This window comes from Tympanuchus pallidicinctus, unplaced genomic scaffold (assembly GCF_026119805.1).
Source record: "Tympanuchus pallidicinctus isolate F22 unplaced genomic scaffold, pur_lepc_1.0 scaffold48, whole genome shotgun sequence".
Lineage (NCBI taxonomy): Eukaryota > Metazoa > Chordata > Aves > Galliformes > Phasianidae > Tympanuchus > Tympanuchus pallidicinctus.
The window spans coordinates 462,116-578,347 of NW_026294767.1; the positions used below are offsets into that span (position 1 = coordinate 462,116).

The 116,232-nt window shown below is 47.8% G+C and overlaps 22 protein-coding genes, 1 long non-coding RNA gene and 12 pseudogenes across 25 annotated transcripts; 16 read left to right on the forward strand and 19 right to left on the reverse strand.

Moving 5' to 3' along the window:
• Positions 1-4,349: 4,349 nt before the first annotated feature.
• On the forward strand, positions 4,350-7,314 carry LOC128090568 (uncharacterized). Of its 2 annotated transcripts, none has more exons than XR_008210976.1 (3): positions 4,350-4,378; positions 4,693-4,724; positions 5,397-7,314. It is a non-coding gene; the product is annotated as an uncharacterized LOC128090568 (long non-coding RNA). The 2 variants fall into 2 exon arrangements; XR_008210977.1 differs by lacking the exon at positions 4,350-4,378 and adding an exon at positions 4,521-4,599.
• Positions 7,315-24,761: 17,447 nt separating this feature from the next.
• Positions 24,762-26,827, reverse strand: LOC128090556 (scale keratin-like). Its single transcript, XM_052702951.1, has 2 exons — positions 26,574-26,827; positions 24,762-25,509 (listed from the first exon to the last, which is right to left on the reverse strand). Exon 2 carries the CDS (start codon positions 25,487-25,489, stop codon positions 25,094-25,096), a length of 396 nt encoding a protein of 131 aa, XP_052558911.1. The 5' UTR covers positions 25,490-25,509; positions 26,574-26,827; the 3' UTR covers positions 24,762-25,093.
• Positions 26,828-30,934: 4,107 nt separating this feature from the next.
• LOC128090551 (scale keratin-like) lies at positions 30,935-31,408 on the reverse strand. The gene has a single exon (XM_052702948.1). The coding sequence runs from the start codon at positions 31,406-31,408 to the stop codon at positions 30,935-30,937; it is 474 nt and encodes a 157-aa protein (XP_052558908.1).
• Positions 31,409-35,023: 3,615 nt separating this feature from the next.
• On the forward strand, positions 35,024-35,817 carry LOC128090550 (scale keratin-like). The gene has a single exon (XM_052702947.1). The coding sequence runs from the start codon at positions 35,067-35,069 to the stop codon at positions 35,538-35,540; it is 474 nt and encodes a 157-aa protein (XP_052558907.1). The 5' UTR covers positions 35,024-35,066; the 3' UTR covers positions 35,541-35,817.
• Positions 35,818-36,289: 472 nt separating this feature from the next.
• LOC128090552 (scale keratin) lies at positions 36,290-42,749 on the forward strand. Its single transcript, XM_052702949.1, has 2 exons — positions 36,290-36,355; positions 41,892-42,749. Exon 2 carries the CDS (start codon positions 41,913-41,915, stop codon positions 42,381-42,383), a length of 471 nt encoding a protein of 156 aa, XP_052558909.1. The 5' UTR covers positions 36,290-36,355; positions 41,892-41,912; the 3' UTR covers positions 42,384-42,749.
• On the reverse strand, positions 37,637-38,177 carry LOC128090549 (scale keratin-like). The gene has a single exon (XM_052702946.1). The coding sequence runs from the start codon at positions 38,159-38,161 to the stop codon at positions 37,652-37,654; it is 510 nt and encodes a 169-aa protein (XP_052558906.1). The 5' UTR covers positions 38,162-38,177; the 3' UTR covers positions 37,637-37,651.
• A 2,456-nt stretch (positions 42,750-45,205) lies between the features above and the next one.
• LOC128090563 (scale keratin-like) lies at positions 45,206-45,587 on the reverse strand. The gene has a single exon (XM_052702958.1). It carries the CDS (start codon positions 45,569-45,571, stop codon positions 45,206-45,208), a length of 366 nt encoding a protein of 121 aa, XP_052558918.1. The 5' UTR covers positions 45,572-45,587.
• A 916-nt stretch (positions 45,588-46,503) lies between these two features.
• LOC128090555 (scale keratin-like) lies at positions 46,504-47,072 on the forward strand (annotated as a pseudogene).
• Positions 47,073-48,507: 1,435 nt separating this feature from the next.
• Positions 48,508-48,896, reverse strand: LOC128090565 (scale keratin-like). Its single transcript, XM_052702961.1, has one exon. It carries the CDS (start codon positions 48,885-48,887, stop codon positions 48,522-48,524), a length of 366 nt encoding a protein of 121 aa, XP_052558921.1. The 5' UTR covers positions 48,888-48,896; the 3' UTR covers positions 48,508-48,521.
• A 622-nt stretch (positions 48,897-49,518) lies between these two features.
• Positions 49,519-50,406, forward strand: LOC128090589 (scale keratin-like; annotated as a pseudogene).
• A 2,106-nt stretch (positions 50,407-52,512) lies between these two features.
• On the reverse strand, positions 52,513-52,887 carry LOC128090564 (scale keratin-like). Its single transcript, XM_052702960.1, has one exon. The coding sequence runs from the start codon at positions 52,876-52,878 to the stop codon at positions 52,513-52,515; it is 366 nt and encodes a 121-aa protein (XP_052558920.1). The 5' UTR covers positions 52,879-52,887.
• A 621-nt stretch (positions 52,888-53,508) lies between these two features.
• Positions 53,509-54,401, forward strand: LOC128090590 (scale keratin-like; annotated as a pseudogene).
• Positions 54,402-56,507: 2,106 nt separating this feature from the next.
• On the reverse strand, positions 56,508-57,249 carry LOC128090591 (scale keratin-like). The gene is made up of 3 exons (XM_052702996.1): positions 57,092-57,249; positions 56,970-56,973; positions 56,508-56,888 (listed from the first exon to the last, which is right to left on the reverse strand). Exons 1-3 carry the CDS (start codon positions 57,247-57,249, stop codon positions 56,508-56,510), a joined length of 543 nt encoding a protein of 180 aa, XP_052558956.1.
• Positions 57,250-57,504: 255 nt separating this feature from the next.
• Positions 57,505-58,415, forward strand: LOC128090592 (scale keratin-like; annotated as a pseudogene).
• Positions 58,416-60,513: 2,098 nt separating this feature from the next.
• Positions 60,514-60,894, reverse strand: LOC128090562 (scale keratin-like). Its single transcript, XM_052702957.1, has one exon. It carries the CDS (start codon positions 60,877-60,879, stop codon positions 60,514-60,516), a length of 366 nt encoding a protein of 121 aa, XP_052558917.1. The 5' UTR covers positions 60,880-60,894.
• Positions 60,895-61,487: 593 nt separating this feature from the next.
• LOC128090593 (scale keratin-like) lies at positions 61,488-62,404 on the forward strand (annotated as a pseudogene).
• Positions 62,405-64,519: 2,115 nt separating this feature from the next.
• On the reverse strand, positions 64,520-64,900 carry LOC128090559 (scale keratin-like). The gene has a single exon (XM_052702955.1). It carries the CDS (start codon positions 64,883-64,885, stop codon positions 64,520-64,522), a length of 366 nt encoding a protein of 121 aa, XP_052558915.1. The 5' UTR covers positions 64,886-64,900.
• A 359-nt stretch (positions 64,901-65,259) lies between these two features.
• Positions 65,260-66,409, forward strand: LOC128090594 (scale keratin-like; annotated as a pseudogene).
• A 2,096-nt stretch (positions 66,410-68,505) lies between these two features.
• Positions 68,506-69,238, reverse strand: LOC128090596 (scale keratin-like; annotated as a pseudogene).
• Positions 69,239-69,721: 483 nt separating this feature from the next.
• LOC128090567 (scale keratin-like) lies at positions 69,722-70,559 on the forward strand (annotated as a pseudogene).
• On the forward strand, positions 69,788-81,865 carry LOC128090557 (scale keratin-like). Of its 2 annotated transcripts, none has more exons than XM_052702952.1 (2): positions 69,788-69,803; positions 81,478-81,865. In XM_052702952.1, exon 2 carries the CDS (start codon positions 81,500-81,502, stop codon positions 81,863-81,865), a length of 366 nt encoding a protein of 121 aa, XP_052558912.1. In that variant the 5' UTR covers positions 69,788-69,803; positions 81,478-81,499. The 2 variants fall into 2 exon arrangements, with proteins under 2 accessions (XP_052558912.1, XP_052558913.1); XM_052702953.1 differs by lacking the exon at positions 69,788-69,803 and adding an exon at positions 77,279-77,294.
• Positions 72,486-73,063, reverse strand: LOC128090553 (scale keratin-like; annotated as a pseudogene).
• On the forward strand, positions 73,994-74,368 carry LOC128090566 (scale keratin-like). The gene has a single exon (XM_052702962.1). The coding sequence runs from the start codon at positions 74,003-74,005 to the stop codon at positions 74,366-74,368; it is 366 nt and encodes a 121-aa protein (XP_052558922.1). The 5' UTR covers positions 73,994-74,002.
• On the reverse strand, positions 75,995-77,306 carry LOC128090597 (scale keratin-like; annotated as a pseudogene).
• LOC128090561 (scale keratin-like) lies at positions 77,496-77,882 on the forward strand. The gene has a single exon (XM_052702956.1). The coding sequence runs from the start codon at positions 77,517-77,519 to the stop codon at positions 77,880-77,882; it is 366 nt and encodes a 121-aa protein (XP_052558916.1). The 5' UTR covers positions 77,496-77,516.
• Positions 79,977-80,554, reverse strand: LOC128090554 (scale keratin-like; annotated as a pseudogene).
• Positions 81,866-83,495: 1,630 nt separating the features above from the next.
• On the reverse strand, positions 83,496-84,416 carry LOC128090598 (scale keratin-like; annotated as a pseudogene).
• Positions 84,417-85,013: 597 nt separating this feature from the next.
• On the forward strand, positions 85,014-85,388 carry LOC128090625 (scale keratin-like). Its single transcript, XM_052703044.1, has one exon. It carries the CDS (start codon positions 85,023-85,025, stop codon positions 85,386-85,388), a length of 366 nt encoding a protein of 121 aa, XP_052559004.1. The 5' UTR covers positions 85,014-85,022.
• Positions 85,389-86,647: 1,259 nt separating this feature from the next.
• LOC128090620 (scale keratin-like) lies at positions 86,648-87,220 on the reverse strand. Its single transcript, XM_052703032.1, has one exon. The coding sequence runs from the start codon at positions 87,201-87,203 to the stop codon at positions 86,838-86,840; it is 366 nt and encodes a 121-aa protein (XP_052558992.1). The 5' UTR covers positions 87,204-87,220; the 3' UTR covers positions 86,648-86,837.
• Positions 87,221-88,322: 1,102 nt separating this feature from the next.
• Positions 88,323-88,891, forward strand: LOC128090632 (scale keratin-like). The gene has a single exon (XM_052703057.1). It carries the CDS (start codon positions 88,338-88,340, stop codon positions 88,701-88,703), a length of 366 nt encoding a protein of 121 aa, XP_052559017.1. The 5' UTR covers positions 88,323-88,337; the 3' UTR covers positions 88,704-88,891.
• Positions 88,892-90,411: 1,520 nt separating this feature from the next.
• On the reverse strand, positions 90,412-91,152 carry LOC128090599 (scale keratin-like). The gene has a single exon (XM_052702998.1). It carries the CDS (start codon positions 91,150-91,152, stop codon positions 90,412-90,414), a length of 741 nt encoding a protein of 246 aa, XP_052558958.1.
• A 3,153-nt stretch (positions 91,153-94,305) lies between these two features.
• On the forward strand, positions 94,306-95,013 carry LOC128090605 (claw keratin-like). Its single transcript, XM_052703004.1, has one exon. It carries the CDS (start codon positions 94,306-94,308, stop codon positions 95,011-95,013), a length of 708 nt encoding a protein of 235 aa, XP_052558964.1.
• Positions 95,014-102,862: 7,849 nt separating this feature from the next.
• LOC128090653 (feather keratin 4-like) lies at positions 102,863-103,246 on the reverse strand (the record flags this gene model as incomplete). Its single annotated transcript, XM_052703089.1, has 1 exon — positions 102,863-103,246. A coding segment is annotated over one exon (384 nt), but the record flags the coding sequence as incomplete, so codon positions are not given.
• A 5,806-nt stretch (positions 103,247-109,052) lies between these two features.
• LOC128090600 (feather keratin 1-like) lies at positions 109,053-109,403 on the reverse strand. Its single transcript, XM_052702999.1, has one exon. The coding sequence runs from the start codon at positions 109,401-109,403 to the stop codon at positions 109,053-109,055; it is 351 nt and encodes a 116-aa protein (XP_052558959.1).
• A 3,820-nt stretch (positions 109,404-113,223) lies between these two features.
• LOC128090662 (feather keratin 4-like) lies at positions 113,224-113,574 on the reverse strand. The gene has a single exon (XM_052703107.1). It carries the CDS (start codon positions 113,572-113,574, stop codon positions 113,224-113,226), a length of 351 nt encoding a protein of 116 aa, XP_052559067.1.
• Between the last annotated feature and the right edge of the window lie 2,658 nt (positions 113,575-116,232).

Here is a 116,232-nt window from a genome sequence, read left to right on the forward strand (position 1 = left end):
GCTGAGGTGCAAACTTAAGTGCAACTGTCTAAAAGCCAAGGGGCATGCTCCAGTGCACAGCTCAGGCCAGGGTCATAGAAGCAGCCTGGCTCCATGTCCGGGGTCATTGGTGCCAATGACACCAGGAGAGCTGCTGCTACACCACAGCCTCTGCAGAGCTTCATGGTTGCCTCTTTGTAAAAAATAAACCTGATGAAAGCCTGTGCCAGCCCCTTGCTTTGACCTCTTATTCTGTTTACCCTGTGAGAGAACTCCAAGTGTCACTTTCTCTGCTGCTTTGCTTTTCACCATTTTATGCTGTTGCTGATGTTTTGTTGAATGTGGGTTATTATGATGTCACTTTTCACAGAAAATTGTATTTGCTGCCTTAAAGCTAAATGACACTTCCATGGAGAAGCTTGGATCAGACTCAGCTGTTGCTATCTTTTGACACATCTAACAGAAATGACAGTATTTCCCAAACAGGACAGCTGAGTTCTGGTGTTTGGTTGCAGATATAAATGAAGCAGAAGAGTGATTTGGCCATGCTAGCAGGGAAAAGCTGCTAGACTAGGAAAGAAAGAAACATGTTTGGGAAGACTTTTTGGTTCACATTTACAAGTGAGGAAGAACTGCTCAGAATGTGGTAAACTTTCAGAACAGCTTATTAAATAAAATCCCTGGAAAGTTTGGGTCCCCTGGATTTTTGTGTGGCACAAAACCCCATGGGGAGAGTTCAGAAGCCTTCATCTTCGTGTTGCTACTCTTAAGAGTTACTTACCCCTACATAGTGCCCTTCGCTACCTGTGTTTATGGTTATTCTTTAGAACTACTTTGATAAAACACAATACCAAAGGTAATATGAGATTGACAAGTGTCAGCAATTATTGCATTATGAGCAAGCAGCATTTTCAGAACAGTAAGGAATGTTTCATCACACATTGTGCTCACAATGCCATATCCTTCATCAAGATTTAATCTTTGCACATGAGTCAGCCCTGCAAGTCTTCCAGGCAATATTTCGTTTCCAAAATTGAGTCAGTAAAACATGCAAGTGAACTAAAAGATCTTAGTTTGCAAAGGTAGTGTGTAGAAGGTAGATCCTCCCAAGCAAGTTCCTATTCCCTTCCTGTAGCACTTCCATGGCAGCCTACAAAAATAAATCACCAGATTCTAAGTGGCATAAGGAATAGATTTATGCCAAATGAGAAAGAGCAAGAGAGACCTGGTTTCACAATATTTCACATATGCTTATCTGAAGCTCAGTACCATCCAAAGTAACAGCCGACCACATATCATATATATTCAGACCAAAGCTTATTTGTGTTCAGAGAAGAAGGCATGGTGTATTTAATGCAGAAAACCCAGGCTGTTGTCTTAGTTCTTACTGATGATGGCTACACTTTATTGGAATAGCTCAGGACACAGCTCTGTGCCCTGGGTTTATTCATCACTCCTCATCGTATCTGTGTTTCTGTGCTTAATCTACTCATGTTTTTTCTTTCTCTGTTGACGAACTTGCTGCCAGTGTTTCGAAATGATCTCTAGATTATGTTGAATCACTGTGGAGATCCCTGGAACAACAGCCTGGGAAAGTCTTGGGCTTGTTCAGAACAGGTGCTTCAGGAGACATTGAATTCAGCTCTCTGACCCCAGTGCCGCGCAGGGTTATTAGCATCCCAGTAATTGCTGGAGTGAGATTCCCCAATGTTGAGTAATTGTTCCTGTCTAAAACACAACACTGTATTATTTCAGTACATTGGGTAAATTAAAGCTTTTTTACTTTACGTTTCTTTCTTTTTTTTTTTTTTCTTTTTAAATACACAGCCCTCACTCCTGCACACAGTCAAGAGAATGTCTATGGCAGGGAGCCCACGCTTGCGTGGTGACACTCAATTGCACACAGCTGCTGCCTGGAGGGTGCTCTGATGTTGCATATCCCTTTCTGTAGCATTTAGAGGAGGGTTGTGCAAAAATGTTCACTACTTTGATGGCATAGTGTCACTGATGCTGTACTGCGTAGCCTATTTTGCTTCCTGGGAATAGGGTGAGGAATGGGAAGGACCTGTGAGATGGTCACAGGCAAAGGATTCCAACAATGACAGATTGGGATTCATCTTGGTGGTGACTCTAATTGTGTCTAATTGATGGGTGTTTGAAGATAGTACTCCAAAACATGTGTTGGTATACAGTTCAACACTTCTGGCTCATAGGATTTCTTTAGAAGCTTTTGATTCTGAACAGACTTACAACATCTAACCTGAACTGTGGACATCCCAAGGCACTTCCAGTCACTGTGCTTCACTCCATCTTTCCCAATGCATGCCGTGCTCAGGGAGGAGGAGCTGGCTTGGTCTGACTTGACAAAATAACACATATTCCCCATTAAAATAACAGCCTCAGTTTTTCCTGGTCAACAAACCATCGTGAAAGTTACAAGAGCTCCGAACTCAACCAGAAAACTCACCACTGAAGTTGTGTTTTATGCTATAAATTGTTCATTTGTTTTCGCTGCTGACTCACAAATGCTAGAGCCTGGTGTTGACTGGCACGAACAGGACTGCTGAGTGACAATGTCAGTAAAGCCAATGGTGTTAAGGTCAGCTTTAAAGCAATTAGCATGAGCATTTTTACTTAAAGTCATTACTATTCTAACACTTATTAGCACCTACTGGTAAATCTAACTAACGTTATACCACCATCTCTCTAAATTTGTCCACTGCTATTTTTGCTAATAATTTAGGCTTATATGGCAAATTCTTCAAGTTTCATGGCTTGACTTTGTGTAGTATCTGTCCCTTGAGGGTTTCCACTATAGCTTTAGCATCAAACAATTGGTGAAATTTAAAAACTACACAAATCTACATGTCCTAATGTTCCAATCTGGAATTTTCTACTGATTCCCAAAAAAGGGTGTCAGCTGTCAGCTATGTCAAAAACCAGTCTAACATCTTCCCCCAGGAACTCAGTCATGCTTGTGCATTATTTTTACTGATTTATCATTATGGCTCCATGCTGCAGGTAGTTGTTGTAGTGTTGATGGTAACATTCCTAGCACGGTGCATGGTGGCTCCCCATCCTCAGCTGCTTTGAGTTTGGCTGAAGGTAGCATCGCTTTGAGATACCAAAGGACAGGGATGAAAGGTGATAGCAAAATCCCTGTCTGCAAAATGACAGACACTCATAGAGGCTTTGCTTGCAATAACTGTGATTATCAAGGTCTTGGGAGAGACATTTCATTGGATAACATTCTGTGTTATAAAGCTATAATTGGACCTATGGACAAGGCTGAATGGCAAAATGCAGCCTTCTGAGTAGGCATCTTGCCATTCAGTTCAGCAAGATAAAAGGGAGGGTGCCTCCCATGTAGGCTGAGCAGCATAAATATGCCTTTCTTCAATTCATTCCTCTCTTGTGCTTGTTTACACCCTCGACAATTTAAGCCTTGTTCTTTATAGCATAGATTACAGTTGAACTATGTGGGATGGTTATGAGGAAGCTCTAGGCAATGTTTATCTGGGTTGTTCTAATTTTTCCACAGAATAAAGGACTTCAAAGTACCTCTGCGTGATTAACATGGCGTAGATACAGTACTCTGTTATGATAAAATTAATGGCATGTTACTGCAGTTTTAAGTGTTGGTAATGAGTAATAGTTTCACTTTAAAACAAGATCTTATCTCCCTAAGCAGACCCTTCATATCTCTGCAGGTCCAAGTTATTTTCTTTGCCACGAAAGACAGATTTTGGTCATGTTATGCTGAAGTTGAGTAGATAGATTTTGGAGACTTCTGGTCTTTACAAGATGCAAATTGAAAAGGAAAAAAAAAAAAGGGGAGGATTACTTTTCACAATATGTGGACTTGTATTGTTTAAAAAAAGATAGAAAGCTGTCCTTGCAGTTCTCCTAATTAAAATATATAATACAAATGATAAAATCCCTACTTCTTCAGTGGTAGCTTTATTATTTCCCTGTGTAAAGAAGTTATAACTCTCCATGGAAGTGGAGAAGCAATAGATATATTCATTGTCTAGCTCTGCTTCCAGATGGAGGATTTGGATTTCAAGCCAAGCTTTTCAAAATCTAACGAGAAACTGCGCACACTTACTTTGTAAAGAAACTTTTCAGCTATAACTAGCGACCATAAAGAAACCTCAGCCATTTCTCAGTTGGGTGTCGCACTACTTGGGGTTCAGAACTGTTTAACAATTAACCATAAGCAAAATAATCACAGCAGTTGAAGGAACGATCCTCACAACAACATCTGATTTGCAAGTAAATAAGATAATCACCGACAAATAGGTCTCCTAGCCGGCAAGCAGCTGGAGGAAGTATAAAAGCATTTGCAGCTGAAAGCTGTTTACTTGTTTCTTCCAGCTTTCTTTCTTCAGTGCATCAAGTAAGCCTGGGTTTATTCTTTTGACTGCTCTATCTTTACTTTTGGTTTTGGTTCAGAGCTTTGAGGCTCTCAGAGCTGCTACCTATAACCAGGTCTCTGATGGAAGCAATCTGCTGTGTGGTCTGACAGATCTGGGTTTGAGTCCTGCGTGTATTTAGAGGCTTTCTATTGTGAATGCAGGATTGAAATTCTCACAGATACTGGAAGTTGGCGTGATGGTGGTTAGCTGAATTCTTATCACATGTTTATTATCTCACATGCTGCTATTGAAGATTTAACCATTTAACCATTCTTCTCTTTCCATGTATTCACAGATTCCTATTTCCTGTGTGTATTTAAGGTCTAGGTGAGTGGAAATGCATAAAAATCTTTAGCTTTCAGGGTAAGGCACAATTTTGTCCTGAAAAGTAACTCCATAATTGAACACTCCAGCAACTTTTAGCTTCAGGCCCTGCCTGGTGTCATTTACCATTGTATTTGAGCTGGTATTTTCTGTAATGACCCCCTTGACTGTGAACACTTCTGGAAAAGCTCACTATTCTGTATTTAATGTCCTCCTTGTGCCAAGAGGATGCACTATGGGCAGTACCCTGAGGGGCACTGAAATTCACCTAGAAACTACTGGGCTTTGGGCTGGAGAGCTGCTGTGGGCAGGATTCTGCTTCTGCATTGGTTCTAGGTGTGACCACAGAAACCTCAGACAGTTGTGCTCCAAGCTAAAGTTCTTTTGAGCACTGAAGTAGCCAGAAATTCTAATGGTATTTATAAATGGGAAGAATCAGGTCTAGTTTGGAATGGGGATGAAACGTTCTGTTTGTTTTCAGTCTGGCTGTTTACAGAAATCCACATGCTGTAGCAAAGCACTCAGCTCTCGAAGCCTCTGTGCACTGGAAGTCTGTTTGTGCAGCCTTCATCCCTGGTGTGGACATGGGCTGGCATGTGACATCCTTCATTGCGGGGAGCTGTGCACATCTGACAGAGGATAAGGTGTCATTCTGCTCTTCCCCTTATGTTTCAGGCTTGCCAACTTTACAGAGCGATGCCGTACTGCGGAGATGTGTGCATACCATGCAGCAGCCCATGTGATGTCACCTGCCCTCCTCTCTTGGCCAGAGCCTGCAATGAGCTGTGTGTGACATCCTGCAATGACTCCAGAGCCATCATATACCCACCACCTGTGGTCCTAACTTTCCCTGGGCCAATTCTCTGCTCCTGCCCACAGGAAAGCATTGTGTGTAGCACTGGACCACTGGGCATTGGTGTCCCCTTTGGTCCTGGGGATTGCTTTGGTTACAGGAGCTATGGAAATCCTGTTGGTTTAAGGGGCTCCCTTCTTTTGGGGGAAGGGTATGGTTCTGGGAGTGCATGCAATTACAACAGGTCTTACAGTTCTGCATGCCCACCGCTGGGAAGAGGGTTTTGTAGCGCGTTCTCTTACAGCACTTCCAGCAGAGCTGGCTCAGGACCGTGCTAAAAACATCAGGGAAGTTCACTGCAGTGAGCAACCAGGGTATGGAAAACACAGCAGAAAATCATGAATAGGAAATTGGTTTGAGCCTGAGCAGTGCTCGGATCTGTCTACTCTGAATGGAGCCAGCAGAAGCTGGGTGCTCTCAGACGTATCTGAAAAACATTCTTATAGGTGGAGGTGGGTAAAGTGTATAACATGTGCACAGCCTATAAGCATCTTTTCCATTTAACACTCCAAGCTTTTGGTACTTTCTGTTTGTCTTCCCATCTCAGCATTTATCCCACTCTTCTTGGGGATGGGATGGATGTTCAGCTGTGGGGGTGAATCTTGTGTACTGCAAGCGTTTTCTGGGGTGCCCTCAATGCCCTTCAGGTTAACTTAATGTGTCCTGGAAAATTGTATGTTGTTTTGTGGTCTTCCATAAAATAATAGAATAATAATGGAAACCTCATAAGTCTTAATCTCTAAAATGATTACATTGTAAAAGAGTCAAAATAGAACATATAACTGCAATTATACAGCTATAATAAGGAACGTAGGATTACTTATATCAAATGCATGCCCTTGTATCACAAACTTTGCTTTTAGTACTTGAAACTCCTGAAGTGCCTGTTTTTCATCCCCTTTGTTATTACAAGTGTTAATTCTGTTTATCACATCCATTAAAAGCCAAACTGCACAGCACTGACCTGATGTTTGTTCCACCTCAGTTTTCCTCCCCTTACTTCTGTCTTGATGAAAGTATTTCTCTTCCTTCCAAGCTCCTTGATTTCTCTGCCAGATCACGTTGTAAGTCTTTAGTAATTACCAAAAGCAGTTTCGTTCCAGCCAGAAATATTCTGTTTCTTTGGAAAGAAGAGCTTTGGACCTTCAGTTTTAGCTAAAAAAAAAGAGAATCTCTTAAGAGCAAGGGATTGCCTTTCAGTCATACCCACTGAACACTTCAAAGCACTGCTTTCTGCTCTTTGGGGCCAGCTCTATGCAGGAGTTTTCCCAGGAAATGTACTGGTTCTAAAAGCTTTATAGGGCAAAAACTTTACTCACCGTGTTTACCTATTGGAGAGCTGAATTTGATTACACATGATGACTAGTTTTTGATAGGAACCATGTCCCTGCCCTAGTGTGAGCTGTAATCTGTGCTTGTTTGGCTGTATAGGGTGGGATAGAAGTGCTTTCTTGTCTTTGTTGCTTATCAAAGATAAAGACATTACCTGAACCTGCTATGGCAACTGCAACACAGTAAATGTATCAGGTCTAAACCCAAGACAAGGCAAAGATGACCAAATTAATGCATAGCAATCTACAACAGATTCCTCATGAATCTGGGGAGAGATTTTTAAGATGTGTGTGCAGGGATGAGGGCAGCCCACCCTCTGTCTGAGCCTTTCCAGTGCAGTGAGGCAATAGAATTCCTTCCTCTCATACCTAGAACTAGTTGGCTTTGTTACTGCTTCCTGAGAGCACTGACTGTCTCAACTCTCTATCTGGCTGCCAACCTCATTTACATAAACTGCCAGATAATAGACTGGTGATTATAAATAATAATGCTAACAAGTACAAGACATGCCTGAGATCTCCTCCCAAAGTCTCACTTAATTGCCAAGATCTGTTGGTAAATTATTTGGCCTCTGTCTTAATCGTCCCCTCTAGAAATCATCAGCAGTAATTTCCCATTTCATGTAGGCTGTTACACAGACTTGCCCAGAGCAGTATTATACCTGCTGGGCAAAATATTTAATATAGTACAAAACTGCAAAAGGGAAAGACTGACTTGAAGGCAGGAGAAATCAGAAAGAAAAAAATGGCTGTGATGTGCACCTAGATTATGCCAATGTGAAAACAGTTTAGTTTGAATGAGTTTTATGGACCTTATGCTGGATTCTCCAAGCCTTGCAATACCTCCTTGGTCCTGTGGATGAAATCCTTGGTCCTCTGGAATGTAATCCTCAGTAAGTCAGGTGGCTCGTGGTCACATTTGCCAACACAACACCAACAATCATCTGAGTTGGGGTGGATTCTCAAAAGGATGGTAGAATAGTGAAGGGTGGTGAAGGATGCCTACAGTTTCTTTCTTTATGTACAGTGTGGATAGTTCCCTATAGGAACAGCTGTGTCTGCTATAAGGTGTATTCTGTGTAGGTATATATACATACCTTACTGCTGCAACACTGAGGAGGTGCTGGGCTGAGGAGTGGGGAGGCAAAGCTGCAGTTCTGGTTGCCAGAGTGAGCACAGCAGTGGGGTAAGGGAAAAACCAAACCTGCATTTTCTGGTTCTAGCCTTGCCTTACAGGCTGGACATCTCTAGGAGGGTAGGTGTGTTCTAGGCAGAAGCCTGAGCTGGTAGTGACCTATCTCCTTTCAAAATGAAGAGCATATATGAAGCCAGTTGAGTGAATTGGACTTATTTTATTGATTTTTTTGATAGAATTACTAAAAGACAGGCTAAACAGTGTGCTCAGACACACTTGTTGGTTCAGAGGTAAAGCTGGGAGGAGAACCTGAACACACCAGCTCCTCTTTTATTTTCTGTCACAAGATACAAAAGAGGAGATAGTCCAGCTACAAGGCACTGACAGCCTATCTCCAAGGCAACAGGAAGAACAATTACTGTCTACACAACACAAAAGAAAATCCCCTTTAGAGGAACTTAAGGCTATGCAGTTGATACTGTCCAACGTAACTGACAGAACTTCTGGGGCAGGGATGTGATGGCTAACACAACCTGCTGACATCAAGTCCTATTTCTGCCTTTCAGCTTCAAAATACATTAAGCAATGCATGTTGATGTATGGAATCTTTAAGGTTATTAAAAGATATTCCCTAAGCCAAGGGCTGATCAATATGACAATACTTTTACCTCGATTCCAAGTTCAGTTACATCAGCTGAGAGCTGGGCGTGAGTTTCCGTGTTTCATAGACAATTTAAGACCAATGATACTAAATAAGCCACAGCTTTGTAGTCTGTTTTGCAGTGCTCTGTTCTGGGTAGTGGAAAAGTATTTCCCTTTACTGCGATTTCCAGCTAACAGTCCTATGCTAAGGATAGACTTTGAATTCCAAAGGAAGGATTTGCAAGTGTTGCTCCAAAGTGCAGATTTTCTTTGTTTGAATGGAAATAGGAAATAGTAATTAAAGGATCAGACAGACTATTGTGGCTTCAGGCAGAAATCTGGGACCTTCATTGCCAGCTTTGACCTAGTATTTGTAATACCACAAAATACACTCAAGCACCAATATATGGCCAATGCATATACAGATAAAATGCAGCAACAAATTGTGAAAAGTTACTTTGAATCTTCGTAACAAAGCAAATCTAATTTTTCCTTTGTTTCCAACAAATTCAATAGTTACAGTAAAGACAAAGACGGCCTCTGCCACTTTGACATATAAGACATCTGTAGACAATAACATGGATATAATTCCATGTAGGGTGGAGTTGTTCAGTTAAGAGAAACAATGCACAAATCAATTACCTTGACTGACATGTGCAAATGGTGTATTTGGTAACTGAAGGGGTAAGGACAACTGATGACATGAATGCAAAGTAGGGACCATATAAAAGTCCCTGCAGCCCAGAGCCTTCAAGCCACTTTGGTTCTCCTGGTTTTGCATCTGCTGTTGGACCAAGTAAGTAATACTTTTTGTGGGATGGGGGAGATTAACATGAAAAATGTCATTTCCATTTCCATTCAGGTAGAGACTGCTGTGTTACTTAGAAATGTGGAACAAAGTAATGGGAAATAGAGTAAAATGTATTTCATCTTTCTGACCTTTCACTATAAACAATCTCCTTGTAGCATTCGCTCTCAGCATGTGTTCCTTCACTGTGATGGCTTTGGGTAAACGAGGGCTGCACTGCACTGTAGCCCTTGACCAGACCCCTGCTTCTCTCTGTCTTCCAGGCCCATTTCCATCCCTACGATGGCTTTCAATAGGCAGCCCTGTGACTACGGCCGTCCCTTGCTGCCCTGTGAGGTGACCTGCCCACAGCCCTATGCCGATGCCTGCAGCCAGCCCTGCATCACCTCCTGCGGGGACTCCCGTGCCATTGTCTACCCTCCACCTGTGGTCATCACCTTCCCAGGCCCCATCCTCAGCTCCTGCCCTCAGGAGAGCATTGTGGGCACCTCAGCCCCGCTGGAGCTGGGCAGCTCCTTTGGCCATGGGAGCTACCTGGAGGCCCAGAGCTTGGTGGGTCCTGCTGCAGCCGGCCGCTACTCCTACCCCTGCTACACCCGCCGGGCAGCATTCCGCCCTCTGAAGCCCTGCATCACTCCACCACCTCCACCGCCCACCAAGACCTGGCAAGAACAGGAACAGGAGCAAATCCACAGCTTCTGAGCAAGCATAGAGGTGCAGCTATCAGACGGCATTGCCAAGAGCTGGCTGCACATTCAGCCATCCCGAGGAGCAAGCGTAAATGCCAGCCCCCCTTTGCATGAGATCTCTGCTCAAGATCTCCTTGCGCTCTACTTGATCCCTTTTTCCTTTGCTAAAATGTAAATTTAACTCAATCCCTCTGCGTTGTTCCCTGCAGTATTTCTGTGCTCTGATAAATCCTATTTGTCATTCTCAATAAAATCCTTTCTGCTGCACGATATCAAGTTTTCTTCTTCTATTAATTTGGTTTCTAATCTGCAGCTCACTGATGCTGAAATAATCCTTGATGAGTAGTACCTAATAAAGTCTTTGAAGGTGATCCCAGGCCTTGCTATGGATCCTAAACACTTCACATGGATGTTATACAAGTACTATATATTTGGTGTATTTGAGAACTTGAAGTTCCAGAAGAAAATCTGACAGAGGCATACCCGTAGTAAAGAGCAACATGTACCCTTCAGTGTTCCTCCCAAAGGGAAAGGCTCTCTATTCAGTCCTTGCCATGACAAGCTCACACAAGAGCGTTTTTTCCCTGAACAAAGAAAAAAATGCATCCTCAGACGGTAAGTAAGATGGGGATTACTGATTTCCTCTCCTGTCAACGTCTCTGAGAGCTGGGTTTATGCAGGAAAATGCCCAGCTTTATACAAGCTATAGTGCATGAACTGGCAGAGCTGAGCTTAGCTAATCATATCATAGCTATGCTAACTGGCCACAACAAAATTGCAAGCTGCAGCCTCATTTGAAGAAATCAGCCTTCAGTAGAACATTTTCTATCACCTCAACCATGCTGACATATATCATAAGGAGTGCCCAGAAGAAGTCTGACAGGTCAGCACCATTTTTCCACTTTCAAAAGAACTCGTGAATAAGAAACAACATCGTCCATGAGGTCACGCTGCTTAACCAACCAATATTTGTAGCATGTGCAACTTGCCTGGATGATGCAAATTTTTTCCTGACTTATCGTAATTACTATGATGTTCCCTTCTTCATCATGTTGTTGTGCAACTGTGCACCTCATGTTTCAGCTCCTTTCAAGACTTCAATGACCAGATACTTCCTGGTATCAATCCACTCCCTCTGTTGATTTTGAGTGGGAATGAATCAGGATCTTCCTATGTTCCCTGATTTTTGCTTACTTCTCTGTCCTAAGCAGTATCAGGCACCTGGCTGTGTGGTCCGTGATGTGTGATAGTGGATATTATCACTATAATTCATTATTTCCTTAGTGTCTGTTTGCAGGTATTAGAAGTCTCTTGCACCTTGGAGCTTCAAGGATAATACAGTCCATTCCTCAACTCCAAATGGATTTTACAACAAATTTTAAGAATTTATAAGATATCGTACAATTCTCAGCCAGTTTCATCCCAACTGAGGTACTTTGCAATGCTATGGAGGGCTAAAACCTGGGACTTGTTTCAGAGAGGCTGATATCTGGTGAATCTGTATGGGATCAAGACGTTTATAGTAGGATGACGTAGAAAGGCGTAAAGGTAAGCTGGGAATTGCCTAATAGATGCCAACAGTGAGTAAAATGATTACATACTATGAGGTGTAATTGCTTCTGTTTTGAATCTGATCAAACCTCATACACAAAAGATGCCTCAGATCCTCCTGGCTACCTGAGAAGCAGCATAAAAGCACGCGCTGCTCGCCTCTCCTCCAGCAGCTCTTCCTGACTTCTCCTCTGCGACTCAAGTAAGTTGTTCATTCTCTTTCCCTTTGCTACATAATCTTTTAATGATAATTCTAACTGAGTCTTATATGGGTATTTGCTGGTGCATAGACTGGGCAACCTTTCCTTAAAGGCAGATTGCTGATCTTGCAGAGGATGTGGGGCTGCTGTTATCCAGTTCCTTGAGGGACCATGCTAAGTTCTGTACTTCAAGGGTTTTGAGACTTTTGGTTCCTAAACCTGCTACAGAAATTGCTGCAGTCGGGCAGTGTAACCAGGGGAGCAGTGTGTATAGACACAGCAAAAATGAGGATTGTTTGGAGTGCAGAGGAAGGCTAGGAGGAGTTGAGAGCTTGGTAAGTAGAGAGGATAAATGTAACTCCAGGATGGGAAGACAACCAGGAACTACAAAGCCGTATCAGCTGTGCTCAGCAAACTACTCAACCTGGTAGCATCCACAGCAAATACACCTGGATGTGTAAACAGATCCCTGTCCTGCCACTTCATCCACATGTATTCCTCTGTCTTCCTCTGTTTCAGATCCACTTCCACCGCAGAACAATGTCTTCCTACAGACAGCTGTGCAACTACCAGTGCTTCAATCCGTGCGAGGTGGCCTGCCCACCACCCATTGCCAACACCTGGAACGAGCCATGCGTCACATCATGTGGTGACTCCAGGGCAGTGGTCTACCCACCCCCTGTTGTCATCACCTTTCCTGGGCCAATTCTCAGCTCCTGCCCTCAGGAAAGCATAGTGGGGTCCTCAGCACCAGCTGGCGTTTGGGGCTCACTTGGCTATGGGGAGTCCTATGGCTACAGAGGCTCTCTGGTTTATGGGGGATCACAGGGAAGCAAGTTCTCATACCCTTATTGCTCCCAGAGGTTCAGTGGCTATCGCTCTAGAAAGTGTGAGCCCTGCCAAACCCAGCAAGAATCTACTTGCAGCAAGAGCAGTCAGGAGACTGAATGCAAGATCCAAACTCAAGAGTAAGATAAGCAACATGAGTTTCTAAGATGCTGGCCTAAAAAGGATGATCCTTGTTAATGCTTTACAGTATATTTGTGCTCACATCTGCTTATATACCTCTTCCTCTGTTAGAAGTGTGCTCTTCTATTCTTCTTATGGTCCAGATTTTCAAATGTGTTAATATTTCTTCTATGCTCAATTGTATGTTATACAAGCATAATGGAAGAGTTGTGATGCTGTGACTTTTTTCACCTGACACTGCCCGGTGTCCATCAAGAGCTATGTTAAGGGATGAAAACTGGACTGCCTCATCAAACTTAAAGCTGCAGAAGAAGAGAACACTGTGCTTGAAATGAAGATTCCTGAAGAAGAAGCCTCGCTTGTTATAGCCTCTATTTCTGTTTTCTGTATGAACATGTTTTTTTTACTGTAAACTCCCCTGCTCTATCTCCTATTAAAAAGTCACTTTGCATTATATTTGTATTCTTGTTTTCTTTTCTATCTGTTTTTCAAGTCAACTTGGTAGAGACAATCTCCTGATCAGAGTGGTGGTGCTTCCATTCTAGTTAAGCTCCATATGAGAGGGGAGGAGAGACCTTAAATGACCCAAAGCATTATGTTACTTTAGAGCATAGCAAGTTTTCCCTTGCTACTGATATATACTGGTTTGCTCAGCTGTAGGGATAAGTATGTTAGTTTAAGGACTGATATATTAGTCTAGCAGAAGGAATCAATGAGTGCTAATTCTAAAGCTTTCCATTTCAACTTTGCTTGGTGGGTGAACCACCTTCTTTTCTCTCAATTCTGTTCAACAAGAAGCACTTGAGTAATAATAGATGACTTTGCATTTCACGAAGTGCAAGGATGTTTTCCTTGGATTTCACATATACTGTTTTGGAAGTCACTCATTATGGCCTAATGAGAAATGGACATTTGCCAAACTGGGAAAAAAACAGCGAAAGGTCAGCCAAAAGTCAGGAATGAAGCTGATGGTGGAAAAATGGGGATAAAGTAAGTGGGATACAACCAGCCTAGACTCTACTGCACAGGCCCAGAGGGCATATATATACTGGCATATATTAATGACTTCTTGGAGAAAAGAATGCATATGTATACCAATGTACTGCATATGTATGTCTTAACTGTTCAAATGTAGAACCTGAACTCTAAGATTTTGTGCTTGTATGTCACATCACCTGGTATGAATTGTAAGGAATAAAGGAATGCTGCTTTCTGACACCACGTTGATGTTAGAGAGCTTCCTGCCAAGTTTCGGATGATGCTGTGTTCTTGCTTTAAACTTTGCACTGGTAGGACTTACTGATGTCAAAAAATAATGCAGGGAAAGGAAAGGAAAGGAAAGGAGGCACAAAGTGATGTTCATGCTTAGACACAATACATGGAGAAAGCATAAGAAGAGAGCACAGGATAGTCAGCAGAAGGCAGCAGCTCATTAAGGACCCTCATCACAACATGGAGCACAGTTTTCATTCAGCAAAGACTTTACATCACACATTTAATTTAACTGCACTTATCCTTAAGACAGTAAACTTGAACAGTTCTGGTCTTGAATAAGCAAGTTACTACGCAATACTCTTCTAAATGGATTTAATATAATAATAATGACACAGTAGTAATGTAACAGCTGTGAGGTTACTTAGCTAATTGCACTCAATTTACACCTCAACAACTGTTTATCGTTTCCAGATGGTCCTTAAGCACTGCTGGATCACTCCCTATTTACTGGGAGTTCTCTATGCTTCTTTCACTTTAAGGTGCTTTTCTTGTGGTTATCTAAGCTACTTTCTGAAAGGTGACTGTGTTGAATTCTTTCTTATTCCTGAGGTTTCTACTGAGGAGCTTCTTTGCACAGAAGCTGAAGGAGGGAATGATACCTACTCTTGATTGTTTGCAATCCCAGCTGAGGTAACTTTATGATCTTAGGGAGATGGTGTTATGGTTTCATGGCTGTCCATTGGTATTCCACATCATAACTATACCATGTATTGCACTGGAAAAGTACAAAGGACTCAAATTTCTTTTATTTTAGGATTGGGTTTCAACTATGCATAAAGTTGTCTCTGTTGCTATGCACCTGGTAATATTTCCTCTCTGTTTCTTTATGCCACCTAGACTTAGCATAAGCTAATATTCGCTCTCTATTTCTCTGCTATGTGGAATTGGGATGGCTCTGACTGAAAAGGCAGGGGAAGTAAGGATGAGTTACTGGAGTAGTTTTAGAGTGGATGTTTAGTATTCCACAATGGTCTTGACGCTTTTAACCAAAGGCTGGGCAGTTTTCTCACACGTGGTTCCTTGTAAAGATTAAATCATGCACGCAGTCAAACCTGGCATGTTGTAAGGAGAGTTATATGATGAATGGATCCCTAGGCACTGCGTAAACACTGCTGATGAGAGCACAGCATTAATCTCCTTAATCTTTGAGATAAGAGGGTGGTTGGGTTCAGTTGGTTTTCTGAAGCTGCGTTACTCCAAAACAGAGACAGCAAATGTGAATGGTATTTGAAGGCATTCTTGAGTGTTTGTTGGGGGAAAAGAACTATTCCTCTTCAGCAAAGAAAAGGAACCAGTGCTGGATGGACTTGGCTGCCTCAAAAAAGGGACAGTTTAATGATCTGCCTCAAATGTGAACAGACACTGAAGGTGCACAGTGTTCTTATTCCTTGGAGTTTAAGGCTCAGATAGGTTGGATGACTCACAGTGCAGGATCCCATCTGTGGATCTTTCCCATTAGACAACAGGACATTAGACATATGGCAGTAAAAATGCTATTGAAGAAATAACGCATGGACCCCAAAGAACATAAACACATGTGGATTGGTTTCAATAATGCTAGTTTTTATTACTGTGATATTGAGGAACACTTTGTATAATGAAGACTTGAATTTCTAAGAGTGGAAAAGATACATTTTTGAGTAATATTACTTAAAAGCCAAAAAGATTGTAAGAAGAAGGAGGCAGAAGAGCTGTTCCATAGACTGGTGGTTCCCATGGGGCTCAAGGGAACACCTGGCAGCTGTGGGCAAGCAGGGCTTTGGGGTGACCCTCAGCTCTGCTACACCTCCAGCTCCTGCTGTTGGTTCCTCGCCATTTCTCTACCCCTGCACACCTTTAGCAGGGCCTGCAGTCCCTGTAGCACTGACTCCTGCCTTGCTGGAAGGAGGAGAAGGAGCCTCTGTAGATGGTGGAGCCCTGCAGGCCCCTGGGCTGGTCCAGCCCCAGTGGGGCTGAGCTGCCCACGATGCTCTCCTGAGGGCAGGAGCTGAGGATGGGGCCTGGGAAGGTGATGACCACAGGTGGGGGGTAGACAACAGCACGGGAGTCCCCACAGGAGGTGACACAGGGCTGGCTGCAGGCATCAGCGTAGGGCTGTGGGCAGGTCACCTGACAGGGCGGCTGGCAGCGGGAGCTGAGCTGCTGGCTCCAGAAGGACATCTTTAGGATGGGGAGGCAAACCTGCAACACAGTGAGGGAGCTGAGTCCTCCTAGCACCCACAGTCCATCATAGGGTCCACCCTGCTCAGCCCCCATGTAACTCTTTCATCCTCTCCCCCAGGTTCTTCACAGCTTTCCTGCAAAGCTATGGGCTGAGACAGCACGAACCTTAATTCTAAAGAGGACAAAGGAGGTTAAGGAATCAAACTTACCTGTCTCAATGAGGAGGAGAAGTGAAGTGCTGTGGTTTGAAAACTTCTGAGCCCGGAGCCATTACATAGAGCCATTATATACCATCCTGTGTTGCCTGCGGGAATTGAGACATCATTTCAAGTTCATTTTGTTGCAAAACAGAGCAGTGCGTGTCACTCCCCAGGCTTCTATGATTGCTTTATTCAGTCTTTGTCTGTACAATTATCAGTTTCTCCCAACACCCTCTTGTTTGTTCCTAAGATTTTTGAAGCCACTTCACTTCCTGAAACACAGATGATGATGATTATTATTTTTTTCCTTTCTGAAGTCCCGAAACTGTTGGAAAGCTATTTATGCAAATACTCTGCTTTATCAAGTGTGTGCCAAGTACTCTTCAGAATCATAAGTAATGCAATGCTCTGTGGGCTGATTTTCTTCTCTTTAATTCTTACTGATGTGGACATTAAACGCTGCAGGGCTTAGATTACAGGTGGGAGGTCAGTGGATGCTTGCAGTGTCCTCAGAGATCCAATGCATCGCAGCTGGTCTGCATGAAGAAAAGCAAGGCGTAAAGTCTTGTGTATCTCTTGACATTGCTAGTGAAAACGTGACAGTGGTCCCCAGTAAAGTAATAAGGTATCCGGAGCTAAAATGCAGTCATGAATAGAATGGGAGAATAATAAAAAAAAAAACAACCTTTCTGATAGAGTATCTTTAATGACTCTAAAGAGAAACAAAATCAAACCACAGATAAATGGAGGGAAGCCCATTGGATGACTTCTTCTAAGGAAGAATGCCGAGGAAACCCTGAGCTGAGTAATAGTGTGGAAGCCATTAGGAGAGTGAGGAGTGATGTGCAGCCTGTACGTTCCGGGTTTGTCAGCTCAGACAGGAGTTCTCTCTGCTCAAGTCGCTCTCAGTGAAGCCACAAGAGCGCAGTGCTGAGTCCTGCCTTAACTCTATGGTTATTTATTCTGTGGCCAGTTAGGTTTTGTGGCCACCCCAGCCGCAGTTTAACTTGGCCACAACAACAACAGTCACATTTTTGGCTTAAACTATAGTCATGGCTAGGCATATGTGTTCTTTTTAAAGCACTGAGAAATACTTGTTCTCAAGCAGAAAATACTGCTCAATCTTCCTCCTTGGCAGTGACTCCTTCTCCATTGCATTCTCTTCTCTCTGAGGTGTCTCATCCATTTGGGTGTTCTTAGTTGATGGGTGCTGTTAGTTGACTCCTCCTAGGGTGTAGTAGACGTGCCATTGCAACTTGGGTGTGCGAGACAAATTCCACCCACTCTGTATGAGATGCATTCATGGATGGATGATTCCAAGGGCTTGGAAAAATCACACAGAAACATTTTGGCATCGTGGCCTATGTTAGGATTTCATTTAGAATCTGGAATGAAGGGTGTCCAATTGTTGATTGCAGTGGTCCTCTGAACCAGCTGGCAAGAATTGTCCACCATTCTCTTAAAGAAATAATCTGAAATCAATTCAAGAAAGCTTTGCAGGTACATCTGAATGTCTTTTTTGATGGTGTTGAACAAAATTATTTTTTTATATAGGAAGGTTTTTTTTACACTAATTTAGGGAATGTCTTTGATAGTTCAAATGCGAAGGATCCACATTTGTGGTACTGTCAACTGACATGCAAGGAATATATGCAAAGCTATTCTGTGCTAAATTTGCTTCTCAATAAACTACTTGTTACTGAATATTGTCTTATAATGCATTTGCAATGACAGTAATGGCTGAGTTGTTCAGACCAGCAAAACGCATATAAGAGAAAAACATTAAGATGGGAATCCAGACCCTGCTTTTTAAAATACAAAAACTTGAAGCATGGGGCTGCCACTGTAAACACTGTGAGTCAGAAGAACAACTTTGGGGTGTCAGCAGTATCGATAGATTCTCCTATGCAGTTTCCTCTGCCCTTTCTGGAGGGCAGGATGCTTCGGAGAGGGCTGCATCTCCAAGAAATACATGATTCATTTGCAAGTAGCACCATGGCTGTCATCACCCATCTCCAAACCAAGTGAAACCAGGTGTGGTTGAGGCAGCAAAAAGAGCCCGGGTGGGTCATTTCCCCAAAACATGTTCCTTCCTCCTTCTTCTCTTTGTTTCTGTTGGTGTCTCTTGTTTGTGTGAGTCTTTCACTACCGGTAACTTCAAAGGTGTCCATAGGCATTGCTGGGAATTGACAGGGAAGCCCCAAGGCAGCCCTGGGAGAGGCTCCCCAGCCTTTTGCAAGGGTCACCTTGCACACAGCATCATTTATACTGATAACATTTAGCAAATGCAGGGGTTGAACTGGAACAAAAATTGTGTTTTGGAAGAGGAGTCAAAAGATTACTCAAAATCAGGGATTCAACCTCAAACTGTTATGAAGGAGATGGATTTTAGAGGTGGAGAACACACCACCTTGAGAACAGAAACAAGCTTTAGTAGCATTACATCAGTGTGAATACACAAAATGCATAGATTATATGAAAATAATTTTATTGGTAAATAACTGGAGAATTGAAAGCAGGGTATTGGATCAACAGAATAGAGCTGCCAAAATAAGCAGCCAATCTTTCTGCATCAGCTGGAACCACACTTAGAGATTTCAGCCTCAGGTTTCCATAGGGTGATGCATGGTTTGGCTCTGAGATCTTCAATAATGACCCCATGGAGTCCGTGATGATGAAAGCTGGACAAAAATTTCCCATTGTCCAGGGTCCCTATTATCCATGGATATAACTTTGTGCTGTCAGAGCTTCAAGTGGGACGGATGATTTGTGTTTCTTGGCCGGGAGGACTGTAACAAATGTTTCCCACCTCTAAACCCATTAAGCTGTCGCAGAAGGTGACTGTAGAGCCTAATGTGTCTCATGTAATTCATAGGAAATAATACACGTGGGTATGATGCGAGGAGTTGCACAATGGCCCCTTACTGAGTGATAATTTGGAAAAGTGGCATCCCAGGTACTATGTTTATGGATAAATTTCTGAGCAAACTTTGCTCTATGAGGAGTTCAGAGAATTAAGGGAAAAAAAATCATTCCAGATCAAGAGGAAAAAAGATGTATATATACCTGTAAGGAATTTAGAGCTTGAAGCTTCATGAGGAAAGCATTCATAAGGTTTTTTCTGTCATGGTAACAATGACAAGAGCACAATAGCAATCACTGTCACTGAGCAAAATAATTGCATTATCTGGGGCAGTTACAGGTGGAGTGAATTTCTGTTTGATAATGCATTAGGACGTCACGTGTGAGGAATGTCTCACATCCTCCCGATTGCCCAAGAAAGAACATAAAAGCACTCACAGTGCTGGGCTACTCCAACCGACTCTCATTGCTGCTCCGTGCTGAGGAGGGGTAAGTCTGAGGCTTTTTCCTTCTGTTTTTATGATGTTTCTAGAGCACTGTTGGATTTGAACTGGCACAGAGCTATGATTTTTAGAAATGATAAAAATGGTTGAAGCTTTCTTTTGGCGAGGACTGTCTTCCAGGTAGTATCAGGCTGTAAATGGGCAAGAAAAACATACTCAGAGCAGTTTAAGGTTTAGAGTAAGTGAATTTAGAGATAGTGAAACGTAGTGAATTCCTGTGTCCTGCAGCTTGACCGTTCCTCCTTTAGGAATTTGCCTTCTTTTGTACACATTGACCACCATAACAAGTGAACTCTGGCTCTAAAATTGAGCAAGAAATATACTTCCAGCCATACAGTTTTGTCTCATTATTTGCAATTATTTCTGAGTTAATTGGAATCCTTTCAGGCATCATGCTATGTTGTTACAGTCAGGGCTTTGCTACTGCTCTTCAGTTCATTTTATGAGTTTCCACAATTTAGAATTTGAGGGGAATTGCAAGGAATGTCTACAGGATTTGGGAGTAATGCTGTTTCTGACAACAAGCTTGCCCGCATTTAGCCCTGTCCCTCCTGTTACTTCACCAAATGGCTCTGGACAATGCATTCATTTCTCAGCCTCAGTTCATTAAAGCTGGAAAACCAATGACTTGCCTTATGCAGTTGCTGCCACAATCACAGGCTATGCAGAACTCACCAAGGACATTCCTACATCCTGATCTTCCATCCTTTTCTTGCCCTGGCATTGTGTTTCAGATCCATCTCCGTTCCTAGACGATGTCTTGCTACAGAGAGATGATCAGCTCCCGCTGCCAACCGCCCTGTGAGGTGACCTGCCCACAGCCCTACGCTGATGCCTGCAGCCAGCCCTGTGTCACCTCCTGTGGGGACTCCCGTGCTGTTGTCTACCCCCCACCTGTGGTCATCACCTTCCCAGGCCCCATCCTCAGCTCCTGCCCTCAGGAGAGCATCGTGGGCAGCTCAGCACCAGCCGGCATTGGGAGCTCATTTGGATATGGGAGTTCTCAGGGTCCCGTGGGCTCCTATGGCTCTAGGGGCCTGTACAGATATGGGAGGTCCTTTTCCTCCTATGGGTATGGTGGTTATGGTGCTGGGAGCTGCAGACCGTGTTAAATGCACAATGAATAAAGGAAAAGAAGCCATCACTCAAAACAGAGGAAGATGCACTTCTGCAAACTCTGGTGGTGGTGTGGTTTTCCTGGGGCATGAACTGTACATCTGTCAACACCACACTTGCATGCAACTGTCAGGCTAATGATTTAGTTTAGTTCTCTGATTATTTTCTCCAGTGACTCCATACAATAACATCCTAGTTACATATCAAAGATCTTTACTTGTTGAAAGCTGGGCAAGATTATGTAAATCTTCCCCTGCTCTTAAAGAGTAACGTGTGTGGAATGCACAGCCTTGGAACAATTCTTTGCCTTCAGTCTTTAATAAGAACTTGACAATGTATCACCTGTATTTTTTGTTTTCCATCCATCTTCTTATCATTATTCCCTCATTAAATTTTTCTGCATCAAAACTCAGTGTATTTGTCTTTTTTTTTTGGTCCCCCATACTTTATATACCATTCTTGTTGAGTATCAACCTTTGTAGGCAGTCATATGTCTGCACTCCTTCAGCACCTCAAGCTGGAAAATGACCAGGTCCTTTAACAACATATGAAGTGCCTTCTGCACAACAGTATTCTACACTAAATAAACATGTTTTGTAACTCATACAACCAAGTCTGAAACTTCCTGCAGGAAAGGCGTGGTTATGATGTGTATTAGCTACATGCCAGCAAAGAAAGCTACAAACGCAAGTGATTTTGAAGGTCTTTCCTGTCTCACTGCTTGCCCAAGGCTCTGACTTAATTATATACCTTATGTTGGTTTTATGATGTTTTCTATTTTTAAAAAATAGTTCTACTCTACGGGTAGAACTTTCCCTGGAATTGCCATCCAGAGCCTTAAACTGAATGGCAAGTCTTTGCCAAAACGCTGTGAATTCTTGGAGTTGCCCATTAGTACCTTTAAATTCTTGGCAGTCCTTGCTAAAGCAAGTAGGAGAATAATTCTTAAGTCTTCCCTATGCATATAAATCAACTAATATTTTCCATGTCAGACTTGCACATTAATTCCAACCTACTCATAGATGGATGTGAATTCCAGGCACGTTCAGCACTTCCCTCTGTTGAACAGCAACAGGGTTCCAGGCTGTTGGTTTTTAATAGCTGTGTTTTGCACAGCTGTCATCATCTGGTGGCATCCTGCTCGCACAGAATGGGGAGGAGAAGAACACTTGCCTCCTCCCAGCAGCTCTTGTGGTCACAGTTCCAAACTGGGCTCCAATGGACCAGAGGTCAGACATTGCTCAGCACTTCTGTTGCCTGTGTGAAATGCAGTGTGGTGACAAATCTCACCTTGCTCCATCAGACTAATTCCAGGTAAAGCCCAGAGTCATGCTGGAGAAATTCATTTGGGCAGGATGAAGCATGTGGCAATAACTTCAAAGAGACTAGAGGTGTGACTTTGGTTGTAAAACAGGCTGGAGTGAGAAGAAGCTGCAGATTGATGGCCAGGCAGCAGCTCTCTGTTGTTAGGATGTGTCTGAAGTCTTTGTCTTGTGCTCTGGGTGATAATTCCATCACAAGGATTCTGTCAAAAACAAACAAACAAACAAACAAACAAAAAAACACTCTTCGTTTGCATAAGTATGCAGAGAATGATGGCAACCACCGAGATATTTTCAAATCATATTCCTATGCCATTGATATCTACAAGTGATGCTCTTTTCTGTGGGATTGTTTTCGTTTCGCACGGACCCTCTTTTAAGCCCATCTCGCTCCACCTCTGTGCTGAGCTTGCAGCAGCTTTCGCTTTGAACTATAGAGGTCACTGCACTCTCATCTACATGTGTTCCCACCCTAGAACAAGGTAACACGATCAGCAGAGGTGGTGCAATTAGAAGTTGATTCATGAAGATGTTGTAAACACAGTCCATAAATACTCCTCCGCACTACATCACAATTCAAGGCAGGTACCCGTGGGAGCTAAGCCTCTGGTATCTGATTTAAATACATGGATTCACTGTGTATCTACTCCCTACTCAAGCCTAATGGTTTTTCACACATTCAGACTCTCACCGCTGGTTGATGTCCCATAGGTGCACTGACTTATAGCAGCAGGACAGAACTGTGCCCTGCTGGGTGCCAGCTTCCTCCAAGACTTTAATCCCAGAGCAATTACTGGCCTCTTTACAGTCACTCTTTTGCTACTTTTGCAATTGGAGGATCTGGACTCAAAAGATTCAGATGTTTTAAATGAAATGATCTGGGGGTGTCCAAGAGCAGGCTGTGTGTGGCCTTGGGCAACCTGGGCTAGTAGCAATGCCATGGCCCTGCTTATGTCAGAGGATTGGAACTTGGTGATCCTTGGGGTCCCTTCCAACCCAAGCCTTTCTATGATTCTATGATTCCATGATCGATCAGAGAAATCTGAAGAAGCAATTTTTTTTTTGCTGTTGTTTTTCCTCCCCTTTTACTTATAAGACAAACTCTACTATAAGTCATGTCTTGTGTCTCCTGAGTTTCTTCTGTCCTGTATGTATCTTTCAGCTAAAATAAGAAAGCAGCCATGGAAATGTGTCAGTTTAATTATCTCGTTTTCAGTTCTATCTTTTAAAAAATGTAATCAGGATATTTTCTACCTTAAACATCATCATAATGTACTCATACCCTCCAGCCAGAACAGCAACTTAAGTGACAGGCAAATCTGAGTTTTGAGATGGGAACTGACGTTACAGAAATTCTCCCCATCCCAGTGTATACAAGACAGGAATGCTCCACTCTGTGCTCCTTATCTGCTGCTGTTTTTCTCTCTTTCCTAAAGGAGAGGGGAGTGGAAATGAAGAGTAAACCAGTAGTATAGAAAGTTCAAAAGAGACCATAAACCCAGTGTCTGATGGGGACATTGCAGAGAGCTCAGTCCTGTGCTTTGCCAGGCAATTCCTATGTTGCCTAATATTTTTTTCTCAGTACAGAAAGCACAGCCTTCAATCTCTGCAACAAAGATGTCTATCTGAAAAAAAAAAAAGGAAGCGGAGGGTGGTGGAGGGAGAGCAGTGCTGCTTATGCTCTGCTTGTCCTGTCTGCTTGCTCTGAAAGCACTTGAGGGCAGGGTTTGGCTTTATTCTTTGTTTGCATAGCACCAAGCATGCCTCATTTGCAGCTTCATTACAATTTGACCCGGTGTATTACCAGCAGCTTAAAGCTCTGTGTCTGCTGCTCCTGATACTGAACAACAGTTATTTCTTCAAGGGGACAGCGATTATTCCTTTCTCACTGGGACAGAAAGGCCACAAGTAGGGATGTCAGCTACTGGGGGATGTCTGAGCAATGGCAGTGCTATAGGTTGAACATCTGATGGATGAATTTTTTTGGTGCACATTTACATTTGGAAATACCTCTGCTGGGCAACACCTCAGTGGCATTTATTCTCACCCTGAGCTTAACATTGAAACCTACGATTATCCCTTTGAATGCTCTCAGAAAGGCCCCACTGCAATCACGTTTGCATAACCTGAGTTAAGATACAACGTTACTTTAAACCTCTTGTGCCTCCAGAGGAGGGAAAGCTCTTCCTCAGGGATGTAATTATAGAAACAGTTGTGACACTGTGTAGCTTCACTCCGTAATGTAGTGTTTCATAGGAGCAGTTTTCAATTACCAGCTTGGGTCTACCCGTGGGAGAACACTGTGGAAGGGAAACCAGGAGGCTGCTGTGTGATGCAACAAAACTTTAATGAGAAAGAAATGCCTTTGTTTGCAAAGCAAGATATCATAGAATGTGAAAAAAAAAAAAAACACAACAACAAACAACTGCTTCCAAACAGTTCCAGAGAATGTTCAACAAATGTCCTGCATAGAGATGAGAGACTGCTGTCCTCAGCTGGTTTTGTTCTCAGCAGCTGTGCAGCTCCTGGTGAAGATGCCATTAGGAGTGATGCTTACGTTGCATGTGCTACCCACAAAACTGGGACAGCTGGAACAGGTGATAACAGTGAACATCGACCCAGAAACTGAAGGGAAAACCAAAAACAGATGAAAGACCAGAAATGCTAAGTCGAAACCGGGCTGCTGGTGCACCAAGCCCCGTCCTCATTGCTCTGCTTGGGCCTTCATGCGAGATTCCCCTGCCCTTCTGCCCTTAGCAGGGCCCACAGCTGCCCCGCAGGATCCTGCTGTAGCGACGAGAAGAGAAGGGGCTGCAGAACCCACCGCCGAGCGTGGAGAGGGCTGAGCTCCCGTAGCCATACTGTGCTCCGTACCCTAAGGAGCTCCCGATGCCATAAGAGCTCCTGGAGCCGTAGAGGCCCCCCAGCCCCAGGGAGCCCCCAAAAGCAGGTGCTCCAGAGGAGCCCACCACGGCTTGCTGGGGGAAGGAGCTGAGGATGGGGCCGGGGAAGGTGACGACGACGGGCGGTGGCTGGATGAGCGCTGTTGAATCGGGGCATTGTCGGACGCAGGCATCATTGCAGCTGTTGGCAATGGGTTGTGGGCAGGCGATGCTGCTGGTGGTGGGGCACAGGTCGTAGCAGGACATGGCTCGGCAGAGAGGTGATTCTGAAAGAGAGGGCTGAGTGAACACAGAGCACGAGGTGTGCTGGAGCACAGCATTTGCTGCTGGGTTGTTGGGGAGCAACCCAATGGCGGGCTGATGCACAGGCAAAATTGGTGACACTGCTTAAAGGCTTTCTTGTGCATCAGCACCGCTTTGATCTTCCCCATCCAGCAATCCCTGCAATTGTCACTTCCACCTCTGCCTTCGGAAACTGCTGCTGCTGGTTGTTTGCTTTTTTGTTAACTGCTTCCAGGAGGAGCAGAGTGCCAGGAGCACTTTATTTGCTCAAACACAAATGTTCTCTTCCCTGGGGAATGTGCCTCAAAACTACCAGAACTGACTTCTTCATTGCACAGAATGGGATAGAGACAGGTTTGGGCTCGGGAAGTATGCAAAGGAGACATGGACACAGCACTGCTCTAATTGCAGGTATCATGCTCCTTCTCTGTTTTTTCCCTTTTCTTTTCTGTATTTTTTCTTTTGTTTTACGCTCTTTGGGATAATTCACTTCCAGTGTTCTCTTTCAACTCTACATTCCCTTAATCTCTGTTATCCCCCTGGTAAAATCCTAAATAATTAGAGCCCAAGATGAATTTGAACTCATGATTCATATACTTGCAATGTTAAATATAGATACCCCATGAAATATCTCTGTCCAAGTATTTCTTGGCATAACATTTTTTCTACAGAGCGTGGAAAATGAAAAAGTGGAAAAGCTGGAAAATGTAAAGAGCTGATTTCCTTTGTCAGATAAACACAAGGTTATAAGGTAACACAAATAAGATTTCTATGTGTATAATTCTCTTTGCTCAGCTGGCTCCTCAAATGGCTTTGTATACAGCCATGGTTTAGGTATTAGCTGAAGTGCTACAAGAGAATTTTGCATTTTGAAGCTTCTGCCATCTGATATTTTCAATCTGCTCGCAGGATGGGAATAGGAAAATAAGAATAACAGAATTCAATGCCCCAAGCCCTGGTCTTGACCCTAAAACTTGCCAGTAACACAGCTTGCAAATAATAAAAGAAAAGATGAAGATAGAGAGGAGGAAAAAAGACAAAATCTCACCTGATAAGGAGGAGAATCTTCAGGAGGATTGGAACTGAACTGCACAGGGCTCCTTTTATACAGCTCTCCCCAGTGCCTGGGGGGGTCTGAGGCACTGCACACATGAGGTCATAGTCATAAAGCAGCCCAAATCTGAAGCACACTGAGCTTCCCAAAATGATGAAATTGTTTTTGCTTTGCTGTTTGCAAAATCATCCTAAATCTCTGAGTAGCGTAGTAGGCACATTCCAGCTCCCAGCACTCTTTCATCTCAATGTTTAATTGACCGGCTGCAGTGCTGGTATCATTCCACCCTCCTCACTGGCATCACAGGAGGTATTAAACTGTTTCTATTTATTTAGCACTTCCTTCATTAACTTCCTGTAATGATTTTAATCAGATCTGTAGCTTGCTGTGCATGTTTGCATTTGAGCTCTGCAGATCTGGGCTATAATCTGACCTGCTCACGCGTTTTGCAATGAAATGGTCAGTGAGATGGAATCCAATTTCTGCTCCCACCTACAGCCCCAAAATGTGGGGGTGAACGCATCCCTGCAGAAAGCCACAGTATGGAAAGTCTATCGGCTTTGATACAGAAATGCTGAATTTTCCTTGCTGCCTGGGAGCACCAGCAGAAGAGATTGCTTCAGCATCTGAAACAGTGATTAAAATGAGATCTGAATGGATACCAGTATATTTCACAGTTTGCCCCTATCTACCCCTCTGCCTTATAGAAGAATTTAAAGTTGTTTCACTCGATAATCCCAAAGAAACAACTTTAAATTCTTTCTTCCTAGACATGCTGGCAGGTGGTAGGAAGATGGAATATTACAGGAGTAGCATTATTTTCCTTCTCTTTCTTCCTGGATCAGCAAAACATCTCTCGCAGAGTGATCTCCTTGCCAGATTCCAAATGATGTGTAAAGCACTGATTCAGGCTTTCCCTGTGCTCAATAGGGAGGAACAAGAATACTACAAGACACTCATGCTGCCTCATGCTTCTCTTACTGGTATTTGTATCGTCCTCAAAACACATCAATTGTGCTGTCGTTGACACAGGGTGATTAATGAAAAACACAGCTTCTAAGCAAGTGAGATGCATTGAGATGCATCCCACCCATATTCCAAAATCCTGGGCAACAGACAGTGCCCAATCCGCCCCTACATTTCCCCATTTGCTCATGGGTCAGTTGATGTTAAATAGCAATCACCACAATATTTGTGCCAGAAATTATCCTTAATTTATGAGGGTTTTTTGAGGCAGCCTTGGGGGATCACGGCACAATAGCACTCATAAGGGATGTTAAATTAGTTTTTGTGTGTGGTTTTTAAGTGCTTCGTAAAGCATTTCTAATGGCTTAGGTATGAACTGCCATGCAGGTATGTGGTCAGATTTGAGCAGCACAGAGCTTTGAAATGTAATTTTGAAATTGCATTGGTCAAGTGCATTCTTTCTGTCCTTTTCACCAGATCATGATTTCCAGCATCAGGCTTTCAGCTGATTTCCTGTTCCAAATGAGTTCTTCATTTGTTCTGGTTGTGGCACAGAGATCTCCAGCCTCATGTTTGGCAGCTTTCCCTGGTGCTTTCTAAGCCTACCTGTGAGCTGTCTCCCTTGGCTCTATGACTGAAACACATGCTTGGCTTCCTCTAAAATACATATTCCTCAAGCTAGCTGTCTTTTATTGTGGCAAATTGATCTACAGAACTGGGTAGTTTGCCACACAGGGCATGGGGATGGATGGTTTAAAAAATGCTTTGTAATGTTTCTCTTGATTTTTCACCCAAAAAGTGCAGGATGGTCCTGTTCCACCCTCATGTAGATTGTTGGTTTCGCAAGAAAGACGCCGTGGTTTGTCTCAATTATACGTTATCTAGCATGAGTAAGAAAGGATGGAAAGAAAATCTGCATATGAAAGCAGTTGGCAATTACAGTGGACTTCTGAGCCACCATCATTATGTCAGCTAATAAAGAAGAAATAAGTGAAGCCAGCACAATTCCTCCTGTCATTCTAATGTAGTTAATGGAACATTACCAGGAATGAATCTTGCCAATTAAGTGTTAAGATGAAAGAAATGTTTGTTTTGTAATTCGCATTTCCTGCAGAGTGAGAATTTGAATCAACTAATAAACATAAATATTGAGCAAAAAACTGATTCATCATTTTGAGGTGAACCACCTATGATAGATGTGGGCTGGAGTTAATAGGAGCCTCAGGTCCTCCAGGCAGTTCGAGGAAATGCATATAAAGCCCTCCTCAGAACAGCCTTATATTTGTTTGTCTTGCCTTCTTCTTCTTGGAGCCAACTGTTTTCTAGATGTCAAGCTGTTGATTTCTGTGACATTTTGAAATACTCTTTTGTCACTTACGAGGTGACAATGTTATATTCTGATTTTTAGGACCCAGCTGCTATTTTTCACCATGTATTCTCAGGAGCTGCCAGCTCTCCATACGACCAGATCTTAGGGTTACACTCTGCTGAACAGAAACCCAAACCCCTGCAGCCCTACAAACTGCACTCTTACCCTCCCAAGACCTCAGTCAGGATCTTATTTAATAAAGAACACGTCCACTTGGTCTTCCAGGTGCCATTTCAACTTAGTTCGCATGGAAGAAAGCCAAAGCTTTAAAGGAATGTGAGGAAAGCTTCCTTGGTGCAAAAAGGGCCCCCTGGGTGCTAGGAGTTGGGTGAGCTTTCTCATTCAATAATGGAATGCATCCAGATTTTTACACTTAGCCTCAGACCATGTAGAACTGATGTTTATCAGAGACAAGGCACAGAACAAGAGCGGCCATTTACCTGGTGAAGCATGTGACCTTTTACATTCCTCCTTTTCCACTACACAGTGATTAACTATTATCTAAAAATATTTTCCTGGAGGGCTCATAGACTTCTGAGGAACTCCATTTACCTGACCAAGTAGATCTTGGCTGGTTGACTGCAGTTGGGTGGGGTGGTCTGGAACTATGTATTGCTATGCCTTTCCCATCACCATGAGATCTGAGCTTCTCCTGTTTTAGGGAATCTGTGCAATTATACTTTTTGCCAAGTTTCCTGCCGTTCACTCTATGTCTGGCTCCAATGCCAACAGCTGCCCTGAGTGAATCACTACCACATGTTGGCATCTCCTCCCAACCTGATGCTTGGTTCCTTCCTTCAGGACAACACAGTGGGATCCTTGGCAGCACACACATTTTGGGGCTCCTCTTAACAAGAGCTTTGATTATGCTGGTCTTTCCCACCCACTTAAAGGCAAGGCGGTGAGTTGTGGATCCTTTCTGGCTGCTGTTCTGCTGTAGATAAATATGTAGCCTAAGATCTTTTGGCAGCAGAACCATGGGAAGAAACCATTTTATAAGATAAATATCTGCTTCATCAGGAGATAGATGCTCTTCTGATAGCAGATAGACCAGATGTGCTGCAGTACTTTTACTTGGTTTGAGGCTACCCATAGAATATTTATAGAAAATATATTTATATTTGATAAGCGCGTTACTTACAGAGAACCAAAGAACTCCCAAAACCAGGAACCCAAACAGAAGCACTGTGAATATATACAAATGGATTGGCAGAAGTGTCACCTACACACAGCCAGGATTTACAGGAGAAAGACACTTCAAAAGGCTGGACTCAGGCAGATTTGTGCCAGAGAAACACAAATTCCAAAACTAATTTGGTATCAGCTACCAATCTTCCCTTAAGGGCTGTGGTTAGATTACGTTATGACATCAGATTAGAGGTCTGCAATGGAATAAGCAAGGGCTCAATGTGTAGTTAGTTCAAAGTTTTATCTCACACTCATGAGTGGGAAATCTAATGGAGTAATGTGTTAAGAAAGCTCCTGCTCATCTATGGCAGGTGTGTTGTGACCACGTTGGTGCTGATCGGTGGTGAAACAAATCTAGAAAGGGCTTCTGGTGGACTTCTACTATGTGGAAGTGTTATTGTAGCTTAGTACATAGGTTCAACAGGCAGCTTTATGCAGAGAAGCTGGCAAAGTCAGAATGGAAGGAACTGATGAATTACAGTACACTTCTTTTTTTTTTAATGATGCAGTGGAATTTTAATGAGAATGGAAAGAATAAACAAGTATCACAGTATCAAGTATGCATATGGAGGATATTGGAGACTGATGCATTTGGAAAAGAACTATGTTACATGTCTCACTGCACTCAGAAACAAGTGTGATAAAACAGAAATAAATAATTGAACCCACAAAGGTATCAGAGAAGAATTCAAAGGAAAAATGTAGAGGTGTGGAGCATACAAATGGAGCAGGATTAGCGAGTGCTTTCACAAAGTTGTTACTCCTCCACTAGCTGGTAAATCTGCATTTTGTTTTCCACTGGTACTTCATTCAGTGGATTTTCCTTTTGTGTTTAGCAGGGCCCGCAGCTGCCACGACGATATCTGCTATATCGGTAGGAGTAAGGGCTGCAATAGCCAGAACCATAGGACCTACCATAGCCATAAAGGCCCCCATAGCCCAGGGAGGAGCCCCCATACAGACCCCCATAGCCCAGAGAGGAGCTTCCATAGCTCCCATAGCTCCCAAGGCCCCCATACAGACCCCCATAGCCCAGAGAGGAGCCTCCATAGCCATACAGACCCCCAGTGCCCAGGGAGGAGCCCCCAAAGCCCCCAAGAACGGGCGCTCCAGAGGATCCCACCACAGCTTGCTGGGGGAAGGAGCTGAGGATGGGCCCAGGGAAGGTGACAACAACAGGAGGTGGCTGGATCACGGCTGTGGAGTCAGGGCACTGCCGGACACAGGGCTCGTTGCAGCTGTCAGCGATGGGCTGGGGGCAGCTGATGCCACCAGTGGTGGTGGAGCACAAATCATAGCAGGACATCTTCTGGGGATGGATGTAAGCTGCAGCACACACTGATGATAAGTAAACGGAAGGCACAAACTCTACTGAAAAAAAGAGTTTAAAAGTTGGACACATGGATAAGAATAATGGCTTTATCTCTCAAATCTTAGCTGTATTTCTTCCTTTTCAATCTAATTCATCAATATCTCTCTCTCTCACTTGTAAAAACAAGCACTGCTCAGGTTCCATTCTGAAAAGCCCCTCCATTTATTGTATCCTTCCTATTTTCTCATGCTTGATTTCCTATTAGAAGTTCTTTTTACTACCCAGCTCTTGATCACTACAAGAACCAACCACTTGCTTTGCCAATTGCTTTCACTATATTTTGCAGTCACTCTCACAATATCTGTGTCTAAGAGGTTGTTTCACATTTTATTTTATACTGGCAAAAACAAAGCAGAGTAACCTGAATACCAGCGAAGCTCTTGCAGTAAATTAATGGGTAGCTGGAATAACAACTCTGACATATCGACTTGTAACTTGTTTCCAAAAGCAATGGCAAAAATCATGCTGCCGGCATCCTGAGCCTGCTAGAAAAACAGATTAAATAAGGCATTCCCTGCCCTGAAGTATTTGCAAAGTAGATTGAGAGTCACAGGGTGGGTGAGAAGATTATCTGTTTGGTTTCTCCACAGTGAAACTGGTACACTCAGGCAGCTATAGATGAGCCTCTGCTGCAGACGTGTTTGCTGGGTGCTGAGCTCTTCAGCAAGATTATCACCATAGGATCTGAGCCAATTTCCAGGAAAACCCATGGAAAAGGCTCAGTACCTCCTCTGAACAATTCTTTCTTCACTAGAACCATACTGCAACATAGAACTATGGAAAATAATAGATTAGCAAAGATTTCTGAAGGTCATTTGGACCAACTCCTTGCTCAGACGGAGGACAATATGAAGGTTCATGTTTACTAATTTCATCTCTATATTCCAGTATCTCTTTCAACAGTACTTCTGCATTTTTCTGGCCAAGCTGATCCGCTCATAATACAATACATATAAAAAGATGAATAAAAAAAAATTATGTATATTTTCCTTAAAAATTTCCTAGTGACATGAATAGCCTTCTGCTGAAGTTTTCAGTGCTGCTTTGGTGGCTCAAGTTTGTGTTAAGAGGAAATGGCCACTTTTGAAGAACCTGAGTACACTGATGTCCGACACTATAAAAGGAAAATACACTCACTGAGAGAAAATCTATCATTATTAAGAATCTTAGAGTATTTAGAGGTTATTCCATACACATTTAATTAAAACAATTTAAAAACATATATTTGGATTTTAGGCAAGAGGTCATGATAGAATGATACTTACCCTCTTCACAGGGAGAGTAAAGCAAGCAAGGTGGAATGAAGAACTCTTGGTTCAGAGAGTTTTTATACAGTTCCCCTGGTTGTGGGGATCACCTAAGGTACAATTTGTTCTTGTGCATAATTGGGGCAAACCCCAAATTATTATGACACGCAGGTCATCAAAGTTTGGCTGACTGCTGGTTCAAACTCTCACAAAACAAAAGAGTTGCATTTTGTCACAGAAGTCTCTTTCATCTGAAATGCTTCGACATCATATTAATTCCTGTTATCACTCTCTTCATGTCCTTAGTGGTAGAGCAGGAGCAATGCCAATGCTTTTCTTCAGCTTTTCCATTATCTTTGTTTTCATGGTCTGATGTGCAACCAGGAATGATAAAGATACACCCATTTAATAAGCTGTCTGTTACTGAAAAGTTTGTGTTTCATTTCATATTTCTCTGAAGAAAACAGTCATGAACTGATTATAGCAAGAACACAATTGACCTTGACTTAAATATTTTAATGTGATATCATTTCATAATTGCTAGGCACACAAATCCGGGTACACGTATTTAATCTAATTGTAAGAATGCGTTCTCAAACGTTGTGGATGATTTGTGGCAGTTGAAAAGACTTGTTTCCCTGGAAATATTTCCCAGAAAAAGTTCCAACCACTTCAAAGGCTGAGAGACCCACCTGATAATTTATGCTAATCTATGGCATAGAGTCTGCAGTATTAAAATAACACATCTGTATACAGGGGAAGACCCAGCCTTTATTTTTCACAATTCATTCCAAGTGCATAATTGTTCTCTACTTGTTGAAACTGCCAGCTCAGCACTGTCCTGGGCTTGAGCATTACAGGTCACAAATTCCTGACAATCAATGTCAACAACTCAAAGCACTTCTGCCCCATTTCTATTCTTGCATCCAAGAGCACAGTTTGAGTGGCTGCTGGGAGGAGAAATCCCCTCAGCTGATACCTGCACAAAGAAAAATCCCTAAGGATTTTTCTCCTTAAAGACTCCAAAACCTAAGGACTGTGCTATTTTTCTGCTCAAATTTCAATTTCTGTCTCGAATCCTATCCTATGTAGAAAGCACAACTGAAGCAAACCTTACAGGTGCCTGGAGAGGGTGCTGATTTTTAGAGCTGAATTGTCCCTTTCACAGCCAAAAGCTAACAACAACCAGAGATACTGGGTCCTCCACCTGTGGGTGGGGAAGCTAAGCATGCACCAACCACCCCCAGCCTTCCTACATATTACACTGTCAGTCTTTAACTGCTGTTTGGGCAGGCTGCAATGTGAATTATATGTTCTTAAACAAAAATCGTGTCCATGACAGCAGTTTATTATTCTGATAAACCCATGAGACACACTCCAGGCGTTAATACAAGAGGAGCAAGCACAATTCTTTCGTAATTTCAAAGAATTGACTGGAATAATGCCAGGCATTAATTTTCCTCAACAAGTCACAAGATGAAAGAATTCGCCGTCACCTAATGTAATGTTTATGTTCTTTTACAAGAGAATTTTGAAAGGACTTGTAAACTCCAATAATGAACAAAGCAATGTCATCATCTTGATGGGTTACCTGCATTTGAAATTGGGGCGGGCAACAAATGTTTATCTTGTACCTACGGTTGCTCTGATGGGCTATAAAAGCTCCTCTCTCTCATAGCTCTTCCAAACTTTTCCCTTGACTTCTTGGTGGCTCAGGTAAGTCTCTTTTTCTTCTCTACTGCTACATCTTTAATGCAGGATTTAACCTCAACTGATGGCTACCATCCATGCTGTTGAGGGCATCTGTACTGTATTGGGACAGAGAACCTAGCATCAGCTCTGGGCTGACAAATGAACCTGTAATATGGGGGGCATTGCAGAGGTACTGCCTCAGTACTAGTTCCTATGAGACTTGCATTGCACTACCCTGACTGCCTTGCATTTAACCTATGGCAATCTTTGCATATTCTGGAGTTCACAGAATCTCGGGACTAGTCATTTCGAAAGAACTTTTTGGAGGACATCCTGGCCCAGAATGTTTGAACATGTATTTATTTAATATTGAAATTTTATGGCTTATATCAGGGTAGTGATTGCCTAAATGGGAACTGGGATAATAGCATAGCAATTTATCCTTCACTGTCACGACAAATGACTTTGTAAGCATTCAGGCAGGGAAAGCCACATAATCTGTGTTTACATAATTCAGCGAAACTGGCTATTTGCTGAAACTCCTATACTCTACTCATTACCTTTGTGTAAACTGCTATAATCATTTGTGTTTCTTTGTCTTCTACTCAGTCTCATCATCAGTGTGTGCTGCAGCTTACATCCATCCCCAGAAGATGTCCTGCTATGATTTGTGCTCCACCACCACCGGTGGCATCAGCTGCCCCCAGCCCATCGCTGACAGCTGCAATGAGCCCTGTGTCCGGCAGTGCCCCGACTCCACAGCCGTGATCCAGCCACCTCCTGTTGTTGTCACCTTCCCTGGGCCCATCCTCAGCTCCTTCCCCCAGCAAGCTGTGGTGGGATCCTCTGGAGCGCCCGTTCTTGGGGGCTTTGGGGGCTCCTCCCTGGGCATTGGGGGTCTGTATGGCTATGGAGGCTCCTCACTGGGCTATGGGGGTCTGTATGGGGGCCTTGGGAGCTATGGGAGCTATGGAAGCTCCTCTCTGGGCTATGGGGGTCTGTATGGGGGCTCCTCCCTGGGCTATGGGGGCCTTTATGGCTATGGTAGGTCCTATGGTTCTGGCTATTGCAGCCCTTACTCCTACCGATATAGCAGATATCGTCGTGGCAGCTGCGGGCCCTGCTAAATCATGCAGAAATAACCTACAAGAATATCCAGTGACTCCGTGATACATAGCAGTAGTCCCAAAGGAGATGAAGTTGTGATTGGTCCCATCCCACTGCAGTGGAGCTGGGAGCACACAGAGCATCTTTAATCGCCTCACATTCTACTCATGGCTTCTTTGAATATTTTTTCCTCCTGTGCGTACAGTTTGGTGGTTACTATAAGCAATCTTAATCCTTATGAAATGATATTTCACCAAAGAATAATTATGGAATGATCTGTCTGCACTCCAATGTTTATTCTTGGCATTCTGTAACACTTTTCTGTGAATACATCTTATTAAAGTGATTTTCTTCCGAATCAGATAAATCAACTTTTGGTTTTAATTTCTACTACTGTGGAGAAAAATTCTCTCCATAAAGAGAACTGAAGAAAGAAATAAATCCTTACATAGGATAACTTTTAGAAAGAGTTGAAGCAATTCAGCCATTAGTGAACACTGACCCTCTTTGCTGCACTGAGCACACGTTTGTGAGCAGGAATTCTCCTAATCTGGTGATAGAAAAATAACAAAATGTTTAGAAAATAGCTACACTAAACCTCCCTTCCCTAATGAGCCACCTGGTGATCTTCCCTGATCACAACAGAAGAGCCAATGGCTCTGATGAGCATATTATGGGGAAATGAGTCACAGCTGGGGCCCTCAGGTGGGAGGGATGCTCCTGCATGGGAAGGAATTTAGGGAGGTCAAGAGTGGTGATGGGGGGTTGTTGAAGGGGAAAAGCTGCAACAAGAAATGATTCTCAGAGGGGTGTGGCTTCTCAGTGAATGTATTGGGTGAGAAATATTGCAGGAGAACCCAGGAAGTCAGGAGAATCTGGAAGACTGGTCTGTAGCATAAAGGGGATGGAAGTGGGGGCTTTAGTTGCAAGGTGTTCCTATGTAGGAGGAACTGAGAAACACTCTGCTGAGGATGTGTATATAGAAGTCTGATTTTTCTAATGCTTAAGCTCTTTGGATATCATAAATACCCTGACTGCTTCTGTTGTTTTTGCTAGCAGTGATGAATCAACGTTAATGTAGGACTATGGTAAAACTGGAGATCTTTTGCGTTTTTTTTGTCTCTGTCAAAAGCTCTTCAATGTCTTAGATTTCCTTGTTATACAGACTGCTGATTATACCCTGAATATAAAATTTCCATGAAGCTTACAGGAGAATATTCACTGTTGAAGAAATTGACAGAAAATCGTGTCAATTTTTAGTAAGGTCTGTCCCAAGGATGGTGTTTGAATAGTGAATACCCGAAATTCAGGGCGATAACTCAGTGACTCAACTGGAAGAAATCAGCCCAACTACTATGAGCTGGACTCAATGATCACCATGGGTCCCTTCCAATTTGGGATTTTCTATGGTTCTGTGAAATCAACAGTGAATCCTAAACTGACAGGAAAGCCGTTTAAAGTGCTGAACCTATAGTTACATTTCTTTAATGCTACTAATCTGTAATTGGTGGGTATACCACCCTAACCTTTCTGTTTATATGTCTGAAATACAGGGAGAGTAGAGCAATCATTCCTTTATTCTGAGGGCTTGGACTCTGCTTTTGTAGACATGAAAGTTGTTGTTTTTTTTTCTGTGACTTACTTCTGGGATTTTCATCCACATGATGTAGATTTTCAGCTGGACAGGCTGTAGAACTACTGTAGGCTTCTTAATAAATAATCAGGATAAAAAATATGAGGAAAGAACACCAGAAAGTCGCAAGTTTGATGTAATAAACTTTTAATGATACTGAGAAAGTAATACACATTCAGAGTCCCCAAGAAAATAAGTAACTGATCTTCAGCAAGGGATATAGTCACATGATTCATTTTCCTTCCTGTGTTTTAGTTTATCTAAACAAACAGGAATCATTTCTGCTGTTTTGTTACGTTTACCTAAAGCATGATGGAAACATGAAGGGAGAAGTGTTATAGTGGAAATTGAAAGTAGAATTCAGAGGAGAAATTTGATCAGAGCTGAAGGGAAAAAGCTCAATGGTCTTGAATCAGAGCAATGTGGAGCTCTTCAGTTGGGAACCCATTGCATCTCATCTGTTGATTCTCTCCCATGAGGGGAATATTCCTGCATGATTTAGCAGGGCCCACAGCTGCCACGGCGGTACCTGTTGTACCGGTAGGAGTAAGGGCTGCAATAGCCAGAACCATAGGATCTACCATAGCCATACAGGCCCCCAGAGCCCAGGGAAGAGCCTCCATAGCCATACAGGCCCCCATAACCCAGCGAGGAGCCTCCATAGCCATACAGGCCCCCATAACCCAGCGAGGAGCCTCCATAGCCATACAGGCCCCCATAACCCAGCGAGGAGCCTCCATAGCCATACAGGCCCCCAGAGCCCAGGGAGGAGCTTCTGTAGCCCAGGGAGGAGCCCCCAAAGACCGGTGCTCCAGAGGATCCCACAACTGAATCTTGGGGGAAGGAGCTGAGGATGGGTCCAGGGAAGGTGACAACAACAGGAGGTGGCTGGATCACAGCTGTGGAGTCAGGGCACTGCCGGACGCATGGCTCATTCCCGCTGTCAGCGATGGGCTGGGGGCGGCTGATGCCACCGATATTGGTGGGGCACAGGTCGTAGCAGGACATCTCTTAGGAATGGAGGTCAATCTGTATAATACCAGGTTGATTGTATTAAGCTCAAGGCATTATTTGTATGACTATAACCACTATAGAGTTCTTTACCTTTCTTTCAACTAAACAGCCCTTTGAAGAGCATTAATTCCTCTATATGCATTAGAATTGAAAAATCAAAGCAGCAAAACTGTTTCCTGAGATGCTTTGGTGAGTCATTGGATCAGCACAGGGCTCAGAGTCCCCAAGAACCCAGTGTCGTGACTCTAGCTCATCTTCACTACTGATCTTCTCTGTGCTGAGCCTTATAGAGAGAAGGATTATAAGCCATTGACTATTCAGACTTGCTCAGTAACTTGTTTAATGAGACCATTCCAGTAGAATTACAAAGGCTATTGTCCCCCTTTTCTAAACACTAAATCGTGGCAAAGATATTTATGACCAGTTTCTCTAAAGAGTGATTCTGCGTTTCTGTAAAGAGCTTAGAACTCCATATTAAAATGCCCTGTAGATAATCTCCCTCCAAATGACTCACTTCAATAGGCACTAAAAAATATTTCTTCACTAGTTACCTCAAGCTCTCTGCATGATTCCTTATCGTTAAGAAACACCTCTCGTTTCTTTTGTGTTTTTCCTCTAATTCAGTGCCTAATCTCTGATAGCATTCATGGCCATTTTTCTTGAGTTCATTTTAAAGCAACTTGAGTGATCTGTAATAGACATAATGGAAAGTCCACTTCTAAGTGGAAACCTTTCCCATAAACCATGTAGATTTAAACTTTTTCAAAGTTTTCTGTTTATTTATCTGAGTTACTGAAAGAGCAACAGACATTGAACTTGTCACATCATTTCTTCAACTGTTGGAATTAAACTTTTCTTTCAACTTTTTATGCCCTATCAAGAGACTTTTGGTTGGCTTTGAAAGCAAATGCCAGCACTGAATATGGTTGTGCATAATCCTTTAAATCATTTCTGTAGAATTTTCACCTAAAATTTTACTCATCAGTACTAATTAGAGACCATCCAGCATTAAATCACATAGAAAAGAGATATTATGGTAGTCAAAGAGCAAATTCAGACTTACCCAATTCACCAAGAAGAGCAAATGAAGAGATGAGGTTGGAAGAGCCGTGAGTGCAGAGTGCTTTTATACAGCACAGACTGCCTGAGGGGTGAGAGGCTGGTTTTGTGAACATCAAGTTAATAAGCTGACATGACACATTTTTTGTATTGATACCTCCATAAAGTGATGAAATTCTCTTGCTTTCTGCTTTTGCTTATTACTTGATTCCAATTATCATGCAACATAACACGTTACATCACGCAAGGGTCTTTGATCTGAAACAGTGATGGGTGAAATGAGTGCATCTTTCATCCTAACACATGATTCATGAACCTAATATCAGTTTTCTATCCTCTTTGGAGTTGCACCATGTAGTAAGCTGCTTATACGTAGTTAATGCTTCTTTTGCTGTGTCATACATATCACATATGTGATACTTTATCACAAATAACCTGCTGAGAGTTCCAAGTACCTTACATAAGGCTACATTGAACAGACAAATTTTGGATGTTCAAAACATAAATCAAATACCATTTGCAGCTGTTAAAGGGTTTCTTCCACTCTTTCATTTGTATTTCCAACAGGTAAAAAACCTCACCTTTAAGATATCAATGTCTGAAATGCTGTTGAAGTGACACTAAGTGGACAGATGCCCTGTGAATATCAGAAATAAACATTCGGATACTCAAAACACTCAGCTTGGTTTATTCTACTCCATGAGTTTGAAAAGGTACATTTTCCTGAGATTCATTTAATTCCTAGCTTGCTTGATCCTGGAGTCCTTGATCCTGGTCTACAACTGATCTTGCATAAAAGATGATGATTGACAGCATCTCTCAGCAGAAAGCAATTATTATCTGGGAAACCACTGGAAAAAGAAAATAGTGGCATTTGCTGAGGTTTCTTTCTTTACAGCATTGTTTTAATACCATATCATTATGATGGTTATCATAATCATCATAATTATCAACCTAGTAATCTTCATATCACATATTGTTTCTAAATTATGAGCTTTTCCACATCAGGAGGTTTCCTGTACTGTAATACTGAAAACTATCCTCAAGTTTTATGAGGACATTCCAATGGGCTTTCAAATATCTCACCAACAATCATTACCACTTTGTGTGTACTGAGTCAGTATTACATTAAAAACCCGGATGCAAACACTTCCCTATTATGAGAGGTTATCACATTGAAATATATAGGTTAAGGTCACTTGGGTCTTTAAAGTAATCAGTTTGTGGTTTAAAACGCTTCTCGGAACTTTGACTTTCTATCTGAAAGCTCATTTCCATTTTATTGAAGCATGCATTTGTCCACAAGAAGTAATGTCTGTGTGTCAAACATTTAACAACCAGATGACAACCCACGGTATGATAGTCGCTGCCTTCATGTCATATCAAAATAATATAAAGGAAAGTCAGTTTTGATGGAAAAAACCTCAAAACTCCATTTCCAGAGAGGTTTGTGATTACCAGCTGAAGCATTCCTCTGTTCCCAAGACTGAAAGTCAACTGGTAGAGAGTTCTCCAAAAGTCACTAAAAGACGCTCCTTATTTCCTGATCACTGCAATTGCCCAGTGATGCGTTTGGAGGTATAAGCATTAAGCCTGCAAAAAGCCTTCAGCCTTCATTGGAGCTCCTAAATAAATTTAATTTTCTCTGTGGGTAAACTATCACCTCAACTGATTACACTAAAAGACACTGTGAATGGATAAAAAGAAATTACTGTCCTGTCATTTTAATAAGGTATGGCTAAAATAAGTTGAGTCAGCTTGCTTGATCCCCTAAAGAGCAATGAAATAAAAAAATTACTCCTGGAGATGATGGAGAGGTCTGCAGTGGGGCATGCACGTCACGCTATGTGTGGGTTTGAAGCGCCTGCAATGTGCAAACAAAAAAGCAAAAGCAATTTCAGCACTTAGAACTGCGTGTCCCACAGTTTGGGGTTGGTACCTAATTATGAACTCAAGCACGGGATGCCTAACATCCCCCAGGCAAAGGAAGGAACTGTATAAAAGCTCTCTCCTCCAGGTTCTTCTATCCACTTCTCTCGCCTTACTCGCCTTCGTGAGTTGGGTAAGTCAGATTTCTTTCAAGCTGCAAAGATTGACTTGTCGCAAACTTTTGGTTTGAACTTAGAACCAAGTGCTCTTCAGGCCTGCCAGACTGTGAGAGATCTGTGATTGATCGTTTATGAAAATAGTGCTTATTTTTTCCATTTACATGAGAGCCCTTGTGGAGCTAGGCTCCAGAAAAAGACTTTGAGGGTATTTTAAGCAGTTTAGATTCCCAGGCTTCTAAGATCTTAATGTTGAAAAGGATTTCCTTGACTATCTACAATTATATATACTATTTTAAGACAAAGAATAGTTCATAGACAGTCAGAATTATGGCAATGTTCAACAGATTTCTCCTGGTAGCAAAGAAGTATGTACTCAACTGATACTCACATTGTACTACTGAAATTAGCTCACCTGCAAATAACAAAAATCACACTTGAAAAGGATGTGCATTTGCCATATTAAGGTGAAGACCATTCTTCAAACTGCAATGCAAAAGAGAATAGTGATAGAATATGCACACTTCCCAGATTTATTACAGATGCCCTGCTGGACTCCTTCATCACAATCTAATTTTTGTTATTTCTCTAATGCTAACATTAAGGCCCATGTTTTGCAGATTGACCTCCATTCCTAAGAGATGTCCTGCTACGACCTGTGCCCCACCAACATCGGTGGCATCAGCCGCCCCCAGCCCATCGCTGACAGCGGGAATGAGCCATGCGTCCGACAGTGCCCTGACTCCACAGCTGTGATCCAGCCACCTCCTGTTGTTGTCACCTTCCCTGGACCCATCCTCAGCTCCTTCCCCCAAGATTCAGTTGTGGGATCCTCTGGAGCACCGGTCTTTGGGGGCTCCTCCCTGGGCTACAGAAGCTCCTCCCTGGGCTCTGGGGGCCTGTATGGCTATGGAGGCTCTTCCCTGGGCTCTGGGGGCCTGTATGGCTATGGAGGCTCTTCCCTGGGCTCTGGGGGCCTGTATGGCTATGGAGGCTCTTCCCTGGGCTCTGGGGGCCTGTATGGCTATGGTAGATCCTATGGTTCTGGCTATTGCAGCCCTTACTCCTACCGGTACAACAGGTACCGCCGTGGCAGTTGCGGGCCCTGCTAAATCATGCAGGAATATTTCCCTCATGGGAGCAAACCAGCAAATGGGCAGTACTATCCTGATCTTCAGCTGAGCTCTTGAATAAGGTGCCAAGCATCAACAATTTCTTGTTAATGCAGTGGGGTCAGAATAGCTCCTTAAATCTCATTTCTAATTTTTTTTTTCTCCGTCACCTGTTTCATTTCTTCTTCTTTGCCCTGTCAGTGGTCAGGCATGTTCAAGTTCATCCATGTCCACAAAGGTTATTTATGGGCCCTGCTCTGGCTGCTGCATGGGAGAAACCTGAAGAAACACCTTTCCTGAAGCCCTGGGGCCTTCTTCCCACCAGAGCCTGTTGTATTTCTGTTCTTGTGTCCTTTACTGCCCATATAATAAACTAAGCCTGTATTTAATGCTTGACTCCTGTTTTCCTTTGCAGTCCCTGTAGGGGTCCAGGTGTCCCTTCCCCTGCATGTGGCCTGCCTCCCACCCTGGGCAGGCTTTCAGCCCACTTACATTCCAAGGCTGAGATGCTTTTGGGCAGAGCCCTTGGTAGCTCTCACATAGTCCTGCAGTGAAGGAAGCTATCTGCCCAGTTTTCCTTTTCTACTGAGATGGAATTATCTTGCATCTCCTCTGCGTTAATTATTTCAGCTGTCAAACTTCCAGTGTTTGGTTAGAGTTTAGTGCTGTTTTTGTTTTGAAATCTTGTATAAGTTACTAGAACACATCACTGTGTTCATGTATAAAGTGATAAACCTGTCTTGAAGTTCTGTCAAATTACATTCAGAAAAAGAACAATAGGAGGAAGATAAATGGGAGATTATTTTTAAGATAGGTATCTGAAGAGCAGTGATCAAGCACTACCTTTTCACTGCTAAGCTAATTGTTACCTCAAGCAAGTTTTGGCCAAGCCCATACATCAGCTGCATGAAGTATGAAGAAAATGAAGTACTGCTTAACAGATGCTTAGGGATTATTTTACAGGTACTTTCAATGAAAAAGTGAATGTGTGATTTCTTGAGCTCAGCCCTCAGCACTGTGAAGTAGCAATCCAGAATTTAATTGATAATTTTACTGTCCCCTAAGTATGTGTCAGATGGCTCTATGCTGAAAGTAGCAATGAGCTGAAATCAAAAGCAGCGTGACTATTGTATAATGCATCTTGTTTTTATTTTAAGATGGTAATATTTTATGTTCACTCATTTAAAAAATGCATATTGAGAATATTGCAATGAAAAAAAAAAATGACACTCATCAAAAGCCTCTCCCATTTTCTTGGCTCTCAATACCACCTGCCCTCATAGTCCTGGGCTTTTTGTTGGGGATTTGTAGGAAGCTGGGATGGTGCTGAAGTCTACAGGGCTCAGATAAGGATGTTTTGGTCTCCCCCAAGGGATCCACAAATGGGTAAGCAACCCATGCAGTCAGAATGGAGAAGGTCTCCTGCCTTTTGGGTACAAGGAGATGGCTTTCCATTTCTGCTGCTGCCCTCCAGACTCATGTGTGTTGAGGCAAAGACACTGCTGTGCTGATTTCCCTGGAGCTAAACAACTAGAATCCTACTTTATGCCACGCCGACCTGCATCTCTTTGGCTCAGCCACCCCTTGAGTTGGAGCAAAGCCCTGATTCCTCCCAGCTGGCTCATTAACAGCAGCAATTTTACAAAATTGAGATGACTGATTTTTCTCTGTTTCTCTTGTTTCTCTTCTCAACACTGGGATCCCCGTTCTCGTGCAAATCTCTGAAAGATATTTAGGTGCTGAACATGCAAGCTTCTCTTACCAAACTTCCAATGGATTTGCTGAGAGTGCTGGGCAGGATGCAAGCCAGCTAAAACTACATGCATACTGTGTTAGACAGCAAGTGCCTAGCCCAAGATAACAAGATTGGTGAGAGCTATTATCACCCAACTAACACGATTGCATAGCTTTATTTGAGCTGGTTGATGGTTCAGGGTGAGGTCATGTCTAGTTGCAAAACAGTATGTAACTATATTCTTTTAGTCTGTGTCTAACATCATTTGAGAACTAAAGAAATGGATGGTGGTTACTGGTTGATCACTTAAGGCTTAGTCTTGGAAATACTCCCCTTAAATATATGCATTAATAGCACTGGTCCATCATTTAGAAGCATTCCAATTAACACGCAGTTAGAACAAAGCTGATTGGCATTAAAGGGGAGGGAATCAAACCTGAAGACTGGAAAAGCAAGGTAGTTTAATAGATGGGAGTGACAGCAAAGGAATGATTTTTGTTCATTAACAAAGCAAAAAAGTCATGCATCTGCTGACTAGGGAGAAAAGATTCTGGAGCAATACAGGCAAAAGAAAAAAGGAAGAGAAGAACTTAATGCAGTTCCCAAAACAAGGAGACTGGAGGTTTGCAGAAGGCATGGGGATGTAAGTCACAGAGGCTGCGGAGCAGCTTTGCTTTCTGACAGGTCATCTCCTAACATGTCATGGTGCTGTGTGAGCCAGAGCTGTCATAGTCAGGAGATTTGACCCAAGGAAACACAGCCTGGCTCAGAAGGAAGCTGAGATTGTCCTGTCCAAATGGGCTGGCCATGTGCAGGGGAAGGGAGTTCTGGAGCTCCTATGCTCCTTGAAAAGAAAAGACAAATACTCAAGTGTTGGATGCAACCTTGTTTAATCATAAAGGCAGGAAAGGACACAACAAACAGCAGCGATGTGTGCCGGACTCAGGTAGGCAAGAGATGCATGGGCCTTCATGAGTGGTATTTCTTGAGACATCTACAAGGCAGTAGCCTGCAAAGGGCCCAGATAGGATCATGCATTCATGAAGAGGATGAGAAAAGCAGGAGGAGACTAGGCATGTGCCTGTGTTTAGCAGGGCCCGCAGGTGTCCCAGAGCTTCCTGCTGTAGCGGGGCAAGGCGCAGGGGCTGCAGGCAGGAGAAGCGTAGGGTCTGCCAAAGGTGCAGAGGCCGGCCGAGCCCTGAGTGGCCCCGGCGCCGTAGAGGCCCCCCAGCCCCAGGGAGCCGCCAAAGGCGGGTGCTCCGGAGGAGCCCACCACGGCTTGCTGGGGGAAGGAGCTGAGGATGGGGCCGGGGAAGGTGACGACGACGGGCGGTGGCTGGATGAAGGCCGTCGAGTCGGGGCACTGGCGCGCGCACAGCTCGTTGCAGCTCTCAGCGATGGGCTGGGGCACGGCGACGCTGGTTTTTGGTGGGCACAGGTCGTAGCAAGACATCTTGGTGTGAGAGAGCTGAGCCTGCAATGAAAGCTACAAGAAGAGGAGCTATAACACTGGCGATGCCCTAGCAGAACCAAGTGAGTGACCAGGGACTGCTCTACATGCAGCAGGTCCATAGCCTCCGTCACTGTTGTAGGGCCATAGCCACCCCACAGCATCTTGCTCTCCTGCCAAGGAGACCCACTCCAGTGCCAGCCAAAGGAGGGCCAGTCACTCACCCTTTTCCCAAGCTGAGCCAGGAAGCAGTGGATGCTGGTGCTCACACAGGGCAGTGCTTTTATGGGGGCTGGTGAACATGGGGAGGAGCTTGGGGGCACATGGCTATCAGCAGCCAAACCCCAATCTCCCATGTGCGTTCCATGGGGCTGTTTTACTGATCTTGTTTGCTTGGCTACCCCCACCCATTCCATCAGCACCTACAATTACCCTGCTGGGATACTGGCCAGCCCTCTGCTAATGGACCAATTAGACCTGCTGCCCTCTCATCCTGTGCCTGCATAAGAGGGAAGGGAGGGTGAAAAATGCTGAGTGGCAGTTCCTTGCATGCCACAGCACTTGCCCAGGGTCATAGTTTTGCTGTGTCCTCATGGCAGCTGTGCAGAGCCTCAGGGATGAGCCGGGCACAGCACTGGGCAAGTGGAAGGTCTGGCCCAGGCATCCTGCATGCCAGCATCTGAGTGACAAATACTCCTTTCTTGTTATCTGCAGAGGCGCGAGGTGACGGAATGCCCAATCAAAGGCACTCCTCTCAGTCATTCTGCTTAGCACTACACGGTCAGTCCATGATGCAGGAAGAGGAGGGAGGGCAGTAAAGGGGCCTGTCCTGGTCCAGCCGGGGACTGCTGACACAGGGAGAGCGGGAGCAGGCCAGCCTGGCCTCGGCATCAGGGAGTGTCACCTCTGCCCATTGGCCCAGAGGCTGATGAGCCATGCTTCATCCTGGATAAAAGCTGGGACTGAGGGGAGCTCTTCCAAGCACTGCTCTGGCCTCCTTCTCCTTGGGAACAGGGTAAGTCCAAGAGCAATTCTTCTCCAGACTCAGGCCTGTGCCTGGAGTGCGCCTGAGCTGTTGCCATCTGCTGCTGCGTGACACTGTCTGCCCTCTTGCAGAGCTCCATCCCATCACACCAAGATGTCTTGCTACGACCTGTGCCCACCAAAAACCAGCGTTGCCGTGCCCCAGCCCATCGCTGAGAGCTGCAACGAGCTGTGCGCGCGCCAGTGCCCCGACTCGACGGCCTTCATCCAGCCACCGCCCGTCGTCGTCACCTTCCCCGGCCCCATCCTCAGCTCCTTCCCCCAGCAAGCCGTGGTGGGCTCCTCCGGAGCACCCGCCTTTGGCGGCTCCCTGGGGCTGGGGGGCCTCTATGGCGCCGGGGCCACTCAGGGCTCGGCCGGCCTCTGCACCTTTGGCAGACCCTACGCTTCTCCTGCCTGCAGCCCCTGCGCCTTGCCCCGCTACAGCAGGAAGCTCTGGGACACCTGTGGGCCCTGCTAAACTCAGGCCCTGCCTGCTCCCTCCAACACTAGCATCCACTCATTCCTGAATGCCTGGGCCTGGAGTGTTGAGGAGTGCTGAGCATCTCCAGCTGCAACTGAGGCCTGAGCCACTGGCAGTGCTGGCACCTTTGCGTGCTTTGCCCTCATCTCCTGCCCATTCCTCTTCTTCCATGGACTTCAACCTGAGTCTGACCTGCCTTTTTTTCTCTGTCCCCATCTCCAGCTGATCTGGGAACAATAAAGTTTTCCTGCATTCACAAATGCCTTCTCCCTCTCTTTGTTGTTGTTTCAAATAAGTACCGGGTGGTTTTGTGAAGGCTGAGGTCGGGTAAATTCTGCTGATGAGGGTCCCACGTTTTGCTTAGTATTGTGGGAGTGTTGAAAGTAAATATGGCAGAGGGGTTCTTTTGGTCAGGCTTTGGGAGCTGTGGAAGGAACAGAGAGGAGGACGGTGCTGACCAAACTCCCTTGCCTTTCCTCCGCAGATCTGCAGTGGGCCTGCTCTGCCAGTTGCGCTGCACTGTAGAAGTACCGCATTTTTGACTGCATACTCTCTTATTTGTCAGAAATTCAGCTCAGTGTTTAGCTGTGTAAATGAGGGAGGGTGAGGGAAAGTCTTAATACTTCATGAGAAGAATTGTACCTATGCTGTAAGGACTAATCTCTGCATTGAGATTAGCAGAGATGCTCTCCAGAGAAATAGTATGGTCCATGTCCAGTAAGAAAGTTTCAAACTGTGCTGTCGGGTGCTGCAGCCTTTATCTTCAGAACGGATTCCCTTCTAATTCATGATTCCCAATAATTGTCTGTAGTGGCTGTCAGCAGAACAGCTTGAACACGCACTTGCAGAGGATGATTTTCTAGAAGTTGCCTCACAACTTAGTCTGCCCCTTCAGATTGGGCATGGAGGGGATATTGCTGAGGCCATGGGAGCTGGGGAGGATCGGCAGGAGGGAGGACTGCAGTTCTCAGATACTCTGGGGCTGCATTTCCTGCTGGAGAGGGAGAATCCTGCATTCAGGCAGGGCTTGTGCAGATGGGCAACAGTAGAGTGTGAGCTGGAGCTGGTGTGGCCAGGGCCTTTGACCAGTGGAAACACAGCCTGTCTTGGCAGGCGGCTGAGAGCTTGTTCTGGGCCAGACCGAGGGACCATGCGTGGCAGAAGGGAGCCCTGGGGCGGCCATTGTGCAAAGGAAGAAAAGCCCAAGATTCAAACATTGGATGCATATTACTTTTATTGTAAAGACAGGAAAGGACACAACATCAAAGACATACTAGAGTCCAAGGCAGGAAGTAGTGCCAAGGTCTTCAAAAGAAGTGTTTCCGAAGGCATCTTCAAGTCAGCGGACAGCGCAGGGCCCAGTTCAGGGCCGTAAAAGACACAGTGGGCCTTACAAATTAGCAGAGAGGATGAGGAATGAAGTGGTGAAGGGTCTTGCATCTGGGTTTAGCAGGGCCCGCAGGTGTTCCAGAGCTTCCTGCTGTAGCGGGGCAAGGCGCAGGGGCTGCAGGCAGGAGAAGCGTAGGGTCTGCCAAAGGTGCAGAGGCCGGCCGAGCCCTGAGTGGCCCCGGCGCCGTAGAGGCCCCCCAGCCCCAGGGAGCCGCCAAAGGCGGGTGCTCCGGAGGAGCCCACCACGGCTTGCTGGGGGAAGGAGCTGAGGATGGGGCCGGGGAAGGTGACGACGACGGGCGGTGGCTGGATGAAGGCCGTCGAGTCGGGGCACTGGCGCGCGCACAGCTCGTTGCAGCTCTCAGCGATGGGCTGGGGCACGGCGACGCTGGTTTTTGGTGGGCACAGGTCGTAGCAAGACATCTTGGTGTGAGAGAGCTGAGCCTGCAATGAAAGCCACAAGAAGAGGAGCTATAACATTGGCGATGCCCTAGCAGAACCAAGTGAGTGACCAGGGACTGCTCTACATGCAGCAGGTCCATAGCCTCTGTCACTGTTGTAGGGCCATAGCCACCCCCACAGCATCCTGCTCCCCTGCCCCAGTGATCTACCCAAGGACCAGCCAAAGGAGGGCCAGTCACTCACCGTATTCCCAAGCTGAGCCAGGAAGCAGTGGTGGATACTGGTGCTCACACAGGGCAGTGCTTTTATGGGGGCTGGTGAAGACGGGGAGGAGCTGGCTGTGGTGGGGGCACGTGGCTATCAGTAGCCAAACCCCAATCTCCCACGTGCGTTCCATGGGTCTGTTTAGCTGACGCTGTTTCCTCAGCAGCCCCCACCCGCTCACTCAGCCCCTACAATTAGCCTGCTTGGTAGCTGGCAAGCCCTCTGCTGATGGGCAAATTAGGCCTGCTGCCCTCTCATCCTCGGCCTGTGTAAGATGGGATGGCGGGGTGCATAACAAATGCTGAGTGGCAGTTCCTTGCATGCCACAGCTCTTGCCCAAGGGCTTGCTTTTGCTGTGTCCTCATGGCAGCTGTGCAGAGCCTCAGGGATGAGCCGGGCACAGTACTGGGCAAGTGGAAGGTATTTCCCAGGCCACCTGCATGCCAGCATCTGAGTGACAAACGCACTGCAGTTGTTATCTGCAGATGGGTGAGGTAAAGTGACACCAAATCAAAGGCACTCCTCTCGGTCATTGCCTGCTCAGCACCCCGCATTTGGCCTATGGAGCAGAAGGAAGAAGGAAGGCGGACAAGTGGCCTGTTCTGGTCTGACCATGGGCTGCTGAGTCAGGAGGGCAGGAGCAGGCCAGCCTGGCCTCGGCATCAGGGAGTGACACCTCTGCCCATTGGCCCAGATGCTGATGAGCCATGCTTCATCCTGGATAAAAGCTGGGACTGAGGGGAGCTCTTCCAAGCACTGCTCTGGCCTCCTTCTCCTTGGGAACAGGGTAAGTCCAAGAGCAATTCTTCTCCAGACTCAGGCCTGTGCCTGGAGTGCACCTGAGCTGTTGCCATCTGCTGCTGCGTGACACTGTCTGCCCTCTTGCAGAGCTCCATCCCATCACACCAAGATGTCTTGCTACGACCTGTGCCCACCAAAAACCAGCGTCGCCGTGCCCCAGCCCATCGCTGAGAGCTGCAACGAGCTGTGCGCGCGCCAGTGCCCCGACTCGACGGCCTTCATCCAGCCACCGCCCGTCGTCGTCACCTTCCCCGGCCCCATCCTCAGCTCCTTCCCCCAGCAAGCCGTGGTGGGCTCCTCCGGAGCACCCGCCTTTGGCGGCTCCCTGGGGCTGGGGGGCCTCTACGGCGCCGGGGCCACTCAGGGCTCGGCCGGCCTCTGCACCTTTGGCAGACCCTACGCTTCTCCTGCCTGCAGCCCCTGCGCCTTGCCCCGCTACAGCAGGAAGCTCTGGGACACCTGTGGGCCCTGCTAAACTCAGGCCCTGCCTGCTCCCTCCAACACTAGCATCCACTCATTCCTGAATGCCTGGGCCTGGAGTGTTGAGGAGTGCTGAGCATCTCCAGCTGCAACTGAGGCCTGAGCCACTGGCAGTGCTGGCACCTTTGCGTGCTTTGCCCTCATCTCCTGCCCATTCCTCTTTTTCCATGGACTTCAACCTGAGTCTGACCGGCCTTTTTTTCTCTGTCCCCATCTCCAGCTGATCTGGGAACAATAAAGTTTTCCTGCATTCACAAATGCCTTCTCCCTCTCTTTCATGTTGTTTCAGAGAAGGACCGGGTTGTTTTGTGAGAGTTTGGGTACGGTATGTCCTGCTGATGAGAATGCCAGGTTTTCATTTGTGCTGTGGGAGTGTTTGCAGTAGATATGGGAGGGGGGGCATTTTGGTGAAGCTGTGGAAGGGACAGAGAGCAGGGTGGTGCTGACCGCGCTCCCTTGCCCATCCTCCGCAGCTCTGCAGTGGCACCAGCTCTGCCAAGTCATGCTGCTCTGTAGACACACTGCATGATCTCTGGCTCAAAGCTGAGGGGAGGCTGGAGTGTGGTCACTGGCAACTACTGCCCTTGCTTATTGCACTGACAGTTCATAGCTGGAAAACAACCTTACTGCAACCTACGTGAGCAGGTGGCTGCAGAAGTGGAGCATGAGCCTCAAATGTGCCCCGAGGCTGTGATTGTTGGGAATGTGGATGGCATCAGCCATTACCTGGAAGGAGGCTGAGCATGCAACACCTGTCTTGATCTTTCTGGTATCAGGATGTGCTGCCAGCCATTCAAAGTCAGCCTACCGGTGTCCCGCGAATCAAAGTCATCAGTGGCATCCAGGCGGACATGCTAGGATCACAGGATAGATGGTGAGCACTTGTTCTAGAACGGGGTGAATCACTGGATCTAATACTTAGCAGCAGGGAGTTCTAGGTGGGTCTGTGTGACATGAAGCTCAGATCCCACTGAGGTCAGGGACGTCGCTGCATCCTCTTTTTCCTCTGTGGACTGATTGAGTCACTTGCGATCTTTGAGGGAACGTCTGAATCTAGGCTACGATTGAATGCAGTTTAGGAAGCCTATGGCCTTAGTAGCTGGAGATCTCATTGACAGAAGCTTTAAAGTAAGATAGAAGGGGAGATAATAAGAAATGTCTGCTATTTACCAGAAGCATTTTTGACGGTACCCTCTATAATTTGTTAGAAATTCAGTTTGGTGTTGAGCTATGGCAAAGAATGGGGTGTGAGGGAAAGGATTAAGTCTTCATGAAGGCAATTTTACCTAAGTATAGTGTTAGGAATAGTCTCTGCGAAGAGTGGATGGACAAGTACAGATGCTCTCCAGGGCAATAGTGTGGTCAAAGTCCAGGAAGAAAGTTTCAAACTGTGCTGTTGAGTGTTGGAGCCTTTATCTTCAGGATGGATTCCCTTTGGTTTTATGGTACCCAAAGATTGTGTGAAGTGGCTGTTGGAGGAACAGCTTGAGCACGCACTTGCAGAGGATGATCTTCTAGAAGTTGCCTCACAACTCAATCTGAGCCTTCAGATTGGGCATGGAGGGGATATTGCTGAGGCCATGGGAGCTGGGGAGGATCGGCAGGAGGGAGGACTGCAGTTCTCAGATACCCTGGGGCTGCATTTCCTGCTGGAAAGGGAGAATCCTGCATTCAGGCAGGGCTTGTGCAGATGGGCAACAGTAGAGTGTGAGCTGGAGCTGGTGTGGCCAGGGCCTTTGACCAGTGGAAACACAGCCTGTCTTGGCAGGCGGCTGAGAGCTTGTTCTGGGCCAGACCGAGGGACCATGCGTGGCAGAAGGGAGCCCTGGGGCGGCCATTGTGCAAAGGAAGAAAAGCCCAAGATTCAAACATTGGATGCATATTACTTTTATTGTAAAGACAGGAAAGGACACAACATCAAAGACATAGTAGAGTCCAAGGCAGGAAGTAGTGCCAAGGGCTTCAAAAGAAGTGTTTCTGAAGACATCTTCAAGTCAGCGGACAGCGCAGGGCCCAGTTCAGGGCCGTAAAAGACACAGTGGGCCTTACAAATTAGCAGAGAGGATGAGGAATGAAGTGGTGAAGGGTCTTGCATCTGGGTTTAGCAGGGCCCGCAGGTGTTCCAGAGCTTCCTGCTGTAGCGGGGCAAGGCGCAGGGGCTGCAGGCAGGAGAAGCGTAGGGTCTGCCAAAGGTGCAGAGGCCGGCCGAGCCCTGAGTGGCCCCGGCGCCGTAGAGGCCCCCCAGCCCCAGGGAGCCGCCAAAGGCGGGTGCTCCGGAGGAGCCCACCACGGCTTGCTGGGGGAAGGAGCTGAGGATGGGGCCGGGGAAGGTGACGACGACGGGCGGTGGCTGGATGAAGGCCGTCGAGTCGGGGCACTGGCGCGCGCACAGCTCGTTGCAGCTCTCAGCGATGGGCTGGGGCACGGCGACGCTGGTTTTTGGTGGGCACAGGTCGTAGCAAGACATCTTGGTGTGAGAGAGCTGAGCCTGCAATGAAAGCCACAAGAAGAGGAGCTATAACATTGGCGATGCCCTAGCAGAACCAAGTGAGTGACCAGGGACTGCTCTACATGCAGCAGGTCCATAGCCTCTGTCACTGTTGTAGGGCCATAGCCACCCCCACAGCATCCTGCTCCCCTGCCCCAGTGATCTACCCAAGGACCAGCCAAAGGAGGGCCAGTCACTCACCGTATTCCCAAGCTGAGCCAGGAAGCAGTGGTGGATACTGGTGCTCACACAGGGCAGTGCTTTTATGGGGGCTGGTGAAGACGGGGAGGAGCTGGCTGTGGTGGGGGCACGTGGCTATCAGTAGCCAAACCCCAATCTCCCACGTGCGTTCCATGGGTCTGTTTAGCTGACGCTGTTTCCTCAGCAGCCCCCACCCGCTCACTCAGCCCCTACAATTAGCCTGCTTGGTAGCTGGCAAGCCCTCTGCTAATGGGCAAATTAGGCCTGCTGCCCTCTCATCTCGGCCTGTGTAAGATGGGATGGCGGGGTGCATAACAAATGCTGAGTGGCAGTTCCTTGCATGCCACAGCTCTTGCCCAAGGGCTTGCTTTTGCTGTGTCCTCATGGCAGCTGTGCAGAGCCTCAGGGATGAGCCGGGCACAGTACTGGGCAAGTGGAAGGTATTTCCCAGGCCACCTGCATGCCAGCATCTGAGTGACAAACGCATTGCAGTTGTTATCTGCAGATGGGTGAGGTAAAGTGACACCAAATCAAAGGCACTCCTCTCGGTCATTGCCTGCTCAGCACCCCGCATTTGGCCTATGGAGCAGAAAGAAGAAGGAAGGCGGACAAGTGGCCTGTTCTGGTCTGACCATGGGCTGCTGAGTCAGGAGGGCAGGAGCAGGCCAGCCTGGCTTCAGCCTCAGGGAGTGACACCTCTGCCCATTGGCCCAGAGGCTGATGAGCCAAGGCCCAGCCTGGATAAAAGCTGGGACTGAGGGGAGCTCTTCCAAGCACTGCTCTGGCCTCCTTCTCCTTGGGAACAGGGTAAGTCCAAGAGCAATTCTCCTGCCCATCACTAAGGACAGCTTCAGGCCCCTGTGCCAGAGCTGTTGCCATCTGCTGCTATGTGACACTGTCTGCCCTCTTGCAGAGCTCCATCCCATCACACCAAGATGTCTTGCTACGACCTGTGCCCACCAAAAACCAGCGTTGCCGTGCCCCAGCCCATCGCTGAGAGCTGCAACGAGCTGTGCGCGCGCCAGTGCCCCGACTCGACGGCCTTCATCCAGCCACCGCCCGTCGTCGTCACCTTCCCCGGCCCCATCCTCAGCTCCTTCCCCCAGCAAGCCGTGGTGGGCTCCTCCGGAGCACCCGCCTTTGGCGGCTCCCTGGGGCTGGGGGGCCTCTACGGCGCCGGGGCCACTCAGGGCTCGGCCGGCCTCTGCACCTTTGGCAGACCCTACGCTTCTCCTGCCTGCAGCCCCTGCGCCTTGCCCCGCTACAGCAGGAAGCTCTGGGACACCTGTGGGCCCTGCTAAACTCAGGCCCTGCCTGCTCCCTCCAACACTAGCATCCACTCATTCCTGAATGCCTGGGCCTGGAGTGTTGAGGAGTGCTGAGCATCTCCAGCTGCAACTGAGGCCTGAGCCACTGGCAGTGCTGGCACCTTTGCTTGCTTTGCCCTCATCTCCTGCCCATTCCTCTTTTTCCATGGACTTCAACCTGAGTCTGACCGGCCTTTTTTTCTCTATTGCCATCTCCAGCTGATCTGGGAACAATAAAGTTTTCCTGCATTCACAAATGCCTTCTCCCTCTCTTTCATGTTGTTTCAGAGAAGGACCGGGTTGTTTTGTGAGAGTTTGGGTACGGTATGTCCTGCTGATGACAATCCCAGGTTTTCATTTGTGCTGTGGGAGTGTTTGCAGTAGATATGGGAGGGGGGGCATTTTGGTGAAGCTGTGGAAGGGACAGAGAGCAGGGTGGTGCTGACCGCGCTCCCTTGCCCATCCTCCGCAGCTCTGCAGTGGCACCAGCTCTGCCAAGTCATGCTGCTCTGTAGACACACTGCATGATCTCTGGCTCAAAGCTGAGGGGAGGCTGGAGTGTGGTCACTGGCAACTACTGCCCTTGATTATTGTACTGACAGTTCATAGCTGGAAAACAACCTTACTGCAACCTACGTGAGCAGGTGGCTGCAGAAGTGGAGCATGAGCCTCAAATGTGCCCCGAGGCTGTGATTGTTGGGAATGTGGATGGCATCAGCCATTACCTGGAAGGAGGCTGAGCATGCAACACCTGTCTTCATCTTTCTGGTATCAGGATGTGCTGCCAGCCATTCAAAGTCAGCCTACCGGTGTCCCGTGAATCAAAGTCATCAGTGGCATCCAGGCGGACATGCTAGGATCACAGGATAGATGGTGAGCACTTGTTCTAGAACGGGGTGAATCACTGGATCTAATACTTAGCAGCAGGGAGTTCTAGGTGGGTCTGTGTGACATGAAGCTCAGATCCCACTGAGGTCAGGGACGTCGCTGCATCCTCTTTTTCCTCTGTGGACTGATTGAGTCACTTGCGATCTTTGAGGGAACGTCTGAATCTAGGCTACGATTGAATGCAGTTTAGGAAGCCTATGGCCTTAGTAGCTGGAGATCTCATTGACAGAAGCTTTAAAGTAAGATAGAAGGGGAGATAATAAGAAATGTCTGCTATTTACCAGAAGCATTTTTGACGGTACCCTCTATAATTTGTTAGAAATTCAGTTTGGTGTTGAGCTATGGCAAAGAATGGGGTGTGAGGGAAAGGATTAAGTCTTCATGAAGGCAATTTTACCTAAGTATAGTGTCAGGAATAGTCTCTGCAAAGAGTGGATGGACAAGTACAGATGCTCTCCAGGGCAATAGTGTGGTCAAAGTCCAGGAAGAAAGTTTCAAACTGTGCTGTTGAGTGTTGGAGCCTTTATCTTCAGGATGGATTCCCTTTGGTTTTATGGTACCCAAAGATTGTGTGAAGTGGCTGTTGGAGGAACAGCTTGAACACGCACTTGCAGAGGATGATCTTCTAGAAGTTGCCTCACAACTCAATCTGAGCCTTCAGATTGGGCATGGAGGGGATATTGCTGAGGCCATGGGAGCTGGGGAGGATCGGCAGGAGGGAGGACTGCAGTTCTCAGATACCCTGGGGCTGCATTTCCTGCTGGAAAGGGAGAATCCTGCATTCAGGCAGGGCTTGTGCAGATGGGCAACAGTAGAGTGTGAGCTGGAGCTGGTGTGGCCAGGGCCTTTGACCAGTGGAAACACAGCCTGTCTTGGCAGGCGGCTGAGAGCTTGTTCTGGGCCAGACCGAGGGACCATGCGTGGCAGAAGGGAGCCCTGGGGCGGCCATTGTGCTAAGGAAGAAAAGCCCAAGATTCAAACATTGGATGCATATTACTTTTATTGTAAAGACAGGAAAGGACACAACATCAAAGACATAGTAGAGTCCAAGGCAGGAAGTAGTGCCAAGGGCTTCAAAAGAAGTGTTTCTGAAGACATCTTCAAGTCAGCGGACAGCGCAGGGCCCAGTTCAGGGCCGTAAAAGACACAGTGGGCCTTACAAATTAGCAGAGAGGATGAGGAATGAAGTGGTGAAGGGTCTTGCATCTGGGTTTAGCAGGGCCCGCAGGTGTTCCAGAGCTTCCTGCTGTAGCGGGGCAAGGCGCAGGGGCTGCAGGCAGGAGAAGCGTAGGGTCTGCCAAAGGTGCAGAGGCCGGCCGAGCCCTGAGTGGCCCCGGCGCCGTAGAGGCCCCCCAGCCCCAGGGAGCCGCCAAAGGCGGGTGCTCCGGAGGAGCCCACCACGGCTTGCTGGGGGAAGGAGCTGAGGATGGGGCCGGGGAAGGTGACGACGACGGGCGGTGGCTGGATGAAGGCCGTCGAGTCGGGGCACTGGCGCGCGCACAGCTCGTTGCAGCTCTCAGCGATGGGCTGGGGCACGGCGACGCTGGTTTTTGGTGGGCACAGGTCGTAGCAAGACATCTTGGTGTGAGAGAGCTGAGCCTGCAATGAAAGCCACAAGAAGAGGAGCTATAACATTGGCGATGCCCTAGCAGAACCAAGTGAGTGACCAGGGACTGCTCTACATGCAGCAGGTCCATAGCCTCTGTCACTGTTGTAGGGCCATAGCCACCCCCACAGCATCCTGCTCCCCTGCCCCAGTGATCTACCCAAGGACCAGCCAAAGGAGGGCCAGTCACTCACCCTTTTCCCAAGCTGAGCCAGGAAGCAGTGGTGGATACTGGTGCTCACACAGGGCAGTGCTTTTATGGGGGCTGGTGAAGACGGGGAGGAGCTGGCTGTGGTGGGGGCACGTGGCTATCAGTAGCCAAACCCCAATCTCCCACGTGCGTTCCATGGGTCTGTTTAGCTGACGCTGTTTCCTCAGCAGCCCCCACCCGCTCACTCAGCCCCTACAATTAGCCTGCTTGGTAGCTGGCAAGCCCTCTGCTGATGGGCAAATTAGGCCTGCTGCCCTCTCATCCTCGGCCTGTGTAAGATGGGATGGCGGGGTGCATAACAAATGCTGAGTGGCAGTTCCTTGCATGCCACAGCTCTTGCCCAAGGGCTTGCTTTTGCTGTGTCCTCATGGCAGCTGTGCAGAGCCTCAGGGATGAGCCGGGCACAGTACTGGGCAAGTGGAAGGTATTTCCCAGGCCACCTGCATGCCAGCATCTGAGTGACAAACGCATTGCAGTTGTTATCTGCAGATGGGTGAGGTAAAGTGACACCAAATCAAAGGCACTCCTCTCGGTCATTGCCTGCTCAGCACCCCGCATTTGGCCTATGGAGCAGAAAGAAGAAGGAAGGCGGACAAGTGGCCTGTTCTGGTCTGACCATGGGCTGCTGAGTCAGGAGGGCAGTAGCAGGCCAGCCTGGCTTCAGCCTCAGGGAGTGACACCTCTGCCCATTGGCCCAGAGGCTGATGAGCCAAGGCCCAGCCTGGATAAAAGCTGGGACTGAGGGGAGCTCTTCCAAGCACTGCTCTGGCCTCCTTCTCCTTGGGAACAGGGTAAGTCCAAGAGCAATTCTCCTGCCCATCACTAAGGACAGCTTCAGGCCCCTGTGCCAGAGCTGTTGCCATCTGCTGCTGCGTGACACTGTCTGCCCTCTTGCAGAGCTCCATCCCATCACACCAAGATGTCTTGCTACGACCTGTGCCCACCAAAAACCAGCGTCGCCGTGCCCCAGCCCATCGCTGAGAGCTGCAACGAGCTGTGCGCGCGCCAGTGCCCCGACTCGACGGCCTTCATCCAGCCACCGCCCGTCGTCGTCACCTTCCCCGGCCCCATCCTCAGCTCCTTCCCCCAGCAAGCCGTGGTGGGCTCCTCCGGAGCACCCGCCTTTGGCGGCTCCCTGGGGCTGGGGGGCCTCTACGGCGCCGGGGCCACTCAGGGCTCGGCCGGCCTCTGCACCTTTGGCAGACCCTACGCTTCTCCTGCCTGCAGCCCCTGCGCCTTGCCCCGCTACAGCAGGAAGCTCTGGGACACCTGTGGGCCCTGCTAAACTCAGGCCCTGCCTGCTCCCACCAACACTAGCATCCACTCATTCCTGAATGCCTGGGCCTGGAGTGTTGAGGAGTGCTGAGCATCTCCAGCTGCAACTGAGGCCTGAGCCACTGGCAGTGCTGGCACCATTGCTTGCTTTGCCCTCATCTCCTGCCAATTCCTCTTTTTCCATGGACTTCAACCTGAGTCTGACCGGCCTTTTTTTCTCTATTGCCATCTCCAGCTGATCTGGGAACAATAAAGTTTTCCTGCATTCACAAATGCCTTCTCCCTCTCTTTCATGTTGTTTCAGGGAAGGACCGGGTTGTTTTGTGAGAGTTTGGGTACGGTATGTCCTGCTGATGAGAATGCCAGTTATTCATTTGCGCTGTGGGAGTTTTTGCAGCAGATATGGGAGGGGGGGGCATTTTGGTGAAGCTGTGGGAGGGACAGAGAGCAGGCTGGTGCTGACCGCGCTCCCTTGCCCATCCTCCCATCCTCCTCAGCTCTGCAGTGGCACCAGCTCTGCCAAGTCATGCTGCTCTGTAGACACACTGCATGATCTCTGGCTCAAAGCTCAGGGGAGGCTGGAGTGTGGTCACTGGCAACTACTACCCTTGCTTATTGCACTGACAGTTCATAGCTGGAAAACAACCTTACTGCAACCCACGTGAGCAGGTGGCTGCAGAAGTGGAGCATGAGCCTCAAATGTGCCCCGAGGCTGTGATCATTGGGAATGTGGATGGCATCAGCCATTACCTGGAAGGAGGCTGAGCATGCAACACCTGTCTTGATCTTTCTGGTATCAGGATGTGCTGACACCCATTCAAAGTCAGCCTACCGGTGTCCCGCAAATCAAAGTCATCAGTGGTATCCAGGCGGACATGCTGGGATCACAGGATAGATGGTGAGCACTTGTTCTAGAACGGGGTGAATCACTGGATCTAATACTTAGCAGCAGGGAGTTCTAGGTGGGTCTGTGTGACATGAAGCTCAGATCCCACTGAGGTCAGGGACGTCGCTGCATCCTCTTTTTCCTCTGTGGACTGATTGAGTCACTTGCGATCTTTGAGGGAACGTCTGAATGTAGGCTACGATTGAATGCAGTTTAGGAAGTCTATGGCCTTAGTAGCTGGAGATCTCAGTGACAGAAGCTTTAAAGTAAGATAGAAGGGGAGATAATAAGAAATGTCTGCTATTTACCAGAAGCATTTTTGACGGTACCCTCTATAATTTGTTAGAAGTTCAGTTTGGTGTTGAGCTATGGCAAAGAATGGGGTGTGAGGGAAAGGATTAAGTCTTCATGAAGGCAATTTTACCAAAGTATAGTGTTAGGAACCTTTCTCTCCAATGAGAGGATGGACAAGTACAGATGCTCTCCAGGGCAATAGTGTGGTCAAAGTCCAGGAAGAAAGTTTCAAACTGTGCTGTTGAGTGTTGGAGCCTTTATCTTCAGGATGGATTCCCTTTGGTTTTATGGTACCCAAAGATTGTGTGAAGTGGCTGTTGGAGGAACAGCTTGAACACGCACTTGCAGAGGATGATCTTCTAGAAGTTGCCTCACAACTCAATCTGAGCCTTCAGATTGGGCATGGAGGGGATATTGCTGAGGCCATGGGAGCTGGGGAGGATCGGCAGGAGGGAGGACTGCAGTTCTCAGATACCCTGGGGCTGCATTTCCTGCTGGAGACGGAGAATCCTGCATTCAGGCAGGGCTTGTGTAGATGGGCAACAATAGAGTGTGAGCCGGAGCTGGTGTGGCCAGGGCCTTTGACCAGAGAAAACACAGCCTGTCTTGGCAGGTGGCTGAGAGCTTGTTCTGGGCCAGACCGAGGGACCATGCGTGGCAGAAGGGAGCCCTGGGGCGGCCATTGTGCAAAGGAAGAAAAGCCCAAGATTCAAACACCGGATGCATATTACTTTTATTGTAAAGACAGGAAAGGACACAACATCAAAGACATACTAGAGTCCAAGGCAGGAAGTAGTGCCAAGGGCTTCAAAAGAAGTGTTTCCGAAGGCATCTTCAAGTCAGCGGACAGCGCAGGGCCCAGTTCAGGGCTGTAAAAGACACAGTGGGCCTTACAAATTAGCAGAGAGGATGAGGAATGAAGTGGTGAAGGGTCTTGCATCTGGGTTTAGCAGGGCCCGCAGGTGTTCCAGAGCTTCCTGCTGTAGCGGGGCAAGGCGCAGGGGCTGCAGGCAGGAGAAGCGTAGGGTCTGCCAAAGGTGCAGAGGCCGGCTGAGCCCTGAGTGGCCCCGGCGCCGTAGAGGCCCCCCAGCCCCAGGGAGCCGCCAAAGGCGGGTGCTCCGGAGGAGCCCACCACGGCTTGCTGGGGGAAGGAGCTGAGGATGGGGCCGGGGAAGGTGACGACGACGGGCGGTGGCTGGATGAAGGCCGTCGAGTCGGGGCACTGGCGCGCGCACAGCTCGTTGCAGCTCTCAGCGATGGGCTGGGGCACGGCGACGCTGGTTTTTGGTGGGCACAGGTCGTAGCAAGACATCTTGGTGTGAGAGAGCTGAGCCTGCAATGAAAGCCACAAGAAGAGGAGCTATAACATTGGCGATGCCCTAGCAGAACCAAGTGAGTGACCAGGGACTGCTCTACATGCAGCAGGGTCCATAGCCTCTGTCACTGTTGTAGGGCCATAACCACCCCCACAGCATCCTGCTCCCCTGCCCCAGTGATCCACCCAAGGACCAGCCAAGGGGAGGGCCAGTCACTCACTCTTTTCCCAAGCTGAGCCAGGAAGCAGTGGTGGATACTGGTGCTCACACAGGGCAGTGCTTTTATGGGGGCTGGTGAAGACGGGGAGGAGCTGGCTGTGGTGGGGGCACGTGGCTATCAGTAGCCAAACCCCAATCTCCCACGTGCGTTCCATGGGTCTGTTTAGCTGACGCTGTTTCCTCAGCAGCCCCCACCCGCTCACTCAGCCCCTACAATTAGCCTGCTTGGTAGCTGGCAAGCCCTCTGCTGATGGGCAAATTAGGCCTGCTGCCCTCTCATCCTCGGCCTGTGTAAGATGGGATGGCGGGGTGCATAACAAATGCTGAGTGGCAGTTCCTTGCATGGCACAGCTCTTGCCCAAGGGCTTGCTTTTGCTGTGTCCTCATGGCAGCTGTGCAGAGCCTCAGGGATGAGCCGGGCACAGCACTGCGCAAGTGGAAGGTATTTCCCAGGCCACCTGCATGCCAGCATCTGAGTGACAAACGCATCGCAGTTGTTATCTGCAGATGGGTGAGGTAAAGTGACACCAAATCAAAGGCACTCCTCTCGGTCATTGCCTGCTCAGCACCCCGCATTTGGCCTATGGAGCAGAAAGAAGAAGGAAGGCGGACAAGTGGCCTGTTCTGGTTTGACCATGGGCTGCTGAGTCAGGAGGGCAGTAGCAGGCCAGCCTGGCCTCGGCCTCAGGGAGTGACACCTCTGCCCATTGGCCCAGAGGCTGATGAGCAAGGCCCAGCCTGCATAAAAGCTGGGACTGAGGGGAGCTCTTCCAAGCACTGCTCTGGCCTCCTTCTCCTTGGGAACAGGGTAAGTCCAAGAGCACTTCTCCTGTCCTTCACTAAGGGCAGCTTCAGGCCCCTGTGCTAGAGCTGTTGCCATCTGCTGCTGTGTGACACTGTCTGCCCTCTTGCAGAGCTCCATCCCATCACACCAAGATGTCTTGCTACGACCTGTGCCCACCAAAAACCAGCGTCGCCGTGCCCCAGCCCATCGCTGAGAGCTGCAACGAGCTGTGCGCGCGCCAGTGCCCCGACTCGACGGCCTTCATCCAGCCACCGCCCGTCGTCGTCACCTTCCCCGGCCCCATCCTCAGCTCCTTCCCCCAGCAAGCCGTGGTGGGCTCCTCCGGAGCACCCGCCTTTGGCGGCTCCCTGGGGCTGGGGGGCCTCTACGGCGCCGGGGCCACTCAGGGCTCGGCCGGCCTCTGCACCTTTGGCAGACCCTACGCTTCTCCTGCCTGCAGCCCCTGCGCCTTGCCCCGCTACAGCAGGAAGCTCTGGGACACCTGTGGGCCCTGCTAAACTCAGGCCCTGCCTGCTCCCACCAACACTAGCATCCACTCATTCCTGAATGCCTGGGCCTGGAGTGTTGAGGAGTGCTGAGCATCTCCAGCTGCCACTGAGGCCTGAGCCACTGGCAGTGCTCGCACCTTTGCTTGCTTTGCCCTCATCTCCTGCCCATTCCTCTTCTTCCATGGACTTCAACCTGAATCTGACCTGCCTTTTTTTCTCTGTCCCCATCTCCAGCTGATCTGGGAACAATAAAGTTTTCCTGCATTCACAAATGCCTTCTCCCTCTCTTTCATGTTGTTTCAGGGAAGGACCGGGTTGTTTTGTGAGAGTTTGGGTACGGTATGTCCTGCTGATGACAATCCCAGGTTTTCATTTGTGTTGTGGGACTGTTTGCAGTAGATATGGGAGGGGGGGCATTTTGGTGAAGCTGTGGAAGGGACAGAGAGCAGGCTGGTGCTGACCGCGCTCCCTTGCCCATCCTCCCATCCTCCTCAGCTCTGCAGTGGCACCAGCTCTGCCAAGTCATGCTGCTCTGTAGACACACTGCATGATCTCTGGCTCAAAGCTCAGGGGAGGCTGGAGTGTGGTCACTGGCAACTACTGCCCTTGCTTATTGTACTGACAGTTCATAGCTGGAAAACAACCTTACTGCAACCTACGTGAGCAGGTGGCTGCAGAAGTGGAGCATGAGCCTCAAATGTGCCCCGAGGCTGTGATTGTTGGGAATGTGGATGGCATCAGCCATTACCTGGAAGGAGGCTGAGCATGCAACACCTGTCTTGATCTTTCTGGTATCAGGATGTGCTGACACCCATTCAAAGTCAGCCTACCGGTGTCCCGTGAATCAAAGTCATCAGTGGTATCCAGGCGGACATGCTGGGATCACAGGATAGATGGTGAGCACTTGTTCTAGAACGGGGTGAATCACTGGATCTAATACTTAGCAGCAGGGAGTTCTAGGTGGGTCTGTGTGACATGAAGCTCAGATCCCACTGAGGTCAGGGACGTCGCTGCATCCTCTTTTTCCTCTGTGGACTGATTGAGTCACTTGCGATCTTTGAGGGAACGTCTGAATGTAGGCTACGATTGAATGCAGTTTAGGAAGTCTATGGCCTTAGTAGCTGGAGATCTCAGTGACAGAAGCTTTAAAGTAAGATAGAAGGGGAGATAATAAGAAATGTCTGCTATTTACCAGAAGCATTTTTGACGGTACCCTCTATAATTTGTTAGAAATTCAGTTTGGTGTTGAGCTATGGCAAAGAATGGGGTGTGAGGGAAAGGATTAAGTCTTCATGAAGGCAATTTTACCCAAGTATAGTGTTAGGAACAGTCTCTCCAATGAGAGGATGGACAAGTACAGATGCTCTCCAGGGCAATAGTGTGGTCAAAGTCCAGGAAGAAAGTTTCAAACTGTGCTGTTGAGTGTTGGAGCCTTTATCTTCAGGATGGATTCCCTTTGGTTTTATGGTACCCAAAGATTGTGTGAAGTGGCTGTTGGAGGAACAGCTTGAACACACACTTGCAGAGGATGATCTTCTAGAAGTTCCCTCACAACTCAATCTGAGCCTTCAGATTGGGCATGGAGGGGATATTGCTGAGGCCATGGGAGCTGGGGAAGATCGGCAGGAGGGAGGACTGCAGTTCTCAGATACCCTGGGGCTGCATTTCCTGCTGGAGACGGAGAATCCGACATTCAGGCAGGGCTTGTGTAGATGGGCAACAGTAGAGTGTGAGCCGGAGCTGGTGTGGCCAGGGCCTTTGACCAGTGGAAACACAGCCTGTCTTGGCATGTGGCTGAGAGCTTGTTCTGGGCCAGACCGAGGGACCATGCGTGGCAGAAGGGAGCCCTGGGGCGGCCATTGTGCTAAGGAAGAAAAGCCCAAGATTCAAACATTGGATGCATATTACTTTTATTGTAAAGACAGGAAAGGACACAACATCAAAGACATAGTAGAGTCCAAGGCAGGATGTAGGTGCCTGGGCCTTGAGGACCAGTGTTTCGTGAGCCATCTGCAAGGCAGTGGCCAGCACAGGGCCCAGTTCAGGGCCGTAAAAGACACAGTGGGCCTTACAAATTAGCAGAGAGGATGAGGAATGAAGTGGTGAAGGGTCTTGCATCTGGGTTTAGCAGGGTCCACAGGTGTCCCAGAGCTTCCTGCTGTAGCGGGGCAAGGCGCAGGGGCTGCAGGCAGGAGAAGCGTAGGGTCTGCCAAAGGTGCAGAGGCCGGCCGAGCCCTGAGTGGCCCCGGCGCCGTAGAGGCCCCCCAGCCCCAGGGAGCCGCCAAAGGCGGGTGCTCCGGAGGAGCCCACCACGGCTTGCTGGGGGAAGGAGCTGAGGATGGGGCCGGGGAAGGTGACGACGACGGGCGGTGGCTGGATGAAGGCCGTCGAGTCGGGGCACTGGCGCGCGCACAGCTCGTTGCAGCTCTCAGCGATGGGCTGGGGCACGGCGACGCTGGTTTTTGGTGGGCACAGGTCGTAGCAAGACATCTTGGTGTGAGAGAGCTGAGCCTGCAATGAAAGCCACAAGAAGAGGAGCTATAATGTTGGCGATGCCCTAGCAGAACCAAGTGAGTGACCAGGGACTGCTCTACATGCAGCAGGGCCTTCGCCCCTGTCGTTGTTGCAGGTCCGTAGTTACCCCCACAGCATCCTGCTCCCCTGCCCCAGTGATCCGCCCAAGGACCAGCCAAAGGAGGGACGGCCACTCACCCTTTTCCCAAGCTGAGCCAGGAAGCAGTGGTGGATACTGGTGCTCACACAGGGCAGTGCTTTTATGGGGGCTGGTGAAGACGGGGAGGAGCTGGCTGTGGTGGGGGCACGTGGCTATCAGTAGCCAAACCCCAATCTCCCACGTGCGTACCATGGGTCTGTTTAGCTGACGCTGTTTCCTCAGCAGCCCCCACCCGCTCACTCAGCCCCTACAATTAGCCTGCTTGGTAGCTGGCAAGCCCTCTGCTGATGGGCAAATTAGGCCTGCTGCCCTCTCATCCTTGGCCTGTGTAAGATGGGATGGCGGGGTGCATAACAAATGCTGAGTGGCAGTTCCTTGCATGCCACAGCTCTTGCCCAAGGGCTTGCTTTTGCTGTGTCCTCATGGCAGCTGTGCAGAGCCTCAGGGATGAGCCGGGCACAGCACTGGGCAAGTGGAAGGTATTTCCCAGGCCACCTGCATGCCAGCATCTGAGTGACAAATGCATTGCAGTTGTTATCTGCAGATGGGTGAGGTAAAGTGACACCAAATCAAAAGCACTTCTCTCGGTCATTGCCTGCTCAGCACCCCACATTTGGCCTATGGAGCAGAAAGAAGAAGGAAGGCGGGCAAGTGGCCTGTTCTGGTCTGACCATGGGCTGCTGAGTCAGGAGGGCAGGAGTAGGCCAGCCTGGCTTCAGCCTCAGGGAGTGACACCTCTGCCCATTGGCCCAGAGGCTGATGAGCCAAGGCCCAGCCTGGATAAAAGCTGGGACTGAGGGGAGCTCTCCCAAGCACTGCTCTGGCCTCCTTCTCCTTGGGAACAGGGTAAGTCCAAGAGCACTTCTCCTGTCCTTCACTAAGGGCAGCTTCAGGCCCCTGTGCCTGAGCTGTTGCCATCTGCTGCTGTGTGACACTGTCTGCCCTCTTGCAGAGCTCCATCCCATCACACCAAGATGTCTTGCTATGACCTGTGCCCACCAAAAACCAGCGTCGCCGTGCCCCAGCCCATCGCTGAGAGCTGCAACGAGCTGTGCGCGCGCCAGTGCCCCGACTCGACGGCCTTCATCCAGCCACCGCCCGTCGTCGTCACCTTCCCCGGCCCCATCCTCAGCTCCTTCCCCCAGCAAGCCGTGGTGGGCTCCTCCGGAGCACCCGCCTTTGGCGGCTCCCTGGGGCTGGGGGGCCTCTACGGCGCCGGGGCCACTCAGGGCTCGGCTGGCCTCTGCACCTTTGGCAGACCCTACGCTTCTCCTGCCTGCAGCCCCTGCGCCTTGCCCCGCTACAGCAGGAAGCTCTGGGACACCTGTGGGCCCTGCTAAACTCAGGCCCTGCCTGCTCCCTCCAACACTAGCATCCACTCATTCCTGAATGCCTGGGCCTGGAGTGTTGAGGAGTGCTGAGCATCTCCAGCTGCCACTGAGGCCTGAGCCACTGGCAGTGCTGGCACCTTTGCTTGCTTTGCCCTCATCTCCTCCCCATTTCTCTTCTTCCATGGACTTCAACCTGAATCTGACCTGACTTTTTTTCTCCGTCCCCATCTGCAGCTGATCTGGGAACAATAAAGTTTTCCTGCATTCACAAATATCTTCTCCCTCTCTTTGTTGTTTCAAAAGTGTTCCGGATGGTTTTGTGATAGCCGGGGTATATAAAATCATGATGATATGTGTCCCAACTCCTCTTAAAATGGTGTGGTTGTGAGGATTGGATATGGCAGAGAATGCCTTTTGGTGGGCTGCAGAAGCTGTGGAAGGAACAGAGAGCAGGATGGTGCTGACCGTGCTCCCTTGCCCATCCTCCTCAGCTCTGCAGTGGCACCAGCTCTGCCAAGTCATGCTGCTCTGTAGGAGCACCTCTTGAGCTCAGGCTCAAAGCTCAGGGGAGGCTGGAGTGTGGCCATTGGCAAATACTGCCTTTGATTAATGCACTGCCAGTTCCTGGCTGGAATACAGCCTTACAGAAATGCACGTGTGCAGGTGGCCACAAAAGTGACGCTTGAGGTAGCCATGTGCTCTGAGGCTGTGATTGTTGGGAATGTGGATGGCATCAGCCATTACCTGGAAGCAGGCTGAGCATGGATCACCTGTCTTGATCTTTCTGGTATCAGGATGTGCTGCCAGCCATTCACAAGTCAGCGTGCTGGTGGCAAGTGAATTAAACTCACCAGTGGTATCAAAGCAGATGTGCTGGGATCACAGGATAGATGGTGAGCACTTGTTCTAGAACGGGGTGAATCACTGGATCTAATACTTAGCAGCAGAGCGGCCCATGTTGGGCTGGGTTGTGTCAGGCTCTGATCCCTCTGTTATCAGAGGTGTCTCTGGAGTCATTGTTTTCCTCTGAGGAATGAGTGAGTCACTTGTGATCTTGTGAAAAAGTCTTGATCTAGGCTACGATTGAACGCATTTGAGGAAGAATACAGCCTGAAGAGGAGAAGATCCAGGTGACAGAAGTTTTGCAGTAAAGGTAGCAAGAAATATCTGCTACTGACCAGAAGCATTTTTGACTGTATCCTTTCTAGTGAGTTAGAGATTGAATTCAGTATTTAGCTATGACAAGTGGTGGGATGTGAGGGAATGGCTTAATGCTTCAGGAGAGGAATTTTAACTAATTACGCCATTAGGAATAGTCTCTCCAATGAGAAGATGGACAAGTCCAGATACTCGCCAAGAAGGTAGTGTGGTCAGTGTTCAGGAAGAAAGTTTGAATCTGTGGTGTCAGGTGTTGGACTCTTTATCTTCAGGATGCATTCCCTTCTAATTCATGACCCCTTATGATTGTCCATAGGGGCTGTTGGCAACACAGCTTGAGCACGCAGTTGGAGGGGATGATTTCAACAGGTTCTCTAACAGATCAGGCTGTCCCTACATATGGAGGGGGTATGGAAGTGATATTGGTGAGGCCATGAGAGGTGGGGAAAATCCTCAGGAGAGAGGATGGCAGTTCCCAGATGCCGTGTGGCTGCATTTCCTGCTGGTCAGGCAGCAGCCTATACTCAGACAAGTCTCATCAAGATGGACAATAGAAAACTGTGAGCCGAGCTGGCATCGCCCACGGCTTTGGAAACACAGCCTGGCTCATCAGGGAGCTGAGAGCCTGTTCTGGGCCAGATGTAGGGACCATGTGTGGGAGAAGGGAGTTCTGGAGCCTCCACTGTACCCAAGGAGAAAATCCCAAAGTACAAACATACAATGCAAGCTTCTTTTATTTTAAAGACAGGAAAGGACACAACGTCAAAGACATGCTGCAATATTAGGCAGGATGTAGGTGCCTGGGCCTTGAGGACCAGTGTTTCGTGAGCCATCTGCAAGGCAGTGGCCAGCACAGGGCCCAGTTCAGGGCCGTAAAAGACAAAATGGACATCAGAAATCAGCACAGAGGATGAGGAAGGAGGAGGTGAGGAGTCTTGCATCTGGGTTTAGCAGGGTCCACAGGTGTCCCAGAGCTTCCTGCTGTAGCGGGGCAAGGCGCAGGGGCTGCAGGCAGGAGAAGCGTAGGGTCTGCCAAAGGTGCAGAGGCCGGCCGAGCCCTGAGTGGCCCCGGCGCCGTAGAGGCCCCCCAGCCCCAGGGAGCCGCCAAAGGCGGGTGCTCCGGAGGAGCCCACCACGGCTTGCTGGGGGAAGGAGCTGAGGATGGGGCCGGGGAAGGTGACGACGACGGGCGGTGGCTGGATGAAGGCCGTCGAGTCGGGGCACTGGCGCGCGCACAGCTCGTTGCAGCTCTCAGCGATGGGCTGGGGCACAGCAACGCTGGTTTTTGGTGGGCACAGGTCGTAGCAAGACATCTTGGTGTGATGGGATGGAGCTCTGCAAGAGGGCAGACAGTGTCACACAGCACCAGATGGCAACAGCTCAGGCACAGGGGCCTGAAGCTGTCCTTAGTGAATGACAGGAGAAGTGCTTTTGGACTTACCCTGTTCCCAAGGAGAAGGAGGCCAGAGCAGTGCTTGGGAGAGCTCCCCTCAGTCCCAGCTTTTATCCAGGCTGGGCCTTGCTCATCACCCTCTGGGCCAATGGGCAGAGGTGTCACTCCCTGAGGCCAAGGCCAGCTTGGCCTGCTCCTGCTCTCCCTGAGTCAGCAATCGCTGACTGGACCAGTACAGGCCCCTTTACTGCCTGCCCTCTTCTTTCTGCTTTGTATGCCAAATACATGGCGCTGAGTAGACTATGTCAAAGAGGTGTGCCTGTGATTTGTTATTCCATCACCTCACCCATCTGCAGATAACAACTGCAGTGTGTTTGTCACTCAGATGCTGCAGAGTGGGGGGCGTGGGCCACACCTTCTCCTTTTCTAATGTTGCTATCCGGCTCCTCCCTGAGGCTCTGCACAGCTGGCATGAGCACACAGCAAAACCAAGACTCTGGGGAAGTCCTGTGACTTGCAGAGCACAGCCACTCAGCCTTTGTAATACTCCCTGCCCTTTTACAGAGGCAGAGAATGAGAGGGCAGTGGGCCTAATTTGCCCATTAGCAGAAGGCTGGCCAGCATCTCAGAAGGCCAATTGCAGGGGCTGAGAGAGCAGGTGGAGGCTGCCAAGGATATAGTGTCAGCAAAACAGCCCTGTGTCACACAGGAAGCTGACTGGGGTTTGGCTGCTGAGAGCCACATGCCCCCATCGCAGTCAGCTCCTCCCCATGCTTACTGGCCCTCATAAAAGTTTGGTCCTGGGTGAGCAACAGCATCCATTGCTCTAGCCTGGCTCAGCTTGGGAAAAGGGTAAGTGGCTGTGCTTCACGGACAGGGGTTGGAGTAGGGTACTTGGGCAGGAGACCAGATTCCTGGGTGGTGGCTGTGGCCCTGCAACAATAGAGGATGCTCTGGCCCTGTGGCGTGCAGGAAAGACCCATGTCATGGAAGCTACTCTGTCAGGGCATCTCCTCACTCACAGCTCCACTTTTTGCAACTGTGCTTTGCAGGGAAATCTCTTTTCACACCAAGATGTCTTGCTACGACCTGTGCCCACCAAAAACCAGCGTTGCTGTGCCCCAGCCCATCGCTGAGAGCTGCAACGAGCTGTGCGCGCGCCAGTGCCCCGACTCAACGGCCTTCATCCAGCCACCGCCCGTCGTCGTCACCTTCCCCGGCCCCATCCTCAGCTCCTTCCCCCAGCAAGCCGTGGTGGGCTCCTCCGGAGCACCCGCCTTTGGCGGCTCCCTGGGGCTGGGGGGCCTCTACGGCGCCGGGGCCACTCAGGGCTCGGCCGGCCTCTGCACCTTTGGCAGACCCTACGCTTCTCCTGCCTGCAGCCCCTGCGCCTTGCCCCGCTACAGCAGGAAGCTCTGGGACACCTGTGGGCCCTGCTAAACCCAGATGCAAGACTCCTCACCTCTTCCTTCCTCATCCTCTGTGCTGATTTCTGATGTCCATTTTGTCTTTTACGGCCCTGAACTGGGCCCTGTGCTGGCCACTGCCTTGCAGATGGCTCACAAAATACTTGTCCTCAAGGCCCAGGCACCTACATCCTGCCTAGTATTGCAGCATGTCTTTGATGTTGTGTCCTTTCCTGTCTTTAAAATAAAAGAAGCTTGCATTGTATGTTTGTACTTTGGGATTTTCTCCTTGGGTACAGTGGAGGCTCCAGAACTCCCTTCTCCCACACATGGTCCCTACATCTGGCCCAGAACAGGCTCTCAGCTCCCTGATGAGCCAGGCTGTGTTTCCAAAGCCGTGGGCGATGCCAGCTCGGCTCACAGTTTTCTATTGTCCATCTTGATGAGACTTGTCTGAGTATAGGCTGCTGCCTGACCAGCAGGAAATGCAGCCACACGGCATCTGGGAACTGCCATCCTCTCTCCTGAGGATTTTCCCCACCTCTCATGGCCTCACCAATATCACTTCCATACCCCCTCCATATGTAGGGACAGCCTGATCTGTTAGAGAACCTGTTGAAATCATCCCCTCCAACTGCGTGCTCAAGCTGTGTTGCCAACAGCCCCTACGGACAATCATAAGGGGTCATGAATTAGAAGGGAATGCATCCTGAAGATAAAGAATCCAACACCTGACACCACAGATTCAAACTTTCTTCCTGAACACTGACCACACTACCTTCTTGGCGAGTATCTGGACTTGTCCATCTTCTCATTGGAGAGACTATTCCTAACGGCGTAATTAGTTAAAATTCCTCTCCTGAAGCATTAAGCCATTCCCTCACATCCCACCACTTGTCATAGCTAAATACTGAATTCAATCTCTAACTCACTAGAAAGGATACAGTCAAAAATGCTTCTGGTCAGTAGCAGATATTTCTTGCTACCTTTACTGCAAAACTTCTGTCACCTGGATCTTCTCCTCTTCAGGCTGTATTCTTCCTCAAATGCGTTCAATCGTAGCCTAGATCCAGACTTTTTCACAAGATCACAAGTGACTCACTCATTCCTCAGAGGAAAACAATGACTCCAGAGACACCTCTGATAACAGAGGGATCAGAGCCTGACACAACCCAGCCCAACATGGGCCGCGCTGCTGCTAAGTATTAGATCCAGTGATTCACCCCGTTCTAGAACAAGTGCTCACCATCTATCCTGTGATCCCAGCACATCTGCTTTGATACCACTGGTGAGTTTAATTCACTTGCCACCAGCACGCTGACTTGTGAATGGCTGGCAGCACATCCTGATACCAGAAAGATCAAGACAGGTGATCCATGCTCAGCCTCCTTCCAGGTAATGGCTGATGCCATCCACATTCCCAACAATCACAGCCTCAGAGCACATGGCTACCTCAAGCTTCACTTTTGTGGCCACCTGCACATGTGCATTTCTGTAAGGCCGTTATTCCAGCCAGGAACTGACAGTGCATTAATCAAAGGCAGTATTTGCCAATGACCACACTCCAGCCTCCCCTGAGCTTTGAGCCTGAGCTCAAGAGGTGCTCCTACAGAGCAGCATGACTTGGCAGAGCTGGTGCCACTGCAGAGCTGAGAAGGATGGGCAAGGGAGCGCGGTCAGCACCATCCTGCTCTCTGTCCCTTCCACAGCTTCTGCAGCCCACCAAAAGGCACTCTCTGCCATATCCAATCCTCACAACCACACCATTTTAAGAGGAGTTGGGACACACATCATCATGATTTTATATACCCCGGCTATCATAAAACCATCCGGAACACTTTTGAAACAACAAAGAGAGGGAGAAGATATTTGTGAATGCAGGAAAACTTTATTCTTCCCAGATCAGCTGCAGATGGGGATAGAGAAAAAAAGGCAGGTCAGATTCAGGTTGAAGTCCATGGAAGAAGAGAAATGGGCAGGAGATGAGGGCAAAGCAAGCAAAGGTGCCAGCACTGCCAGTGGCTCAGGCCTCAGTTGCAGCTGGAGATTCTCAGCACTCCTCAACACTCCAGGCCCAGGCATTCAGGAATGAGTGGATGCTAGTGTTGGAGGGAGCAGGCAGGGCCTGAGTTTAGCAGGGCCCACAGGTGTCCCAGAGCTTCCTGCTGTAGCGGGGCAAGGCGCAGGGGCTGCAGGCAGGAGAAGCGTAGGGTCTGCCAAAGGTGCAGAGGCCGGCCGAGCCCTGAGTGGCCCCGGCGCCGTAGAGGCCCCCCAGCCCCAGGGAGCCGCCAAAGGCGGGTGCTCCGGAGGAGCCCACCACGGCTTGCTGGGGGAAGGAGCTGAGGATGGGGCCGGGGAAGGTGACGACGACGGGCGGTGGCTGGATGAAGGCCGTCGAGTCGGGGCACTGGCGCGCGCACAGCTCGTTGCAGCTCTCAGCGATGGGCTGGGGCACGGCGACGCTTGTTTTTGGTGGGCACAGGTCGTAGCAAGACATCTTGGTGTGATGGGATGGAGCTCTGCAAGAGGGCAGACAGTGTCACGCAGCAGCAGATGGCAACAGCTCAGGCACAGGGGTCCTGAAGCTGCTCTTAGTGAAGGACTGGAGAAGTGCTCTTGGACTTACCCTGTTCCCAAGGAGAAGGAGGCCAGAGCAGTGCTTGGGAGAGCTCCCCTCAATCCCAGCTTTTATCCAGGATGAGGCATGGCTCATCAGCCTCTGGGCCAATGGGCAGAGGTGTCACTCCCTGAGGCCGAGGCCAGGCTGGCCTGCTTCTGCCCTCCCTGTGTCAGCATTCCTTGGCTGGACTTGCACAGGCCCTTTTACTGCCTGCCCTCTTTTTCCTGCTTTGTAGATAAACTATGCTGTGCCAAGTAGGCTATGACTGAGATAAGTGCCTTTGATTTGGTGTTTCATCACCTCACCTGTCTGCAGACAGCAACTGCAATGCGTTCGTCACTCAGACGCTGCTGAGCAGAGGCCTTGGAAAAACCGTCTACTTGCCATTGCTGTGATTCTGCTCATCCCTGATGCTCTGCACAGCTGGCATGAAGCCACAGGAAAACGAAGCCTCCAGGTAAGTGCTGTGGCATGCAAGGAACTGCCACTCAGCATTTGTCATGCACCGTACCCTCTTACACAGGCAGAGGATGAGAGGGCAACAAGCCGAATTTGCCCATTAGCAGAGGGCTTGCAAGCTACCAAGCAGAGTAATTGCAGGGGCTGAGTGAGGAGTTGGGGGCTGCCAAGTATACAGCATCAGCAAAACAGCCCCTTCGTTTGCCCAGTAGAGACTGAGGATCACCTGCTGATAGCCACGTGACCCCATCCGCGTCAGCTCCTCCCAGTGCACACAGGCACTAATAAAAGAGCAGCCCAGGGTGAGTGCTGGCATTCACCTCTCCAGCCTGGTTCAGCTCAGGAAAAGGGTGAGTGGATGAGCCTCCAACGGCAGGGGCTGGAGTGGGTCTCGATGACAGGAGAGCAGGGTGTTGTGGAGTGGCTGTGTTCCTGCAGCAGTGGCTGCAGTCCTGCTGAGTGCAGAGCAGTCCTTCAGCATGGGCTTGGCTCTGCCAGGGCATCTACTCACTAACAGCTCCCCTTTTTGCTACTGTGCATTGCAGGCTCAGCTCTCTCACACCAAGATGTCTTGCTACGACCTGTGCCCACCAAAAACCAGCGTCGCTGTGCCCCAGCCCATCGCTGAGAGCTGCAACGAGCTGTGCGCGCGCCAGTGCCCCGACTCGACGGCCTTCATCCAGCCACCGCCCGTCGTCGTCACCTTCCCCGGCCCCATCCTCAGCTCCTTCCCCCAGCAAGCCGTGGTGGGCTCCTCCGGAGCACCCGCCTTTGGCGGCTCCCTGGGGCTGGGGGGCCTCTACGGCGCCGGGGCTACTCAGGGCTCGGCCGGCCTCTGCACCTTTGGCAGACTCTACGCTTCTCCTGCCTGCAGCCCCTGCGCCTTGCCCCGCTACAGCAGGAAGCTCTGGAACACCTGTGGGCCCTGCTAACCCAGGTGCAAGACTCCTCTTCTCTTCCTTCCTCATCCTCTGTGCTGATTTCTGGTGCCCACTTTGTCTTTTATGGTATTGAACTGGGCCCTACTTTGCACTACAGTACATCTTTGATGTTGTGTCCTTTCCTGTCTTTACAATAAAAGTAATATGCATCCAATATTTGAATCTTGGGCTTTTCTTCCCGGGCACGATGGCTGTCCCAGTTCTCCCTTCTTCTCCTGCACGTGGTCACAGAATCACAGAATTTATTTATTTATTTCCCTGGAGAGCATCTGTACTTGTCCATCCTCTCATTGCAGAGACGGTTCCTAACACTATACTTAGGTAAAATTGCCTTCATGAAGACTTAACCCTTTCCCTCACACCCCATTCTTTGCCATAGCTCAACACCAAACTGAATTTCTAACAAATTATAGAGGGTACCGTCAAAAATGCTTCTGGTAAATAGCAGACATTTCTTATTATCTCCCCTTCTATCTTACTTTAAAGCTTCTGTCACTGAGATCTCCCGCTATTAAGGCCATAGACTTCCTAAACTGCATTCAATCGTAGCCTAGATTCAGACGTTCCCTCAAAGATCGCAAGTGACTCAATCAGTCCACAGAGGAAAAAGAGGATGCAGCGACGTCCCTGACCTCAGTGGGATCTGAGCTTCATGTCACACAGACCCACCTAGAACTCCCTGCTGCTAAGTATTAGATCCAGTGATTCACCCCGTTCTAGAACAAGTGCTCACCATCTATCCTGTGATCCCAGCATGTCCGCCTGGATGCCACTGATGACTTTGATTCACGGGACACCGGTAGGCTGACTTTGAATGGATGTCAGCACATCCTGATACCAGAAAGATCAAGACAGGTGATCCATGCTCAGCCTCCTTCCAGGTAATGGCTGATGCCATCCACATTCCCAATGATCACAGCCTCGGGGCACATGGCTACCTCAAGCTTCACTTTTGTGGCCCCCTGCACATGTGCATTTCTGTAAGGCTGTATTCCAGCCAGGAACTGGAAGTGCATTAATCAAAGGCAGTATTTGCCAGTGACCACACTCCAGCCTCCCCTCAGCTTTGAGCCAGAGATCATGCAGTGTGTCTACAGAGCAGCATGACTTGGCAGAGCTGGTGCCGCTGTAGAGCTGCGGAGGAAGGGAGGATGGACAAGGGAGCGCGGTCAGCACCAGCCTGCTCTCTGTCCCTCCCACAGTTTCACCAAAATGCCCCCCCTCCCATATCTACTGCAAACACTCCCACAGCACAAATGAAATCCTGGGATTCTCATCAGCAGGACATACCGTATCCAAACTCTCACAAAACAACCCGGTCCTTTTCAGAAACAACATGAAAGAGAGGGAGGAGGCATTTGTGAATGCAGGAAAACTTTATTGTTCCCAGATCAGATGGAGATGGCAATAGAGAAAAAAAGGCCGGTCAGATTCAGGTTGAAGTCCATGGAAAAAGAGGAATGGGCAGGAGATGAGGGCAAAGCAAGCAAAGGTGCGAGCACTGCCAGTGGCTCAGGCCTCAGTGGCAGCTGGAGATGCTCAGCACTCCTCAACACTCCAGGCCCAGGCATTCAGGAATGAGTGGATGCTAGTGTTGGAGGGAGCAGGCAGGGCCTGAGTTTAGCAGGGCCCACAGGTGTCCCAGAGCTTCCTGCTGTAGCGGGGCAAGGCGCAGGGGCTGCAGGCAGGAGAAGCGTAGGGTCTGCCAAAGGTGCAGAGGCCGGCCGAGCCCTGAGTGGCCCCGGCGCCGTAGAGGCCCCCCAGCCCCAGGGAGCCGCCAAAGGCGGGTGCTCCGGAGGAGCCCACCACGGCTTGCTGGGGGAAGGAGCTGAGGATGGGGCCGGGGAAGGTGACGACGACGGGCGGTGGCTGGATGAAGGCCGTTGAGTCGGGGCACTGGCGCGCGCACAGCTCGTTGCAGCTCTCAGCGATGGGCTGGGGCACGGCGACGCTGGTTTTTGGTGGGCACAGGTCGTAGCAAGACATCTTGGTGTGATGGGATGGAGCTCTGCAAGAGGGCAGACAGTGTCACGCAGCAGCAGATGGCAACAGCTCAGGCGCACTCCAGGCACAGGCCTGAGTCTGGAGAAGCATTGCTCTTGGACTTACCCTGTTCCCAAGGAGAAGGAGGCCAGAGCAGTGCTTGGAAGAGCTCCCCTCAGTCCCAGCTTTTATCCAGGCTGGGCCTTGGCTCATCAGCCTCTGGGCCAATGGGCACAGGTGTCACTCCCTGAGGCTGAAGCCAGGCTGGCCTGCTCCTGCCCTCCTGACTCAGCAGCCCATGGTCAGACCAGAACAGGCCACTTGTCCGCCTTCCTTCTTCTTTCTGCTCCATAGGCCAAATGCGGGGTGCTGAGCAGGCAATGACCGAAAGGAGTGCCTTTGATTTGGTGTCACTTTACCTCACCCATCTGCAGATAACAACTGCGATGCATTTGTCACTCAGATGCTGGCATGCAGGTGGCCTGGGAAATACCTTCCACTTGCCCAGTGCTGTGCCCGGCTCATCCCTGAGGCTCTGCACAGCTGCCATGAGGACACAGCAAAAGCAAGCCCTTGGGCAAGAGCTGTGGCATGCAAGGAACTGCCACTCAGCATTTGTTATGCACCCCGCCATCCCATCTTACACAGGCCGAGGATGAGAGGGCAGCAGGCCTAATTTGCCCATTAGCAGAGGGCTTGCCAGCTACCAAGCAGGCTAATTGTAGGGGCTGAGTGAGCGGGTGGGGGCTGCTGAGGATACAGCATCAGCTAAACAGACCCATGGTACGCACGTGGGAGATTGGGGTTTGGCTACTGATAGCCACGTGCCCCCACCACAGCCAGCTCCTCCCCGTCTTCACCAGCCCCCATAAAAGCACTGCCCTGTGTGAGCACCAGTATCCACCACTGCTTCCTGGCTCAGCTTGGGAAAAGGGTGAGTGGCCATCCCTCCTTTGGCTGGTCCTTGGGCGGATCACTGGGGCAGGGGAGCAGGATGCTGTGGGGGTAACTACGGACCTGCAACAACGACAGGGGCGAAGGCCCTGCTGCATGTAGAGCAGTCCCTGGTCACTCACTTGGTTCTGCTAGGGCATCGCCAACATTATAGCTCCTCTTCTTGTGGCTTTCATTGCAGGCTCAGCTCTCTCACACCAAGATGTCTTGCTACGACCTGTGCCCACCAAAAACCAGCGTCGCCGTGCCCCAGCCCATCGCTGAGAGCTGCAACGAGCTGTGCGCGCGCCAGTGCCCCGACTCGACGGCCTTCATCCAGCCACCGCCCGTCGTCGTCACCTTCCCCGGCCCCATCCTCAGCTCCTTCCCCCAGCAAGCCGTGGTGGGCTCCTCCGGAGCACCCGCCTTTGGCGGCTCCCTGGGGCTGGGGGGCCTCTACGGCGCCGGGGCCACTCAGGGCTCGGCCGGCCTCTGCACCTTTGGCAGACCCTACGCTTCTCCTGCCTGCAGCCCCTGCGCCTTGCCCCGCTACAGCAGGAAGCTCTGGGACACCTGTGGACCCTGCTAAACCCAGATGCAAGACTCCTCACCTCCTCCTTCCTCATCCTCTGTGCTGATTTCTGATGTCCATTTTGTCTTTTACGGCCCTGAACTGGGCCCTGTGCTGGCCACTGCCTTGCAGATGGCTCACGAAACACTGGTCCTCAAGGCCCAGGCACCTACATCCTGCCTAATATTGCAGCATGTCTTTGACGTTGTGTCCTTTCCTGTCTTTAAAATAAAAGAAGCTTGCATTGTATGTTTGTACTTTGGGATTTTCTCCTTGGGTACAGTGGAGGCTCCAGAACTCCCTTCTCCCACACATGGTCCCTACATCTGGCCCAGAACAGGCTCTCAGCTCCCTGATGAGCCAGGCTGTGTTTCCAAAGCCATGGGCGATGCCAGCTCGGCTCACAGTTTTCTATTGTCCATCTTGATGAGACTTGTCTGAGTATAGGCTGCTGCCTGACCAGCAGGAAATGCAGCCACACGGCATCTGGGAACTGCCATCCTCTCTCCTGAGGATTTTCCCCACCTCTCATGGCCTCACCAATATCACTTCCATACCCCCTCCATATGTAGGGACAGCCTGATCTGTTAGAGAACCTGTTGAAATCATCCCCTCCAACTGCGTGCTCAAGCTGTGTTGCCAACAGCCCCTATGGACAATCATAAGGGGTCATGAATTAGAAGGGAATGCATCCTGAAGATAAAGAATCCAACACCTGACACCACAGATTCAAACTTTCTTCCTGAACACTGACCACACTACCTTCTTGGCGAGTATCTGGACTTGTCCATCTTCTCATTGGAGAGACTATTCCTAATGGCGTAATTAGTTAAAATTCCTCTCCTGAAGCATTAAGCCATTCCCTCACATCCCACCACTTGTCATAGCTAAATACTGAATTCAATCTCTAACTCACTAGAAAGGATACAGTCAAAAATGCTTCTGGTCAGTAGCAGATATTTCTTGCTACCTTTACTGCAAAACTTCTGTCACCTGGATCTTCTCCTCTTCAGGCTGTATTCTTCCTCAAATGCGTTCAATCGTAGCCTAGATCCAGACTTTTTCACAAGATCACAAGTGACTCACTCATTCCTCAGAGGAAAACAATGACTCCAGAGACACCTCTGATAACAGAGGGATCAGAGCCTGACACAACCCAGCCCAACATGGGCCGCGCTGCTGCTAAGTATTAGATCCAGTGATTCACCCCGTTCTAGAACAAGTGCTCACCATCTATCCTGTGATCCCAGCACATCTGCTTTGATACCACTGGTGAGTTTAATTCACTTGCCACCAGCACGCTGACTTGTGAATGGCTGGCAGCACATCCTGGTACCAGAAAGATCAAGACAGGTGTTGCATGCTCAGCCTCCTTCCAGGTAATGGCTGATGCCATCCACATTCCCAACAATCACAGCCTCAGAGCACATGGCTACCTCAAGCTTCACTTTTGTGGCCACCTGCACATGTGCATTTCTGTAAGGCCGTTATTCCAGCCAGGAACTGACAGTGCATTAATCAAAGGCAGTATTTGCCAATGACCACACTCCAGCCTCCCCTGAGCTTTGAGCCTGAGCTCAAGAGGTGCTCCTACAGAGCAGCATGACTTGGCAGAGCTGGTGCCACTGCAGAGCTGAGAAGGATGGGCAAGGGAGCGCGGTCAGCACCATCCTGCTCTCTGTCCCTTCCACAGCTTCTGCAGCCCACCAAAAGGCACTCTCTGCCATATCCAATCCTCACAACCACACCATTTTAAGAGGAGTTGGGACACACATCATCATGATTTTATATACCCCGGCTATCACAAAACCATCCGGAACACTTTTGAAACAACAAAGAGAGGGAGAAGATATTTGTGAATGCAGGAAAACTTTATTCTTCCCAGATCAGCTGCAGATGGGGATAGAGAAAAAAAGGCAGGTCAGATTCAGGTTGAAGTCCATGGAAGAAGAGAAATGGGCAGGAGATGAGGGCAAAGCAAGCAAAGGTGCCAGCACTGCCAGTGGCTCAGGCCTCAGTTGCAGCTGGAGATTCTCAGCACTCCTCAACACTCCAGGCCCAGGCATTCAGGAATGAGTGGATGCTAGTGTTGGAGGGAGCAGGCAGGGCCTGAGTTTAGCAGGGCCCACAGGTGTCCCAGAGCTTCCTGCTGTAGCGGGGCAAGGCGCAGGGGCTGCAGGCAGGAGAAGCGTAGGGTCTGCCAAAGGTGCAGAGGCCGGCCGAGCCCTGAGTGGCCCCGGCGCCGTAGAGGCCCCCCAGCCCCAGGGAGCCGCCAAAGGCGGGTGCTCCGGAGGAGCCCACCACGGCTTGCTGGGGGAAGGAGCTGAGGATGGGGCCGGGGAAGGTGACGACGACGGGCGGTGGCTGGATGAAGGCTGTCGAGTCGGGGCACTGGCGCGCGCACAGCTCGTTGCAGCTCTCAGCGATGGGCTGGGGCACGGCGACGCTGGTTTTTGGTGGGCACAGGTCGTAGCAAGACATCTTGGTGTGATGGGATGGAGCTCTGCAAGAGGGCAGACAGTGTCACGCAGCAGCAGATGGCAACAGCTCAGGCACAGGGGTCCTGAAGCTGCTCTTAGTGAAGGACTGGAGAAGTGCTCTTGGACTTACCCTGTTCCCAAGGAGAAGGAGGCCAGAGCAGTGCTTGGGAGAGCTCCCCTCAATCCCAGCTTTTATCCAGGATGAGGCATGGCTCATCACCCTCTGGGCCAATGGGCAGAGGTGTCACTCCCTGAGGCCGAGGCCAGGCTGGCCTGCTCCTGCCCTCCTGACTCAGCAGCCCATGGTCAAACCAGAACAGGCCACTTGTCCGCCTTCCTTCTTCCTTCTGCTCCATAGGCCAAATGCGGGGTGCTGAGCAGGCAATGACCGAGAGGAGTGCCTTTGATTTGGTGTCACTTTACCTCACCCATCTGCAGATAACAACTGCAATGCGTTTGTCACTCAGATGCTGGCATGCAGGTGGCCTGGGAAATACCTTCCATTTGCCCAGTGCTGTGCCCGGCTCATCTCTGAGGCTCTGCACAGCTGCCATGAGGACACAGCAAAAGCAAGCCCTTGGGCAAGAGCTGTGGCATGCAAGGAACTGCCACTCAGCATTTGTTATGCACCCCGCCATCCCATCTTACACAGGCCGAGGATGAGAGGGCAGCAGGCCTAATTTGCCCATTAGCAGAGGGCTTGCCAGCTACCAAGCAGAGTAATTGCAGGGGCTGAGTGAGGAGTTGGGGGCTGCCAAGTATACAGCATCAGCAAAACAGCCCCTTCGTTTGCCCAGTAGAGACTGAGGATCACCTGCTGATAGCCACGTGACCCCATCCACGTCAGCTCCTCCCAGTGCACAAAGGCACTAATAAAAGAGCAGCCCAGGGTGAGTGCTGGCATTCACCTCTCCAGCCTGGTTCAGCTCAGGAAAAGGGTGAGTGGATGAGCCTCCAACGGCAGGGGCTGGAGTGGGTCTCGATGACAGGAGAGCAGGGTGTTGTGGAGTGGCTGTGTTCCTGCAGCAGTGGCTGCAGTCCTGCTGAGTGCAGAGCAGTCCTTCAGCATGGGCTTGGCTCTGCCAGGGCATCTACTCACTAACAGCTCCCATTTTTGCTACTGTGCATTGCAGGGAAATCTCTTTTCACACCAAGATGTCTTGCTACGACCTGTGCCCACCAAAAACCAGCGTCGCCGTGCCCCAGCCCATCGCTGAGAGCTGCAACGAGCTGTGCGCGCGCCAGTGCCCCGACTCGACGGCCCTCATCCAGCCACCGCCCGTCGTCGTCACCTTCCCCGGCCCCATCCTCAGCTCCTTCCCCCAGCAAGCCGTGGTGGGCTCCTCCGGAGCACCCGCCTTTGGCGGCTCCCTGGGGCTGGGGGGCCTCTACGGTGCCGGGGCCACTCAGGGCTCGGGGGGCCTCTGCACCTTTGGCAGACCCTATGCTTCTCCTGCCTGCAGCCCCTGCACCTTGCCCCGCTACAGCAGGAAGCTCTGGGACACCTGTGGGCCCTGCTAACCCAGGTGCAAGACTCCTCTCCTCTTCCTTCCTCATCCTCTGTGCTGATTTCTGGTGCCCACTTTGTCTTTTATGGTATTGAACTGGGCCCTGCTTTGCACTACAATACATCTTTGATGTTGTGTCCTTTCCTGTCTTTACAATAAAAGTAATATGCATCCAATATTTGAATCTTGGGCTTTTCTTCCCGGGCACGATGGCTGTCCCAGGGCTCCCTTCTTCTCCCGCACGTGGTCACAGAATCACAGAATCTCAGAATTTATTTATTTATTTCCCTGGAGAGCATCTGTACTTGTCCATCCTCTCATTGGAGAGACGGTTCCTAACACTATACTTGGGTAAAATTGCCTTCATGAAGACTTAATCCTTTCCCTCACACCCCATTCTTTGCCATAGCTCAACACCAAACTGAATTTCTAACAAATTATAGAGGGTACCGTCAAAAATGCTTCTGGTAAATAGCAGACATTTCTTATTATCTCCCCTTCTATCTTACTTTAAAGCTTCTGTCACTGAGATCTCCCGCTATTAAGGCCATAGACTTCCTAAACTGCATTCAATCGTAGCCTAGATTCAGACGTTCCCTCAAAGATCGCAAGTGACTCAATCAGTCCACAGAGGAAAAAGAGGATGCAGCGACGTCCCTGACCTCAGTGGGATCTGAGCTTCATGTCACACAGACCCACCTAGAACTCCCTGCTGCTAAGTATTAGATCCAGTGATTCACCCCGTTCTAGAACAAGTGCTCACCATCTATCCTGTGATCCCAGCATGTCCGCCTGGATGCCACTGATGACTTTGATTCACGGGACACCGGTAGGCTGACTTTGAATGGATGTCAGCACATCCTGATACCAGAAAGATGAAGACAGGTGTTGCATGCTCAGCCTCCTTCCAGGTAATGGCTGATGCCATCCACATTCCCAACAATCACAGCCTCAGAGCACATGGCTACCTCAAGCTTCACTTTTGTGGCCCCCTGCACACGTGTATTTCTGTAAGGCTGTATTCCAGCCAGGAACTGGCAGTGCATTAATCAAAGGCAGTATTTGCCAATGGCCACTCTCCAGCCTCCCCTGAGCTTTGAGCCTGAGCTCAAGAGGTGCTCCTACAGAGCAGCATGACTTGGCAGAGCTGGTGCCACTGCAGAGCTGAGGAGGATGCGTAAGGGAGCACGGTCAGCACCAGCCTGCTCTCTGTTTCTTCCACAGCTTCTGCAGCCCACCAAAAGGCATTCTCTGCCATATCCAATCCTCACAACCACACCATTTTAAGAGGAGTTGGGACACACATCATCATGATTTTATATACCCCGGCTATCACAAAACCATCCGGAACACTTTTGAAACAACAAAGAGAGGGAGAAGATATTTGTGAATGCAGGAAAACTTTATTGTTCCCAGATCAGCTGCAGATGGGGATGGAGAAAAAAAGGCAGGTCAGACTCAGGTTGAAGTCCATGGAAGAAGAGAAATGGGCAGGAGATGAGGGCAAAGCAAGCAAAGGTGCCAGCACTGCCAGTGGCTCAGGCCTCAGTGGCAGCTGGAGATTCTCAGCACTCCTCAACACTCCAGGCCCAGGCATTCAGGAATGAGTGGATGCTAGTGTTGGTGGGAGCAGGCAGGGCCTGAGTTTAGCAGGGCCCACAGGTGTCCCAGAGCTTCCTGCTGTAGCGGGGCAAGGCGCAGGGGCTGCAGGCAGGAGAAGCGTAGGGTCTGCCAAAGGTGCAGAGGCCGGCCGAGCCCTGAGTGGCCCCGGCGCCGTAGAGGCCCCCCAGCCCCAGGGAGCCGCCAAAGGCGGGTGCTCCGGAGGAGCCCACCACGGCTTGCTGGGGGAAGGAGCTGAGGATGGGGCCGGGGAAGGTGACGACGACGGGCGGTGGCTGGATGAAGGCCGTCGAGTCGGGGCACTGGCGCGCGCACAGCTCGTTGCAGCTCTCAGCGATGGGCTGGGGCACGGCGACGCTGGTTTTTGGTGGGCACAGGTCGTAGCAAGACATCTTGGTGTGATGGGATGGAGCTCTGCAAGAGGGCAGACAGTGTCACGCAGCAGCAGATGGCAACAGCTCAGGCACAGGGGCCTGAAGCTGTCCTTAGTGAAGGGCAGGAGAATTGCTCTTGGACTTACCCTGTTCCCAAGGAGAAGGAGGCCAGAGCAGTGCTTGGGAGAGCTCCCCTCAATCCCAGCTTTTATCCAGGCTGGGCCTTGGCTCATCAGCCTCTGGGCCAATGGGCAGAGGTGTCACTCCCTGAGGCTGAAGCCAGGCTGGCCTGCTCCTGCCCTCCTGACTCAGCAGCCCATGGTCAGACCAGAACAGGCCACTTGTCCGCCTTCCTTCTTCTTTCTGCTCCATAGGCCAAATGCGGGGTGCTGAGCAGGCAATGACCGAGAGGAGTGCTTTTGATTTGGTGTCACTTTACCTCACCCATCTGCAGATAACAACTGCAATGCGTTTGTCACTCAGATGCTGGCATGCAGGATGCCTGCGCCAGACCTTCCATTTGCCCAGTGCTGTGCCCGGCTCATCCCTGAGGCTCTGCACAGCTGCCATGAGGACACAGCAAAAGCAAGCCCTTGGGCAAGAGCTGTGGCATGCAAGGAACTGCCACTCAGCATTTGTTATGCACCCCGCCATCCCATCTTACACAGGCCGAGGATGAGAGGGCAGCAGGCCTAATTTGCCCATCAGCAGAGGGCTTGCCAGCTACCAAGCAGGCTAATTGTAGGGGCTGAGTGAGCGGGTGGGGGCTGCTGAGGATACAGCGTCAGCTAAACAGACCCATGGAACGCACGTGGGAGATTGGGGTTTGGCTACTGATAGCCACGTGCCCCCACCACAGCCAGCTCCTCCCCGTCTTCACCAGCCCCCATAAAAGCACTGCCCTGTGTGAGCACCAGTATCCACCACTGCTTCCTGGCTCAGCTTGGGAATACGGTGAGTGGCCATCCCTCCTTTGGCTGGTCCTTGGGCGGATCATTGGGGCAGGGGATCAGGATGCTGTGGGGGTAACTAGGGACCTGCAACAACGACAGGGGCGAAGGCCCTGCTGCATGTAGAGCAGTCCCTGGTCACTCACTTGGTTCTGCTAGGGCATCGCCAAAATTATAGCTCCTCTTCTTGTAGCTTTCATTGCAGGCTCAGCTCTCTCACACCAAGATGTCTTGCTACGACCTGTGCCCACCAAAAACCAGCGTCGCCGTGCCCCAGCCCATCGCTGAGAGCTGCAACGAGCTGTGCGCGCGCCAGTGCCCCGACTCGACGGCCTTCATCCAGCCACCGCCCGTCGTCGTCACCTTCCCCGGCCCCATCCTCAGCTCCTTCCCCCAGCAAGCCGTGGTGGGCTCCTCCGGAGCACCCGCCTTTGGCGGCTCCCTGGGGCTGGGGGGCCTCTACGGCGCCGGGGCCACTCAGGGCTCGGCCGGCCTCTGCACCTTTGGCAGACCCTACGCTTCTCCTGCCTGCAGCCCCTGCGCCTTGCCCCGCTACAGCAGGAAGCTCTGGAACACCTGCGGGCCCTGCTAAACCCAGATGCAAGACCCTTCACCACTTCATTCCTCATCCTCTCTGCTAATTTGTAAGGCCCACTGTGTCTTTTACAGCCCTGAACTGGGACCTGCGCTGTCCACTGACTTGAAGATGCCTTCGGAAACACTTCTTTTGAAGCCCTTTGCACTACTTCCTGCCTTGGACTCTAGTATGTCTTTGATGTTGTGTCCTTTCCTGTCTTTACAATAAAAGTAATATGCATCCAATGTTTGAATCTTGGGCTTTTCTTCCCGGGCGCGATGGCCGCCCCAGGGCTCCCTTCTGCCACGCATGGTCCCTCGGTCTGGCCCAGAACAAGCTCTCAGCCGCCTGCCAAGACTGGCTGTGTTTCCACTGGTCAAAGGCCCTGGCCACACCAGCTCCGGCTCACACTCTACTGTTGCCCATCTGCACAAGCCCTGCCTGAATGCCGGATTCTCCCTCTCCAGCAGGAAATGCAGCCCCAGGGTATCTGAGAACTGCAGTCCTCCCTCCTGCCGATCCTCCCCAGCTCCCATGGCCTCAGCAATATCCCCTCCATGCCCAATCTGAAGGGGCAGACTAAGTTGTGAGGCAACTTCTAGAAAATCATCCTCTGCAAGTGCGTGTTCAAGCTGTTCTGCTGACAGCCACTACAGACAATTATTGGGAATCATGAATTAGAAGGGATTCCGTTCTGAAGATAAAGGCTCCAGCACCCGACAGCACAGTTTGAAACTTTCTTCCTGGACATGGACCATACTATTTCTCTGGAGAGCATCTCTGCTAATCTCAATGCAGAGATTAGTCCTTACAACATAGGTACAATTCTTCTCATGAAGTATTAAGACTTTCCCTCACCCTCCATCATTTACACAGCTAAACACTGAGCTGAATTTCTGACAAATAAGAGAGTATGCAGTCAAAAATGCGGTACTTCTACAGCGCAGCGCAACTGGCAGAGCAGGCCCACTGCAGATCTGCGGAGGAAAGGCAAGGGAGTTTGGTCAGCACCGTCCTCCTCCCTGTTCCTTCCACAGCTCCCAAAGCCTGACCAAAAGAACCCCTCTGCCATATTTACTTTCAACACTCCCACAATACTAAGCAAAACGTGGGTCCCTCATCAGCAGAATTTACCCGACCGCAGCCTTCACAAAACAACCCGGTACTTATTTGAAACAACAACAAAGAGAGGGAGAAGGCATTTGTGAATGCAGGAAAACTTTATTGTTCCCAGATCAGATGGAGATGGGGACAGAGAAAAAAAGGCAGGTCAGACTCAGGTTGAAGTCCATGGAAGAAGAGGAATGGGCAGGAGATGTGGGCAAAGCAAGCAAAGGTGCCAGCACTGCCAGTGGCTCAGGCCTCAGTGGCAGCAGGAGATGCTCAGCACTCCTCAACACTCCAGGCCCAGGCATTCAGGAATGAGTGGATGCTAGTGTTGGTGGGAGCAGGCAGGGCCTGAGTTTAGCAGGGCCCACAGGTGTCCCAGAGCTTCCTGCTGTAGCGGGGCAAGGCGCAGGGGCTGCAGGCAGGAGAAGCGTAGGGTCTGCCAAAGGTGCAGAGGCCCCCTGAGCCCTGAGTGGCCCCGGCGCCGTAGAGGCCCCCCAGCCCCAGGGAGCCGCCAAAGGCGGGTGCTCCGGAGGAGCCCACCACGGCTTGCTGGGGGAAGGAGCTGAGGATGGGGCCGGGGAAGGTGATGACGACGGGCGGTGGCTGGATGAAGGCCGTCGAGTCGGGGCACTGGCGCGCGCACAGCTCGTTGCAGCTCTCAGCGATGGGCTGGGGCACGGCGACGCTGGTTTTTGGTGGGCACAGGTCGTAGCAAGACATCTTGGTGTGATGGGATGGAGCTCTGCAAGAGGGCAGACAGTGTCACGCAGCAGCAGATGGCAACAGCTCAGGCGCACTCCAGGCACAGGCCTGAGTCTGGAGAAGAATTGCTCTTGGACTTACCCTGTTCCCAAGGAGAAGGAGGCCAGAGCAGTGCTTGGGAGAGCTCCCCTCAATCCCAGCTTTTATCCAGGATGAGGCATGGCTCATCAGCCTCTGGGCCAATGGGCAGAGGCGACACTCCCTGATGCCGAGGCCAGGCTGGCCTGCTCCCGCTCTCCCTGTGTCAGCAGTCCCCGGCTGGACCAGGACAGGCCCCTTTACTGCCCTCCCTCCTCTTCCTGCTTCATGGACTGACCGTGTAGTGCTAAGCAGAATGACTGAGAGGAGTGCCTTTGATTGGGCATTCCGTCACCTCGCGCCTCTGCAGATAACAAGAAAGGAGTATTTGTCACTCAGACGCTGGCATGCAGGATGCCTGGGCCAGACCTTCTCCTTACCCAGTGCTGTGACCCTGCTCCTCCCTGAGGCTCTGCACAGGTGGCATGTGGACACAGCAAAACTATGACCCTGGGCAAGTGCTGTGGCATGCAAGGAACAGCCACTCAGCATTTCTCACCCTCCCTTCCCTCTTATGCAGGCACAGGATGAGAGGGCAGCAGGTCTAATTGGTCCATTAGCAGAGGGCTGGCCAGTGTCCCAGCAGGGTAATTGTAGGTGCTGATGGAATGGGTGGGGGTAGCCAAGCAAACAAGATCAGTAAAACAGCCCCATGGAACGCACATGGGAGATTGGGGTTTGGCTGCTGATAGCCATGTGCCCCCAAGCTCCTCCCCATGTTCACCAGCCCCCATAAAAGCACTGCCCTGTGTGAGCACCAGCATCCACTGCTTCCTGGCTCAGCTTGGGAAAAGGGTGAGTGACTGGCCCTCCTTTGGCTGGCACTGGAGTGGGTCTCCTTGGCAGGAGAGCAAGATGCTGTGGGGTGGCTATGGCCCTACAACAGTGACGGAGGCTATGGACCTGCTGCATGTAGAGCAGTCCCTGGTCACTCACTTGGTTCTGCTAGGACATGGTCTCTCTCCTAATTCCTTTGGTGGCTTTGCATTGCAGGCTCAGCTCTCTCACACCAAGATGTCTTGCTACGACCTGTGCCCACCAAAAACCAGCGTCGCCGTGCCCCAGCCCATCGCTGAGAGCTGCAACGAGCTGTGCGCGCGCCAGTGCCCCGACTCGACGGCCTTCATCCAGCCACCGCCCGTCGTCGTCACCTTCCCCGGCCCCATCCTCAGCTCCTTCCCCCAGCAAGCCGTGGTGGGCTCCTCCGGAGCACCCGCCTTTGGCGGCTCCCTGGGGCTGGGGGGCCTCTATGGCGCCGGGGCCACTCAGGGCTCGGCCGGCCTCTGCACCTTTGGCAGACCCTACGCTTCTCCTGCCTGCAACCCCTGCGCCTTGCCCCGCTACAGCAGGAAGCTCTGGGACACCTGTGGGCCCTGCTAGATCTGTCCTTGCAGCTCTTTTATCTGGCACACACCATACTTATTAGGGGTATTCAAGTTCAATGCCGACATTGGTATTTTGTAATATGTTTTTTTGTTCCTTTCTGCATATTTTTCTGTGACTCCTCTTTCATCAGTTTTTATCGTAAAATGGTCTTTATTACTTCTTGTATATCTGTTAATATTTAATGTAGTGTATTTTTTTCTTTTTTTTTTTTATTCCTCTTTGTATTGCACACTGTATTTATCTGTGCTTGAGTTTTACACTGTCTTTTGCAAGCACAGAAATTATATGCTTCTCTCACTGTTTTTGTTGTCATTCTCTTTGTTTCCTGTATTATGCTTTATTCCATTGTTATTATTATTATATCTCTTCTGCGTTAAATTTTTTGCCTTATTTTGCTTTCCCATGCATAGCCTTCTTATGTTGTCATGTCTTTATACCTTTTATTTTATTGGACAAAATATTTCACCACATACCATTTTCTCTCTATATTTTCAGATATTTTCCTCTATTCTATATTCTCCCCTAATAAACACTTCATCACTCATTTCATGTTTTATGAGTTGCTTTGAGACAGTAATATATTTGCAGACTGCTGTCATAGCCTGTTTTTAAGACATTCATAGCCTGTTTTTAAAACATCACCTGTCAACTCTTTAAATCTCACTCCCGTAAAATTCACCTTAATGACTTTATCTTTCCTGGTTGCTAGAAAACCTGTAGAGACACTGGAAAGAATGGAAGTTTTTATTGCAGGCTCCAGGTTACTACTGAAGATGTCTGCAGACATATTGGGAAAGGGGTAGACTGCCTCGATGAGACGAAAGGGAAAGCAGGGCAGGGACAGGGCTGACCAGCCCCGGCGGCTACAAACCTGGCTCTGATATGATGAGAGATAAGCCTCCCTATTCAGCCTGATGCTATTACTCACCACTTAGACATGTGCATTGCATTATGACGAAACAGTTCACTTGCATAAATAGTTAGTCACTGCTTCTAAACTGCTTTGATATCCTTTGTTCCTGACAAGCTTGAGAAAAGCTGCAGTAATTGTTTGTTCCCATGGGAACCCCCAAAAGGCATTTTACAATTAGAAGAGCATTTAAATGACAGTGTTATTAAGCTCAGATAGAGCTAGCAAGTGAAGAGAGTAAATAGCGATCTTTGATGTGGGAAGGGTTTGTTGATTAGATAAAGAGTAATGACAAGCAACTTGTTCTGATTGTAGACATAGTGGTAAACTTAGGCAAGGACGTCATATTTAGAGACTGGATGAAATACAGATCACAGTAATTCACCTCCTGTGCCGGGATAACCACAGGAGTCCAAGGGACAAAGGAAAAGCAGTGAGGCTCACATGCAACACCACAGGGCTTTATTGAGACACAACAGCATAGCAGGCAGTTACAGAAACTCAAGGTGGTCCAAGGGAAAATTATCAACACAGGGACTGCACTGAGGCTACAGTACCCTGCTCAGGATCCAGGGGACAGCGGAGGTGGAAGGAAGATGCAGGGAACACCAAAGCTGCAGCCAGGGCTCATGGTAGCACAGGTGAGTGAGGCGTGGGGCACACAGCATGCTCCCGTCCCCATGCTGGGACAGCTGATGGGTGCTGCCAGTCCCCTCAGCTCCTGCTCCATGTCCATCTGCTGCAGTCCGTGCTTCAGGGCTGTCTCTGGCTCTGGGCATCATGGCACTGGCTTTAGAATGCTCCGCAGCTCCCGCGGCGGGATCTGCCCCACCGCTGGGCACCAGGGAGGGAATAGCCAGCACCGCAGGAAGAGAGGCCAGAGCTGTAGGACCTGCCACAACTGCCAAAGCCACTGGAGCCATACTGGCCCCCATAGCCCAGGGAGCCCCCGTAGCTCATGTCATCCCCATAACCCAGGCAACTCCCATAGCCCTGGGATCCTCCATAGCCCCCCAGACCAAAGGAGCCCCCAGAGCCCTGGGATCCTCCATAGCCTCCCAAACCAAAGGAGCTCCCAGAGCCCCGGGATCCTCCATAGCCTCCCAAACCAAAGGAGCCCCCATAGCCCCGGGATCCTCCATAGCCTCCCAAACCAAAGGAGCTCCCAGAGCCCCAGGATCCTCCATAGCCTCCCAAACCAAAGGAGCTCCCAGAGCCCAGGGAGCTCCCATAGCCCCGGGAACCCCCCAAGCCAAAGGAGCTCCCATAACCTCGAGACCCTCCCAGACCGAAGGAGCCCCCAGAGCCCAGGGAGCTCTGAGAGCTAAAGGAGCCCCCCATTCCGACTGGGCCTGACGATCCAACAATGCTCTCCTGAGGAAAAGAAGTGAGCACGGGGCCGGGGACTGTCACCACCACTGGTGGAGGCAAGATCACTGCTCTGGAGTCGGGGCACTGCTGCACACATGGCTCATTGTAGCTCTCGGCAATTGGCTGAGGGCAGCTCACCCCATAGGGTCTGCAGGACTCCATGCAGCTAGACATCCTTCTTGGGGTCGTTATGAGTCTGCAACAGACAGCACAAAGTGGATTTTCATTGTAGACTGTGGTGCTTGCTTTATGCTTAATGGATGTCATCACTTCCCAGAATTATTCTTCTAAAGCAAACCTACATCTAGTCGTGTCAGCCACATCCTAGACTCTGCTTACTGTCAGGAAACTCTAAATGCCATGTTTAGACTCAGAGATGTAATGAATCCTACACATAATATTACTGCTTTTGCTTCAATCATAACTAATCTAATTTATATGACCAGCTTAAACAGACTGTATTTTGGAAGTCTATTTACATTAAGTTATGAAAAGTACTGTTGAATATATCCAGACGTTTCCATAGTAGCTCTCAACTTCCAGATGGGAATATTTGCTCTTCAACAAGGAGGTAAATACAATGCTCCATCTGACATTTCTACATTTCATAGTACCAATTTGTTACTAACATGCCTGGGAAATTGATAGTCAATACGGCATCAAAATCTCCCAATTTTGTTCTAGGACCTTGCAATTCTTGCAGATCTCCGACTTCCCATTCTGTAGTATGATGTACAATTTAGCATTAACAGGAAAAAAAAGCACGACAAGGATAAAAGTTGAGTTGAATAGGACTTACCCTGTTCACCAAGGAGAACAAGAAGGAGAAGTTGATAGAGAGGTCTGGAGTAGAGTGAGCTTTTATACATTTCTCCAACTGCTCACAGGATATGAAACACCCTCTGTGCTCCAGGTCTTACACAGTCACAAAACAAGCCTGATACTGAGGGATTTAATTTTGCTTGCTTTGCACTGCCACTCCCCAGCTTTAAAAACAGGTATGAAACAAAGTCAGTGGGTATTAGATTGATGACTGATGGCATCTTTCAATCACCTAGTACCCAGCACCAGCACTGGGGCATCTGTTATTTAATTGCACTTCAAGATTTCAGTAATGCAACTTGACTACTGTATGGTCAAAATCTTGTGCAAGAACAATAATTTAGAGAAGTCGGGATGATGTGCTTTGTTTCGTTCTGTACAATTTTGTGAATAAGAGAGGGGGTCATCTAGGAGTGAACATGAGATCTGAGACAATGAGAACAGAGATTTTAGGACATCTGTTTTAGCGTCTTTGTTTCGCAACCTTCTTCAGCCTTGTTCAGGTAACTTTTAAGAGGGGCTCTTAAGTTTTCCTTAGAATTTAAGGCACTGGACATTCCAGACATATTACAAAAATGCAGGGTCACAGAATCATAGAATCATAGAATCGTAGAATGGCTTGGGTTGAAAGGGACCTGAAAGATCATCAAGCTACAACCACCCTGCCACCGGCAGGGCTACCTCCACATTTAATACTAGACCAGGCTGACCAGGGCAACATCCAGCATGGCCTTGAACACCTCCAGGGGTGGACAGGGCATCCACAACCTCTCTGTGCAGCTGCTGTTCCAACACCTCACCACTCTCACAGTAAAGAACTTCCCCTAACATCCAACCTCAATCTTCCCTCCTTCTACTTCAAACCATTTCCCCTTGTTCTGCCATTATCTACCCTTGTGTAGAGTTGAGTCCCCTCCTGTTTGTTGGCTCCCTTTAGGCAGCGAAATGCTGCAATGGGGTCACCCTGCAGCCTTCTCTTCTCCAGGCTGAGGTGAAGCTACAACGCAGCATTCATAGCATGAACTCATCACAATCTCCCAAAATATATTAATGTTTAATAAATAAAGTGCATCACATCGTAAATGAAAATCAAATTCTTATCCAACTTAAAAATCATGGCCTTATGTGGGAAGCAAAATAGTGACATCACTTGTCATGTTTTGGAATGAGGTTGTTTCATAACAAGGGAACTTCTAAATCCTGCCCTTCCTCATTTCATATCATAATAACAGAAATTGCAAGCATTAAGTATTAATGAGTGCTTGTGGAGCAGCTTAAAGTCATTATCTTCCAGGTGTCTCTCATTATTATCAGTGAATTCTGATGACACTTCAAAGGCACAGCTATTTAACAATTTAGGGACAATTAATAGCCCATCTTTTGAAATATCATTAAATTGGAAAACAACAGACTTGCAAGTAATTGTATGATGCCACATAATGATTCAATTAATGAAATAGTATTGGAAGAGATATGTTATAATTTCCGACTTTTTCTCAAGCAGTCAATATCTCTGGGAGGGAGAATAAGTAAGAAAATTAGGATTGCTTTAAAATGTATTTCTAAAATAACTTCTAGAATGTGTAAGGACGTGTAATGAATCTGGGAATCAGTAAGGAATTTTTCATACAGAAGGTAGTGAAGCACTGGAACAGGTCGCTCAAGGAGGATGTGGATGCTCCTTCCCTGGAGGCATTCAAGGCCAAGCTGGATGTGGCTCTGGGCAGCCTGGTATGGTGGTTGGAGACTCTGCACATAGGAGGGGGCTTGAAATTAGATGACCATTATGGTCCTTTTCAACCCAGGCCATTCTACGAGATGATTCTATGACTTTTCTGCTTCTCTGGAGGAGTTCCACTCAACCAGCTCTCTGTTAATCCTCCAATTACATGGGGTAACCTTCACCTACTTCTTGCACGTGGCACCATGAGCACCTCCTGCTGTGTATGTATCCTGAATGTGACCATGAGACTAACGTGACACATAGTTCTTGCTCTGATTTCCAGTGGGAGACTGCATTGCACCCTTTGGCTGTAAGTTCCCTAAGTCCTCTAATATTAAAATCGCAGATAACCAATTGTCATTATTATTGTACCACACACCCAGGGTAACTTCTTGGGAGGGACATTGCTGACATGGCAGTACGAAAGCTCCCACCATCGTGTTTGTTTTGTAACAAATTAGGACAAGAGGCACAAAGGGTGGCTTAAAGACATCGTCCTGGGAAGCATATAAAAGCTCGTGCCTTCTGCAGCTCTTCTATCGACTTCTCTTGCCTCATTCCCTGAAGTGAACAAGGTAAGTGTGGCTTCACTCTGTCTTTCTACTACAATTAGCATTTGCTTTAGCAAATCTTTTGTCATGGATGTGATTCCTACATGGGTAATTGCAGACTTAAATACTTCGGTTCGTCTCATGCCAGTGCAGTTTTAATACTTCTCCATTTGCCTGCTTCATGCTGTCTGTTGCAGACTCATAACAACCCCAAGAAGGATGTCTAGCTGCATGGAGTCCTGCAGACCCTATGGGGTGAGCTGCCCTCAGCCAATTGCCGAGAGCTACAATGAGCCATGTGTGCAGCAGTGTCCCGACTCCAGAGCAGTGATCTTGCCTCCACCGGTGGTGGTGACAGTCCCCGGCCCCGTGCTCACTTCTTTTCCTCAGGAGAGCATTGTTGGATCGTCAGGCCCAGTCGGAATGGGGGGCTCCTTTAGCTCTCAGAGCTCCCTGGGCTCTGGGGGCTCCTTTGGTCTGGGAGGGTCTCGAGGTTATGGGAGCTCCTTTGGCTTGGGGGGTTCCCGGGGCTATGGGAGCTCCCTGGGCTCTGGGAGCTCCTTTGGTTTGGGAGGCTATGGAGGATCCTGGGGCTCTGGGAGCTCCTTTGGTTTGGGAGGCTATGGAGGATCCCGGGGCTATGGGGGCTCCTTTGGTTTGGGAGGCTATGGAGGATCCCGGGGCTATGGGGGCTCCTTTGGTCTGGGGGGCTATGGAGGATCTCAGGGCTATGGGAGTTGCCTGGGTTATGGGGATGACATGAGCTACGGGGGCTCCCTGGGCTATGGGGGCCAGTATGGCTCCAGTGGCTTTGGCAGTTGTGGCAGGTCCTACAGCTCTGGCCTCTCTTCCTGCGGTGCTGGCTATTCCCTCTCTGGTGCCCAGCGGTGGGGCAGATCCCGCCGCGGGAGCTGCGGAGCATTCTAAAGCCAGTGCCATGATGCCCAGAGCCAGAGACAGTCCTGAAGCACGGACTGCAGCAGCTGGACATGGAGCAGGAGCTGAGGGGACTGGCAGCACCCATCAGCTGCCCCAGCATGGGGACGGGAGCATGCTGTGTGCCCCACGCCTCACTCACCTGTGCTACCATGAGCCCTGGCTGCAGCTTTGGTGTTCCCTGCATCTTCCTTCCACCTCCGCTGTCCCCTGGATCCTGAGCAGGGTACTGTAGCCTCAGTGCAGTCCCTGCGTTGATAATTTTCCCTTGCACCACCTTGAGTTTCTGTAACTGCCTGCTACGCTCTTGTGTCCCAATAAAGCCCTGTGGTGTTGCATGTGAGCCTCTCTTTTCTTCCTTCCTCCCTCAGCCTCCTGTGGGAGCAGCACTCCCTGGTGTGCAGGGTTAAGTGATCACAGCATCTGCCCGGCTCCATGTCCTTTCAGTCTGTAGAATGGGAGTTCAACTGAGACCCTTTAGGCACGCACAGTGCTAATGAATATTTGTTTAGCAATTTAGAAGTCATTATCTTCCCCAGGATTTAGAATGAGAAGTGTAATTGTTATTGCTCTGAGGATTTCCTGTTGCCTCAAAGGCCCCCACCAACCCCTAATTACAGCATTCCTAAGCAAACAAAGGAAGAATCATACAATTCTCCCCCTAATTTTCCTTTATCTAATATTTTTTATTTTTAGTTACGGATGTTTTTTATTGCAAATTGTTCTTCATAGAGTGAAAGATGAGTCAGAACAATAATAGCAGAGTTTGCTGAGGATTTATGAGCTCCACAAAAGAGCAGGAGATGAAAGGTCATGCTGCTTGCAAGACAGGATTTATTTTCCCTACTGTTTGTTAGCCAGAAATGAATATTTAATATTGTACTGAAAGAAATGTGGTTAGGGAAAACACCCCATCAAAAAAAGGGGTTTTAATAATTACTTATGTTTTAAATGTCCTTGCTAACCAGTATGGTCTGATTCATATGAAGATCTGCTTGGCACTGACAACTTGACACACTGATAAATTTATTCCACAGAACAAAATAAAGAGGAGAGAAAAAGACATCAGAGGAGTGTGTTGTTTCTGATGCATCATAAACAACATGCATGAGTTTTGTCTTTCTGCATGAGTTTGATGAGCAAGAAGTAGAACAACAGCTAAAAAAATGAACAGCATAAGCAATAGGTTTCAATGTGGGTTAAACTAATCTCCTAATTCAAGGCAATGCTTTACAGCAGGACGGCCAACTCCTAGTGCAACTATATGTTACATTTTTCACCTCATAGAAAGGCATTGGATCAGAAATGCCAAGCTACTGCAGTCCCATGAGCTCAGGGCAAAGCTGAAGGTGGTCAGCAAGCGCAGGGCTGTGGTCATGAACTCAGTCCTGCATCTGGATCAAGCTTTCAAGCTTCTAGTTGTTATTTCATCTGTGCTTTCTGCATGAGGCTTTAGCACGGCCCATAGCTCCCACAGCGGTTGTATTGGCGGTAGGACCTCCCGTAAAGGCTCCCCTGACCCGAATAGCTGAGGAGCTGCTGGAGGAGATGGGGACCCCCGCTGCACTGAGAACATCTCCCACAGCTGCAGAGGCTGAGGATCCCACAGTGGTGTTCTGGGGGAAGGAGCTGAGGATGGGTCCTGGCAGGGTCACCACCACGGGAGAGGGCTGGATGATGTAGGTGGAGTCCTGGCACTGGCGCACACAGGGCTCAGTGCAGCTGTTGGCCAATGGGGTTGGGCCACATGGGGTGGGAGCACACAGGTCATAGCAGGACATTTCTCTGGGCTGGAAGGAGATCTGAAACACAGAGAAGGCGGTAACAAAGAAGTTGTAATTACAATCACATGATTGAGCTCCTGAGACAGTGGAGAGTACCAGAAACTCACTAGAGACTCTGGGGAAAAAGTGATGCATTCTTAGATGGAAAGGAGATCACAAATGAGACCTCAATTCCTCTGCCCTACAGAAAAGAGCACAAGGGGCACCTCCACCTATCCGGAGCAGTCTGGGAGCTCATTTCTTTCAGCACCCTTCAGGATGCCTGCTGTCTGTAGGAGGTAGGAAGAGGGGACATATTTATGGCTCTCCTGTTCTGGAAAGCCGGGAGATTCTTCACAACCACTTCTATTTTCTCATTTATGTATACACAGATTTTAATATCTTGGACCAGAATGCACCAGTGACCCACTGAAAAATGAATGTAAAGACTTGTGCCCAGCAAATGCAACCCCTTAAAGCTGCTCTTCTATACAGAAAGTTGCCCTCAGCTCCCCTCCCTCCACGCAAGGATCACAGAATCGTAGAATGGCTTGGGTTGGAAAGGACCTCAAGGATCATCAAGGTCCAACAACCCTGCCACAGGCAGGACCACCAACCTCTATACCTAGTACTATATCAGGCTGACCAAGGTCCCATGCAATGTGGTCTTGAACACCTCCAGGGATGAGACATCCACAATCTCTGTGGGCTGCTGTTCCAGCACCTCACCACTCTCACAGTAAAGAACTTCCCCTAACATCCAACCTCAGTCTTCCCTCCTTCTACTTCAAACCATTTCCCTTTGTCCTGCCAATATCTACCCTTGTCTAGAGTTGAGTCCCCTTCTGTTTGTAGGCTCCCTTTAGATACTGAAAGGGAGGAAGAGGATAAACTTTGGACAGCTATGAACAAGCCAATACAGAAAAATAAAATAATACAAATGCAACAATTCAAAACAGAGAAAGGCAGTGGATTCAGACTTACCCTTTCACCGAGGAGAATAAAAGAGAAAAAGTGGATGGCAGTGACTTGCACAGAGCTGGTTTTTATACTGCTTCCCAAGTGTCTGAGGACCTGAGATGTACTCTGTGCACGAAGCCACTTACCAGCCAATTACTAGAGATGTCTTGTATGCAAACCATTCCCAGCTGATGATGTACTTCTTCTTCACTGTTGCCTTGTTTTAATTTCATAAGGTATGTGTTCCCCTATAGAAGTTTCTTTTATCTTAAAGCCTTATGAGCTCTGTTAATTCCTGGCCAGATGAACTGATTCACCTCAGCTACTAAGGAAGAGATTTTGCATCCTGAACATGATCTGTGCAGCATACATCGTTTAACACAGATGAATATGTTTATCAGGAAAGATGCATGGGATAATCACCCTATGAACCCCCTCCTTCCACTTCATGAAGTCCATAAGTTACTGAGATATCTATAGCTACGACTCCGAACCAAACTGATTTTCCCTCCAGCAGCTGCACAAAGAAGATAATGTCCATTATCCAGAAGATAATGTTTCTACAGAAAGCACTTGGCAGAGCTGACTGCAGTTTGCCAGACTCAAAGGTACTTCCTTGGAAAAAGCTGATCCAAGGGAAAATGTTGTTTTACTTCCTTGACTCAGGATGAAAGAGTATCAGCAGTTTGACCTGTTCATTTTGTATTAAACTATTGCATTTCCATGAAGGGATTTGAGACGCTGGTCTTCAATTTGGAAACTGTCAAAGTCCTTCACCTCAGGATTTGGCAATTTGAACTTTATTCCTATGTCAGACTCCGGGAAAAACAATTCAGGTCAAATTGAGGGTGCGTGTGGGTTTTTGGTGCTAAAAGTTCTGCACAACTTAACTTTGCATAACTGAAGTCACCAGTTTTACATTTGCTGATATAGTATTTTCTTTCCTTATAGTGTCTTGCACTATTATACAAAATTATACTCCAAATTAATGGTCGCTACCTACAGAAGTGTATAATATTCTTTCTTCTTCCCTTGAAAGCAAATAACTTTGTCTTCATTTTGCATGGTCTTAAGGAACATTGCAATGTGCAACATTTCAATTTCTTTTTCAAAGACAATTTCTGGATTAAAAAGTAATTGCATACAATGCATAAGAAAACTTTAAGGCAGAGGTTGGTGCTGTAATCTCTCCACTCCAGAGACATGCAAATTGTGTCTAAATTGTGAGTATCTCCATCAGAATCTCCTGGGAAATAAATGCTGATTGCACAGTTTTGAAGAACAAAGGTCTTCAAAGTTCACAACAGATTTCCATCAATGTCTCAGACATGCAAATAGTGTATTAGCAGAAAATTTGAAGGCGTGCTGCATCATTTGAACACATGCAGTGTTTGAAATTTGTGACCAGTATGGATGATGATTTTCCCAAACTACTTCACACTCTGTGGCTTCAGAAGCTAGAGTCAGTTCATCTCTTCCTTAACCTTTGAAGAAGTATTTGCCTCAAAAAGCCCATGCTTCAAAACGTCATTCCAACCATCAGTCACTGGATGTCCATAGGTGCATGATGACATTACCCATTCTGTCCCTAGTAGTGACACTACTGCCTGCAGCTCCTCTATCCCTTGAGATTTATCAAGTTTTTGTCCAATACAATGTTAAAATACACATTCTTCAGTAACAACAACTATCTAGTGATCATAACTGAAGCAAGCGTATCTGAAAAACAAGCTCATCAAAAGGTATAGGGATGATGAAAGAGTCATCTCTCCTGATGACGCGATCATGTGTCAAATGTGCCTCTCTGGTTCAATCTCCTCATCCCAGGAGCTGAAGATTTTGGGATATTTCTCATTGGAATATTACAAAGCAAAATTAAACCTCACTGTCACTGATGAAATTATGCACTATGGTCTTCAATTAAAATTTCTTGCTGCGAAATGGAATGCCATGAAGCAGCGTGACCAAAATGCTGAAGAGCAGACAAAATTCCAAAGCAAACTGAATTTCTGACTCATCCACTTCTCAAGAAGGTGGAGTTGGTGAAATGGAGCCAGGGATATTCAAAGGATACAAACCATAAAGATGAGAGACACCACAGATTGTGGTTTCCATCTAAAGCAGGTAAGTCCAGGCAATAAACATAAGCAGTAAACAGAACAATTTCACTGGTGGGAACACAGCCATATGCAAATGGAAGAATAATAAATTAATTTAAAATTAAGGCAGGGCTGGTTAGTAAAAGTGCAAGAACACCCCAGGTCCTTAAGGGAGCCTTAGAAATCAATGGAATCTCTGCCCTTAAGAACCTTTCTACATCTTATCCCTGTATGCACAAAGGTACTGTAATTTTTGCCTTTAGTTTCACAGAGTTTGGTATCAAAGCACAGCTTCCCTGACCATGGTAGAGAAGACAATGTCCTGCTTCCTTCTATGGGAAGAAATCCTTCCAGTTGTTCTGTGGCAGATCATCAGACACGGGTTTATAAATCTAGAAAGAATGACTGTGTTTTGTTCAGAGCACAAAAGATGGTTACATTATCCCAGTCTAATGTGGGATGACATTTCTAATGTGGTAACAGTTTCAGAAGCATCTTGTATTACCTAGAAGGTTTCACTGCAGCACTAAGATCCAGCTCACATTCTGCAGCAGAGAATAACACTTTTCAGATGTTAGAATTGAGCCAAATTTTTGCTTCAGTAAGTTTTAATTCAAAGATTGGAAGCAAGGAATTTATGGGGATAATGCACACTCAAGGATTTTTGTTTCTTAAAAGAATGAGCAATGTAGCAGACCATTCTGAATACACAGAGATCCCAACCTTGGAAAGACTTCACGTGAGCATGTGTATGTGTCAGTCCCTCTGCACTGGAGGTCAATGAGATGAAAGTATAACAGAGAACTGCAAAAGGGGATTATAGCTCTAGAAGAATGTATTTTGGGGAGAACAAATGATATTTCTTGTCCATTTGGATATGTCGGAGTTACTTTAATCATAGTACCTCAGCCATGATCCTTCCCAGCCACTTGGATACAGTGCAACCATAACCCCTCTGTGGGTTTGGATAGGTATATATAAGCCCTGTATAAGAGAAGTTGCTTTGCTGCAACTGCAGATGAAGGGTAACTTCTTTGGGATGCATCCAGTTTGATCAAGCAATAGCTTCACTTGAGAGAGCAAAAGATGAAATCATATTGCACATTTAATTCCCACCAAACTTCTGCTGTATCATAATATCAAACTGCTCAATTGCCATTCTCCTCTGTCATTAATCATTAAGAAAACCTGCTCCTTAGAATTATGGATTCCTTCATGGGACTGATGAATCTCCTTTAATTTAGCTCCAGTAATGACTGTTGTCAGTATAACTTTGTCAACGTCTTTCTCTGGCCTTAATTACATTTCAGCATCAGACTGCATAGACAGACTCCAAACAAGAAATTTCACAGATGCATGGGGAAACAGGGCACTGAATCATCCTGAGCCCCTCAGGTGCAGCTTTTCAGGCTTATATCCCTCTGGGAACAAAGCTCCCCATGTCCAAAGACCACATTTGTTACAACTCAGACAGCCATGCTGGAATAAAGCAAAGCCAGACATTTTTCAGATCTTCAAGGCACAACAGACAGCAATACCTAAAGGCACAATCAAAAAGAGCTGGAACTTACAATCCTTTCATTGATTTCTTCCAGACGTGTTTCCCAGGCCAGCAAACATCAGTGGCCAATCTCTTTGTAAGAACACCACATCAATACTCCTCCCTCACCTCCAACTCTTCCTGTGGTCTGAACAAGGCTCTGGATTGTTCACAGGGTTACACCATCCCACCTTCCCCCTTGGCAAGCTCAGATGCTCCCAAGGACAGCATAAGCACTCCTTTCTCTTAAAGGGCCCCTCATTACCTCTCACTGGTAGAGCAAAGAACGTCACAATATTCTTCCAGGTTGGTGAGCAAGTGGAGAATAGCTAAGTGGAAGTGGAGCTTCAGAAAAAGATTTATCCCATTTATTTCCACTGCTCCTCATCCCTGTAGACTTTCCTGCTGTATCTCTATCCCTCTGCCCACTTTTCTCTGTACATCTTCTTATTTATTATGACTACAGAAGGATAAGGAAAAATATGACCTCCCTCATGAGTTCATCCCTGAAACTATACTTGTCCATACAGCACTGAATGGGAACTCACCCCTTTTCTCAAGCGAGCCCGTTCCTCCACTCTCATTACTCTTCAAGAAATTCCACATCAAAACTAACAGTGTTTCATGGAAGAGTGATATCAAAATATATAAAGGGCTTGTCTGCATCTCCATGGTGCAATAGATAGAGAGTATTTAAAGAAAGAAAGCAGAACTCGCTAGCTTATAACATTTCCTGCTTCTGCTACAATAGGAGGCACACACATTGCAAGGGAACTCTGTTTATTTCTAGCCTTTGAAATTATTTTCTTGGCACAGATTTACTGTATAAGCACAAAATAAAAACTCCATCCACAATTGAAATCTGAATCATCCTCCTGTAGCAACTGACTTGGAGTTATTGGCACAGTGGTTTCTGGCACAGATGAGTTGCAAACAGACCTGTTTCACCACAGACAGGTTGGAAAATGGGCTGGGAGTAGAAAGAAATTCAGGCAGACTCGCAGTATAATGCAGCACCAATTTAATGAGGCTGAGGCATGGAAGGAAGCAATATAAAATGTAAGGAATATATTTCCGGAGTCCGGTAAGGACAGCACCCACTCATCCCTCTTACAATGATATATTCAGCAAAATGAGATCTTCCTTCTTTATGCTTTAAATGGACTGTACTACTTCAGCCATGCAGAACAACTCCTAATAATTACATATTTTACCTAATCCTTGTCAAATACAAAAAAAAAATAAATCACACACACACAAAAGTAGAAAAGAACAAGATATGATCAGAAATGTAAAGTAAAGCATAACAAAAGACAAGCAAAGGCCTGATTTTAGGGGATGTCAAGCTCTCACAGCTCCACTAACTTCAGGCAGAATTGTGGGTATCCAGCAACACGTAACCAAGGCCAGGAACTCTCTCCCACATCGGGTCATGCTTCAGTATTTCTGGTCACTTCTTCCTGCCTGCTCCTCGTGCTCTAGCACGGCCCATTGAAGCCGCTGCGGTAGGTGTTGTAGCGGCGGTAGGGCCGGCTGTACCCACTGCCCAGACTGGGATAACCAAAGCTCCCAAATCCCAAGGAGCTGCCGGAGGAGATGGGCACTCCTCCTGCACTGAGAGCACTCCCAACAGCAGCAGATGCTGAGGATCCCACAGTAGTGTTCTGGGGGAAGGAGCTGAGGATGGGTCCTGGCAGGGTCACCACAACGGGAGAGGGCTGGATGACCACTGTGGAGTCCTGGCACTGGCGCACACAGGGCTCGTTGCAGCTGTTGGCCAGCGGAGTTGGGCCACAGGGAGTGGGAGCACACAGGTCATAGCAGGACATTTCTCTGGGCCGGAGGTAAATCTGAAACAGAGAGAAGGAAACAAATGCAATACAAGAATTGGATTAAACCCTTCCTGAATATAGCAAACTTGCCAGAGATTGCATGGGGAGCAAGATTATATTTTTGCTCCAGAGTACTTTCAAAACAGGGTTGAGTTGGCATTTCCTTAAGGAGACTGCTAGGGAAGGTAACACTAATGAATCTTGCTCCGTCACTTACCCTGAAGCCTCCGTGGTTAGTAAACTCACCCAGGAATCGGGGCATGTGGTGATGCTGAAAACCTCGACGTTCCCATTGCAGAGAATGCCCTAACCACATGGCCATAATGCTACCCTGGAAAAAGGGAACTTTCAACACCTCCCCTTGCAGCTGTGGCTGCACATAGGAAAGGTATGTGTGTCCTAGAGAAATAGAGCCTCCAGATGAAAGTTCTCAGCTGGACCAGGTGAGACCTGGCTTGTTATTGCTGATCCAAAGCTTATATGTTTGCTAAGCATCCAAAGATGACAAGCGTCCTATCCAGTGCTCAAACAGCAGATAATTTTTCCTTCATCTCCCATGCTTTCATCCAAGTGCCATCTTAGAGGTCCCTTCTCCCAGTTTGAAGAAACTGGAAAATACAAGCCAACTACTTGAAATTGTTTGACAAGAACTGGCAGGCAGGCAGCTGAGTTCAGGAACCCTTCTACATTTTGTCTTGCTATTAACATAAAAATCATCAGCAGAAGTTACAGTAGAAATCTGTCTGCAGGTGTTTGCTGCATGGGGAGGAGTTGGTTCCCAGGCACTCTTTGCCTGCAGAATTGCTATGAGGTGAGTTTCAAAGACAGACATGGACTGAGGCTTTCTTCATGAAGAGCTGGCAACCCAGGACAGCGAAGGATAAAATGCAGTATTGGATTCCTGTTTGTTGCTCTTAACATCTGACCATAGATAAATTTCCCACTAATTTGGGTCTGATTCCCCCATTCCATGATTTTTGTAACAGACCACCAAAAGAAAACTTCCTCTTTCATATGAAAACCCCTCTCAGCTTCCTCTCAGAGAAAAGAATAAGCCGAATGTATGCCAACAGTACAACACCATCAAGGCAAGAGTTCAATGTACAGAAAGAGAATAAACGAGTTCAGACTTACCCTACTGTCCAAAGCAAAGAAGGGAAGAGAAATGGATGGAAGGAGTGTGAGTTGCTCAGGTTTTTATACTTCATCCCAAGTTGCCCAACAACTTGGACTGTTCTTTGTGCATGAAATAATTTATGAGCTGGTACTGATTATATGTTTTTTTGCCTCAGTATTTGTGCTTATTACTGCTTTGCTTCCTTATCTTGTGGCATGTATATCTGACCACAGGTTTCTTTCATCTCAAAATATTCTGTGCCAAGTTAATTTCTGGTAACATTAGAATAATTAATTCAGAATTTATCCAGCCTTGAAAACCCTTTGGGATCTGCCTGGTGTCATTATAGTAGATTAAGCAGAATTTGCATAACGTAGCACCGTGGACAAGCCCTCCTCTGCAAGGTAAATGCTGTTGCAAATCATGATGGATTTTAGCTTTTGTGAGTGGGAAGCCAGTCCGTGAGCAGCTGCAGCTGGGAGATTCCAGATGCTCTGAGGGAGAAAAGGAGAGTTTTCCAGAAAGTGGCAAGGAAGGCACACACACAATTCACACCCAACTCAGGCCCAAAAATTAGAGAAGAAACCATGAAAAGTGCAAAGGGAAGGGCTGTGAAAAACACAGTGAGAGCTGAGAGGGACTGAAAAGGGTTAGAACTTTCTGCAAAGGCCATATAGACAGGAAAGCTTTTAAGTTGCTGATTCTTTGACATGGAAGAAGAAGAATACAAGAAGAGTACAAAAAATCTTGTCAAATGAGATATTATGGAGCTATTGTATTTCTGTGGAAGACTCAGAAGGAAAATCTTATAGAGGATCTTGCTTGTCTTTCTCCAGTTATGGGCTCTTAGGAGCTTTATATCCAGAGAGTCCATAGATACATCTCAATTCTTATCTCAGACCTCATCACATCCACAGCTGCATTCAGATTAACTTCCATATAGGTGAACATGTTACCAATTGTTCTCAAGGCAGAGTCTTGCAAAAGATAAGACTTTGCAAAACTCAGACGGCAGAAACAGTCACACACAGCATTTCTTTCTTCCATAACACTGCATTGACTTCTGCTGCCCCTGCAGAGCCTGGTGCATGGTGTTAGACCAGTGGTAGCCAACTGGAGAAGTGTCAGAAATATATGAAACCTCAGTAATTTCTTCACTTGTAAGTTTTTCTGGACTTTGAAAAGAAATTAACTTCTTCTATAGGAAAATTTTGCAGGATAAAAAGTAAAGGGGTAAAATACATAAATGATCCTTGGCACAGAGACCAGCACTCAGGTCTTTGCTCTCCTAGCACTTCAATTACTGAGACATGTAAATCATCACTAAATTATAAGTGTCTTTGGAAGATCCCCTGGGAACAGAAACTTGTTTGGCTTGGTCAGATGCTCCTCAGAACTTCAAAGTTTATCAGAAACTTTTATTAAAACTCCAGGCATGCAAAGTATTATGTTATGTGAAGCTTAAGATATGTGATCCGTGTTTGAATTTTCATATCTCTCTTAGAATAATCTATTATCAAGATTTGGAAGTATAGACCAGTCAGTGGCTTCTAAAATTTATGCCACTGTTCGGGGTGGCAGGATTGATGGCTATTTCATTTTTAATTAAAAATAGCTCAAGGTTGGTGTCAACCATCTCATATTCCAAAGAAATTCTCAAAGAAATAACTCTCACCTTTTTTGGATTTGCCAACCATGGCCACTCCTCAAAACTTCTCTGTAATCTAAGAGAATAGCAAGGTTTTTCAAAGAGAATCTCCTCTGGTATGTAGTGCTAATTTGGGGAAGTAATTTGCATGGCAACATTATCCTCAGATAATTTTCAGAAATTATTTTGTTCTTTTTTCCAACCTCTACTTGGAAATAAAGAATTCTTTCAATATCAGACTCAGAGTTTAGAAAAGGACCTAAAGATATTTTCAGAGATGTCTGTGACCTTCCTTGAAAGAGATTGCAATAATTGATGTTCTGAGACCAACCACTTCACCGCACAGTCTGAATGTCTTCATCTCCTGATCTTTGGGCTGAATTAAAGTGAGTGAATCAGAGGTTCACAGCTGTTTTTATATGATCAAGGACAGGCCTGTATATTCATATTATAATTAAAAGTTTTTGCATAATATGAGAACATCCTCCTGAGACACCTGTGAGCAACTAAATGGCTGAAGAGAAGCCCTTCATCAGAAGAGAACTGGAATCTTACTCACAGTAATCCCTGTGGAATGGCTCCAGACACACAAGTGACCCAAAATCTGCACATGGAGACACAGACACACGGCGAGCAGAGCAGTTTCCCTGATGGGAAGAGATGCAATAACATCTGAGTTATAATTAATTACCTTGTTCAAAAGAAAGAGGCTCTGAGCAGCTGAACAAATCTACAACGCTCTTTACAGCACAGAACTCTCCTGTGCAGCCCTTTCTCTCACTGTCTACAATGGGTTTGATTGTTCTCTTTTTAACTTCAGACCCCAATCTTAGTTAATTGTGCTAATACTAATGTTTATTGACCAACAGTCTGCAACTCCATTTGAAGCTTACCCAGTAAATTAGGAGACGTGGTTCCAGGCCATTGGCAGTGAATTCTGATAATACCCTCATGGTGCCAGCTATTGCTGTCTTAGTGCTTACAAGAGGAGATGTATTTGTATGTTAAGGTCCATTTGTTCTATCAGACTGGGTATCTCTGCAATGTATTGCTGCTTCTATTGCATCCCAGTGAGGCCACGTGTTGTTTGATGCAGGTGGATGAATAATACACACTGTGTGTTTAATTTGGGGTGTCATTGGGTATAGGCAGAGCCTCCAGTGTGAACTTCACCATTTCAACTTGTGCTGCCCCCGAAGGCAGAAGCATTCAGATATAAGTAGATATATACAGCCCTCAGAGTTCATACCTATTTCATACACAGATGTTTTCATTGTTAATGTTATTCAAATACTGCTATAAAGGACTTTAAAATGACAAAAGTTTGAGGTTTTGTTTTGCATTGTACTGTGGTCTAATGAGCTTAAACAATTCATGATATAGTTTCTCTTTTTGTCCAAAAAAATGACTGCGAATAATGACTGCACAGATATCCATGGAGTTTTTCTGCAAAGGGATGGCCTGTGGTGGTGGTGTTGTACCAGGATTCAGTGTGAACAGTAGAAAACGACAGCATCAAAAATGATTTCATGCTGTAGGGAAGAGCTTGTTTACTCAGCAGGGATTCTGAGGAGTACCACACCCACACTGGGTGGGCTTTGGTTGTTTTCAAACAGGTGTTTGAATATTTTTTTTCAGATGTAGATGTTTAATTACATTTTAAATTCTAATAGTGTAATTAGCATTTCTCTACCCATGGCCCTGTGCTGGATCCACCTGCCTTGCAGCCACCAGGACTGATGAGCTCATACCTGCAATCTCAGGGCAAGGGGGTTGCTATCATCACTGGTAGAAACCCCTTTCACAATCCAGCATTTATGTGTGCCAGGGGTTACGTGAGAACTTACTGCAATTACATGCCAGGTCCCTGATTTTATGTTTATTTTCATTAGTCATTTAGGAAGGAAATGATGATGGCATACATGCTTGGAGCTGGAGATGCAGGAGGAACACAAACGTTTAAATCTTTTCCATCTCAGTAAGAAGAGGTGAATTTCCATTCTGCAAATAAACTGAAGTTACAGACATCACCATGGGGTGAACATTCAGCCTGTCATTTATCTCCAGAGCCGCCTGCAGCCAATGAATGTATGCAAATACCTCTGCCAAACCCAACATTTTCAGCATAATCTCATGGAGATCTGCACAGAAGCACTAGGAGCTCTGTCTGCATTAGGAATCCCACTTCTTCACTGAAGCAGCCTTGGATAAGGTGGCATTGATTACAAAATAGTACTCAATATGATATACCGGGGGAATAGGTTTCCTTTTAGGCACAATTCTCCCCAAAGAGCACAATGTTTCTGAGACCATAGTCATCAGAGAGACTTTCTTATGTACAAAAGAGATTCAATAACAAGCAGTTTATATGCAAGCCTTTATCTCTGGTGAAAGCCAGATTTGGGGAAGGAAATCTAGGAAGTCTATCACACCAGTCTATTCTGTATACACACCTCTTCTACATGTCTGCTTTGGGCAACTACACACACTACATTCACATGCACACACTACTACATACTACTGCAGAGTATTCTCCTCGTATATATAAGGAAGAAGCTGTAGAAATGCTGTCTTGGCACAGAAGTAGTAACCCAATACGAAATCATAGCATTTAATTACTGAAAGTAAATAGATATACGGTCAGAAGCTTTATCAGGAGCAGGCTGCTCATGGACATAAGACAGCCAACAAGCACCAGAAGACTTGTGTGATGCAGCATAACTTTAATAAGCAAGAAGTGGAATAAAAAAGTAAAGTATAAGCACATCATGGATTCTGGAAGACAACAGCTCATGCGTCTTTTCATCCTAGGTTTCATTTTTTAGTGTTACCATGTACTGAAACAATAAAGTCTCGGATACAGGAAAAAAAGTTCATTAGAAATATGAAGAATCCAAAATATAAGACAAAAAAAAGGCCTGATTTTAGGGGATGCCAAGGTCCCACAGCTCTATTAACTTGAGGTGGAGTTGCGGGTGTTCAACACCACGTAACCATGGCCAGGAGCTCTCTCCCACATCAGGTCATGCTTCAGTATTTCTGCTCATCTCATCATGCCTGCTCCTCGTGCTCTAGCACGGCCCATTGAAGCCGCTGCGGTAGGTGTTGTAGCGGCGGTAGGGCCGGCTGTACCCACTGCCCAGACTGGGATAACCAAAGCTCCCAAATCCCAAGGAGCTGCCGGAGGAGATGGGCACTCCCTCAGAGCTGAGGGTGCTGCCTACAGCTGCAGAGGTGGAGGATCCCACAGCGGTGTTCTGGGGGAAGGAGCTGAGGATGGGTCCTGGCAGGGTCACCACCACCGGAGGTGGTTGGATGATGTAGGTGGACTCTTGGCACTGCTGGGCACAGGGCTCGTTGCAGCTGTTGGCCAATGGGGTTGGGCCACATGGGGTGGGTGCACACAGGTTGTTTGAGGACATGTCTGCAGGATGGAGAGTCGTCTGAAATACAGGACCAGAAAGCACATGCAATAGAAGCACTTTGTTGAATTTACAAAACTCAGATATGGGGTTAACAGATATGGAAGTAATGAGACAAAGTGGCTAAATGGGTAATTATTTCTTAGATCAAAACCCACAGTGCGCAGTCTGAATATCACATAGCGACTTCCCTTATTCTTCTCAAAGTTTCCAGAGCTTTTGGCCTCTGAACTCTGCTGCTGATCATATAAGCCCCCCCCTGCACCCTCACAGTGAACCCTTGGGGGTTTCCCCTTCCCCAGCCCTCTAGATGGAATCACTGCAGGTATCATGGGAGATGGAGGACAGCAGCTGGAGCTGCAGGCAGGGCTGGAAATGCTGAGCGTTATCATGACACTTATCTTGGTTTAGTGCCTTAGTGCACAGATTTATTCTCTAACAGCCCAACCAGAAGCATTCGCAAAACTGTAGAAAAGTGTTTTAGAAGCACCTTCACAGAATCACAGAATGGCCAGGGTTGGAAGGTACCTCAAGGATCATGAATCTCCAACCCCCCTGCCACCTTCTTCTCCCAAAAGTTTAATGAGTGAAACAGGCCAACATAGAGTAGGAAAAAAAGAATTGCTTTCTCAACAAGTTTTTTGCCCAAATTCATTTTCAGTGAGGCTTCTAGAACCCATCTCTCCTGCCTATGGAAAAGAGGATTTCAGATATATTCTAGAAGCCAGACCAGATTTATCTGTTGGCTAGTTCCAGTATCTAAGACAAGACTACATATTCCCAGCCAGGTCCTTCAGTACTAGTACTTTAGTGCTATTCCTGTCATACCAGACTCTAAAATGAAGCATGGAGATGCATGTTCTGAGGGTATTGCCAGTATCCAAGTCTTGCCTTGTTACACGCTGCTTCACAAATAAAACTTTTCTATTTGACAGAAATACACCTTTCTAATTTTCCTCTCCAAAAGGAAAAAAAAAAGAGCCAAGCAATATTTATAAAGAACTAAGAACAACAAAAAGCAGTCATCAAAGTAACATTTAGCATTTAAAAAGACTTTGGGTGGATTCAGACTTACCTGTTCACCTGGCGAATAGGGCAAGAGAAGTGGATGGAGGAGCCTTGTGTTCTATAGGTTTTTATACTGCATTTCAGATTGCCTGCAGGTCCTAGGACATATGCTATGCATGAAATTATTTAATGATCCATACTTTCGCATGCAAAATTCTCCAAATAAGTTAACTCTTTTTCTTTTTTTTCCCCCCCCCAAAATGTCTTCTGGTATTTCTCTATTTTTCCCCTCCCCTTATTATGCTCATTCCAGTACAGACAAGGCTTTCATCTTCACCAATGTGCACCCATCCTTGGAAGACTGTGGTGATTCATTTCAATTTCAGCAATAATTATATTGTTTCCTAGGGCCAATGTACATTTCATGTTTCACTTTAGTCATCAAAACACTGCTTAAGGGAAGTGTACGAGATGCATAGTTCTTATTCAGGACTTCACTCCTTTAGGTGAATAATCATTAAGGTCTGAGGTGGGAGCCTGTGTTCAGTTCATGAGCATTTTCATGTCAAGGGCTCAGTCTGACCAGAGAACGAAATGCATCATAAATATTCCCAAATTTTGCCTTTCTGCATTATTTCAATCCCACACAAACATACAGTTGAGAAGCACCAGATTTCCATAAGTATTACAAGAGGTAAAGATAATTAAGACCAGTGAGAATTGCTGACCAGAGACAATAAAACACTTTCTGACCCAGATTTTATTTCCAGTTTGTATGAGCACAGCTGATGTAGACACAGGTCTGCATTTTTTGACTTCTTTGTCCATGCAAAACTCTAGCAACCACAATCTAATGAAAAAATGCTGTGACTTGGCCTTATTATTTAGGGACATTTATTAACTGCCTCTAATTTTCAATCTGATATCTGCATAGTGTTTCATCTGAAGAATCACCATCATTATTACATGAAACCCTACTAAGTCAAGGAGATGTGCAGCAATCTTCACATCAAGTTAGATACAAATGTGGCTAATAAGCTTGCTCTGAATTATCAGTTCTTACACGCAATGTTCTGTCTCAGCAGAACTACAGCATTGGTAGAAGTTGCACCTAGTAATTCAGTTCTCTATTTTATTCATCATTATGCGATTTGTTTCACCTCTGCAGTCAATAGTGTCCTGCAGGAAAGACCTGCAAGCATAAAAATTATTCCAAGAGCAGGACCAGTTCTCCTCTCTTAGCACCTCTGTCCCCCAGTAAGAAAAGTGAATTAATTCTAAAAGAAGGGTGTCTCACTGTACATGGGTTGGTCTCAATCTTCAGAAGAAAAAAGGACTTCAAAGTTCAGAACAGCTTTTCACTAATGGCTCAAATATGGAAAGTTTTGTGCTGCTTACATCACAAGGTACACAACAGGATCTCAACTCTCACACCACCTGGCTACAAACCCTATCTCAAGGCGTGTGAATCAAGATCACTGAAAGGACTTCACAAACCAACTCAAAATACCTTCAGAAAGCTATTACTCTATTTAAAAAATGGTCATCTTTGTTTTAAAAATATCTGTAAATTCCTACAGCTGAATAAGTCTCTACCAAAAAAGGTAATCTCCTTGCAACTTCCCACCCTTGCCAGAAAATCTCTGTGTCACATACTACTTGAATTTATTTTACAGATTTTAAGAATATATGATTCTATGATCACAGAAACAATCTCAATCTCATTAACCATCTGGGAATGTTTTCACTGATATTCTGGCAGTTCAGTTGGCACCCAGAGCTCATGTGGAAGGTTGAAGGCCATCGGATCTTGTTTTATGGGTTGGTTAAGGTGGTGAACCGTGACTTAACTGCTCTGACAGATGAGTTGGTGATGGTGTTTCAAATTCCATGCACGCAATTAAAATCCTCTGTGTAAGGAAGGGCAGAGTGCACTCATGGGGCTGGAGAACAACCAAATTGCCAAAGAGCAGACGAATTACTTACACAAATTGAAATTTGTATCATCGTTGTGTTAACTTCAGAGGCGTTGAGTGTGACAGTATGAGGCATTTAAATGATGAAAGAAGCTTTGAGGAGGGCTTTCCATCTGATGCCAGGATGAGATGAGACTGGTACATAAACAATAAGCAAAGCAATTTAACTGCTGGGAACAATTTAACTGTTGGGGAAAATTTAACCTGCCGCAACAGAATCTATGCGATAACTGGACTCGTTTGAATGCCTCAAACATTCCCTGACGTAAGGACAACTCAATTTTTTACCCCAAAAGCTGCTGCTCTAATAGCTTCACTGGCTGTACAAATCTGGTTTTGATCTCAGGTACTTACTTCTAGCAGTAATAATGTATGTTTCAATGAAAAGTAGAAAGAGGAATAAAAATAACAGAAGACTTGGGATATGATAAAAGCATAGCTTTAATAACACTGAAGAGTGGATTAAAATGCTGCAAAGCAATAGGTTTTGATATGGAAACAAAGGCACATCTGTTGGTGATGTGTTCCACAGAGCTCTTTTTTCAGAGCAGGTTGATACGTTGAAAATATAGTCCAATTTACTGCTTGAAGTATGTTTAACACCAGGCAGTGTCAAACACAGCGGTGCATAGCAGAACTACATACTTGATCAGAAATATAAAGTAGTCTAACAAGAACAAGGCCTCACTGTAGGAAATGATTAACTCCCACAGCTCCATTAACTTCAGGCAGAGGTGTAGGTGTCCAACACCACGTAACCATGGCCAGGAGCTCTCTCCCACATCGGGTCATGCTTCAGTATTTCTGGTCACTTCTTCCTGCCTGCTCCTCGTGCTCTAGCACGGCCCATTGAAGCCACTGCGGTAGGTGTTGTAGCGGCGGTAGGGCCGGCTGTACCCACTGCCCAGACTGGGATAACCAAAGCTCCCAAATCCCAAGGAGCTGCCGGAGGAGATGGGCACTCCTCCTGCACTGAGAGCACTCCCAACAGCAGCAGATGCTGAGGATCCCACAGTAGTGTTCTGGGGGAAGGAGCTGAGGATGGGTCCTGGCAGGGTCACCACGACGGGAGAGGGCTGGATGACCACTGTGGAGTCCTGGCACTGGCGCACACAGGGCTCGTTGCAGCTGTTGGCCAGCGGGGTCGGACTGCAGGACATGGAAGAGCATCTTTCGTAGCATGACATGTCTACGGATGGAGCTGGACCTGAAATACAGGATCAGAAGTGAAAGCAGTATAGGAGTCATATTGCAATTATGTTTCAGTTTAGGTACCAGGACCACAGGAGTTTTCCTTGTGACTTTCCAAAAACCAAGCAAGGAAGGAAAATAATTCCTTTACTTCAAGAAGATGGAGGCTTTCTCAGTCATTGGTGATCCAGTTGAACAGCTGGCAGCAGAGCAAAATGATATGTACCTCTTCCATGACTTCAGTATTTTTATTGGATGTATGCCTGGAATACATACCTCAGGTATTAAAGGCATTTTAGAAGTAGTAATTGTGAATAATTCCTAGCCACAAATGCACGTACAGTTAGAATTCACTAGACTGCTTGAAAATGAAGAATTATTTCCATGTTCTGACTTAATCTAAGAAGAGGTTCAAATTTCATTATGGTTTGGCATACTTGAAGCTGAGAAGTTTGGAAATCTGTTCCAGGTGATTTGTCCATAGATGTGCCATCCATGAGAAATCCAGGAGTTCCCTATGCATTATCTGTGCCAGGTTCCTGCACTCCCACAAACACAAATTTCACTATAATCTCCTATGCCCATCTCTGTTGGGTGCTCAGTTCTCTATTTTTGTTGTTCTGTTTCCTCACAGACCTTGAAACCATCTTCCTAAACTTGAGGGAGATGTCATATGCTACAATTTCAAAACCCAGGCAGCTAGAATATTTTTAGGATATCTGTCACGTTGAAGTCTATGGTGACTACAACAGGAGAAGGTTGAAGACATGGGGTTAGAACCACTATCCATATTGAACACTGTGATTACTTCTGATCTCAGTATGCAGCTTCTTTCCTTCCGCATTTAAAAAGTGGTATTTAGATCTAAGTCTTATGGTTCAACATAACTCAAGATCCACAAAACTCTCCTTTAAACCTTCCTATTTTCCTTTCTCTCCAATTATTTCTTCAAGTTTCTGGTTCCTTTTACCCTCCTGTTTCCCACTGCACACAGCAGTAGATTCATCATAACGAAAACTGGAACACTGAAGAAGGCTCCTACAGCATAAAAAACACATAACTCTTATTTTTCCCATATATTCACATCCCTTACAAACACCATTGTTTTTTCTTCATTTCAATCTAGTTGAAGCATTACAGGAGATGAATCGTGTTGTTGAAGATGGAAAATGCACATTTCTCCTTCAAAGATAACTAGACACACAGCTTTATGCATTTTACCTATTCATTTTATTAATCTCTAATATTATTAGTATTATTGTGATTTTTCAAGTCATATTGTGATCTTCCAAGTCACTTAGCATACCTGAAAGCCCACATTTGAATAAATATATAGAGAGATATAGAAATATATAGATATTAGCATTTCAAAGTTCTATATGGCCAGACCTCCAGAAATCCCTGCAATTCAAACAGTGAAAAAGCACTTCATAAAAAAAGCACCAACAGTTGTCCCCCCACTCCCACCTCAATCCAACAATTAGGAAGATGGAGGAAAAAGTATAGTAATCAAATTTCTAGGAAGACAAGAATTCAGCAAGTAGAAAAGTAGTTCTCAACTAACCTTGTTCACAAAAGAGAAAGAGGGAAGAGAAGTGGTAAGTGGGACCATGAGTTGAGCTAGCTTTTATACTGCACCTTGAATGGCCTGAGGACTACAGACATCCTTTGTGCATGAAATTATTTACCAACAAGTATGTCTTGAATGCAAAATGCTTCCAACTGAATGAGTGCCTTTTCCTGACTGTTTGTTACTGTTTTCATTTCCTTATCTTCAGAAATGCATGTTCTGTCCTACAAGTTTCTCTCATCTTATAGTGTCATGGGCCAAATTTATTATGGAGTGCCAGCATTCAATCACAACAGAGTTTGTCCTCCAGTGTATGTCTCAGTCATCAGGATGAAGATTAAGGAAAATGTAGGAAATACATAATACATCATTCAATTTTTTTTTTCTTTTATTACAAAGGAGTCCAAGTCCTTAAATTCTGATCTGCACTAATGTTTATGAAGCTCTGACTCCAGCTATGCATAAGAACAATCAAGATTAAACTTATGTGTCTTCTCAAGGCTACCCAAAAAGGCACAATTAGATGCACAGCTGAAATGAAATCCCACTGAATCCAATGAGAAAGAACCAGATCCCTGTGTAAACCTACTCTAGGGAATCTGCATTGGCCGTTGGGGTTGGAGTGGGTCTCCAGAGGCCCCTCCCAATACCTATGACTCAGATTTTGTGAAATTCAGAGAAAAACATTGCTATATAAAGCCGTATGATGAAGTATGCCAGCAGAAAGCATTTCCAGTGTGAGCTGGGATAATCCAGATTCTTCAGTAGAGATTCAAATCTGTACAAGATTCTGCTTCTCCGCCATGGATGAAGCACAAAAATTAGGAGTCATCTCATCTAGTTGAGATATTATCACACTCTTGGTGTCTCAGTTTGAGGTGCAACTGCTATCACCTGGAGACATATGCGGACCAGTTCTGAACCTGATTTCTCAGGTCTTTCACAAGGAGAATCTATAACTCCCTTCCGTATCATCTCAGACCACAAATATGAATAGCATTTCCCAAATCATCTTGAGAACACACATGAATTTTAAACAATTTTTTAGTATTACCCTCACATGAGTTTAACTGTGGAGTCATTG

Bases quoted from the DNA above. Each gene is read 5' to 3' on its own strand.
- LOC128090556 (XM_052702951.1), bottom strand. From the start codon at position 25,489: ATGTCCTGCTACGACCTGTGCCCCACCACCAGCAGCATCGCCTGCCCA.
- LOC128090551 (XM_052702948.1), bottom strand. From the start codon at position 31,408: ATGTCCTGCTATGATTTGTGCTCCACCACCACTGGTGGCATCAGCTGC.
- LOC128090550 (XM_052702947.1), top strand. From the start codon at position 35,067: ATGTCCTGCTATGATTTGTGCTCCACCACCACCGGTGGCATCAGCTGC.
- LOC128090549 (XM_052702946.1), bottom strand. From the start codon at position 38,161: ATGTCCTGCTACGACCTGTGCCCCACCAATATCGGTGGCATCAGCCGC.
- LOC128090552 (XM_052702949.1), top strand. From the start codon at position 41,913: ATGTCCTGCTACGACCTGTGCCCCACCAACATCGGTGGCATCAGCCGC.
- LOC128090563 (XM_052702958.1), bottom strand. From the start codon at position 45,571: ATGTCTTGCTACGACCTGTGCCCACCAAAAACCAGCGTCGCCGTGCCC.
- LOC128090565 (XM_052702961.1), bottom strand. From the start codon at position 48,887: ATGTCTTGCTACGACCTGTGCCCACCAAAAACCAGCGTCGCCGTGCCC.
- LOC128090564 (XM_052702960.1), bottom strand. From the start codon at position 52,878: ATGTCTTGCTACGACCTGTGCCCACCAAAAACCAGCGTCGCCGTGCCC.
- LOC128090591 (XM_052702996.1), bottom strand. From the start codon at position 57,249: ATGGAACGCACGTGGGAGATTGGGGTTTGGCTACTGATAGCCACGTGC.
- LOC128090562 (XM_052702957.1), bottom strand. From the start codon at position 60,879: ATGTCTTGCTACGACCTGTGCCCACCAAAAACCAGCGTCGCCGTGCCC.
- LOC128090559 (XM_052702955.1), bottom strand. From the start codon at position 64,885: ATGTCTTGCTACGACCTGTGCCCACCAAAAACCAGCGTCGCCGTGCCC.
- LOC128090566 (XM_052702962.1), top strand. From the start codon at position 74,003: ATGTCTTGCTACGACCTGTGCCCACCAAAAACCAGCGTCGCTGTGCCC.
- LOC128090561 (XM_052702956.1), top strand. From the start codon at position 77,517: ATGTCTTGCTACGACCTGTGCCCACCAAAAACCAGCGTCGCCGTGCCC.
- LOC128090557 (XM_052702952.1), top strand. From the start codon at position 81,500: ATGTCTTGCTACGACCTGTGCCCACCAAAAACCAGCGTCGCCGTGCCC.
- LOC128090625 (XM_052703044.1), top strand. From the start codon at position 85,023: ATGTCTTGCTACGACCTGTGCCCACCAAAAACCAGCGTCGCCGTGCCC.
- LOC128090620 (XM_052703032.1), bottom strand. From the start codon at position 87,203: ATGTCTTGCTACGACCTGTGCCCACCAAAAACCAGCGTCGCCGTGCCC.
- LOC128090632 (XM_052703057.1), top strand. From the start codon at position 88,338: ATGTCTTGCTACGACCTGTGCCCACCAAAAACCAGCGTCGCCGTGCCC.
- LOC128090599 (XM_052702998.1), bottom strand. From the start codon at position 91,152: ATGGAGTCCTGCAGACCCTATGGGGTGAGCTGCCCTCAGCCAATTGCC.
- LOC128090605 (XM_052703004.1), top strand. From the start codon at position 94,306: ATGTCTAGCTGCATGGAGTCCTGCAGACCCTATGGGGTGAGCTGCCCT.
- LOC128090600 (XM_052702999.1), bottom strand. From the start codon at position 109,403: ATGTCCTCAAACAACCTGTGTGCACCCACCCCATGTGGCCCAACCCCA.
- LOC128090662 (XM_052703107.1), bottom strand. From the start codon at position 113,574: ATGTCATGCTACGAAAGATGCTCTTCCATGTCCTGCAGTCCGACCCCG.